Here is a 143,473-nt window from a genome sequence, read left to right on the forward strand (position 1 = left end):
GGTGGTTAGCCTTGTTGTTGCCTCACAGCAAGAAGGTCCTGAGTTCAGTTCCACCATCAGGGGTCTTTCTATGTGGACTTTGCATGTTCTCCCCCGTGTTTGTGTGGGTTCTCCCATAGTCCAAAGACCTGCAGTTAGTGGGGATAGGTTAATTGGAAACTCTAAATTGTCCATAGGTGTGAATGTGAGTGCGAATGGTTGTCTGTGTCCCTGCGACAGACTAGCGACCTGGCTAAGGTGTACCCTGCCTTTTGCCCTAAGACAGCTGGGATAGTGTGACCCTGAAAAAGGATAAGTGGAAGTGAACAGATGGATATAATTCTTTTCTGTCTCTCTTTTTTTGTCATATCTTTCAAGGAACCTATTTTTGACAACAGCATAATAAAAATGAAAATTCTGTTTTTGGTGTGCCACTCCAATGTTTTTAGTGTCCCCTATATGGCCACCATGAAGCCAGTGTGAATGTGCATTAAACCTACATTCTTTTTAACAGCCAAAATGGAACAATAAGTTGCAAAAATACTAATAAGCCTATAGAAGTCTACAGAAAACGACCCTTGCTTTTTACCTCATTAAAAATTTTCTCAATAAAGATTATGGTCTCAGTCACTAATTTTGGGTAAGAAGTCTGTTTTATGAATTGTATTCAGTCTAAGTTACAGAAAGGAGGGTTTGAGGCATAGATTATACAATAAAGTCATAGATCATATCACTAATAAAGGTGTCTGTGAAGGTATTCTCAAGGGTTGGATAACTGTCAAAAACAAGAGGCTCCTGGTGATTTTTTTAAAAATTAGTTTGGGTTCAGTTTAAGATTTGGTAAAACCAACAAATCAGAAAGGAAGGAAATCAATGAGGAAAATATGTTTTGGTAGCAGACTGACTAGGGATGACAGTTTTCAATTAAAATCATGTGTAACATTTTACAAGACTGAAGTCGCATGTCGTTTAAATGTCTGTTCTTTTCTAACAATAACCTGTTATAGCTTGGCTGTATTTGGAGCTGAGAGTGTGCCGCAGTGACATGCCTTTATAAAAACTGCCACAGCAATATTTCTTTGTGTTGCAACTGTAATGTTCATAATTGCATTTTGATAATTTAATCTATCCTCCCGTCCAGGTGAAATCGCGTTTAAAATATAGAAAGCTAAAAAGTATTTCATAATATCAGTGTGCAGTGTCTAAAACCAATGGCTGACACCACTGTGTCCATCTACTTGCTCTCTGACCATCACAACCAGCTTTTTTACATAGTTTCTGTTGTAATTTAACTATTCTTCTAATAACGTTTTAATATTAAAAACTTCACCACACACACACACACACACACACACACACACACACACACACACACACACACACACACACACACACACACACACACACACACACACACACACACACACACACCAAAACTATGTCTGAGCCAAGTTATGAGAACTACTGCTCCAAGCGACTTCATCCCCTCGATGCTAGAATTTCTTTTGCATCCGTAAAACACCCACCAAGTGTGAAGCAGCTTAGTCTACTATTATCTGATTCCTGCACGATTTGAGTTGGCAAAGATACAGACACTCTTTTTTAAGTAGAAGTACAGATACATAATTAAAAAATGCTCTGGTAAGAGCTCAAATACTGATTCAACTTCTTACTCAAGTAAAACTGAAAAAGTACAGGCTCTGAAATCTCAAAATAATACATTAAAAGTAGCTCTTTGTTGGGCATTTCCATCTGTGCAAAGGACTTCATGCTATTCAATATAACACAATATTAGAATTGTATTAGAACTCTAGTTCAATTGAATTTCTAATTCTAATGCATTAAACCACCTTGAACACAAACAAAGAAAACTAAAAACTAAAAAAACCCCTCTATTTTATGCTGCCTAAATTGTAGAGGGTGACTTTGCCTCCGCACCTAAACAGAAAAGTGAGTATAGTCAGGGGTTAAAGTGGGATGCGGCAGATGGGGGTTTTAGTGACTATGCGTGGGGAAAAGAATCACAACTCGCAATAATTTCCATGAACTCTAGTAGATTTGCAGAGCTGAATTCAACAACATATTGCCAGTTTCCATGCCCTTTCATCTTTAAACCAGAAAAAAACCCATAACTTCACATCATATACAGATACATATACAGCAATAGAAAGTAGAGATATTTGTGTAAAAATGTAGGGAGTAAAAGTGAAAAGTTTTCAGAATAAATAATAATACTATTAATACTCAGAAATATTAACTAATAAATACTCTAGTAAAGCAAAGGTACTTGAAAATTCTCCCAAAGTATAGTAATGATGTGTTTTTCCTTTAATAATTCCCACGTCTGTTATTTGGTGAGTGACAGATTGCGAGATCTCTGGCTCAGACTTTCAAGCTGCCTGTGGAACTGAAGGTTGAGGTGCCTGAGCTGAAAAAGTGACTGAGAGTCGGTGAATGAGTGAGTGAAGGAGAAACCCAGACAGATGATAGTGGTCAACGCTAGATGAGAAGAACCATGACCAACATTTTTTTATTTAGCTCTGTTAACATTCAATGCAACTCACCAAACATGCATCATATGAATTCTTGTTCAAGAATCTAAAACGATTAACAGGCATTTTGAATATGTTTTCTTCCTCAAAAATGGCACGAAAGCGATATGAAAGGCATCATTTATATGAAACGCCCATCTTCAGACTTTCAGAACACCATAAAAAAATGAATCACTTCAATACTGCACTAAAAACTGGACACCGTATTGTTGGGTCATCTTTCTTGTGCACTACATATTCACATGCCTCTGGGTCAAACACTGACACACAGTCATCAGGGAACCATTGTGGGGTGGCACACCTGTGATAATGCAAAAGACACACAGTTAACAGTGCATCATGTAAAGTCAAATATAACTGATTTTTCCATCTATTTAAATATCAGTAATTTAATGTAAACACTAATGCACGGCAACATCTGGTGCAAGTACAGTCCCAACAATTAGCTCTCCATCGAGATCCCACTGCATGCCAATTGTTATTGTCATCCTTACGATGGGTTGATAGATAGATAGATATTATTCTGGCACAGTTCCTATTGAACTAAAAAATGTGAGTGTATGTTTATCTCTGTGTGTTATTTCAGTTTTTTTCTTACCAGGTTATAATTTTTTGTTGATGCACTCACTATTTGTCAGTGACAGCAGAGTGCACAGCAGCAGAGCCAGAGCCAAGTATTTCTTCAGAGGAAAACAAACATTGCAGTTTGATTAGGCACCATCTAAGTAATTACTTCTGTACATTTAATTACCAGTAAACATTAAGTCTTATAAAATTGCTGCTTATTTCCATAATTTATATCATTTTAGCCTGTCAGAAATGTACAAAACAACTGTTTTGTACATTTCTGACAATATTCAGATCTTCTTTATTTCTTTTAAATCGGAGAAATAACTTGATATGCCAAGTTTAAACAAACACAGTTTGCATGCAAGCTTACTGGAATTTACAGGCAGTAGGATAGACCACCCCTCCCTTCTGTTTAATTTCAAAGGTCAGGCAGCATTTTTTGGAAAATGATTTAGTTCTTGCTTCAAGGTAAATAGATATTCAGTTCCGATATCACATGATGAGTTGTCACTGCTTTACTATTACAGGTATGTTTTGTTTCCAATGAGGGACTATCAAAATAAGACAGGAAGTAATTAAAACATGAAAACACTGAACACTTAGACAGAGAGCTTAATATGTGTGTGACTAAACTAACTGGGACTGAAGATAAACACTGAAAACAAATAAATCAGAGCTTCATGAGACATCTCAAAGCTGAAGGGATGGTGTGTTTGGTGACAGAGTGAGAGATCTCTGTCTTGGACTTTTGAGCTGGGAGTGGAAGTGGAAGTTGGGATGGCTGAGTCAAAAAAAGTGTCAGAGAGTTGTTGAAGAAGTGGGTATAAGAGAAACTCAGACAGGCGATAGCAGTCATGACTAAATAAAAAGAATCACCACCAACATTTTTCTTTTAATTAATTTATTTAGTTGTTTTTGCATTCAGTGGTACTCACCAAAGACATATTTATGGATTTTTATTTAAGAGTCTAAATATTGATTGAATCACTTTCCCACTGCAGCAAAAATTGGGCACAGTTCTGTTGGGTCATCTCTCTTGTGCACTATATATTCACATCTCTTTGAGTCAAACACTGACACACAGTCGTCGGGGAACTGTCGTGGGGTGGTATACCTGTGACAATAAAGTTAACACAGTTAACAGTGTATTATGTAACGTCGAGGTAACTAATTTTTTCCTCTAATTAAATAACAGTAATAAATGTACTCACCCAGCACAGCAACTTCTGCAAGTACAGTCCCAGCATTTACTGTTTCTCCATGTAGATCCCACTGCATGCCATGTCCCATCCACATCATCCTTACAATGGGTCATGCCTGTGAGTGAAAAAAAGATCATGAGCATTTTTCAACATTTATGTGTGTGCACAAAGAATGTACTTTATGTCTTTCAGTATGTATTATTCCTTTTTTCTCACCAGGTGTCTGAGGCTTAACAAAGCACTGACTATTTGTCAGTGACAGTAGAGCACACAGCAGCAGAGCCAGAGCCAAGTATTTCTTTGGGGGAAAAATAAATTGCAGTTTGATTAGGCACCATCAAAGTACTTACTTATGTATATTTATTTACCAGTAAACATCACATTTTATAATAATGTTGTCATTACTTTAGCCTGTCAAAATCAGCCATTAACTGAATTTCTTCTGAATTTGCAAAAATAAAACTCACCATTGTGGAAGTCAGATTTTTTAGACCTGAAGAGTTTTGAAGAGTGAATATTGTGTTTCTAATGCAGGGCGCTTTCCTTTTAAAAACTGCATGTACAATGACCTTTGGAAGTAAACAGCTGGTGGTTTTGCCATATAAATGTGATGTAATGACAGCCTCAACTCAAATGTCAATATTCTCTAATGATAAGTGGCTGTAAGCTGGTTGTATTTAGAGATAAAAGGAAGTCATATCTGTTGCAGTGGAATAACGAGATGCCACAGCAGCCTGCGACTGAATGTGGTAGTATAGCAAAATACAACGCAAAGAAAACAATTGAGATTCAGGGGGGAAAAGTGTAATTCATGTTCTGTGCAGCAAAGGTTTTTATCTAGGCTACAATGGATATAGTTTGTCAATATTTCTAATCAAATGAAAAAAAATGTTAAATGAGCTGAAATACACCAAATCATTATCCTGAAAGCCAAAGTGCAGAACTGTTGAAAGCTGAAATCCCAGAAGAAGAAGTTTTAAAGTTGGAAATAGCTGAATAATTTTTAATCCTACAACTGTTTATAACTTGCATAGTTCACATTTCTGTATAACTGTATATCTCATATTTCTGTATAGTTTTTTTTATTTCATATTCTGTATTGTTTTTTTCATATTTATATCCTGTTCATAGCCTGTACATAGCTTGTACTCACTACAGCCTGTACATACTTATAGTTATAGCATATTCATAACATACTTCATACCGTGTACATTATAACATACCCATTTCTGTAATATACTTACATATCTATATTATTGCTAATATATATTGTAATATATCTATATCATGGCTAAAGCACTTCTGGATGGATGCAAACTGCATTTCGTTGCCCTGTACCTGTGACATGTGCAATGACAATAAAGTTGAATTCTATTCTATTCTAACATCTTTAAATGTACATAAGAAAAAGCTGATTAATGACACTTGAAGAGTGGAATTATGGATTTCAAATGTCTAAACTCAAGAATCTCAAGTGAAGTTAAAGCTAACTGTTACCATCAATGTTGGTCCTTTGGTGCATTTTTAATGGCTTGCAATGTGACACAGGCATCCAAAAAGTTGTGATTCAGTTGGGGGTAAGTAAAATTTAGTAGTGTAGGTAACATCTGTGCATCTGAGCCCACAAGGGGTCAGCATTCAGCAACAAGGATAACAGTCTTCATGTCTTCATGCATAAGCCATTAGGAACATCTAATCTACTGTCACGGTAACTATCTCTTCAAGTTTGATGAATGAACTTTGTTTATGGAAATTAGAAATTGGTCTAGATGGTCTTCACAGTTATGCAGATGTCACCTAAATGTGTTGCTAGTTTTACTTCTTCTCCTTTCTTTCTTGTTGTTCACATAGCATGATCACATGTGACTGTAACTTTCTCTTTGCATCATGAAACCAAGATAAATTCTTTGCATGTGTCTTCAGCATTATTGGGTTTCTGCAGCTCCTGGTTTTCGTGTGTAATACGTTCCAGCACACAAGGAATTACACACTAGGAATTGATTCCACAATATTTGTGGTCCCTTTATAGAGGGTGAATTATATAAAGGCAGTCACTGATCACCACTAGATGGTGTGATAGGGCAGCAGACTCCAGTATTTGCTCTGTATTGTGTTCTTCACATCATATTCTGGAAAGGAAGAGAGAGGGAGAGAGAGAGAGAGAGAGAGAGAGAGAGAGAGATGAAAAGAGTTAGACTTCTAGGGTTTGTGGATCTTTCTGCTGGATGGCCTTGCCCTTTACAAAAACAGCAAATATCAGTGGGAGGGTGCATGGGGCTCTTCTCATCTCTACATAATACTGTGTTGAAACCACTGATGAGAGGGTCCCAACAACAGTGAGCTCCACAGCACTCGTGCTTTGTCTCTCTCCTCCTCTTCACCCTCTGAGTTAAGCTCGTTGCTCTCCATTGGATCATTGCTTTTTATGCTTCAAGGATCTGTGCAGGACCGAAAGAAGTTTCTGCAGGGAGGATTAAAACTTTGAAAACAACTGATGCTGGTTTCCTTCATCATCTGATCTTTATGAGACTTTTGTTTTTGTTTTTTTCTGGAATAATGCCTTTGTGCTGGAAGAGAAGCTCCTGGTTGCCAGTGGTGTTTGGGACTGCGCTGGTCGTTCTTACTGCTGGTAATGCTGGACCGAATCAGGACAGGAGGCAGCCTCAGTCATCCTCGTGCTTTGGAGGCTTTGATCTCTACTTTGTTTTGGATAAGTGAGTGAACTGACTTACAATACCTGATTTTCTATTGATAACTGAAAGCAGTTCATGATTTAAAAAAAAAATCGAGGAAGAAGCTTTTGTTGTCGAAACAATTTGGTGTCTGGCTTTGTTTCTACCTCCAGTAAGGATTCTTTCCATCCTGAAAACTTGAGAAAGTTCTCTAGCTAAACATTTTATGCATTGTTATGAAATCATACTTATGCACAAAGTTTAAAATGCACATTTACTTTATGCATAAAAGAATTGTGGTTTTTGTGCCCCCTATAGCAATAAAATCATGGTTTTGCCAAGTGTTTTTATGATGTCATCACCTCATTTGGTATCATTATGAGTCTGGTGTCATGCAATGCAGGAAAATGGGTTAGTGATGCAATGTTTTCATTACATCTTAATCTACACTTCAGTGTGGCTGCATGTCTACGGAGGGTAAAGATTATTGGTGTGATTATTGCTCCATTTAACTGTCAGCTGCAGTTACAGTGCTGTGTTTGGTGTACATGCATACCTCACTAGCAAGTGAAAAGCTTTTCTGGATAATTAAGTTTCTTCATATTCTCAGATTTTCAAATTCTGTGTATCTTAGGGAGTCATAATGAGAAGTGATTTGGACACAAGTCATGATTTAGAAACCATTTCCCTGTTTATCTAAGTTCAGTTTGAGTTATCTTTGTTTTTCATTCAGCAGTGCAGCAAAGACAGCTGTACAACTCTGCAAAGTGGCACAAACCTCCCACAATAATCTATCACAATTACATTTGACAGTTTTTTGGAGGGGGCATGACGTGGACTCTTTTCATTTTGCAGGTTTCTGCAGGCAGCACATGATGCATTGATAAGTTAAACCTGAACTTTGATGCTCTGCAAATTTAGAATTTTCCCAACTAATCCTTTTAGGGTAAATAACTAATAACATTTAAGGTAAATCAGCTCATAGCCTCTCTGGAACGGATGCTTAAATTGCTCGGGGAGTTGCCTTTGGACTTTAGCAGAGTACTTACCTTCTGACATTTGTGTTTTTAAATCCTGGTTTCAAACGACTTGTTTTTATTATAATATCACATGCCAAACTCCTTGGCCAACTAGGCCAAGAAAAAAAAGATCCAACTCATTAAACCAATCTTTTTTTATTTGGAGGTTTTAATTGGTGGATTTTTCTTTAGCTCCATTGTTTAGAGAGTCTCTACATCCAGAGGCAGAGAGAGATTTTCCAGTTGTCCTACAGTACTTCTCAGAGCCAAGTCCAGGCACACGCTGCTATTTCTTAGAGGAAAAATCTGGCACTTATGCAGGAGTGAGCAACTGTTTGCATTAGCCATGTTTCAAAGACACAGGTTTACAGGTGCGCCCTGGCAGCATTTGTTGTCGGGCATTAGCTGTTCCTTTAATTTTCTGTCTCCTCTCCAGGTGGGACTTCACTTTGCCTCTTAGCTGCGATGTCCTCCACCTGCCCTCACTGTCTTCTCACAGTATCTGCCTGATCTCTCTTCTCCTCTTCTCTCTTTTCCCCATGTCTGCACTGCCTTTCTCCACTTGGTCCAGATGTTCCAGTGTTTCAGCCTGTTGGCTCAGATGTTTGTGCTGGGACTTGTGTCATGGTAACAATGGAAAAATACGTGTGTTATGAAAACACAATTTCATTGAAAGCCGTGATAAAAATCAGCAGTGACACATTCAAAAGACATCTAGGCTCACAAAATGTCGGCGTTATCAGCCAAAAAAACTGTAGCTGTGTACTGATATTGATACAGATAATTGAATACTGAGATAACTATACTGAACAGCTTCTCTGCTAAATCCTTTAATCCCTCCTCGATCTCCTGATTTTTATTTCCTGACAAAAAACAGAGTGGGATTTGGCTAACTTTGCTGTGGCATTTGCTATGCAATCAAGAAAAACATTAAGTAAAAAAATGTGACAGTAAAGAGAGAAGAAACTTCAAGATGATTAACAGAAACACTGATCGGCTGTTATTACGCAGCAGGGTTAACGAAGCCTTATCGTGAGTGTATTTTGATGACTGTAAGACTAAAGTAATTACAGGTGCACAAAGAGGAGTTTAGAAATTCAAAGATCATTACTACTTCATAGAGTAAATTCACCATGCTCTCCAAAGCATTTATTCTGCAGGCTCTTTCAAGTCAGCTGTTTTCTTTGTAAGCACTCCTTCCCCCCTGGGCACAGACACAAGGCCCCCCAATGTCAGGGGCGGTGGCTACAGAAAGAGACACAACTACAAACAGATGCACAGCTTCAAAAACATGACCACAGCTACCCGAAAGAGACACAAACAACAGAAGAGAAACCACGAACCGTATTTCACAGTGACATACAAAGATTAAAACAGACATAAAGTTCATTTTTTATGGAGACAAAACAACATACAAAAGACCAAAAAGACATGGTGGTATAATTTCAGGTGCTTTGGGGTCTTTTTCAGGCACCTGTCTGAAAGTGCTAGGGTTTTTTTTTTAAATTAATGCCTTGGGCTACTGCCAGAGGAGAGGTCATGTAGTTTAGATGCACAGCTGTGGTTTTAAATAACACATCATTGTATTAATTTGATCTTTTTCTTCTCAGATCTGGGAGCGTGCAGCATCACTGGACTGAAATCTATCACTTTGTTGAAAATTTAGCTCAGAAGTTCATAAGGTAAAGAAATAAAAGTGTTGTAATAAGAGTCTGTGGGAAGGTTTGTAACAAGAAATGATGACAGATGAATGTTTTCTCCTGTCTTTTCTCCAGCCCACAGTTGCGGATGTCCTTCATTGTGTTCTCCACTGAGGGACGGATCTTAATGAGGCTCACAGAGGACAGGTGGGTGCAACCCCTCCTCCACAAAAACAAAAAACAAAACCTGGTCCCAATCCTTTAATTTTCTGCCATCCAGCTGAAAGGAATGAGCATAATACCAGATCTGGACTGAGGTCACATACAGTTATGCGCTTATGATTTTTATGACCAAGAAGAGATACTTTCCTTTGCTCTGCAGAGTGTCGCCAATCTGCACAAACACTTAATCATGTGGTGTTTGACACGATGTGGACAGTTTATGTATCCAATCTTTTAATGTTTCAGTGCTTCCTGTAGATCTTACTCTACAAAAGGCTCATTTCCTGTCTGTCTGTGCAAAAGTGTCTCAGGCCAACACACACCAATAGCGTTTCAGTTTATTCATCTGTTACACATTGCTTGCATTTTCTCAAAATGCTGCCCTTATGGAAGCTATTATCCTGTCGCCACGCCTTAAAGTATCTGGTTTTTATGCAAAACCATGTTCAGAAATGAATCTGACAAAATAAATATTTCAGTTAGATTAGATATTCCCTTGTCTTCTGCATGTCTGCTCAGGGAACGCATTCGCAAAGGACTGGACGAGCTTGAGTTGGTCCGACCAGGAGGAGACACTTTCATGCATCTGGGCATCATGAGGGTGAGTGGACCTTCAAGCTGGCACCTCCTGCTTCAGCTGCAGCACAGTCACCGCGTAGTTCAGAGCCCTAGATGACTGAAATGTTAGAGACGCAAGGAGTTCCTTCATTCCTTGCATGCTACTGGGCTTATGCATGTTTAATTGATCTTTTCTTTTATTGTTCGCAGGCCAGTGAGCAGATATACCACGGAAACATAGAAGGTGTGTTTTACTCCTCCTTATAGTGCGCTGCAGATTTTTCAAGTGTAATTTTTACCAAAACCTGAGAATGTATGAAAGTTTTGCCTGTTTCTGTGCTTTACTGAACTCAAATGGGTGTTACTGACTTTAGGGACAGGAGGTCAAAGGGGTCACAAGATAATTAGAGTCTGAGCAAAAAAACACTGTTACGTAATGCTCCTGCATGAAATTGCCTTTTTTGTCCTTGTGTGTGTGTGTGTGTGTGTGTGTGTGTGTGTGTGTGTGTGTGTGTGTGTGTGTGTGTGTGTGTTTTAATGATGCTGTTACTGGTCCAGGCCTATAGACTAGTCACAATAAACAACTTGACAAAGAAGAACACAATTATTGCTAAGAGCTCAGGGGAAGAGGTAACCTTCAGTGTAAGCCTTTGAAATTTATGCACACGTCAGAAAGAGCCAAATGTCGTGGCTTTAGTTATGGTTTACATTTGCTTGTTGACTTGAGGTCATCTTTTGGAGGCCTTTAGATGCATGTGATTTGATTTAGACTGAATAAGATATGCAATTACAGGTTTACAATTAAGGTTTAGATCATGTAACTACAAATAGTGTTCTGTTAGCTCGGTCAAGGTGGGCTATGTTTTGGTAGCGCGTGCGTGCGTTTGTGTCATTCTGCCTGCAAATACAATAGCTTGGAAATTTTAGCATGAATTCTGATCAAACTTTGTGGGGATGTAGAGTAGGGCCATGTTAATGATACAACATACAGGCATATAGGGAATTATATATGGAGGATGCCAAATATCATGTTACTTTGGATATCTGAAGTATTTAGCTAGAGTATTTCATCTGCTAGGCCAGTAAAACTGCAGCAGGGGTGACTGTATTCTTTTTGCTCACAGGTTATCGCACCGCCAGTGTTATCATAGCTCTGACGGACGGAGAGTTACACGAAGATCTTTTCTTCTATGCCGAGAGGGAGGTGAGAGGAAAAAAATAGGTCACACGTGTTTCAAAACTAGGTGAAATACGTAAACGATTAAACATATGTGGGGCCAGATCAAACACTGCCATACTGTACATCATCACTTTGAGCCTCATCTTTTAGTCAGACAGTGGGGTTAGAGCCTTCCCCGGATTCATACATCAGAGCTCAGTCATTCTCTTCGCATCTGCTCTGGCCTCTAATAATTCAGCTGCTCCTCTGATCATTCAGACTTTGCAGGTGAAGGCGTGTGAAAGCCACAGGCTTTAATCAGTTGCTTCAGACACATGTTGACATTGGGGATGAAGTGGGGATGGTGTTCCTGGAAATGTTCCTGCTGGAAGCTGTGGGAGGTCTTAGGTTGTTTCTCGGTGTCAACACCAAAAACACATTAACCATTAACTGGAAATTTGACTTATGTGTTCTGTCTGTTTTTTTGGCATCTGGGGGACGTTTCGAATGTTACATCATGTGTGATTAATACTATTAAGTGGAACTATGGTGGTGCCTGGTTTCTTTTAAAGACTTTTTCCAAGGCTAGATAAAAACAAGCCTTTTTTGGGTTTGTTGTGGATGGTGTTGTGAAATGCAGAGGTGTAATTGAAGCCAGGTCTTCCTGTTTTTGCTGTAAATCTGTGTGTGTACTTGACAGGCCAACCGCTCCCGAAGTCTGGGTGCCACGGTTTACTGCGTGGGGGTGAAGGACTTCAATGAGACACAGGTGTGTGTATGCTTTTAAGTTTCAGTCTGAACCTTACTGGCTTATGGCACCTGAACTTGAGAGAGAAACGGATAGCACTGCTGTAAAAATTTAAGCTCTGGAAATCCAAACCTTATTTTGAAAATCCTGAAACTAGTGTTTTTAAAGAGTTAAGTGCTTGACATTACATAAAGTCATAACTGGACGTAATTTAAACCCTGTGTCTCTGTCTCTGTTCGTGGACAGCTGAAGCAAATATATTCAAGTGAGTTAAGTACTCCAGCAAAGACATGAAATATGTTTTAACTTATGCAGCTTTATCCAAAGGCTTGGTTTCCTAACCACTGCAACATGCCAAGTGAAGAGAACTCCCCCCCCCCCCGCCTCCTTTGTTTGTTGTTCAAGCTGTTTTATTTTGAGCTCTAAAGAAAGGAAGTTGTGTAATTTTGTTATGCCACTGGACAATGTCTGAATAGAAATCTTGGATGAACAAGTGTGCCACTTGTCTTTTTTGATCACAGTAATTTGTTTTCTCTCTAGCTGGCAAAGATTGCTGACAGTAAAGACCACGTCTTCCCTGTAAATGATGGATTTGAGGCTCTGCAAGGAGTCATCGATTCAGTAAGCATTTCAGTTCTACATGTTAACATCAGACAGACGCTCGGCATCCGTGTGACGTGTTATGATCAGGACTTTCAGACACAGGAAAAGACAACTGAGATCTTATTGCTTTAATAGGCTTTATATAATCTCTCCCTTGACCTCCCCTTTAATCCATAAACATGTTGATCAAATATCAGGAAACTAGTCCTCCTGGACAGAGACAGAATTCCAGGAAAACCTGCTGTGACTTTCCTTCTTTTGATCAGTGTGACTGATAAACACAAAGTATGTTCTGTATCTCTTAAGATTGACCTCACTGTTTTCCACTTGAATGCTAGGATGAAAAATTTGAATCAGTTTGCTGTGAATGTGCTGTCGTCACTGGGATATGGGATTTGTTGAGCAGAGATAAGGGCCAGACAGCTGAATGACATCTGGAGCAGATTAATGGCAAGTTGAAAGCGGCTGCTTCTCACTCATGTGAAAGGGGCAGTTGGTCATGAATCGTCCTCTTGATCTTAAGGGTTACAGAGGGTATGTTCCTGGAGAGCAACAAATATACAATACTGTACATCTGCAGGATGTAAATGGGAGCAAACGTTTATTTAAGAAGGACTTAATGGTGGACTTGGCTCAAACTGGCCATTCAAAGTGGAAAGAAATAGATGACCACGAGAGAAAGATGGACAACAGGAAAACCACAGTGCTTATCTCGATGTGTCCCTCAGATCCTGAAGAAGTCCTGCATCGAGATCCTGGCAGCAGAACCATCCAGTATCTGTGCAGGAGGTAAAACTTTACTCTAGTTCACCTTCCTCAGGTCACTCATTATAATATTAGGATTTTTCGATGGTGAATGAATTTGAGTATGCTGACAAGTCTTTTCCTAGAGTTCATTTACTTGCCAGGATGGTATATTTGTATCAGAAGCTTTCAAATAGTCATCATGGGCATGAATATCATGAATCGAAATCAATCAGTTGAGAGCTTTTAATGAAGTCTTCTTTTTCCAGAGTGTAATAATTGTACAGCATACATCTTTAATGAATTAAAAAAAACCAAAAACCAAAACAAGAATTGGGTGTTTGATTTTTTTCAGGGTCACAAATATCCATAAACGCTCATTTACATACGCCAACACTAATATTTGATTAAATGTCCCAAACTGTATCCGGCAAGACACTTTTGGTAGCCATCAATGAGTTTCTGGAATAATTCTGGCTGGATATTTTACTACTCTTCTTGGCAGACTTGGTAGATTTCATTTAAATCTGTTGGTTTCCTGGCACAGACCTGGTTCATAAATTTTCAATCGGGTTGACGTCAGAACTTGGGGAAGGACATTCAAGAAGCTTCATGTTAGGGATATTTGTTTGGGATCATTGTCCTATTGGAAAAAAAATGTGTCAAAGAATTTTGGAGGTAGTCCTCCTTCATTTTACCATCTATTTTGTTCATCAATACCACTGGCAGCAAACAGCCCCAGAGCGTGATGCTACCACTGCCATGCTTGACAGCTGTTTTAGTTGTCTTGAAAGTCTCACGTTTACAACTCCAAACATTCCAAAAAGCTCAATCTTTGTCTCATCTGACAATAAAATGTTTCTCCTGTAGTCATTTGGCTTTTGAGCAACTGCAAATATCTTGAATGTGTTCATTTTGGAGCAGGGGCTCCTTTCTTGGTCAGCACCCTCTCAATCTATTGGCGATGTGAAACTCACTTTACTGGGATAGTGAAGAAGGTTTTTGTCGTGTAGTTTCCAGTTCATGGAACTCTTGGATCTTCCTGAACACCATTTTCCTCTCATCTGAGGGGAATCCACACTTGACCCTGTGTGGATTACTGAAAATCCAACTTGCACACCCAGTTCTTGTTTTAAACTAATTTCCCACTGGAAAAAGAACTGCTGAAAGAAATTTCCACGACATTCATGCTCAACATGAGTAAACTGCTGCTTGGGATTACTTTGGACCAAAGAAGAGGAAATAACTTCATTTATTTTCAATAATATTTTATAGATGAGGTGACATAATGTGTTTCTCTTCGCCTTGTCAGAATCCTTCCAAGTGGTGGTGAGAGGAAGTGGATTCCTTCACGCCCGAAATGTTGACAAAGTGCTGTGCAGCTTTCGAATCAACGACACCCTAACTAAGAGTAAGTGAAGCATTGCTTATCATCCTTAAAGGGTGTTACCCCTTATTCACTGCATGAGCTATTTTATTGCCATATAACATCATATCTTATCATGTTGTTAAATTATGACAAAGACCGCTGGAAAACACAGATGAGTGTGTGAGACGTTGTGAAATTCACCTAAATTACACCGGCCTGATTTTCCCAAAAGACAAACACTATGTGAGCCACACAGCTGGAGTCCTCTGTGATCAAACGAGCAGCCAGGTTTTATTTATGCATTTTTTTAAACACATGGTGTAATTTTACAGTCTGGAAAAAAAGGTAAAAATTAAAACAGGAGATTAAGGAATCCCGGTACCACACACAAAGGAAAGGGGGTTAAATATCTTTAAAGTGGCTTACAGTAAGGCTTCCTACTTCACATGCCACTGCAGTTGCATGAGGTGACAGTCTAATTACAAAGCAGGACATTAACCAGCATTTACATAGAACTGAAATGTGTGCTCCGCGGAAGCAAGACCACCATGACCGTTATTTCGTTGTTTTTACTGTATAAATCTACAAATTCACTGAGATGATTTTCTGCTGCTTGGATTTGAATCCTAGTTGTTTTTGCCATGATATTATCCAACGTCCTGTAATTTGAGCAAAATTATCTCCTCGTGTAAATCCCATTATACGTGGAGCCTCCTCCACATTCATTCACTCCTCTAGAACCTTTGCACACAGACTTCTGGACTTTGTTTACTTTACATCAGCAGTAAGCTTTAAATGAAAAATAATATTGTCACAGTTAGCTTTCAGAGAGACACATGTATCATTGCCTGTAAAGAAAACTGTTTCTTGAAAAATAAGTGCTGCCGCTGATTCCTGCTCTCAGCCCTCTGCTTACTTTGCAAGTATGGAAAAGTGTATAAAAGGAAAGCAACAACATGCAACTACATGTGTTAAGCAGATGAATCCATGTTTGGGTTTTTATCCCCAGGAAAAAGTAGCAGCAAGTATAGCCAGGCGTGCAGGGATTTGGCAGCTCCTGTCCTGAGCTATTCATTGCTTTTGTGACAGATGTTGTACTGGACAATTGTGGGAAGGGTGAAAGAAGAGACTAGAAGAAATTAACACGGTTAGATGAAACGATCCACACAAGTCCCGTGTCTGTTTGATAAACATGAAGCTGCGGCTAACCTGGCCCTGTCGACATGTGACCAAATTCACTTAACAGCACTTTTAAAGATGATAGTTTGAGCCATACAAATAGTATGACACTGAATAAATGTGGTTTATGTCACACCGTTGATATAATATAAGACATTAAGGTTCAAGGTTACTTTATTTATACCCGTAGGTAATTCTGCTGTACAGAAAAAATTATTGCATTTGGCATCCCCTCACAAAACACACAGACACATTAAACCCGACAAACACATATTTGATAATTAGACAAGTGATAAAAAACCCCATTATAAATAAGATTAGGATGAATCAAATAAAACAGTTCTTATTGAGTTCAGTGCCGGCAGCAGGGACAAAGCTGTTTTTATAACTCTTTGACCTAAACTTTGGGACTAGAAACCTCCATCCAGAGGAAAGAAGCTGAAATTCACCCCATAAATGATGGGAGCCATTATTAAGGATTTATAAAGCCATTCCTCTGTAGCTGTTTAGAGTACAGGGAAGCTAGACAGGGCCATGACTCACCTATTAGATGACTGGACTGTCTCACTATCTGATTCAGTGAGCTTTTCTCTGTGACAGAGGTCTAACCGAACCATGCCACCAAACAAAAAGATACAACAGACTCAATAAAAGAATGATAAAACAAAGTGAAAATTGTTCGGTCAATGTGGAAATGAGCAAGTTTCCTAAGGCACTAAAGGCGCTGGTGACCCTTTAATTAAAGTGACTCCATGCCCATTTTGTTGTTTCCTAAAATCAAGAACCATATCTTCTGTTTTAGATATGTTCAGTTGGAGTCAAGACTCCTCACACTTCTGAACAAAGTCATCAATAACTGGACTGTGAGTAGTTTCACCCTCTTTAAGTAAGGTGACAATAACAGAGTCATCTGTGTATTTAATGATGGCCCTGTTTTCATATCTGCTCTGACACGTTTGTACAGAGATTGAATAATAAGGGCGATAACACACGCTCTTGGGGAGAACCTGTAGAGGAGAACAGTGGGTCAGACAGAACCCCATTTATTCTCACTCTTTGTGACCTGTCAGTTAAAAAGTCTAAAATTTAATCCACCAGGTTTTTCCCGAATCCAAACTGTTCTTAAAGTCTTTAGATTGAAATATGTGGCTGTATTTTATTAAAAGCAGAGGAGAAATCGGTAAACAGAAGTCTTAGAAAAGTCCCTTTACTCTCTACATGTTTAGAAATTAGATTAAGTAGAGTCATGGTGCATTCTCAGTCCTCTATATGCAAACTTGATTAGGTCCAGCTCATGTCCAGTCTCTTTTATAATCATATTCCTGATAAGTTTTTTAAAGACGTTCATCACGACTGAGGTGAGGGCAACAGGCCTGAAGTCAGTCAGAACTTTTAGGCGACTAGATTTAAGGACAGGAACAACGACAGCTTCTTTACAAAGAGAGGGCACATGTTGCGTTTGCAAGGATTTATTAAAAATAACCTGAAATATAAGACTGAGTTCTCTAGCACAAGATTTAAATAGGCGGCCACTAATATTATCAGGACCGTGGCTTTTGTTAATAAGAGGTCAGAAGATTTTTGTTACCTGTGAGCAGTGTCAGTTTACTTGTTTCCTCTGGTTTGCCATCTTTAAGCTAAGCCAATCTAGCCACCTCCTGGTTTAGAAGTATAAGCATCTTATTCCTGGCAAGAAGAGGATTTTTCCCCAAGCTGAACAGAACCCTGTGACGTATGATCTTCATCTACGGTCACAATCACAGACACAGGCAATCTGACTAAGCCAATTAGACACAAATGGTTGTGCTTTACACAATGCTTTCCTAAGAACTCTCACAGTGCAGGCTGGGAAAAAAGCATAAGTAAGCATCTGTACTTTTTTGCTTTTGCAACTGTAAGATTCTTCAGAACTCAGCTGTATTTAACCAGTGTCACCGAGTTTATAGTATGGTACAGAGAATGACTAACCTCTCAAAAATCAGCCATAATCTTAAGCAATAACTCCAAATAATTAAGTGGTTGAAGATGAACTTCAGTCATCTGTCTTCACCTCCCAGTTAAACACGACCTCTCTCTGAGCTTGGGGAGTAAACAGTCTTATAAACCATCATGACACCGACCTCGAATGCCTGCCAGAATCTTTTTATCCACCACGGATTTAAATTGTGGAAATCTGTAACTGCAGCAAATCGTGTTTCATCAGCTCTGAGCTGGACAAAGTTTGCAATTTGCTTTCACGCTGTAAGGCCACTCTGAGTGCAAGGTGGGTGCAGAGTTGAACTCTGACATCTGTCCCAGTTTGTGGCGGCGTGGAGCTGTTTTGGCCTTGCTGCCTCCCTCTCTCCCCTCTCTTCCTCCCCCGCCTCCATTGTGTTTTTTTTAGAGAAGAGCAGCCGCTTGTGTTGATTTCCTCAGTTCTGGGGTATGCGCTCGCCTTGCCAGGATAAGCAGACAGGCTTGCGCGATGATGCTTGTTGGAGCCGCTTTTCTGGACAGCCAGCTGGATGAGGAGAAGACCTACATTTTGCCAGAAAAACAAAAAGTGTGGTGAAATTGTTTGTATTGGCATTCCTGAGCGGGGTCCAGATGCCTTCAGATGGGAAAACAACAAAGTGCTTGTTTTGCAGATGCAGTCCTCTCTGATTGTTTGTCAATCGAGTTACAGTGAAAGATGTGACATCATTCGACTTCTGTTAACAAATGCATGGTTTCCGCTCTTGTTGTCAAATATTTGTTGAATTAAATTGAAGTCATGTCTAATCAGTAAATAAACTGATTTTCATGCAATCTGGCAAAATGATGTCATAATAAATGGTGATTTGAAGGTGAAAACCTGTTTCAGGACCTGTATGTGTCCTTGAACACAGCTCACAATTCCAGTCAGGAAGGTTTGGCTCATGCTTTTGCTGTTTTTCATGACCCTTTCCCCCTCTGCTTCTCTAGTGGTGAAGCCATTGGTTGTGGAAGATACATATCTTCTCTGCCCTGCCCCGGTGCTTGAAGAGGAGGGGATGTAAGTCGTATAATTTACTTAAATAAATGTGAGGTTTCAAATGAAACCCTCTGCTCTGCTTTTCAAGGTTAAAACGGGGCTGAGATATTTTTCTTTTTCTTTGCCAGGGCAGCAAATCTTTATGTCAGCATGAACGAGGGTCTCAGTTTCATCTCTAGCTCGGTCACAATTACCACCGTGAGCTGTGTGAGTACAATAAGATATAGGGGCTTTTGGTCTTTAGCAGGGGCTTGGAGCAGCACAGAGTGTGGAGGTAGAGACCAGTTTACAAAAGCTGTTCACATCCAGCGCTCTTCGTGTTCAGACAGCCTATGCTGACGTGTCTGTCTCTTTTACAGTCTGATGGGACCATCCTGGCCGTAGCTCTGCTCATCCTGATGCTGCTCCTGGTCTTGGCTCTCCTCTGGTGGTTCTGGCCTCTGTGCTGCACTGTGGTCAGTTCTCTGAAGCAAAAAACGCAACAAAAACATGCACTCGTGCTGCTTTACAGATTGCTCTCAGTCTGCTCCTTCTTACATTTTACATGGCTACAAAGAGTATGGGGGCTGTAGCTGAGCCATTTATGTCCTAATTGATACCACAGACAATATAGTGAAGCCTGGAGTCTGTGTGTCAGTATTCCTAAGATGGACGTAGCAAATGTGATACAAATGAAAACTAATATTTGCAGATTCATTTATTTTTAATTAATTCAAAGGTTCAAAAAGCACTCAATTTTCCTTACTTTTACTGGACTTTATAAAACACTCTGTTCCTGAGAGATCTTTGTTGCTGAAGTTAGTCCACAACCAGTAAACAGTCAAGGCCATCAGGTGAACATGCGTTTAAGCAATTATGCCGCTCCTAAAATTGTTTGTGTTTCCAGAGGTTACTGCAGGTGACCTCCAAGTCAGTATATTCACTTAAAGAGATGTAACTTGTAACAGATTTTTCCACCATCAATGGCTTTACTTGATTTGCTGCCAGTGGTGTGGAAACAAAAGCCTCTATAGCCTGAATGTTTTGGTTGATATCTTTGTCACTATGAAGTTTTTAAGTAGAGGGATAACTGATTCCAAGTAAAAAAAAAGTATTTCTGTGAAAGCCATCTGCTCAGGACTCAGTGAAATGAGGAAATGCTTTCCAAAAAACATGTTTGTGGGATTATTTAGCATCACGGTATTTCAGCAAACTCACTTGCTACCACATGCCCTCTGTACAAATCCGTACGTCTCCTTTCAAATCGTCAAGTGCATGGTGTCTCTTCAAAATGCACTGCAGTGTTTCCATTGGAGCTGGAAACAGGAAAGCTGAGCCCTGCCAGAGAGACATGTCAGCTTTTACAACACAGCTTTCTCTCCCTTCACTCTTTTTCTGTCCATGTCAATTCGCTTGCAAGTTGAACTTCGTGCAGCAAGTGTGTTTGGGAAAAAAACGACACTAGGTTACCAAGGGGAGTCTTTTTTTTCTTCTTTTTGTTCCAGGATTTGGAAAAGGGTGCAGGAAAAAATCACAAATAAGAATCAGAGTGACTTAATTTGCCAAATGCATTTAGTGGAGATGAATCTGTCTTTATTACACCTGTGAAAAAATCCTGACGGCTCATGCAGTGAGGAAAAGGTTTACATGGGGATACCAGCGGTGTACATTGTTGTGCATTCATCCAAGTTTTGAGTTGCATAACATCGAAGTAGATGGATAAATTGTTTTTCTTTCCCTATTTATGTGATACTAACTAATGTATAAATACTATAAAAGTTATCCATAAAAGTAAAAGGCATAATGTGGCATTTATGAGCTTGTTACTCTTCTCTTGCTTTAACCAGCAACCTCAAGGCAAAAAATCTGGATAGCAGATTTCTAGGTCAGCGTTTTGCTCTTGTAAGTTGTAGAGACTAAGAGGGAAAACATTTCTCAGTCATTCTTTTTTGTGTAGCCACGTCACTATGCATAAAGCGCGCATTGTTCTGACATGCAAAGAGCATTTTCAGACATGTCTCTGTGACTTCCGTCATCTCCTGATGTTTAACAATGCTCTCCATCTTTTTTCTCTCATTCAGTCTGCTTTTTCTTCCCCTCTTCCCCTCAGATCATCCACGAACCACCACCGCCAGCTGTGGAGGATAGTTCGGTAGGAGCTTCACAATCTCCGCCTCCTATCTGCTTTGTGAAGACTGAAAAAAAGTGCTTGTGATTTAAGACTTCAACAGCTGCCAGTGTTTAGCTTATGTAATTGTTAGAGTGACAGTTTAAACCTCAATGACCACACGGCGTCACTGACTTTCCAGCTTTAGACTTTCATCACTTGTTTTCTGATTCATTTGACGAGAGTTAACGCCCTCTCAGAACAACGAAATCCTGACTTTTACAGTACCCCACCACACACACACGCACACACACCATTTCTGCTGTTTGTAAGAGCACTGCTTTTGTGTCCAAGACTTTAATTTATGCCTTTAAAATTATAACCATTTGGACCAGCAGTAAGAAGTTTAAAAACTCAATAATAACATAATTTCAATTTAGTTTTAAGATCAAACCGCAAGTCCAAATGACTCGATTCAATACAGTTTAACAGTCCTCAAACATGCTGCTGCAGCTGTGGGACATATCGGGCTGCATCTGTTTGCACAAAATTAAACAGAAAATTAGGTTTAACTGCTGAATTTAAATGCCAGTGACATCCACGGCCTCAAAGAATGCTTTTATTACGGTCTGCTCTGTGCGACATCCTGGTAGGATACGAGACAGACAGGGTGTATTAAAGAGCTGAAACATCACAAGTTTGGCTAGTGGGCTTTTTCATTTCCTTTGATCAGACAAACTAGAGCAATGGGGACATAATGACAGCTCAGGGATAGGACGGACAGAGAGAGAGGGGTATTCATTCCAGTTTGCCTGGTAACAAATAAGAGAGCAGTTCTGTGCAAAAGTCTTGTGCTACTCCTCTTTCTTTATATTTTGCTTCCAAGAGGGGATATTTTGTCATAATTTTGAAAAGTTTTCCTGAGCAATAGTTCTCCAGGGTTTCTTTGGAAATGGGCAGAGAACCATTTTTTAAACTGTATCTTTCGGCACTTTGTTACAACAGCCTGTGGCAAACACACAGAAATATTCCTGTTTCATTAGCTGAATCTATAAAACATGCCAAAGATAATACAGTGTTACAGGCATGAAATTGTATTTTTCATGAACAAGATGATTCAGAAAGAGTTACACTTGGTATATCTCTGCATGTTGTGCAGTGTGTCCTTAAAAAATTTGAGGAAACTGGACAAGGAGGGGACATCTGCAGCAGATGGGCAGTAACTGGAAATGTCCTCAAGAAATAGGGAAAAAAAACAGCAAAGACCTGACACAGGATCCGAGAGATGCATCTGGCCCTTCAGTCGATCCATCTACTGTTCAATGGTTTGGTGATGCATTTCAGCCAGTGGTGCTGGGCATCTTGTCAAAATTGATGGAAATACGAACACACAAAACAACCATCAGATTTTGATCCACTGTGCCATATCATCTGGAAAGCATCAAATTGGCAGCAGATTCATTTTTCATCATGACAATGATCCCAAACACAGTGCCAATGCAGTAAAAGCGTACCTGGATAGAAAAACACACAATGGAACAATATCATACCAAATATTGTCTTTTAAGCTTGTTAGAACTATCAAAAGTCTTTTTTTGCCTTATATACTGGATCTCCATGCATGTGAGTTTGCAGATGTTTAAATAAATTGCTGCTCCTACTTTGCCTTTTCCTAGAAATGTATAAAGAAATGAGGGGTAGGCCAGGACTTTTTGCACAGTACTGAATGTTTACTGCCTCTTAGTTCAAGCTAAGGGGTGATAAACATTGGCAAAATGGTTAAACAACAAATACATTTAAAAAACATTTGCTGTTGCTCCCCCGCAGGATGATGAGGACTTTGAAGCCCCCAAGAAGAAATGGCCGACTGTCGATGCCTCCTACTATGGAGGAAGAGGCGTAGGGGGGATCAAAAGGATGGAGGTTCGCTGGGGTGAGAAGGGCTCCACTGAAGAAGGAGCAAAGCTGGAGAAGGCCAAAAATGCCAAAGTGAAGATGCCTGAGCAGGAGTATGTGCCGCCACCCCCTCGGGTTCTTAACAATGGCATGCAGAAACCGCTGGCGCCACGCAACTGGTACTCACCCATTAAGGTATGGGGGGGGGACGCAGGAAAATGCATGGGAGATGTTTGACTTTCAGCTGCTTCAGAATAAAGAGAGCGCTTGCTTAGTCACTAATGAGTGAGTAAGAAATCAATCAGGACTGACCTGATATTTAATGATTACTTATTAGGAACTACTGAGAAACTCTGTATGATGCTTCACTAAGGGAACACAAACAGTAGGCAATGGTGAAGTAATACTGTAATGGGGAACCACTCAGCCTGATGTAATCTTTCTTGAGGCAACACAAAAACAGTAATGAAGGACTAATCAGTAATAAATATGTAGTTACTGCTTAGTGCTGTCACTTTCGAATTTTTTTTTTAAATAAATGGTTTGCTATCTTGCTTTGGAGATAATTAATGGACTAATTATTAACCAATGAGTCATTAATATGGTATCTTCCAGATGGTTTTCAGTAATCAATATCTAAGACTACATTTCTAAATTAAAGCTTTGATGCTGTGTAAAATGTAAATATGAAACAAAATCTCATCTAACAGTATTTTATTCACGACAGAACATGGAAAACGTGGAATATTTAAACTGAGAAAAAATGTCTTGGATAAGTTGGGACAGCGCCATGTTTACCGCTGTGTAGCATCCCCTCTTCTTTTAACAGCAGTCTGTGAACATGTGGTCCAGTTTCTGGACGTTTGGGAAATGATATAGGATTTCCCATATATCTGATATAGGATTCGAGCTGCTCAACACTCCTCGGTCTTCTTTGTTGAATTTTTCGTTTCATGGTGCTCCAAATGTTTTCAATTGGTGGAAAGATCTGGTCTGCAGGCAGACTAATTCTGAACCCAGACTCTTCATCTATGAAGCCATGCTTTTGTAATAGATGTATGCAGTTTGGCATTATAGTGATATATGGAAGATCTTCTCTGAAAAGCACTTAATCTGGATGGGAGTGTATGTAAAACCTGTATACGCCTTTCTGCATTGTTGGTGCCTTTCCAAATGTATGTTTCTAATACCATAGGCACCAGTGCAACTCTATATCATCAGAGACGCAGGCTTTTGAACTCGACGCTGATAACAAACTGGATGCCCCTCTCCTCTTTAGTTCGAAGGACACGGAGTGCATGTTTTCCAAAAAGAGTTTGACCACAGAACAGTTTTCCACTTTCACGTTTTTCTTCTTTTATAGATGTGTTTCTGCTATCAAATTCAAAACGAGCTAATATAAAAAAAAAAAATAGTAAAATGCTTCACTTTAAACATCTAATATGTTTTTTCTGTGTTGTACTGTGAATAAGATAGGAGATCATGAGATTGGCAAATCATTGAATTGAATTGAATTCTGCTTTTGTTTACATTTTAAACAGCACCTGAACTTTTTTGGAACTGAATTTTACTATAATGTCCTGAGTCAGACGTGATCATGGAAGTACTGAGGAACAGCTTATCACTGTTGTTCTAAATCATTCCTCACAAGTGTTACCTAAACAACTTAAAGCAAACAGGATACGAGTTTTAACTGAGCCACATAAAAACAAGTAAATACTGGAGAATTTGAGAGTTATTAGTTTAAAAGGTATTTGAAGTGTGGGAATCATGGTTTTTAACAGCTCTGCTGAGGCGCATACTACATATAACACAGCATCTGCCACAGATTACGCCATGCTAATCTGGCTGAGGATATGTTGGTATGAGTATGATGTTTTAGTGAAAATAGCCCGAGATGTGTTAGGGTATTAAAGCTTAGGTGACAATTGGCACACGGCCCCATTCCTCCAGGACCAGCGTGGGGTTAAAGGAGTCATTCTGAAGTCTTCCCAGTCAGCAGGGGATTGCTAATAGAAACCAGACTTCTGTTGGATTGACCTCCAGGGAGAAAGGCTGCACAGCCAGGAGTTTTTGTGAGGAAAAACAGCTGCATTTTTTTCTGCTCTTATCCTCAAAGTATTTGCTGCGTCTGAAAAGTTTGAAGAGCCAACTTACAGTGGACTGAAACCATTTCACTGTGTCACTTTGAGATAAATGGATGAATTAAACAATACATTAAATTGCAGCTGAAGTCACTTGTGTGAAAAAGAAGACAAAAAAAAGAAAACAAGGGTTGGTAGCAGAATTGTTTTGTAGGATTTTACATTCTCTTAAACATTTTGGTCGCTTCTCTATTTCCACAGAGCAAACTGGATGCATTGTGGGTGCTTTTAAGAAAAGGCTACGACCGTGTGTCTGTAATGAGACCTCATCCAGGTGACAAGGTAAGAGCAACACCAACCCTGCACTGGCATGCACTGAGCGCGCATCGTAAATCGTTCTGCATTTCACAGACTGACGTCAGGCTTGGCTGTGCATTAGCTTTTGGCAAATGAAAATTAGCAATTGGAACGATTCTCCTGTATGTGAAAATGTTGAGAAAATCGACCAGCTGTTAGCAATGAAGTGTGCACAGCGAGACTCATGGGAAAAGTTGCGGTGGGATTGGATTTAGACTGGCTACAGTACGCAGCAATGTAAAGGCGTCTGGTGAAGTCATTATGAAAAAACAAAATGAAATTCCTCAAAGACCAGCTGCAGTGGGGGTGACAGTGCAATGACCGCTGCAGTTGGAAGCTAACATGAAGTCAGAGACTGTAGAGTCTGTATGTGGTGAAAAAAGGGAATTATGTGTCTAAAAATCGCACCGCAAGCGTTTATGTAATGATTCACATTTCTCTGGGTCAGAGTGTTGATCTAAAACCATTACCCTCACAGTGTGAAAAGACATTTCTGGCACCTTTAACCCTTAAGAGCCCAGACCCATTTTTTACCGTCATAAAAACTATGGGAGAGTCAATTCTGAAACATTAACAGAAAGTGTCCTCAATGTGTAAAGGGGCGATGACACCTGTGTCACTGTGGGTGCTTAAGAATCATTTTGACATTTTCTAGAATTTTCTCTGTAACTCAGTGTACTCTAAAGTACACTGCGCTAGTTTCAGATTTGACTCTATGAACAACCCAGACAGGATTTGCTGCTAGAAGATAGGCTTTTAAATGCCATTCCAGGGAGGAGCTGCTCCTATTGTTTGCACAGAGCTGTATAAGGTGACACACAGCTGTGTTGAAACATAAAGGAGAATTTTGAAGATGAGAGTAGGAAGAAATATTAGTAGCCCACCTTTCTTTTATTTTAAACTTCTAGTGAGAATACCAGTTACTCCCAGTTACTATAGTTAACACCAGTTATGCATGCTTTTAAACCTATGTTTTTGTAATGTTATGCATATGCATATTATAAACTCAACAGCCATTTTGTACAACTGTTCAGCTGTTTATTAATCCACATATCTAATCAGTCAGTCAGCAACTGATTTAGGCATGCAGACATGGTGATCTACTCAAAACCATCAGAATTGCCTGAAAAAGAATAAAATACCCAGTGAGCAGCAGTTGAAAATGCCTTGTTGATGTCAGAGGAGAACTCCCAGACTGATAGGAAGGCAACAATAACTCAGCTAACCACTCGTTATAACAAAGGTATGCAGAAGAGCATCTCTGGAAGCACAGCACACATATCTTAAAACAGATTTAGTTTATAGCAGCTGAAGACCACAGCAGCAGCAGGTGCCATCCCTGTAAGCTGAGAATAAGAATCTAAGGCCACAATTCACACGTCGTCTCAGTTTTTGCAGGGACATTTAAATTGCATGTACTGAATTCTGCATAAACATCATGAAAGCCTCAATCCACCCCGTCTTGTATGAATGATTCAGGCTCTGGTGGTGTAATAGTGCCGGGGATATTTTCTTGGAGCATTTTGGGCCTTTCAGTAGACCAGAGTGTACCCATCATCTGACAGCAGGAAAACGCGACACATCACAAACCTCAAATAATGTGAAAATGACTTCTTAAACATCATAATGAGTTCATTAAACTCCGTGGCCTTTACAATTAGCAGATCCCAATCTAATAGAGCATCTTTGGGATGTAGTGAACCAGGAGATTCACATTAATCTGCAGCAACTGTGTGATGTTGTCATGGCAATATGGACCAAAATCTCTAAAGAGTGCTTCCAGCACCTTGCTGAATCTATGCCATGTAGAATTAAAGCAGTTCTAAAGGCAAACAGCAGACCAACCAGTTACTAGTAAGTTGCACCCAGCGAAGCTCACCAGTATAGTCCATAGTTCATGTTTTGGCAGCTGTAATGTCATTTTTTACTGAATTTGATACAAAAATCCTAATGTTGATACTTTATGCAGTTACAATAGAAATATAATTGTTTGGCATGAATAAGCCTCTGGCATTTTCAGACTGATGTGTTATTATACGGTCAGGTTTCTTCATCGGTGCAGTTATGCAGCATTTCCTTAAAGAGATACACTGACAGTCCAGCAAGACCCTCAGGTCATGCTGAGGAGGATGGGAAGTTACATCTCAAGGCAAACTTATCAGGATTCATACTTTAAACTATTTCTTAGCCTCCTTTGCTGTATTTTTTGTCTTGAAGCAAGCCACATGCTTTTAGTGGGTAAAAGGTCTGATACGTAGGTGAGCCAGTTTAGCAATCAGGCTTGTTTTCTACAGTCATGGTGTTGTAATACATGCAAAATGCGGTTTGGCACTGTTCTGCTAAAATAATCAAGGCGTTTCCTGATTTTAAAAAAACAAACAAGAAATAATTGTTCTTTTTTTCTTTCTTGTAATTGTGGATGCAACGAGCCTGAGCAGCCGATTTCACCCTGTTTTACTTCAGCCTCAGCCTCTCTGCGATGCTCTTTTGTGCCAGAGAGGCATTTTATAATAAGCTTTCAAGCTTATTATAAAATATTATACAGGATATTTAGATCTAACTAGGCAGCTCATTCTCTTGACAGTACTTTTTGCATTATGCAGTTTATGGACGTTTTAACCAGCACCCCAGCTCACTGAGAAACAAAGTGTCGAAGTGTGTCTTCCTCACTATAAAAGCTTTTCATTAGCTTACTGGAAAAGAAAAATACTTGTTTGTACTTTCTGAGCAGTAAACACTTTCTGAGCAGAAAGCTTGTTCTGATTGCAATTAGGACTCTATTTTAAAAGCCTTTTTATAACTCACCCTAAACGAGTGCAGCAGCGGGGAGGAGGAAGCCAGCCGATCCAGTGGCTGCTGGAGAAAAACCCTGTTACGTGTCGCTTTTGTGAGCCTTAAAGGCTGGGGTCTTTTCCGTAATCAAAAATAAAAATCAGAGGACATAAAACAGCAGGTTACTGGGCTACTGAACCATCACATATTTCAGTAGTGACTGACTGTGAATTTAGGTACAGTATGATACAGTCCAGGAACCCAAGAGACATTAGGATCTATGATATTCAGTATAAGATGAACTGTACAGCATGCAGCATTTGGCCTATTTCTTTTCCCCCAACAGTCATTTCTCCTCAGTGTTAAATAAGAGACACATTCCTTATCAGCCTATTGCAACTCCTGGTTCGACTGAGTGCAGCTGCTCCAGGGGTGTAACTTGTTTCTGGAATATAATGATGATGATGATGATGTATATCTCCCTTGAATGACCTCACTTCATTCTGAATGGGCGTAAATGATGGCAGGTCAAGTTGTCCAATGAAATCGCTGCATAGTTTCTCAAAATTTAAGCTGGGTCTGAGAATTACAGCACATTTTTTTAAGGTCTGCTGACATTAAAAGACACATTATGTAGCTGTGTACGGACAACAGGAAAAGGCTTTTGTGAATGTGAGTTCATTCAGCTGTGTTTGGTCAAAGAAAGTCCAGAAAAGTGGAGACATTGGTTCTTCACCCTTCAAATTCTGAAGTTATTGTTTGATCAAACAAAAAAAAGAGCAGCAGATAAATTAAAAAAAAAATGTATAATGGATCTTGTGTTTTTAGTTAGTACTAATGTTCTCCTAAACTTAGAATTAATTAATTAAAAATATAGGAGCTGGGGCCACTTTGTGGATGCTACCGTGTTGCCCCACTTTCTTGAATACAATGGCTGAGATGGTAATGGGACTACTTTGCCTAAATATATTGCACCTACCCAAATCAATGAATTAAAGTCAAGCACCTAGGCATGCAGACTGCTTCTACAAACATTTGTGAAAGAATAGGTCACTCTTAGGAGCTCACTGAATTCCAGTCTGGTACTGTGATAGGATATATTTTATATATAGTGTACGCAGTATGCCAAAGATGAAGGAAAAGAGAACTCATAACAGTGTGTTGGAGGAAAATGTGAATTCTTACCTATGTTTTATCATCTGAGAAGGGGTACTCCTCAACAAACAAGCAAAAATGCAAAAGAAAAGAGACAACTCTTCCTCCTCACCCCGAGGCTAATCTCCTGAACACATAAAAATGTGCATAAACATGCTTATTTATTCCAGATATTGTAACAATTACTTATTTTCAGCAGATTTGAAATGTGACCCTCCTGTCTCCAGATACTGAGCTAGCTAAACAAAAACAGCAGCTGATTATAAGCGTGTGGTTACCGCCAACAAGCCTACGAGTGTCCTTGAAGCAAACATGAATCTTACTTTCTCTCTGATAAACAGTTTGATTCTCACATCATATGAGAGTTTATTTGTTAAGTGCCAGAGTCACACAATGTTAGATCTACTTCAAAGATAGCCTCTGTTAGCTGGCATTAGTGACTAACAGCAGCTAACAGAGGCTAACAGTAGCATTTACCAACAGACAAGGTCAGGATATCCTCAACAACTCCGTGTCAGTGTCACTGGTCAAAAGTGAGCTTCAACAACAGACCAACTCATATCTGACTACTTTGAGAAAGTTTTACAGCCTCATCCAGAGTAAATAGATGTAGATGTTTTTCACTCTGCATATTGAAAGCTGAGGTAAACAGTAGACTGACAGATTGCAAAAAGATGTTCAGATCTGGTCTGCTTTTTAGCCCTGATTTATTGCAAAAAGTTGATATTATTCAAATAGTATGTTAAAATATAGTACTTGTACTTTATGGCAGTAGTTAGTAGTGAATGTATGAAATTTTGCTTTGGCTCTTAAAAAATGCAAATGTCATCTTATTGTTCTGAAATGTCGTATTAGACTTCAAGCTAGTTGCTGAGACAATAAACTCATTAATAAAGTTTTTATAGTGAATATACACAGAGTAAGCAGTAGGGTCACCACAATGAGATTTTTTTTTTTTTTTTTGCAACCTTAGAGGTCACACCTTGTTGGATCATCAAAAGAAAGCAGGTTTAGGCGAATGTTTTATGAGCCTCACTTTTCAAACTCATAGGCTAAATCCATCTTCTATATACAGGCTATGATGTGAACCAGATTTTTTCCTTTCTGTCATTTACACTCAATATCTGAATTTTCATTGTGAATTTTTGCCTCCGATTAAACAATTAATGGAAAAAAATTTAACGTTTGCCACTTTCTGCTAACAAAATCTTAACTCTGTTTATTTTATAGGGCAGATGCATGAACTTCACCCGTGTAAAATCCCCCCCTAGCTACCCACACTTCAACAATCACCCATCTCCCATCTACAACCCCGCTGGCAGGAATCCACCTCCACCGCAGGGCACCCTACCACCGACTCCCAGCGCGCCGCCCTTCTCTTCTCTGCCTCCAACACCTCCACCCATTTCCACCCCTCCCCCTTACACACCACCTCCCAACCGGGCTCTTCCTCCAACCACCTTGCACATACCCGCCCCACCAGCGCTCCCACCCACGCCTCCCCCCTGCGCAATCCCAACCGGCTCACTGCCACCTCCTCCTCAGGGACCCCCTCCTGGACGAGCCCCTCCGCCTGCCCGCCCTCCGCCTCGCCCTGGCCTGTAGAAGTCTGGTGGGAGACAGGAGGTGGTCACACAAGACTGAAAAACATAATCCAGAGTTCCACCAGCACATAGCCATCTTTGATTGTAACTACAAGTGAGGTGCAACAAGGTGCCAACCTCAGCAGGCTGTAGCCTTTCAGACTTGTGACGAGGAGGAACGAGGACTTGTTTTCAGCTATTTGTCTACTTTTGTACACATCTAGCCCAACAGTGCAATTGCTTGGATGCTTGAATTACATAGACATTCCCTATAAATGAGATCACGCGGGCCGGCTCAAAAACAATTGACTGAAAACTGTATGAATTCTGACCGAGCAGAGGATCAACAACTTGTACTAACAGCTCTACAGTTGTCTTCTGAATGGCCATGTCACTAAAAAAAAAATGCCAGTGTAAAGTTCCTGTTTTATATAAGAGAAAAGAAAAAGACTCATCCTGCAAATGTTCCACATACAGCAGATTAAGGATGATGCAGAGGCATCTGAAAACAATCCTTTTTTTAAATTCTTGAATGTTTGCATGCAAAAGTGCTCGAGTCATCGTTTGTTCTTTTTTAACATTTGTACTTGTTTTTATACATTTGTAAATGCTTTCATTTTTTACTTTGTACTTGTGTAGACCACACTCTTTTCATTTTGGGGAAAGAAAGACAATCATCGGTGATGACGGCATGGACAGTAAGTGTACTGAAACAGCAATGCAATGTATCTGAACTTCCATTGTTCAACTCCTGACTCGCAAACCTAATGTGAGCCATATCTGGCCCGTTTTCCGTGCTCATTGGTGTAAACAGTAAATTTGGCTTCACCAGACTTATGGCTGGAACTGACCTGACCAAGATGACTGTAATTACAGCTGTAGGTAACTCTGGGAATCAGGGAAAAGCTTTGCACATCGTCTTACTCGTCCACCTACGGCTTCAAAAAAAAGTTGTACATTATTAATGCAAATATGCGTGTTCAGTTATATGTGTGCCTGTGTGTGCTGTACATTGATGAGTCAGTAAACAATCTTGTTTTACTTTTTTTGCAGAAAGTGTTTAATTCCTCTGAGAATAAAATACGATGAAAGCCATTTTGTGGATGCTGATATGAAGCTTTTGCTCTCATCACGTCGTGGTTAGCAAGCCCATCAGTACTGTACAGTAAACACAGACTGGTGTGCGATTCCTTTAAAAAGCAAGGAAGCAGTTTAGCTATATAAAATCTGACTCCGTGTTCTTATACGTTTCTTCAGATGCTAATTTGAAAAACATTCTGTTTTACTTCCAGGCAGCAAAAGCAGCCACTGATCCACATGTTTACTGTGTATGCTTTCATCAAGAGTCTGTAAAGCCTTTAATGCGTTTAGCTGGATATTCCCTCAGGTCACTTTTTATCCACAGGGCTCCTTTAAACAATATTCTGTACCTCCCAAACTAAATGTACAGCTGTTCTGTTCTCATTTACCTACTGACATTACCACTGCGTGAACGTCTGCAAGGAGGCCCTCACTCATTCCTTGTGACAGAAAAACAGAGAAGAGAATACTTCATGTGCAGCAAACTCATTCAAGATGTTAATATATTGCATTATGTTACAACACGAATAGGAGAACCATCTTGGAAAATATTTGAAACAATCTAATCCTCAGGAAACATGCATGGGCTGCAGAAATGAAAAGGCCTGCAGAGGATGATGACATCATAATGATCTGGGAATAACAAAGAGGACAGAATCAAATCAAATGGCAGATTTCAAAGTAGAATTTCGGGCAAATTTTAAACTTTGTTGCTGTTGCTGACCTCTGTTTCTACAGTAAATCACATAAACTTATTGGCCACTTTTTTTTAGGTACACCTGTTCAACTGCTCATTAACACAAACATCTAATCAGGCATTCACATAGCAGCAACTCTGTGCATTTAGGCATTTAGACATGGTTAAGATGACCTGGTGTTGCTCAAACAGAGCATCAGAATGAAGATGGGAGGTGGTTTCAGTGATTTTGAATGTGGAATGGTTGTTGGTGTCAGATGGGCTTGACTGAGTAACTCAGAAACAATTGATCTACTGCGACCTTTCTGCACAGCCACCTCTAAAGTTTACAAGGACTACGATTTGAAAAAAAGAAAAATAGCCAGTTAGCGCCAGGTTTCTGGGTGAAAATGCTTTGCTGATGTCAGAGAACTGTCAGACTGGTTTGAGCTGACAGGAAGACAACAGTAACTAAAATAACCACTCATTACACCCAGGGGTGCAGAAGAGAATCTCTGAATTTGCAACAGAAGGTTATAGCAGCAGAGGACTATAGCAGGTGCCCCTCCTGTCAGCCAAAACAGGAAACTAGGGGCTACAATTCACACCTATTCACCGAAATTGGATAACAGAAAACTGGAATAATCTGATCTTGAGTTGCTTCTGGATGATAGGGTCAGAATTTAGCGTACAGTATGAAAGCAGGGCCCATCCTGAGTGTTTTTGCTGAACATGTCCATCCCTTTATGACCACAGTGCAATGGGGATAACCCACCATGCCCCAAAACTCAAATCATCTCAAACTGGGTTGTTGTCAATTGGTAGAAAATATTTGATGGTTATCATAAGCAGCCATGAATTGCCAGACAGTAAATATGTAAATGTAATTGAATGTTCACTAGATTTTCAAAATAAATTACCAGCATTTTAACTGAAGCTTCAGCTTTATGCTTTAATCTTCACTGCTGCTGGCCCAACCTGACTAACCCTCAAGAAGCAGATTTGAACAATTACATCATTAGGTTTGTTCATTTGGTGATCAAACATAATGATGTTTCTGGTAGTCCACGGTAGTTGGATCATTTTAAGCAGCAACTTAAAAAGATCCAACTGCTGATAACCAGCGAGACCTAACCTAAAAGAAGATAAGGAGGACACAGCTGTTTATTGCACTTTGACTTGGCGCCGTCAGGAACCATCTAATAGATACCGGGTGAGCCTGCTGATTGCTCCCCTGCCCTAATTATGCAGAAGATGCTAAACTTTTAAGAAAAGATAAACACAATATCAAGTCTTGACAAGATCGTATAGTTACAGAAAGTCAGGTTTCTGCTTTTGGTTTTCAGGACGTTTAGACATAGAAGAATCATGGTTAATGTTCATGGTTAGAGATGTGCGTTTCCGGTGATAACACCTAATTCCTGCCCCTCTAACAAGAGGCCTGCAGCAGAGAAAATCCATTCTCCTTACGACACCAAGCTGTTTGCAATTAAAGTCACAACAGCTGCTAACACTTATTCAGCCCCACTGATAAAAGCTGCAGTGACTCTTTGATTTATAACAACTGGCAAAGTCTGGCTTCTACACAGAGGATGTTACCTGCTTCACATGATGCTCTTTATAGATGAGAAACTACCCAGGACGCTCCCCATGCTCGGACAATGGAGGCTGTTACTGTTGAAAGCCGTGGTTGCTTTCCATAATTACTCCACAGCTGCGTGTGAGGCCGCCGTTGTGGTTAGTTTCTGCAATGAAATCCTTCTGAAAGCTGCACTTGCTTTCACCAGGAACTTGACTCTTTACCTCTCAGTCTTGCTGAAACTGAACACGTTCATCAGGCAGAAGCTGGCAGGTGTGCTCCTGGCACGTGAAGACTTGGACAAACATGCATGCTCAAGCTGCTGCTCCACCTGGCCTCCATCGCACGCCTTCAGAAATTACAGCTGCCCTCCGAGTGGCTGTGGAGGAAGGAGATCTGCAGTGCCCTTAAAGCCAATCAAGGCAGTGCTGCTTATGCTGCCCGCGCTCTGCCGCCTCTCACTGTCTGTGTGTTTGATGTCCTTTGCTCTCATTCAAGTGGCAGTATCACTCCTGCCGTGTCTGTGGAGCAGCCTCAGACACTGCGTCTCCACTGTTACAGCTCTACGTGGGAGCATCAGACCGATAGTGTCAGTCTTCCTGGAATTTGGCACCAGCGGTGGTGTATCATTACTTTGAGCTACCCCTAAATACCTCCAGTACCTCAACTCTTTGTGTAATCTATCACCTGAAAAACTAAATACAAGTTATTTTAATGACAAGTCGAAATGTGACTGAATTTCTACAGCGTATTTATTGGAATAAAAATCGTAAAGAAACCTTTTGTTATCACTGTCAGTATTTCAGGTCATGTAAATCCACAAGCGCACACATACTTAATCCAATAACTCCCAGACACTTTTAAAAGATACGTACATGACACTTTATTGCATCAGTTCCACTAATAAATAGTACTCCCACTCCCTCAGTAACCCAACAGATGGTGCTAGGATCCAGTGCAGCATCCTTGATCAATACATCTAGTCAGTAAATCAAAAAGTATTTTGAGTGTGGGTTACAAAAGTACCTGTAACAACATTTCACTGGCTCAGAAAAGGCTCAAGGGGGGAAAAATGAAGTCCAAGTTAAGGCTTGACTGTAAATGCAAGATAAATATCTTTAAACTTAAAGAATGCGGGCTTAAAAAAGAGCTAATCCTATTCCTTCTCTACTGCATAACTGTGTGTGTGTGTGTGTGTGCACAATGTCACTTTTTTTTCTTGGCTTCTGAATTTAAAAGACACCTGGGATCACAGACACACAGCTTGGCATTTGGCTTCTGACCAAAGTCAACGTCTACAGTAGGACATGCTGCCAAGCGACTGTGTGTATACGTCCCCTTAGGGCCTCGGAATAACTTCATAGCATACAATCTACAAAATCAGTTCATGTTTGGCTACAAAAGCAACAGTGAAACAGAAAAAAAGAGATTTGGTTTATGATTGCCAAAGTCACCAGAGAGAGATTTTTGGTTTGATGTTTCAGATGACAGTAACATTAACATTTTAAATGAAAGAGTAACTTCAATAATATAAAATTCCTTCCAAAAAAACACAAGTAACAAACAAATGTAACAAAAGGAGGGGAAAAAAAAAGAAAAGAAGAAAAGCTACAAATGGTCCCAAAATTGCAAAATGACGGTGGCAAGGTGTGGGCTGGCGACCGCCTCTACTTCAGGTTTGCAACTTTATCTCAGTTTATTGATTAAAAGAAACCTTTATGCGAAAAGTCCCACATGAGAATGAAACACTAAACTGCACCCAGAGAGCGTTTACAGTAACAGGATCATGTCGAGAAAAATAGGAAAGAGTGAACGAGCGACGTGTAGGTGGTTCCTCTCATTAACTGAGTGGACCAAAACCAGGGTTTAAAAAACCGAATTCCTGGGCTTACACACAGCAACATTAGAAGATTTATCACAGTATTCACAAACTTTTTCTGATCGGACATTTGATGCTGCTCTTTGCTGCGTGTCCTCAGAAGAAAATCCAAGAGGGGAAAGTGTATCAAAACCACACTGCAATTATGAAGAAGCGATGACCTGTGGCTTGGAATGATTCAAGACTGTGGTTTACTTCAACTGTGGAGTAAAGACACTTCGAATGATTAGCTGCCAAGAAAAAAAAAATCTCCCAACTAAACTACAAATCATTGCACTAAAAGAGAAAATGAGCCAGTGAGGTCTTTAAAGCATAAACTACTGACAGCTTTAACATCAACTCCCAGAGAGCCCAATCAGCAACAGATAAACATGGAGGGCATGCCCATAAATGGCCAGCGATGGTTGATACAGGTTCACCCCCACGCCCCCCAAAAAAGTGATATGCACGTTATATGTCATTGCGAACCCATTCCTTGCCACCGGCAACAACAAAGAAAAAAACAAATGTTGCCAAAGCTTTCTGATAAAAGAAACAATGCAACACTGTGATAATACACAACAGTGAGATACAAGAGCGATTACTGAAAGACTGCATTAAAAAAAAAGAAGGAAAAAAAAAGAGCCACAACACACATGACACAGGACAGGATGTCATCTTCTGGTGGTTTACTTCACACAGACGCTCCCTTTGGGGTCTGTGCTTGAATGTGTGTCTATGCCAAGCTTTTGTTGTTAGTGATGAATGGCGCGGCTCACTCTACTGTCACGGACTTGGCCAGGTTTCTTGGACAGTCCACCTGCGTTTAAACAGAGGAGCAGACAATCAATAGCCTTGCAGATGAAAAGGAGACTGTTGCTGCTGTTGACTAAATGCTGCTGTCAAAACACCCGAGTATGATTTATACAAATCTTAACAAAAACATACTTTAATCTGCGAGCCAGAGATATGGCAGCTTGGCAGGACTGCTCTTGTAATTATCACACACGTCCTGTCCAGAGCGCTTCTCCTCCCCTCGGACAAAATTACATAAAACACAGGGCATGCGTGTGGTGGGGCTATTTGTTCTACAGAGCTGCACGGCCAGGACGTTTCTCTGAAATGCTTTGAAAAACTCACTTAGATGCTGACATTGAGCTAAGCTGCTCACTTTGACCTTTAAAATTCCTCAAAAACAGGAAATCAAGGGAACAACACATCTAAGTCAGTTCTGCAGCACCAGCACAAACATCAGTAACAGCTTGTGGGCTTTGCCAATAAATGAACCAATTGCAGGTCGGAATTTGTGCACAGATGGAGGTTATTTACATTTCACTATAATTCTTTCAGTGTGGCAGCTAACCACATCGTCATCACCTTCACCACCAAGTTTGGCAGTTTACATCGTTCACAAAGTAGGTTACATTTTCAAGTGAGTTGGGGACATGCTGATTTACAGCTATAAACACTGCACGTTTATTCTGGCAGTGTTTCTGCTTACAAAGCAGTCCTGAGCGACAGCGCTAGATGATCAGTGACAGGCTAATAATAACAAAACATCTCATTTATATCGTGCTGCAGAATCTTTTGCACAACTGTCCTCTTTTATGTCCTGAAACGAATCATCGACGTATTTTACACAATCATACTCTTACTACACCTGTATTTTCAGCAGAAAATGTAAACACAGGTATACTGATGATGACTGCAAGAGTGGAAATGACTTGGGAAAATGATATCTCCAAGAAATGTTTGAATTAAGAAGCATGCTGGATTGAGATTTGTTGCTGATCCTAAAGGGAAAGCACTTACATCGTAGCCTCTGAGGACAGCCAGGTGGAAGGACAGCAGCTGCAGAGGGATGACGCTCAGGATGCCCTGCAGGCAGTCCACACAGTGAGGCACTTTGATGGTGCGGCTGGAGGTTTTGATGGTCTCGTGATCTTCTTTGTCGCAGATCACAATAGGACGACCCTGTAAATAAAACAAAGAGATGAATATAGTGTGAGTTTTCACACCTCTAAACCAACATCTGCTGCAGATTGTTGACTGCACAATGACGGAGATGCGCTGAATCAACCTCTCCCCTTTCACCGACTGAGTTGAAGGGCCAGAGGTGACGCAGTGGTCAACATATTTTCAGGGTTGGAACTTAATGAGTTATGATGCAAACAGTTTTCAGAAAGGAAAAAACTTAAATGGATTCAAATAAACTCACTTAGTCAATTTCCACCATATAATAAACACTGTAAAGCATCACATTTAGTTTTTATTTGTCAGTTTGTTTGAGCATATTCAGGCAACTAAACAATCTGGGCTGATCACTTGTGACTGGATTGTAAAATAAACCAACACACCAACATTACAATAAGGCTGATCACACAACATGCGCCATGTGCGATTCTTACCTGGCGAGCAACAACTTGCTGCAGGGCATTCTGACACTTGACGTAAGTGTGGTCTCTCATGATGATCATGATCACCGGCATGAGTTTATCCACCAGGGCCAGCGGGCCGTGCTTCAGCTCTCCTGCCAGGATACCCTCCGAATGCATGTACGTGATTTCCTTGATTTTCTGCAGGGGAATAAAAAAAACGTCCACACTTTAGATAAATGCAAGCCTACGCTGTAATTAACAATCAAGCTGTCAGACGATAAACTCGCATGTGCTCACCAGTGCTCCTTCCAAGCAGGTAGCGTAATGGTAGCCTCTGCCCATGATGAGCACACTCTTCTGCTGGTACAGCTCTGTTGCCAGCTTCTGGATTTCATCATCCAAACTGAGGACCTCCTTAATCAAATCTACACACACACACATGTTTTTTTTCTTGTTTAAAGAGGCTGACTGGCAGCGATAAAATATGAAAAAAATATTGCAGCAACATGAACCTAGACTCAGCTTCTAATGTTGGGCAGGGAGTGGCAGACGAGCCAGACATTCCTTATTAGGTTACTCTTGGGGACATGCCATCATGTGCTTTAGATTCAGAGAGTCATGCAAGAGCCCAACGCCAAAATCTAAAGCTATTCATCCGTCTGCCCCCCTCCCCGCTCTCTCTCGTCTTCTGATCCTTTTGTTGCCGTTTAAGTTTGTCCTCTAAGAGGATTTAGAAAAAAAAATATAAAAAACCAACAAAAACAAAACTAAAAACAGGCTGTGGATGTGCTTGATCTTAGGTCTGAGCGCTAGTTTTTCCAATCTTTTTGTGTTTAAACTTCACATATGATCAGGACTTCTCTGGCTGAATTACAACACATGGCGTGACTTACCTGGAAGCACTCTTAGGCCCTGGATTATCTCACGGCGCCTGGGCTGCACTGAAATCCTGTCATCGCACATCAGGAGGGCAAACATGATCAAGGCCACAAACTGACTGGTGTAGGCCTAAAGACAAAAAACACAACAGAGAAAGCAGAATATTTATTAACTGTAACACAATTGCTAAGATGCGGTTTCTTTGTCTGCTTCTACTCTGACTAATAAAGAAAACAACTGCTCCCTAACTATTTGCATGAAGGTCACAAAGTGGACCACCACTGCACAGTGAAATATTGTTTGCTTGTGACCTCATTTCTAGAGGGAATGGTAGATTTCCTGTTTTGCAGCTCAATATCGAACCAACGAAGCAGTGACCAGATCACGACTTGAGCCTTTCGGTACAGATTATGAAGCCATGTGCTTCTTCTTCGCTTTGTTTTGATTGCAAATTTGGTCTCCAGTTTATAGCCTGCACCAGATGAAATAAGGAGAGGTGGGTTTTAATACACGTCAAGCAGCATTATAAAAAAACGCACCCAGTTAAGTTAGTGCTGCTCATCCTAAAAACCTTTGTAGCCACATATACCACAGATGATCTCTGATCCTTCTGGAAATGTCGCTTCTTATAACCTCAACACATCTGAGACTCCGTGCCTGCCGTCATCGCCGCCCACACTCTCTCCTTCCTTCATCTCCGAGCACGTTTGGAGGCCTTCCATGCCCATTTAGGAGATTCAATCAGGGTTTAAGAGAAGCCAAGTCAATTCACAAGACTCTCTGGACTCAGAAATGCCAATGTGCAGGGCCAAGAAAATAGCTGTAAAACTTTTACACACTGTTTCTTTTTTCTTCACAACAACACACAAATCGTAGTCCTTCAGAGCTCCAACAGACCTCGCTGTCGGCTCAGATGTGGCAACACATTTAACCCACATAGTAAACCGCTGATCTCTTCCATGTTCATACTTTCAAACTTGTCAGTGCTTTCCTGATGCACAATGTGCCAACTTTGATCCTGCAAATGTGAGCATGCATGCATACAGCTCATACAGCTGAAACATAAAGAAAATACAACAGCTGTGATCTAGAAAACAAACTTTGTAATCCTGTCAATTCCCAGTGGAAAGAGTTATGTAATTCAAAAGCAGTCTTCTCTCATTTACTGTCGGCTGACCTGCCAGAAGGATCTGCCTCATGATAGCATCAAAGTATTTTATCTTTAAGTGCTAATTAATACCATGAATCTTGAATATGACCACAGGAATTGGAAATTCCCTCGTTTAAAGTTTTTAAAAAATCCAACGAGGATGAAAAAGAAGAAAATTGAGACCAAATATATGAATTTGGGATGATTCAGCATGTTAGTTGCAAACCAAGTCAGTGTTTTGATGAGCTTAGTTGTTAACGTGCAGCATTCGGTTGAGGTGGGTGTGGGTGTGTGGCCCTGCCAGTCGAGCAGTAAATGATGGCGTCTCTGAGGCGTGCTCTGGGACTTTGGAGCAACACAAGAGTCACTGAGCCAAGAGCTGGGGCAGGGAAGGACCTGCTCCACTCTTCCTCCCTCTCTCTCTATGCTCCCTAGAAAGAGCAGGGGCTTCAACTCCTCTGCTCGAATCCCAGCTGGCAAATGCTTTCGGTGAGGGGGTGGGAGAGGCATGAAACCAAGTGTCCAAGGTTTACATGAGCTGAGATGAGAAAATCAGGCTTCTTTAACTCCCTCTGGGATAACAGTGGAGGACCACGTCAGCTTCCAAAAGGCGGGACCTGAATTGCAATGGAGTTTTCATCTGGGTTTCATTCAGAGTCAGCGGGCGTCGAGTTCATTTAGGAGATGATGCAATTAACTGGTGTACAGTACTTTAGCTAAGTATCAAAGGCTCAGTTACAACAAATCCAAGAAATCATGCGCTATTTTTCTAACTTGAATGTAGCAAATTCATTTGGTGTGTTGCCTCTGAAAATATTCTCATAGAAAAAAAGCAGAAAAATGAGTAGATTGCTTTTTTAAATGGGGCAATAAGCATTCACTTCAACTCCAAGGAAATGTGCTGTTTTTAATCATCCACATCCAAGCCTGCCACAACAAGGTGAAAACACACCCAGCAGTACATTCATCTTCATCACTAATGACTCAGTCTCACTGGATTTTAAATCTCTAAAACTCTTAAAACTCTATGGCTGGAAACTTGGTTGTTGTCCAGTGAACTGATTTAAAAACATTTTTTTGGAGCCTGCAACTGGTTGCAAGTAGTTTGGCAACCTGTCTCCAGCTGCAACTGACTGCAATCACCGTCAGACACATTGGTGAACATTTGAAAGGCGGAGTCCACACAACTGGTTGTATTCTGGCTATATTCCTATATAAGATTGCCGAGCTCCTGTCTCATTATGCAGAGAAATCGTCGTCCAACAGCAACTATGCCGATATTTGTGGAGCAACTTCTGACTTTCTCTTCAAAATCTATGAGGTTCTGGCTGAATGTAAGCAGTTAATGTGAATTTATTTGTATGTAAAAGGCAACAGATTTGCTATTTTTGTTGATTTATCACAGTTAATTGCCATATTATCACACACAGATTGAATGTAATTGGCAACTTGGCCCCATTCACCCCTCAAAATGATTACAGGCTGACTCTGTCTTATCACCGTTTTATCGCTCTTTATATAAGTTGCTTTGAAGGAGGCAACTGACAGTGGGTAGTCACAGACCTGTGTTTAAAGTAGCCATTTCAAAGATAGCAAGATAATAATAACAGTAATTTTGGTAATGCTGTGTAGCATAATATAACCTAACCTCAAGAGGTTAATGTGAGAAGTATCCTTTCAATCTCCAGTGACACAATAAAGGCATGTTTTGGTTTTCCACTTCCACGGGGCATAAAAGCTGCACTCATAAGAACCGCAGAGTTAATCAGAGCCACGGTTGCCATGGTATACCTTGGTGCTCGCTACTCCGATCTCTGGCCCGGCGTTGATGTGGACTCCACAGTCAGTCTCCCTCGAGATGGAGCTGCCCACTGTGTTAGTGATCCCCACAGTCAGAGCCCCCCTCTCCTTACAGTAGTGCAGGGCCATGAGGCTGTCAGCGGTCTCCCCTGCAGGGTCAGCAGAAATGGAAGACATAACCCGTTTATGGAACGTAACAATTCACACAATAAAACTGATTTACTGACTTTTGCACCATAAACTAGTCTGATTTAAGACAGCTTTACAGAAAAAAATAATCCACAGGTCTCAAAAACTCTGACTCAGCATTTTGAAAAAAATCGAGCAAATAGAAAGATAAATCAAGAAGAGCCCCCAGATAAAAAGTGGAATACAAATGGGGAATGTGCCACAGATCAAGTCCAGATGGCACTGGTCTCCACACCTGACTGGCTGATAAAGAAGCAGACATCGTCTCGGAAAACAGGCGTGTTCCTGTCCAGGAAGTCGCTGGCCAGCTCCACCATGACAGGCAGCTCGGTCAGCTCCTCCAGCACCTGGCGGGTCTGGGGAAAAAAACGCAACAGCATCATTTTGTGAAAACGTGCCAGCTGTGCACAGAGCATAGAGTGTGGCAGGACACGAAGCTCATACCACAACACAGATGTCATATTTCCTCTTGGATTCAAAATGACTATTTTTATGATGGGACTTTGCACCAATGAACAAAAGGTGGTTAAATAAAAGACTACTCACTGCTACTCCTGCATGATAGCTGGTGCCACAAGCAATGAGGATAAGTCGGCGACACCTCTGAATCTCTTTGATGTGGTCCTTAAGTCCACCCAGTGTCACTGAAAAGCATAACAAACTGCTCAAAGACCACAAACACCCCAGAGGAGAGATGGGACATTTTACACTTAAAAAATGTACTTATAGCTGTAAAACTTTTATAGGGCGTCCTTGATCCTTATTATAATGTCAGTCAGGTAGTTGCACATGCAAAACTAAATTAGTTGACGCTAAAGACAACAGTGAAAGCCAAAGATTTACATTTTTGAGGAATTGTCATTTCTTGTCTTGGTAAATATAATAATAAGGCAGTGCTCCAACCTGTGTTGTTGTCAAAGTTGACTCTGCCTCTCATGGTGTTAACAACAGACTCGGGCTGCTCAAAGATCTCCTTCTGCATGAAGGAGCTGTAGTTGCCTGTAAAATGAGGATCAGATATCAGGGGAACATTTCCAGAATTAGTAAAAAAAAAAAAAAGGTAAATACCAGTTAAGCACTCAGTGATCGACTTTTTATAAGCCCCATAAAACCCACATGAACTCAACCGACTGAGAGAGGTTTTGTTTACATGTATTAAGCTTCCGAGAATGCAAACCACAGCCTTCTGAATGAGCAAAAACAAAAGTCTTCACTGTGTTTTATTGACGATCAGGCCTTCCTGGAAACGCGAGGACTTATTGGGTAAACTTTCTTTCTCTATTAAGATATTTGGAGCCATAGCATGAGTCATGCCTCAAATGAAATAAAACAAACACAAAACATCAGGGAGATAATGTTTTCCTGTCAATTAAAAACCGTGAAGGTAAAGAAAATATATATGTATATATGCAAGTGCTTTTCAGCCTGCCTTTGAGAGCAATTTGGGTCATGCGATTTAGGTTATTCAGCAGAAAAAAAACTAGGAAATGAGAGGAGAGAGGCTGAGTAATGACAGGACCACAAAGGAATGTCGAGTGCAGCCAACATCGGCTCACCTCTGCCCTCTGCTGGACTGCTGAGGAAAAGTCAGTGAAAATGAAGAAAAAAGAAAATATAGACAGTAACCATGAGATTAGCTGTGTTCATACTGAGCAAACTTAGACTCATTTTCCTCATTTGAGGACACAGCAGCAGGATAGATGAAATACTTCAATTCCAAAAAACATATCTGCAGGTGGTCCGATAACTGATTAAGTGCATGTAACAAGTTTATTCTTGGCGCAATTTTGCATGCAAAACAGACCTTATGCACATCGACTCCAAGTCTTCATCAGGGTCTGACAAACATAAAGTCAGTCAGGATTACCTAACAGCCCTGGGAAGCAATTTAATCCTGACTGATTATATATTTGTCAGATCCTGACAGACCTGGAGTCGATGTGCGTAAGGTCTGTTTTGCATGCAAAACTCTCCCAAGAATAAACTTACATGTGGGGGTTTTATTATGATTTATACATGAAAAAAGGAAAGTAATGCAATAATAAAAATGTGTCCTAATTTCCATAAGTGAACGGTTTAACTTTGGTGACTTGGGAAAATATTTTTTTAACAACAATTAAACACTGAGAAATGCCTTTTATCTTTCTTGAACAGAAAACAATTGAGTGCATTTGTCTAAGCATTAGTAAGGGGAACACAAAGGCACAAACTGCACACTGTCCTATAGAGTGGATATTAACAGCCTCACATTAAAGCTAAAATTTAAATGTTTTTCCCCTTTGTTTGAGTTCAAATCCTGGGGCTGGAGTAAAAAGTTGAAAAAGAAGGAAACAGCTGTCCTACTAGCACAATATTTCAACTCGGGTCAAGAAGGGAAGATGGGAGTGATAACATCTTAAAGCAAAGTGATTCGTTTTACCAAGAGTGGTTTTTTTGGTGGGCCTGCTAATCTAGCAAGAGTGTAACGACTTGGATGATAACAAGAACGACCTCAGGGCCAACTGTTAAAAGCAAGCCAAACTATGTAAGCAGCTGGTCACCGATTATGACTTGCATGATAATAACAGGCTTTGAGACTAAATTAATGGCACAGTATAAACGATTTATTGACCATTAGTGTGGGAAAGGAATGCATGGTGTGAAGAGAATTGGTCCCTCCACTCACCCATCATGATCTGCTGTAGTTCCATCTGCAGGGTCTGGATGGCGCGGGCTGGGTAGTCTCCAGCTGTGCGCTTTATCCTGTGAATCGACAGCCGGCCATCCATCACGGCGGCTACGTCATCGTCCTCGAGGAAGATCACCCGGTTTGTGTGCTCGATCACTGCGCTGTCGTGGCAGATCAGAAACCACATCAAACGTTTGATTTTTGATACACGGATAAAGCAGGCATATAAAGAACTGGAAAGTCTCACTGAGCATATTTGTGTACTCTAACAGTATCTGCTTACCTCGCATCAGAGGCAAAGTAGTACTCCACCGCTTTTTCATCTACTGGAAACAGGCAGGTGTCCTGGTCTGTCCTGGGTAGGGTGCTGCAGCTCTTCTTGTCTTTAGTAGCTGGGATGTAAAAGAAAACAGGCCTCAGTCAATTTCATCCAGCCACATGTGGATACATTTGACTAGAAAGAGAAACTGTAACTACATGAGCGGTAGAGCACAGGAATATGATCGCTGGACAGCTTGTGATCACTGCGCACTCCAATCAGCAGAGGACCTCCCCTCCTGTATAAACCACAAGAAAATATTCATGTTAAACCACATCCTGATATTTTACCAGCATATGGTCTAAATGCATTGCAGAAAGGTTTCTTATACTGTCAGACTTCAAAATGTATTGTATACATTTTGACCCATCTTAGACGTCACTTTAGGAGATTTAAGATCAGCCATCAGTCTGTGAGTTTACCTTGTACCAACCACCTCGCCGGGATAGTGGACACTCTTGAAGACCAGTGCAAAAGCTCCTTCCTGCAAGGCAGCAGGTCAAACAGGAAGTCAGGTCTTTTCCTTGTCTGATTGCTTTTGCATCTTTGGTGTACATTAGCAAGTCCTTACCAGCTGCTGAGTCACACGTTCAACCAGCGTGGCGAAACTGATGTCGTCGCTCTCCCGGTTGTCATACATGTACTTCACCAACTTGGCAATGCTCTCTGTGTCAGTCTCTGACTCAAACTCATAGCCTTTGCTCTCCTACAGAAACGAGAAAATGATTTCGCTTTATAAATCGGAACAATCAAAATACATTAATAAATATTAATGAAAAACTTCTGCTCACCAGGAATTTCTTCAGGTCTTTGTAATTGGTGATGATGCCATTGTGAATGACTATGAATTCTGCAAACCAAAGAGGACTGTCAGAAACTTATAATATATCTTCAAACAGGTTACAAAAACAAAACAGGCTGGCTGTTGTGAAATACAGAATCAAACATTTAGCTGTTTCTGTACCAACTTCAAACATCACTCACCATTGTTTTTGTCAGATCTCTGTGGATGACTGTTGACTGGGCTGGGCTCACCGTGAGTGGCCCAGCGAGTGTGAGCAATGCCACTGTGGACATCAAACTCCACATCCAGGTCAATATCCTGCTGTTCTATAAATCAAACAAACACACCCCCAAGACAGGCGATATTTAGTATGCGAATTACACCACAGCGTGCAGGAAGGCAAAACGAGGATTCGGTCAATTATTAATTCTCTCTAAACGAGCAACAATCTCAGCTTACTGTGGATCTCCTCATCCAGGGCCTTCACTTTTCCACGCTGCTTGATCAGCTGGATAGATCTGGCGTTTGACTCCCAATCTTTGCTGTTGCCCCCGTCAATTCCAACACCTAATGAAATTTTTTTAAAAATAGCACGAGAATCATAAAGATGGCAAGGCTGTAGGTATGAAGTATAACGGTGGTATTACTATTATATAAGTAAAGTCTCCTTTTTGGTCCAAACAAAGCAGAGCAGAACTGTAGGAAAGCTCCATTAGTGGTGTGTCAAAGTTCAAGTAAGTAAAACAACTAACTATGGCCTGAATTATGCTTCAGGTGGAAATCTGGAAACCCCTTTTAGCCCAGCGGCATAACCTTCTACGTAACCTGACGTGCACCTCCCGAGAAATGTAACTACACATCAGGTCGAGGCAACCCACAGCTACTGCGATTTGCCTGTTCAATACCCCTGATGCATTTCAAGCTACTTCTTTGCTGAGGTTTTTGAATGCATCAGTGAGAGAAAAGCAATCATTCCCTCAGTATAAGGAGTAAATACAAGGTCTCACAAATGTCAGCAGATTCCTGGAAGTAGATTGCTGAAACTACCAAAATGGATGTGAGGGAAAGTACAAAGAAGTGGAAAAACCGGAGGTATAACTGCCTCCAGAGAAAACAAACAAACAAAACAAAACAAAAAATAATAATGTAACAAAAACCTGAGCAGAACAAAGAGAGAAGAAAAAAAAATCCCAGCATCTGTTGGCACCGTATATAAAACACCGGGACACAACCACATGTTAATCAACACGTAACCACACACAAGCATAAATCAGGTACAGTCATTAGTGTTGGCATGTACTGCTGAAAAAGAAAACATCAAGTGTGACTTTCAGGATAGTTGCTGCATTAATGTTACATTGGAGACCAACAAACTATTACAACATTTTGGCATTTCTTGAGTAACCTCTGAGGAGGTCTGAACACAAGAAAAACAAAACAAAACACAATTTTAAGAAAAGGCAGAACTTGTTGGTGATGAGTTTCTCTTTTCCTTACCAGCTGAATCATAGCCTCTGTACTCCAGACGACGTAGACCTTTAAGAAGGATCTCAAGGATTTCACGGCGAGTCCTTGGCACGTGGTAGTTGAGATAGGCAAAGATTCCTTGGGGAAGGAGGGAATAATGTTTCAGAAAGCTTTTCTTTATAAAGAATTTGTGCTTCCAAAAGGAGATTTTTATTTATTTATTTGCAGTTGGAAGGGCAGATCACTTGAAATGCCTGTCAGACTGATACCCCTGTAGCATTTGGGAGTGATGTTTAATTCATGTGGGTTTGAGAAACAACTGAACTACAGCTGGTGAAGGTTGGCTGAAGTCACCATTACAGTATTTAGAAGGTTTTTTCAGATGCAAAGGACATCTGACATTCTGTATGCTGCACTTATTTATCCAATCAGCTGGTTTTTATTTTAAACCAGCTTTGGATTCATTTTGAGTCAGAAATAGTTTTTAAAACAATTTTAAATCTTCAAACGAAACTATTTATGATGACAATGATTACGCAAAGGTGGCTGGTGAAACCACAGCGAACGTAATTCGACTCCTTCCTGGTGTAGCAGGCCAAGAATTACTGGGAGTTGTCGATCTGCTGCTATTCACATTTCAGTGACAGACAAACTGATGTAACACATGAGAAACAAGTCATACGGGCACTGGAAAACCTGATAAGGTTATCTCTTGGCAGATAGACCTGTTTAAAGACTATTAAGTATATATATAGAGACCTGCCGTTTCCCTTAGATATAATCTCTTGCCTGCGTAAAGCAGAGGTAGGGGAATTGTCAAAGGAATGACAAAAATCAGACGCAAGATGTTTCCCTTTCACATCTGTAAATCATTTTAAGATATTTACCTTGTCACTAAGACTTGAGATTTATTTGTGTGTGATTACTAACCCAAGTGAGAGACCATTACGATACAGAAACAGGCCAGTGTAAATCAAGACTTCAGCATTTTATTGGCAACCTCCATACATAATGAGAATTTCCTCCCTAAAACATCTGTCGTCCAGTCTAATAACAAACACACACAGAAAGAAGTGACACCATGAATGGCAAAAGGAGTGGGCATAAAGTGCAGCCCTGTCACAGGGCTAAACACTAACCAGTGGATATCCTGGCTCAACAGAGCATTCATTCAGAAAAGCAAGTGATGGAGGTGGACACTGAGGGGCAAAGCGAGACAAAAGGGACCTTTCTGCAAATAATCAGTGCTTAATGGTTAACCTAAGCAAAGTGGCACCTTACTGTGACAAGAGATATTGATAGCAAGGTGGTTTGGTTTTGGAAGTGCTCTGATTGTGATAACAGTGAGAGAAAACAGATGTCAGGTATCAATCACAGGACTGAGATAGATGGAGACAGCGGAGATAGGACAGGATTAGAAAGCATCAAACTGATTATGACCACTGGCGTCATGTAGACAGTGAAAGACTGACGTTAATTCACAGCGATACACCAACATTATATAGTACAGTATTCACTAAAGCCTTTGGCACTCTTTTAAAGGGTTGACTCAATTTGACTATTTTTTTTAAAAACATATTTGATTTTATGTTTTGTTTATGCTATTTGTATATGTACAGCATTTTGTGAACCCTGGTTTATATGTTAAAGTGCTTTATAAATAAAGATGGTATGGTATTATCCCAAAGAACACAGTTCATCTAGTTACACTTTCGTTTTTTTTCATAATAACAACGAGTGTAACTCGTTTTCAAACGTCTCTGTCACAGTCATCTAGATCCACAGACCACAGTAACAGACAGAGATTTAGCTACTGGAAACTTACTCGATGGGTAATAACGTCGTAAAGCAGGTTACCATTTTAATGTCGCACTCAAATATCGACCCCGCTGCTTGATCGTGTTATCCCAGATCAAGCAGCTTTCAGAGTAAAACGAAAAAACACAGACCGGTTTATATTTAGCTGGCTAGCAACATCATGTTGGCCATACAATACTCACTTTAGCCTCCCCTAGCTCATTTCCAGCATTTATCCTCAAACTAACAAGGCAATAACTGAATAACTATTCAGCTAGCTATTCTGGTGAAACCTGAACCACATACATTCAGCGCCGATTAATATAAGTATAGAATAAATGCAATACTCACCACACATGGCTACAGTTCTGCTGCCAGTTACAGCTACTCTGAAGTCGGTAGCTGGGAACGCCTGTCAATAAGCTCCGCCCCCGATGGTTCCTATGAATCATAGCCAACCGCGTTCTTCCATGGCGTCTTCTGATTGGTCAGGAGGTCTGTCGATTCCGGTTGCGCCTACAGACGTACGCACTTCTGACGTGGCATAAGGATGCGATTCGCAGCCGGAACATCCTGCAGATCCTGCTGCTGCAAGAGTCAACATCGGCCCACAATGGAAGGCCTGTGCTTTCTACTGGCCGTGGAAGGAAAATATTGCTAAAAATGCTCAAAAGACAGGAGCCTGTGTATGCTCTGGCAATTTTAGAATTACTGAGGTACAACGTCCCTCAGAAATCCACCAATTCTTTTGAAAATGTTTATATGCAAAATTGCCTTTTATAGTTTTTGGCCTTACATAGTTTAAATGGTCCATATAATTTTAGTGGAAAATACCCACTTTCTATTTTTCCTTCTTCTTTTGGTCGCTCTGCTCATGAGTCACCACCCTGGATTTTCTGCCTTCATCTCACCTTATTGGTACCCTCCTCTTATGCCGCACCAACCCTCTGCATGTCCTCTGAAGTCCTCTTTTCCTCTTGCCTGGGAGCTACATCTTCAACAACCTTTGTTCAATATATACACAATCAGTCCTCTCGTGTTTCAACTGCTCAACTCAAGGTGTCCCCCTGACGTACTCATTTCTAGTCCTGGCCATATTGGTCATTCTCAATGGAAATCTGAGCATCTTCAACTAGGCCACTAGTTGGAACACTTATGTACACAAAGGAGACAAATGGTCACAAAATATTATAACAAACTTTATTTATACACATACAGTATACTGATTTTAAACCTAAAAGGCTGCTTTGCTTGCTTGACAGATGTGGAGTAATAAATAAATTATTTCAGTCAGCTGTTCCTGTGACTGGGCTATTCTTGTTAAATACTGTCACTGTACAGAAAACATCTGGGAAACAACACATATGAGATTACATCTGAATGGATAATGGTGATTGTTTCTTTCACACAGCTGTGCTATCAAACACATTATTTTATTGCAACTATTGCTTGCATTAAAGTCGGCAGCTGGTAGAGACAGGAATGTGTACATATGATTTCAGTGGTTCAGACTTGAGCAGCCTCCTCCTCCTCATCCTTCACCTGGAAGACATACATAAAAGCTCTTTACAGCTCAAGTGCTGAACATGAAATATAAATCAAGATGTCAGGATTAACATCTTAAAAATTAACAGTGTTCTAAAATCAAATGAGAGAAAGACAACAAACCTGTTCCACTGATTCAACCTCAGGTACATAAAATTGTAGCATGTTTTGGATGCCACTCTTCAAAGTCACAATTGAACTGGGGCAACTGGTGCAAGAGCCCTGCAGCTTGAGTTTAACAACGCCATCTTCAAATCCGCGGTATAGAACATCTCCCCCGTCCTCTTGCACAGTTGGCCTGACCGAGTGAGAACATTGACTGGTATTAGGCAAAAAAACAAAAAAAACAAAAAAAAACAAAGCACAGGAAGCAACAGGCCCTGAGATCATACTGCATCTTCATGAGTAGTTACCTTATTCGAGTATCTAGTAGTTCTTTAATCATAGCAACTACCTCGTCGTCATCATCTGATGGTGCTGAAAGGAGAAGCAGAGATTGTTGTTCCTCAGCATTCAAAGCAGCTTGTTATTTCTGTCCAAGTCGATGTTTTGATAATGGACAGGCCACAGCTGTTTGAAAACCATACCTGTATCTGGGCTTGGCTGGCTGTCCTCGTTTACAACAGGAAGCCCGGAGGTAAAAAAGTCCATAATGGTAGCAAACACATCAGGCTTAATTACCTTCCATTCCAAATTTGGGTCGGCCTAAATGAAGAAGGACGAGAAACCAAGCTATTCTTAGTTGTGGTATGCCAAGCTGTGCCAGTACCAATTCTTACAAACTGGACATGGCTTTACCTTCGTTATGGTAATAAAGTCAGGGCCCAGGAACACACTCTTCACTCCATCGATCCTAAACAGCTGCCTGAAGACAATCACTGAGGTTTTATTATGCCACACTTAAAGATAAATTTTACACTTAATACAGGAGGTCGTGCAATGTTTGTAACAAATAAATACACACATATAGACATGCAAATTGTGTTCAGGTACCAGTCACATTTATTAACATAATATTTTAATGGGAATAGAATTAGAAAATAATATTTCTGTTCAAAATTGCTAGGTAGAGGTAAAAGCGTTACACTGAGGATCCGAATCAGCAGCGTGCTGGGCTGTGAGAAGAGAGGTCTACTGTTTCTGTGCATAACAGAGGTTACACCTTTTTTTTATATTTGGTAAGAGTAAATGCTGCCTTGGTTACTGCCCTACCAACAAGGCATGTACCGGTAAATCAATCTTGTCATGTGACTAGCAGAAGTCAAACTATTAATCCATTCTTCTTCTGGCTGCTCCTTTTAGTTTTTGCCACAGTGGATCATCTGCCTCCATTTCACTCCATCGTTCTCCACTGTCACACTAATGTCCTCCTACATGACATCTACCAACCTTCTCTGGAGGTCCACCTATTTTCCTCCTGCCTGGAAGCTGTATATTCAAAACCCATTGTCCAGCATATCCACCATCACTTCTCTGCACATGTCCAGACCATCTCAGCCTTGCCTGGCTCTCCAACTTTGTGTTTAAACTGCTCAACCTAAGCTGTCCCTCTGACATGCTCATTCTGATCCTGTCCATCCTGATCACTCTAAATAAAAATCTTAGCATCTTCAACTCTGTCATCTCTGGGTTTTTTTGTTTGTTTTTTTTTGTCAGGGTCACTGTCTCCAAATCATACATCATAGCAGGTCTCACTACTATCTTGTAAAATGTCTCCTTCACTCTTGCTGCTTTTCTTCTGTCACAAATCACCCACTCATCTCCATCCACTCCACCCAGTCAGTTATTCACCTGTCTTGTGCACTGTCCAGCGCACTGACTGCATGTATTTAAACTCATTTACCTACATCTGCTATGCTAAGATGACTGTTTCACATCAGGCATTTCTCTCAGACCAGTAATCTCACATACCTGGCTAGAGGTGAGCAGTGTGCCTCACGAGGGCCGGCAAAATTCATAGTTCCTGTTTCAAGAACTGTCCGGCCAGGCAGGAACTTCATGCTGTTTGGATTTGGTGTATCCTGGGTCTGCACAAACATGGTTCTTCCTGGGCAGAGAAAAAACAAAGAAGAAGAATGCAACATAAATCACCTGTTTTCATTACACGGTGTCCTTATTTTGTGCAGCAACTCTTTACTTTATTGAACTGCAAGGCTAATGTCACATGTCCTACAGGCACCTGCTCAAACAACAGCTGCATCTATTGGGTTCAAGACAATCACTCCAGTATAAACACATTCAATGTTACACATGTGATTATTATGGGAAGCAACAGGAATACAAACCAGGAACAATCCAGATGGGGTTTGAGGGCCATCTGTTCGAAACTCCTGTGGTATGTGAAGGCAAGTGTAATCCAGTGCTCTGAAACCCACTGACAGCAAGACTGAAAAATGCAGCAGATTAAGACATTTAATACAACGCAACTCACACTGATAAATGAATGGTGTTAGAAATCCAAATGTCAAGCACCCGTGTCAGCCCACTTCATCTAATGCCTTCCTCTCTGGAGTGGTAAAGTACTGACTTCAAAACATGAAGGTGTGGTGAGACTAATCCACTAAAATGATTTGGTGCACAGTGTTTGTACAACTAATAATTTGTAGCCGAGGTATTACAAACTGTTGCATAAGGCAACATGTAAAACAAACCAAAGGGGTCATGCAGAGCTTAAAGCGTTACACTGTGCAGTCAGTATTTGTCTTACTTTAGCCAAGAAGAAATCATTTCACTGACAACTAAACATGTTTTTTTTCTTTATAAGACATTTGATTTACAAAATAGAAAACACAGACAAACATAGTACAATTACAGGGAAAAATGGCACAGTATATGATATGCAAGGAAAGTGGACAATAGCAGAAATCTGCCCGTTACTTTTATTTGGTGTTTGATGTTCCAGAACCTGCTGTTCTGCTGGGATTTTCCTAAACAACCATATTTAATGTTTAAAGAGAATTGTCAGAAAGAGAGAAAATATCTGGTGAACAATGGTTCTCTGGGGTAAAGCACACTGTTAAGGTCAGAGGTCAAATGAGAATGAACCTGAGCTGATACAAAGTCAAACGCAAATAACAACTTATTACAACAGAAGAGCTTATCCAAATGCAAGACACATTGAAGCTTGAAACAGATGGGCTACAGCAGCAGAAGACCACACTGGGTGGCACTCCTGTCTGCTAAGAACAGGAAACAAGATACTATTTACACTACCTGGTCTCATGAATTTCAATTTCTTTTTTTAAACAATGTCTTTTTATTAAGAGTTTTTCTTTGTACATATAAACAAAAAGAAAAGGATTACAGTTGATCTGTACATTCGGGATGAATTTCAATTTCTGCTGCGATATTTGGATAGTACGGTCGGATTTGTCATGGCTCCATCCTGCCTTGTATCAATGGTTTAGCCTTCAGGTAGTGTAGCAATCGTGCAAATTTTTTTCTTAGTATACTTTGAGCCCCTTATTTCCATCTGAGGATAAATTGGGAATAAGTGGAATGACATGCTGCTGACCATGTCCATCCCTTTGTGACCACAGTTAGCCTGTTATAAAGGCTTGCTTCTTTAACCCTTTATTTACAAGTGCTCTTTAAATGACAGTAACTATTTCCATTTTTGCTAAAGACATAATTCAAATGGTTCCAGAAGAAAGAGAAAACGGGCTTAATGGGATACTTAATTTATCATGGTAGGACAGGAAATTCACAAGGTAAAAAACAAACAAACAAACAAACAAACAAACAAACAAACAAACAAACAAACGGCCTAAATTTTACCATGTGAACTTCACATTGCCTTAACTCCTCAACCATTTTGGTCATGTCATGAAGAATTGAGGCAGTTCTTAAGGCAAAGGGGGTCAAACCCAGTACTAGAAAGACGTATGTAATGACATGTCTGAGTGTATAAGACCGTAGAAACACCAGCAGAAACAGAGTAATTGTGAGACATTGTCTCTTATGGACAGTTATTTTAGTTTTGCCTTTTGTAATTAATTGTTATTTATATTTCATTTTGATGTTTTAATTCAGTTTAGTTTGAGTTAGTTTACAAAGTGAGTTTCCTCGTTTCACTTCTTTTTTGAAAATGTTTAGTTTTAGTTTAACTTGTGTCTTAGTTTTAGATTGTTTTTTTTTAATCACTTATTGAATTAAGGGCATGTGTTGGAGGCAAGATTTAGTAAAACCAGCACAGTTATAAACTTCCTAGGTCTAAATAAATATATCTATCAAAACCTGATAAGGCAGCATTAACAATTAAAAACAAAACAAACAAAAAAAACAACAACAAAAAAAACAAAACAAGCTAAGCGATACTAAAACATGTAATACTTTTGTTTAACTATAATAACTTATGGATATGAACTGTCGACAGTAACGGTGTCGCTGTGTACACCTCAGGATAATTCAGAAAAAGCAGATTAGAATCGGGCTAAAGTTTTAGCACTTATGCAACAAAAACAAAAACATTTTTTAAAGTTTGAAAAGGTTTGTCGTGGTTGATACTGACCACTTTAAAGTGTTAATAAGCGGCTGGTGGAGACGCTTAACGCAGTAAAACATCCCCACACCTCCCTGCTCTGTAGCTGACTGTCTGCGTCACTCCGCCGTTTAGCCAGCGTGCTACCATTAGCCTGACCCTGATGCTTAACATGCTGACGCATTCATGCACACATGATATAAAGCAAAAACAGAAAACAATGCAGATAAAGATAAATACAAAACCACTTACGGACGAGAAAGTCTTCCTGAAATACCCAACAATCTGCCGACCTGCCTGTAAGTCGCCATGTTTGTTATGGTTATCTAAACAGGACGGAAGTGGCGCGGTAAATAAGGGGACGTGACGCACTATTATTGTACATTTGTTAAATCGTCCCCCCTCTTATCCCAGCAGTAGCTACACTCAAGTGCAGCTTCTAGAAAAGTCTGAAATAATTTTGTGTAGTATCTGAAAAAAAATGCCGTGTGGCAAAAATTTTAGAAGGAGAAAGGACTCGTCCGATGTGGAGGAGGATGAGACCACCGAAGAAGTCAGGTAGAGCCGTCTGTTTAACCACAGGAATAAAAAAAAAGCCGTTTAGAGTAATGCTATGCATGCTAATGCTAATCGCTAAACGCAGATAGTTTGTTGTCGCATTTTATATAAGCTGCCCAGGTAATGTGTTTGCAATCGTTTGTGTTTCATGGATGTTTAGGCATAAGTTAGAAGAGGCTAAAGAGCTACAAAGTCTGCGCAAACGACAGAGCGGAATCAGGTAACGTAAATAAATCAAACTACGAACACGTTTCATCCTGTTACTTTACATGAAGTTTTACACAGTCAGATACCGAATCACAGTTTTTTATATTTCTTTTATTTAGTGTGACCGCCTTGTTGGTTGGAGAAAAACTTCCACCAGAGGCTGAAATTGAGGTAGGTAGTCAGTTTTGTAAAATTTATATTTTTTTAAAATTGTAATATAGCTTCATTAACCAAGGTGTTTTGGTTTTTGAACTTACGTTTATTAAAATTATTTTGATTATTCCTCACAGAATGACCCATTTAAACTGAAGACTGGGGGAATTGTTGACATGAAGAAAGTGAAAGACAGGAATAGAGACATGTAAGTGAGTTTTTAACTATTTTTAGCATAATTGCTCTACGCTGTGCATTGATATGTCATCATTTCATGTTATGTATTCAGGACAGAAGATGAGACAGACCTCAACCTGGGGACGTCTTTTTCAGCCGAGACAAACAGAAGAGACGAGGATGCGGATATGTATGTGTGCTTTTTTTCTTTTTTGTTGTCCCATCCCCTTACTCATATTATGTATAAAGACACGCTTTCACCCTCTTCCACTTTGGTAACAAGAATGTAATGACTTAAGTAAAAGAAATGGGTTCAACCCAACATGTAAGTCTATCATAAAAGCAGACTTTTTTTTCCTGACACTGACATGTAAAAATCTAATGTAGCTGAAATTATTTTATTTTATTTTTTTTAAATTGACAGCATTTTGTGTTGGTCAAATAGTTCCAGTTATAAGGGGGATTTGATTCTGATTCTTTTCCCTCCACTTTAGTTAGATATAGCACAGATTACATAGAAGAGACATTTCAAATCCCCAGCATTTAGGACAGAATTCGAGATACCCTCACACTTGTTTACAACATGGTTTTATCATAAATTTATCCTCACAGGATGAAATATATTGAGACGGAACTAAAAAAGAAGAAGGGCCTGGTGGAGGCTGAGGAGCAGAAAGTTAAGGTGAAGAATCCAGAGGACCACCTGTACGAGCTGCCCGAGAACATCCGAGTCAATTCCGCCAAGAAGACAGAGGAGATGTTGTCTAATCAGATGCTGAGTGGCATCCCTGAAGTTGATCTTGGCATTGAGTATGTACTGAGAATATTCTAGTAATCATCTACACTTATTTTAGAATCAGCAAGAGGAGTCTTTTGACTAAAACTGCATTTTTGCATGAGATATGGCATGAACGAATACTGCTTTTTATTAATAGCTTTACTAATAAAACTTGTGTATGTAATTTCTTTTCTAGTGCAAAGATAAAGAACATCATCCAGACAGAGGATGCAAAAGCAAAACTTTTGGCAGAACAAAGAAACAAGAAAAAAGACCACGGCACATCATTTGTACCCACGAATATCGCTGTTAACTACGTCCAACACAATCGATGTAAGTAATCTGAAGAGAGCGAGATATTCCACACCTAAATTAAAGCAGATAATACTAAACAAACTGACTTTTTCTTTCAGTCTATCATGAGGATGCAAATGCACCGCAGAGACACCATAGACACAAAGAAGAACCCAAAGCAAGACCGCTGCGTGTGGGCGACACAGAGAAACCAGGTCCAGAGGGTAAGAGACTCTACAGATACGCTCACTGCTCAGTACATAGTAATAGTTTACAGCTGGATAAACAAAAGAAAATGGGTGGGTGGAATTACCTCGGCGAGCGGGCAGTATGGACACTCGGCTTTGTGAACATGATAACTTGAGAATGAAGCAATGTTGGATTTTCAAATTGATACCATAGGTGCATCTACTATAACTCTTGGATGAGTTCAAATATTGGTGACCCTGACTTTGAGATCAAGGTCAGAGGTCAAGTTTTCTGAAAATTATCTTAGGAATTTGGAGATTTTATCATCTCCAGTACATAATGACAATAATTTCACAGAATCAAGAGAAATCTCTGCACACGAAGGGAGAAGGCTGTGACCTTCAGACCCTCATGACGCAATAAATTAAAAACAGGCATGAATCTGTAGTGGAAATGACTGCATGGACTAAAACACTTCAAAAACATTGCCAACTCAAAATTTAATAAAGTCTAAGTTGAAGTGGAAAACTGTCCTGTGGGCCAGACCTGTCAGAATGTGAAACTGTTGTTTTAAGTCACTGACACTTGTGCATTTCCAAAAATAATATTTCTCAGTTTCAGGATTTTCTTCTTTTTATCCAAGCTAGATAGAAACTGTATTGCAGTCATTGCAGTTAATTTACTTTCAATGGCTTCCCCATTTACTTGTGTCTGCGTGGGGATTTATTCAAAATCTTTTGAAACCTTTAATCTGATTTCGAACTTATTTGTTCATCCACAGCTCCGTCACCACCAAACTACCGAAAACGTCCAAACAATGAGAAGGCTACAGATGACTACCACTATGAGAAGTTCAAGAAGATGAATCGGCGATATTGATGAGATGGATATATATAAAAACATTTTAAACTCAAGATTCATTTGAGGACCCCAAACGGCTTTTAATGGCATAGCTCTAACATCAGGGCAACACTGTGTAATTATTGTATATAGCTCCTGCTGTTTGTCTGTATACAATACAGTTGTTAATGTCTCAGATGATTTCTTTTGCTCAAGATTGTCTTAAGTTTAGACAGGAATACGCTAAGGATGCAGGTTCTGGTCTTAAACTGGTCAGGATTTTTTTTAAGTGTCCACTGTTAAATGTTTAGCTGTAGGTTTGTGTTTAAAGATTTCAGAAAAAAAAATAAAAAAAGAACCAAAAACATTGTAATATTTGATTTAATCTGATGTGCAGTTAAATTAAACAGACAAAAGTAAACCAATGCCATTCTTAAAAAAAGAAATACATTTAATGCAAAGTCTAACACGGGAATATAAAAAAGTACTTGAGTTTCAAAGGTGAGTTTAGAGTTGTCTGCATTTTCTTTTAGTTTTACTGAACATGATTCAAGTCTAGACTTTTTACAGTGGAGTTCTTTATCAAGTATATCTTCTAGTTTGTAACTAGGCTTGATGCAGATCTTGGAAAGCAGCAGTTGCACTTAAGAGGCTACCACTCAACACAAGCATTTTAAGTGGTTTAATACAACAGTCTCTTATTTTTGTGATGTGTTAATCCAAAAGAAACCATTCATTGCAAAGTTTAAGTCCAGTTTTAAAGTTTATGATACAAAAAGGTAGCAACTCAAACAATGGCTCACAAGCTATAACTGAAACAAACTGATACAAACTGGGCAAAAGCAAACCAAGAGGTGTCCCCCTTTCCTCCTCACGGTTTCTCTACGGAGGCGGTCCCATGTCCGTTAAGGTGGTGCTGGGGGTTCGTCTCCTGCGATGGAGGCCCGTCCACGTCCTCGCGTTCCCCGTGTGTAGAACTGTTGCTGCTGTTCGCGGAGGCCCAGCTGTCTCGACGCCGGTAGGCCTCGCACAGAGGCAGGTCAGTGCTGTCCCACTGACTGTAGCTTTGCAGAGCAGAAACCAGTAGGAGGCAAAGAATCAGTGCAGCACAGAAAGAGAGGAGCAGACGAGAGCAGCAGGTCAGAAACAAGCACAACCAACTCGTAGAGGAGCACGTGAAAGCACATTTGATAGAAGCACAGAGGTTATGCAGAAGCAACTGACACATAAAACAGCAATTTATTCATGTGTTACTATTTAGAGGGATGACTGTTGATTTTAAGCTCAGCAGAAGGGTGAGAACAAGTGCTGATGGATCAGAAAAGCAGAGCAAGTGCAGCGAGCATGGCAGACCCCAACTCGGCATGATGCAAACAGAGCTCAGAGACGCCTCTTAACACTTTATCACAGAAAACAAGACAAACTACTTCAACATTTTGTCTCTACTTTATTTCTTAATCATCCTGGGTCTCTTGGAACAGCGGGCAAAAACTGGTAAACATGTACAACTGCACCGTGTGACTGGCTGACACTGATGTTAAGGTTACACCTTTTAGATTTAAGGGACGGAATGAAAAACATCTATTGTGGAAACTCTTAATAAATAACAGCAAACGCGTGTGTTTAACTGCACAGTCCATCCTTAAAATGTAACACAAAAGGTCATCACAACTTTATTTGACTTAAATACTACATATAAATAATCTTAAATTGATTAAAATGATACTTTTACACACAGAAAAAAAAAAAAATCTATAAATCCATATAGCTTTAGGACATTAGATGTATATGCGTGTTCTTTGAAGTACCCAGCAAATTTCAACAATTCATCCATGGATACAACAGCAAATCAAGTGCTTTAAATGATAGATTTTTAATAAACTCTGTTCATTCTTTCCATTTTTTCTATTACTATAAATGAACAAGGACTTCTCAATACTAACATTTATAAATGCTGAATCTCTCCCGTGTACCAGATAATGTTGGGTAAACATCTCTCTAGGCCAGGGGAGGGGAACTCCAGGCCTCAATGGTCCGTGTCCTGCAGATTTTAGATATCATCCTGGGTCAACACACCCGAATCAAATGATCAGTTCATTACCAGGCCTCTGGAGAACTTCCAAGACATTTTGAGGAGGTAATTTAGCCAATTATATCAACTGTGTTTGGATCAAGGGCACATCTAAAACCTGCAGGACACCAGCGCTTGAGGTGTGGAGTCCCGCCACTCCTGCTCTAGGCCATCAGACGCTTCAGACTAGTTCCTAGGCAGTGACTAGTAGCTCTGCTGTGATTGGGTAGTTTTTAAATCAGACAGGTGATAACCAATCGCCTGCTACTCACAAGGGACAATGAAAATATGAACAAGATCTTTTCCTAGATCTTCATCAGTCACCTATCCATGAAACAACCAATCACAGCAGAATATAGTGTCTCTTCTAGTTGATTTGATCTAGCACCAACCATTAGAAGTAACCCTGCAGTAAATCTACTGTTTTTGGTTCCAAAAAGTGCTGATATTTAATGGCATGCCACTTTAAGACTGAAGACCTCCCTCTAATCATCTCTGATTTCTTTTAAAAAGGTCAAGGCACGCACTAAATAGTAACAATGTAAAGGCGCTTGTGGTGAGATGAGGTTCATTACAAAGACCTATAACAATTTTGATGAAAAGCTCAGTTTAGACACCGACACAAGCCCTTCCCAGGGCTCAGTGTAAATGGTGAAATGTGAAACAGCGGTGCTGGGAATGGGACGACAGAGGCGCAATGGGATGGGGGATGGGGGCAAGTATGAGCCTACTTATACCTGGAGGAGTAATATTCTTCCTCTAGCTCATACAGGTCGATGGCGATCTCGTCACGGAGTGACATGAGCTTCTTGTCGCACTCTTCCTGTAGCGAGCGGAGCTGCTGGTTCTGCAGGCTGATGGCGTCGTTCACGGAGGGAAAGTCGTTCAGAATTAGGAACTGCTTCAGGTCGGAGACCAGCTTCATGAGGGACTCGCCGGCACGTACCTGGCACAGAAACATAGAAGAGGGGAAGCAGGTTTGAAAATGGCTAGCGATGACTTGTTAAAATTTCAATTTCTGCACAAAAAAGATTTTTCTCTAAGCGTGGAAACCAATTCATTCACAGGGCTGTAATGCGTTTGTCAGTTACATACAAACTACAACATTTAAATACAAAGGATACTGCAACAGTAAAAGTGCAGCCCCAGATCTGACTCTGCGACAGAAAATTAAAGGAACAGAACTAGTGCACACATCAACATGTTTAAAGTAATATGATAAATTACATGGATAATATGTTAACCTTTCATTCAAAGCAGTCTTTCTTGGAAACAGATGTAACCAGCTTTGGCACTTTTTTCTTCCCCACAGATAACAGAACTAAATAACAATAAAGCCCTGAGCATGTTGTACGTATGTGTGTTGTCAGGCGTTTTCTGCAGTACTTACAATGTTGGCTGCTCTGACATGCATCTCATAATGGTCCTGCTCTGCCTGAGTAGGTCGGGATACCTGTGTCTCATCCTCAATCTGGACAAAGAGATAAGTCGTAGAATATTATACTCATCATAATGACGTATTGTATTTGGTCCACTTAATCAATATAAACCAATGTGTGATATTTAAACAACACTAAGCTGGTACTAAGGGACATAAAGTGTGGAAAGAAAAAATATTCTCCACAACATTACACCACCAGCACCAGGATGGATCCATGCTTTCATGTTGTTTACACCAAATTCTGACCCTACCATCCAAATGTCATGGCAGAAATCGACCAGGCAATGTTTGTACCATCTTCTGTTGTCCAGTTTTGGTGAATATGTACAAACTGTAGCCTCCTGCTCTTAGCTGACAGCAGTTCCGACCAGTGCGATTTTCTGCTGCTGTAGCTGTAGCTCTTTTGCATACCTTGACTGTAGGGACTGGTTATTTTAATTACCAGTGCCTTCTTATTAGCCTGAAATATTCTGGCCATTCTTTTATGACTTCAGGCATTAACGCTGCACTTTCACCCAGAGAACTGGCGCTCGTTGGTGCTCGCTTTGAACTTCAGCAGGTCGTCTTTGCCACATCTTGATGTTCAAATCCCAGTTACAATGCACGAAATGAGTTGTGAGCAGCTCTGACTGTAGTAAAAACACGGAAATACACAAAGAGTGAGGTGACAGTATGTCTGTTACCTTCGCTGTCTTGATTATTTCTGTGAAGTTGTCCATGATGGAGCGGATGTCATCTTTGAGCCTCTTGTTGTAGTTTTGCAGTAGAGTCTCTTTGCTCTGAGGAAGCACTCTCTGAGTAGTCATCGTGCCCGGGTAAACACACACCTCACGTCACCTGTGTACACCGAAATAACACACGCGAGCGCCTTTATGCGATGAAGTTTACAATAAAACAAAAAAGGCTAAACACAACATCCACGAGCACGCAACTAGCTAGCACCAAAAGGCGCGTGCTTTCAAAACAAAAGCGAAGTCTCGCTCTTAAACAGTTTTCACATCTGTACCTGTATACAAATACACTTTAGTACGGATTATTTAATTACTGTTACATACCGCTTCTTACCACATATTCTACAATCACTTTTGTTTTCATATAAAACAAACTCCCACGTTAGCGCCTCCTCCTTCTCTTGAACTTTGTGTGCTCACATCCGGTATCTCCCTGTAACACCGCCCTCTACCGGTGCCTCCGTCAATTGCCCTCATGAATATATTTTTTTTTACAGATTTACAGTTTAAAATTCCCAATGAAATAAGGTAACAGCAATGTATTTAAGTAAAATATATAATATATATATATAATATATAAATAACCAAAACAAATAATATTTTCTTAAAAATTCATTTTTTCTTAAAAAATTCATTTAAGATGCCATTTTTGTGAATGAATAAAGTCAACACGTTGTGTAAGAATGTGATCGGAGTTTAAATAGAAATGAAATCAAATTTAAGACAGCATGCAATCCCCAAATTGGACATCTCTGTAGATGACCCAGGTATGTCTTAGATACAATAACGTATTTATTTCTTTTACCAACGATCAGTCCACTAACCACTGAAAATAAATCTACTTTGCACACTAAGCATTGGAGGACCTACATTTAAGAAGAATGTGCTTCAACCATAGTCTAACCATATGACCTCAACTAGTTCATTTGGTAAAATAAATAAACCAATAGTATAAATATAAATATAAATAAACAAACAGTTCTCCCTTCTTATGAACCACATCCAGAAGAGCAAAAATTGTAGGCAAATATGAGAACACCCAGGGTACCATTGTTAAAGACAGCATAATTAATTTAATAGATAAAAAAAAACAAAAACAAAAAAAAAAAAGTTGATCTTTATGAGGCGAGATGTGATCATTATTATTTATGTAGGATTTGCTTGATTTTTTTGTATGGAATGAGTCATCTTTGTAAAGCCCTCATTGTATAACAAAACCCATTAGCCTTCCTTATTGTGTTGGTCAGTGTAATGTTTCATTATACCTGAGGTATATTATTAATAACCTAGCATTAGATATATTAAATGTAAGAGGTATAAAAGATAACACTTAACATGTGGTGAATCAACTTGATAAAGAACTGAATGTTTTGACGATCATTTAAAAAACAAAAACACATGCACACAATTTTGATTTACATTCATTTAATAGTTACTCATGACAGTTTCCAAAGGTAGGCTGTGCAGCATAAGAAGTATTTTGAGTGCTTTCCTGTCCAACAGTGTTATCAACTGTTACTCCAAATGTTTCTTACACAACAGCGGTCAACCCCCCCCCCCCCCAAACAAACAAAATAAACAAAAACAAACTTACAGCTGTGTTACAAACAAAACACATTCTTCAAGAACCCTGACTCTCTGTCAGTGATTATGTGCAATCGTCTTGTTTACAACTGGGGTGAGAAAAGTGAACATTTATATCAAAAAACCGAACACTTTGAAATAAAAGATTTTACATTGCAAAAGAGAAAAACATAATTTAAGCTTTGGGTTGAGAAAGGCTGGATCCCTTTTGGGAACCAAATAGGTCTTCCATGATTTTATAAAGAACAAAGACAATTAAATACGTCTGAATGGCAACGGAAACAAATCCAACATGAATGTCATCAATCAGACACCATATAAGACTTCACTTGGACAACACTACATTTACCCTGACTTGAACTGCGAAGCATAAGTGCTGTAGATAGTTGTGATTTTTTTTCTTTATTTTTTGTTGAAGTTGCAGTCAAAAGTTTTCACTTCAGTTGTTCATAAATGTGTCACAGTTAGGATACAGAAGTCAACAACAAAGATGCATTCCTGTGCTCGATGACAATCTTGTGCGTGCGTGTACAGCAGACAGCAAGAGGAAGTTGTACATGATTGTACACAGGTATTTGGTGCTGAACACGAGTACAGTAAGATTATGTGAATGCAGCAGTGTCTTTATTTTCATTTAAGGAGGGCACAAAGGCAAACGTGATGAATGCTGCTGATGTTCTGATGTGGTTCTGAGGTGCAGCAAGGGTGTTAAGGCTTTGGAGATGTCATATTGTACAGTAAGGACAAACAAACGGGAATCGTCTTCATTTATACAACATAAGAATTGCCATAATAAATGTTATATGACTAACATTTACTTAAAGTTCGTACATGATGTGGAATAAACTGTTTTTGTATGACATGATTGTGACCGCAAACGTAACGCACACGTTAAATTTACACTTTGCATCAGCATCCAGCATCTCCTTTATGAACTTCCAAGCATAAAAGACAAAAATTAACTGTAAATGTTTAACTGTAAGGCATTTGCACATTTCTAGTTTAATGAAATATTCCTAGGCTGTGTCGTCCCGTCTTTCAAGCTTCTATGAAGTTACGGTCATGTCATTCAAGCTGACTACTAAAATAAAGGAATGAGGCATTTTCAGATCATAGTTTCGCAATTAAGCTCAAACTGTCCAGGAAATTTAACCGCAACGGCTGCAGACAGTCTATGACCTCCCTCACTGTGTGTGATAGTTCAGCGCTGACACACACAGACGCACACTGAAAAAAAAACTGAGGTAGGCGAGAAAACAATCAAATGCTTGACCATAATGTAGTCATTGTGTAAATGTGAACAAGAGGGAAAACGTGAAAGGCAGAGGAAAAAAAAAAAAATCAGTGTGAATGTGGGACTGATGTCAGTTTACTCAGAGTAAAGATGACCTTGCGCTATTTGAGTTGGTTAAGAATGATCCATGCAGGCCTGCAGTCCCGCTGCAGCGCTGGTGACAGCATGCAGTACGCCTTTTACACTTTGCATATTTTGGTGGGCGCCGATTCCCCCTGCCCTGACCTGTGAGTGTGCGTTCAGGGCTTTTCTTGTGGTGCCTTGAGGTGAAAGGGTGCAGAGACAAATGGGTCTACGGCGCTCACGTCTGAGGTCCACGAGTGCAGAGGTTCAGCGGGGACAGATGCTACAGCAGCCTGCTTGCTCGCGTTAGACACCGCTTTGTGAGCTTCTGCCGGCTGCTGGGGCACAGGTCCTTCAAAGTGTCGGGAATATTTGGCCAGAGCTTGAGGACGGAAAGGTTGCTGGGCAACCTGTCCTAAGACTCCTTGATCAGAGGTTACAGCGTGAGCTCCAGCTGCGTGGGGGTACGAGGTCTTCGGCTGTGCTCCTTTGGGCTGATTTCTTTTTCCGAAGGGAGCCTGTGAGAAAACGTCGAGCTGCTGCTGCTGCTGAGCCGCGAGGGGACCGCGTGGAAATGGAGCGTTGGCGAATACGTCACTTGTGTCTTCTTGCGCAATCCGAAAGGGGGCTTTGGAGAAGATATCTGCAGTGCCCTCCGTCTCCTTTGCTGCCTCCTGTACATGCTGGAAGTGATTCTGGGCAAAGGTATTTGGAGCAGGTTGATCGAAGGTTGCAGCTGGTTGTGCTGCTGCTGCTGTGCCGGAGTGCAGAGATGGATGGAGAGCTAACTGAGGCCCTTGGTCTTCTTCATCCTCAGAGTCCTGCAGCAGAGGTCTAGAACCGCTGCAGTCATGGGGGGCTATGTGACTCTCAATGCCTTCACCGTCCTCTTGCTCGTCCTTGTGTGCTTCTTTTTCTTCGTCTTCATCGCTGGAGTGCACACAGCCCTCATTCTGTGGAGAATCTGCTCCTACAGCTTCAGTCTCTTGTCCCTCCTCAAGCACAGAGTAGCCATTACTCTCCCCTTGGAGATCTGTTCAAGCAAGCAAAGATAGAGGGGGAAAACAAATTGGAGGTAAACAAAAATGTTAGAATACAAATGAGAAGAAACTTTGCCATCTGTGGTTCAGCTGTCCATTTATCTACCAGATCGGTCTCGTCACATATACTGCATAACCAATGGACTCTAAAATCTAAGTCACTGATTTTCGAGGATGACTAAACAATGAGGAACCATTATAACACTACAACAATTCTACTCTGACCAAGTCACAGTCACATCACTACCAGTTTTACGTCACCACATTAACCTTGTTTCCACAAATGAGCAGGAGTACAGCTGCAGTATTCTCAACTCAACCTAGCAACACCTAGTGTTACAGGAAAACAGCAGCAGCAGTTTTGCTTTAGGTTAAAACTGAGTGAGTTGAGGAGGAGGGAGCATGAGAGAGATCTGTGGAAACAAGGGGAGAGAGCCTTCACAGCAAAAGTGAAAAATAGTTAGGGACAGACAGATTGCACAGAAGACAGATCAGTCTTACCTCAGCGGTGTTGACAGCAGCTGTTAACTTGCAGCTCAGGGGGAAAGGTTAGTTGAAGCAATTAAAGGAAAAGACCAGCTTTTTTTGGCTCTTGTTGTTTTGTTTTACTTCTAGGGCGAGGTTTGCCTCCTCACTTGTCTGTTTTAAACCGTCCACGCCCTTTCTGTATGACTTAAGTGTGAATATGACACAGTTTGGAGCTGACAAAAATATCACACAGTGTGACGGCTCATTTAAGTGTGTAGAATAACAGCTTCTCATCTCTCACAATACAGCTCATAGTCTGTAAAGTCAACTTGAGATATTACCTCATGAACAGACACACAATTTAGGAAGGCAAATTCGAAAAAGTGTGAGGAGGAATCAAGTTTTTAGGTTTCTGAAAACTGGTCTGATCACAACAACCACTCTATTTATGAACATTACACTGGGTGATATGAACGGGATTCATGACAACAATACCCCATTAGCCTTTTATGGCTAAGGGAACGCCGAGTCTGATGATCTCCATCAGTGATACTTCATTAACACTGTTTGCATTTCAACCCAAAGAGCAAAGCAACACACGTAAAAGTCTGCAACCAGTGGCAGAGTGCTGCAGGATGCAGCATTATAGCGGATTGCAAAAATATGAGCAGCATTATTAAATGGAAAGAAAATGGGATGTAGACATTTAAAGTGGTTGGGATCGAATGTAATACAACTCACACAGCTGACACACAAGCCTTTCTTATGATTATTTAATGAACTACAGGAGACAGAGGTGAAAGGTATCCCAGTGTTATCAGGAAGTCAGTTCCATCATTAGCTCTGTTAAATAAAATCTATTCAGGCATATACAGTAACTTACATGTACCAGTACTAATGTATAACCTAACAACTGCAATGGAGAGCAACACATACTATCCAGTCAAGCGATTCAAAAGCACTTAGTTTCATGTATGTTTGGTGACTAAACCGTGAGCACTAGATAAATGTTTGACAAGAACTGAGAGAAGACAGAAGGACAGAGTTGACAGTTTTGCACTCTTCAATAAAGCCTCATACACAAATATGTTTTATCTATACATCCTTATACAATTTTTACATATTTTATAATGGTCCTCAATTCATACATTCTTTCTAAAGCACTATCAATAATAGTCACTTTTAATCATAACATGATAAAATGTTACACACTAAAATCTACCTTTACCAATGCTGACAAGTGCAAAAAAAAAGTGTTACTTTATGTACATTTACATTTCTCTTTCATCTGGAAAGACTGTAACAACTGACTTTATGGTATATGGTAACAAAGGATTGGCCAGAGAAGATTGAGAGGATGTCAGTGGGAAAGGAAGGAAGAGTATTTTCATGTAAAGTTCCTTCATTAACATAATACCTACACAAAACAACAATGACATTTACGTTGCACTTCCCTCTCTGTGACGGTGGTATTCTGCTAAAAATCTGCTCATTTATACTGACCCTGAGAGCGGACCAACACAGAGGAAAAACAGCATGATTATAGAGTCTTGTTCAGCTTTGGCATCGGAACAGGTCAAATACCTTCATTCCCTTTTACTTCTCCTGTGCTTACCTCAACGATGGGTCACAGGTATGAGGGTGAGCTGACATTAGTGGTGTTGTAGATAATGCTGACAATGGTGGGAAGCTGTGCTGTGGCAATGGAGCCGAACTCACCAGTCGTATTAACACTGACCTCACCAGTTTCAGGAAACGATTACAACTGACAGATTCACAGGTGTAGCATTAGAATATAAGACACGCTGCTTAACATCCAGAAAGAGGGGACAGTATACAGGTATGCTCAAGCCTGTGAAGCCACTCAGTCCGTTTACACCAGTGATTCCCAAACTGTGGGCCACAATGGCACTACAGGTGCCTGCAGTAATAACAGAAATTCAGTTTGAAATTATGCACAAGTATGTACATATTTAAATGTATTTATTTATATAAAAGTGAATTAACACTGGTGATTAGAGGTGGTGAGTTTGTGAAGTTTTTCATCACTCTGATCTAAATTTACCGCTCTTGTTTTGAAGTGTGAGTCCCGGTGGCAGGTGGGACACATACAAAGTGGCCATGACACTTTGCATATGACTGGGCAGCATTAGCAATTTATAGCAAACAGCCTGTGGTGTTTATGCTTTTTTTAAATAGAAATGTCAAGGAAACACACCACCCTCTCTTGTGTTTTGATTAGAGTGAAGATTTAAGACTGGGTGGGCCCCATGGGATTTTCTGGTTTTTAAGTGGGCCGCAGTACTCTTGACTTTGGGAATAGCTGGTTTAGACAAATTGATCTATAAAGGAATCATGGCACATAATTGCTTGAACAGATTTGACTTTCCATGACTATGGGCATGCCAACAGTGTGAGAAATCTTTAAAACCTATCCAAAACTGACACTTCTTCTTTTATAAGTAAACTGGTTCAATCAGCACAGAAGCACAGCTCCAGGTCGCATCTTTGTTTGGTCAGTAGTTCAAAGCTCTCATAGGAAAGTGCATCAAATTATCTACAGCATTTTACAGTCCTCAGTCTTTAGTCAGACCCCTGACACATATAACCATGCTTAACATGTGCATTCAATGATGGTCGACCATGGGCGTGCACTCTGAAGGATGTTAATGCGAGTAAGAGGAAAGCATGAGGAAGACCATGGTGTAGCCAAGACAGAAGCGGACGATATGCTCAGGCATTAATGAAAAGATTTTTACCAGTGTGGGAATGTCAGCGGCTAGCAGAGACATATGAAACCAGCTATCAGGCAACTAGAGATGGAGTTGAGGCCAAGGAGGCACATAAAGAGAATACTGGCTCCTCTCGGTTCATAAGGTGCTACATTAAGTGTCTCTGCGTGCCCATCTCTACCCCCCCAACCCTCCCCGTATCCCTTTGTTAGGATTGCACACTGCCCCTTCGACCTCTCCCACCCCCTCTAGAGGTCGATGAGCTGATCCACCAGCAGAAGGGAACGAGCCAAGTTGGGGATGCTGGACTCTGAACTGCCACTGTTGCTGCGCGAGTGACCACCTGGAACGTGCCAGAAAGAAAGAGAGATAGAGACAAGGATGGGCATGGAGGAGCCGAGGGAGAGTGTGAAAGACAAGCAAAAGAATAAGTCATTTTAACAGGGATTGCATGGAGAAATTAAAAAGTGGGGAGATGACCAGGATGAGGGGATGGCAGAGCAGAGAGATGCATGAATAGGGGGGTAGAAAGAGAAACAAGCAGAGAGTGAGCTGAGATAACTTTCATATAGCTGCATCATTACAGGGGGAGGGGGGGATTTAGGGAAAGCCATACTAACATAGGGAGACTTTCAAGATAAACTAAAAAGAGCCAAAACACCTGCAAGATGGCGAAGCACTGGGAGTTAAAAGATGACTGATGTAAGAGTTTGATGAGATAAGAAAAAAAGCCACCCATACAAGACTTCTCACATCAGAAATCCCAGGAACAAGCTAACGGTAACTAAACTGGGAGGGAGGGGCAGGGGCTAGCTCATTCATCTTTGTGGCTCACAGTCTGGGTTTCAGCAGGTGTGAGTGCTCATCTCAGAATTAGGTTAGCCTTACCTTGATTTGAGTTTTTGGAGATGAGCACTGGAATAGGATCAAACTCGTCGTCATTGCCCTTCTCCCCACACGACATGAGGAAAGCAGAGTCTGTGGTGAAGGAAGAGGAAGTGAAGTAACGATGGAAGCGGGAAGAGGTTAACTCGGCCAACGAAAAGAGCACGAAATTAAAAAAGGAGGAGAAGGGAAAAAAAGGAGGATGCGAGTAGATTATAAACGGAAGCAGCCAGGGCAGTCAAAGTGTTTAAAAGCCATTCAATTTTACATGGCTTTTAGCATCTTCTACAAATGAGTCAAGGGTCTGGCGAGGCTGTCATTTAGTGTCCAATTCAATTTCCACTTTTGCTTTTTACTGTTTGAACAGGCCTTTCTATTGTGTGGTTGATCAGGGGTCTGCAATTGTGTCCCCACAAACACTGAAACCCCGAAACCCTGCCCCCCCAACACACACACGTACACGGAAAGTAAAAGGTCTTACCAGAAGCAGTCTGACCAGCTGGCAGCTCCTCCAGGCAGGATCCAGCGCCAGGAGGAGCAGAGGAGCAAGAAGAAGGGAGAACAGAAACAGATGGGTTTCCATGACAGGTATGAGATAACAGATCACAACCCAGCAGAGAATCCTCCCCAGTGAGAGAATCTGAGACAGCGGCCAAAGAAAGAAAGGGTATGAGAAAGTAAGACTGTTAGTGCAAGGAGCAGAATAAGATGCATTGTATTAGTATAATAGCTTATATGTGCAAGCATAAAGAGTCCAAAAGGTATGTTAGCTTCATTTAATAACAAACAATAAAAAAAGTGGCTCTTTTTCAACGATTGAGCACAGTTTTTATTTCTATAGCAATTTTCAAGATAAACATGGCAAACTGGGTCACAGAAAAATGCAAGCAGATCTCAGTGAATACACCACTTAAAATGGTCCATATAACTGAACTATCCTAAAGCAACTGTTCTAGTTACAGCCCAAAATGATTGTGATCTGGGACGCCAGCAAATGTTTGTGTTGATAAAATAAATAAAAACAGCTTAAGATTCTCACCGAACCTGGACTTAGTTAACCTTGGGTAAAAAAGTGATCGGAAATAGTGCTATTCTGAGGTCCAGGATGCTAACCTGGCACACTGGCAGGAATGAGCTCTGGTTGGCCCAAATGTCTCTGGGGCTGGGGAGCCTCCAAACCAGGAATCAGTGAGTCCACACACACCTCTGCCATTGCTACATAAACACAATATAAAACAGTAATACAGAGTTATTAGTAGTTATTAGCTATTAGTAGTGTACAGAGAAAGAAAAAAAATTGATGAACATCGTCTTTGCTCCTTTCCCAGATGATATGCCTGACTTCCTAAGGATGTGAGAGAAAAGCAGGAGGAAGGAAGACACATGCAGAACAAAAGAGGAATTTTGGGGGGCAAAGCATGGGACAAAAACATAGCTGGTACCATTTGTGGTGCTCTCTGCAGCAGTATTGAAGGAGTCAGTCAGGGTTAAGAGGTCAGGGAGCAGAAGAGAAGTATCAGGGGACTTCTGTCCCTCAATCAGCTTCTCTGTGAGTGAGCCAGAGAAAGAAGAGGGAGAGGAGAAAGGGACAGATGGCAACAGAGAAAAGGGCAATGAGAGAGGATTTTCCATAGAAAGGATAGAGAAGCAGAGAAACTACACTTTTGTGATGGTGCATGATGGCAAAAATCAACATGGACAAATGCATCTATCTGCCCTCATGTTCAGCATTTTTAGAAACAAAATACATCCAGCAGACAGTAATAAAAAAAGTAAAAAGAATCAAGGATATCATGTAAATTTTGAGGTACTTTCACATCAATATAGTAAAAATACATTTGTTAGTTTATATCAGGGTTGTCAAACATAAGGCCCTGGGGCCAGAAAAGGCCAAGCAAAGACTCCGATCAACTGTATGCCTCTGGAAGATATGAAGGACAGCATAAATGTGAGCTGTATGTGGCACACAATGTAAAATGAGTTTGACATCACTGGGTTATAGTTCCTTCCTCAATAGCATTCAGTTGCCAAAAAAAGTTAAATTATGGCAGCAGATTTTTAATGCAGAAAACATTTCTCATGCTCTTTCACACCTTCAAAAACACCTTCCTTTTTATTTTCCACAACATTTTCAGCTCATTTTTGGAGCAGTGCATGCAAAACAAAACCCACAGTTGATGTTGTTATGCTGTTGTTACCAAAACTCACAAATAAGATCTGATTTTATTAAGTAGTAAGTGTGCTGCATGCATGAAGTGTATTTCTATTATAGGATAAGTGTATTTCATGCAGTAACTAATTTTTCACTGCAGCTTTATACTCACAGGGAACTGCTATGGGGCAAAGAAAGGGTTGGGGGGGCCATCTAAGACAAGGAATGTGTTGGCTCAGAAAATGGCACAGCAGATGTGACCTTCTGACCCCTTCGCTATAGGAAAGACGCCAACGCTGATGAAAAGCTTTTCACAAATCCTAAATGTCAAACATTTGATTTTTCACAGGGAACAGTGAAAATATGTCGTTTTAAAATGCTACATACAGTCTATTTTACACGCTGTTGCACTCTCGCCACAAGGCTGTTTTTACGTTATCTCAGATGGAACGTTGCGCTTGTTTAGCAGAAGTCAGAGTGTGTTTGCTTGTGTGCATTCTATCTCAGTAAGGGATCCAAAGAGTCAAAGAGATAGCTTAGGCTGGGCAGAGAAGATTACCCACACCCTTATTATGTAACGTTTTTATCCTCTCAGTTCAGGCCTTAAACAGTATGTAAACAACAACAACAAAAAAAAGGGTAAAGAGGCATGAAGCATACACTTCCAGAAGCACTCAAGGCTAAACAGAGAAGAAGATAAAAAGCTGGACCGTCATTTCAACAGGAGAGTGCGCTTTCTCCTGTTCTTAGCAGCACTGGTAAGCAGGCTCCACCAGTAGTAAAGCAATCCAATTAACAAAGGAGAATTTGTCCTTCGCGTTACCAGGCAACAGAGAAGGAGAAAGCACAGACCTGCAAATGAGATGCGATCTAGCTGTAGCAACACTGTCTATTCATGAAGGCTGACAAGAAGCCACTGTGAGGCTGCTCGCTAAGTCAACAAGATAGAACTGTGTACTAATCCAAACCACAAAAACTGGCACTTGGAAGCTAACCTGTGGATGGTGTGAGAGCCAAGAAACTACCTGAGCAAATACAAAGTCACTCATGAGGTATATTTGCTAAGAGTCCAGGAGAATCAAAGGGATGCCTCGTTGTGCGTCCTGGTGTGACCACAATATTACAGAGTGAGAGGCAGTTAAAAGGGTCTGAGAGACAACAGTGCTGACGCTACACTTGTGAGGTGATGGCTATAGATCAATACTGCACAGTGGACTGATGATGGCTCTAAAAATTCAGACAGCAACATCTAGGGCAGCTATAACCTACACAACTTCAACATAATGATTCCAGTTTCTCTAATAATATGCAAGAAAGGCATACTGAGAAAAGCTAAACAAAGCCTTACCTGGAAAGGCATTGAGGCTGGGAATGAGATTTTCATTGGATCCTGCGGCTTTCTCTCCAGCTGCAGCAGCTGTGCACAAGCCAAAGGAGGAGAAAAAACAAACAGATTTTAGATCATGGAATGATTCACTAATACTGTGCATGAACAAACTGAACTTACTCTCAGCTAGCTTTGCAAAGTCTTTGTTAAGCAGCTCCTCTGCTGTTAGCTTAGAGAAGTTATCGTCACCAAAAGGATTCCAGGCGGGCTGAGTGTTGGGGACGGTAAGTGCTGAGGAGGCGTCCACTTCACCTGGATGGTATACACTCTGTTGGGACGAGCAGGGGGACCCAGAAGGAGTAGTGCTTGCTGATCTGCAGTACAAAGATAAATATAAAAGACAGTAGGAGCACACAGTGAAACTACACAAAGGGTGTCAATGCACACTGGCCTCCTGATGTATGCGGTAGTAAGGAGAATGAATGAACGGTTATTTAAAGACTGAAGTGAGAGATTCTCGGGGATCTAAAAGAGTTAATTGTCCTCTTTCTGGGTGCTGTCATATGAATGGGCTGTCTATTACACGTCCAGCTTCACTCAATGTCATGAAAGAACAGTTCATCCTCAGATCGCTGAGGGGAGTTCATTTTGCTCACTTGGACTTGTTGAGGCTGGCTTCAGCTGCGGCTGCCTGAAGTAGCTGGGTCGACTTGCTAACGGGGACCCCAAACACGGCACTGTGGGTGACATCGCTAAGGATACGTCTGTGGCCACTCTTGGTGGCCGTCTTTGGCGAGGAGGGTGGTGTCAGGGAGCCAACTTTGTGGATCCCTCTGCCAGTTGTCTGCAATGAGAAAAAAAATCATGCAGAGGGGTGAAAATGTGTTAGTCACTAAAACCTTTTCTCTATTGTACTGTGCAAAAGTCTGGAGTCTTTTCTTTATATTTTTCTAGAAAAATAGTAAAAGTTCCTGTGGTCTATTGAAACACATGCAAACATACATGGAAAAAATTATATAGAAGCACAAACAGAGTTTGTACAATTCTAAACAGCTTGAAAGTCAATATTTGGTTTGACCACCTTTATTCTTCAACACAGCCTGAACTTTGCTAGGCAAGCTTTCTTGTAATTTCTGGTCTTCAGAAATATTTCTCCAATTTCTTGAAGGACAATCAAAGCTCTTCATTTTTTAGAGACTCAGCTCAAAAACAAATGGTATGTTTTTGCAACAGGCTGTTGTAACAAAGTGCATAAAGATACAATTTAAAATTGGTTCTGTTCATAAAAGCCAAGTTGTCTGTTAAGTGTAGACACAACACTGGTTCATCCCTTGAGTTAGCTGCCTTTTCTATGTTTGAACTATTCAAAGGTCAGTATTCCTCTGAAATAGTCAGATACAAGTACTGGTCTAAAAATTAGTGAAAAAGGCCAAAGTCCAAAGAAAAACTTTAAAAGACCGTCACAAAGCCTGGAGAACTATTGCTCAGGACCACTTAAAAATTACACGAAAGTCTGGCTGGTTGGAAGCAAAACATAAAGAAAAAACTGTCTGAAGACTTTTGCACAGTTGAGTATAACAAAGAAATAAACGAATCAGATACAAACATTAGAACAAGTAAGAGCAACTGGAAAAGAAAATTGATTCAAAGAGATTAAAGATTGCTCCAAACTACAACTCTATGACAACAGGAAACATTTACAGGAGAGGAAAACATGAAACAGTCTGACAGAAACTGGTGAAAATCCTATACATTATACATTCAATAAAAATGGAATGAGACTTTTCAAATATTTTGCCACCGAGAAGAGGAAAAAGTGAGCAAAAGTCTGGATGTGATTCGTTAGAGACGAGCCAATAATCAGCCCCGACCCAAAGAGTAGCAGACAGCAGCAGGAGTAGGACGTTACCACAAACTCTGGACCACGAGCTGCAGGACCAACAATTTCGGACTCGGGGATGGGTGTGAGATGGGCAGCTGCAGTTTCAAGGACTAAATGCTGCTGCTGTTGGTGTTGATGCTGCAGGGTAGCAACTTGAGGAACAGGTTTAGGTTTATACTGCAGCAAACTGGATGCTTGTGATGATGTTTGTTGTTGCTGAAGTTGGTGGTGGTAGAGGTTCTGTACCAGGTGATGCTACACAGGAACACCACACAGCTGACCGTGAGCAAGGTTTAGTAATAAACTGTGGCCCAACTGAAATTGTTTTTGTTATTTATTGCAAAACTAAACCAGATTAATTTTTTCTGCTCTGCTTCACCAGCAAACAACATGAATGTACAGAAGATTTGGGACAGAGAGAGAGGAAAAAGAAATCAATGTAAAAACCTACAACAAACCTATAAAAATATGGAAATATTCGTTGCAGCTAATGTTAAAGTGGGAATCTCAAAGGGTTTGTTTGAACAAATGTCTGTTGAATTGACATTTATTTATAAATGAGGTAACAGAACCGAAATTTAACAGTTTTCTGAGGAAAGATTCCTAATAAGTAAATAATTAATTTTGCACTATAAAATCAACAAGTTTTTCTGTGAGCTTAGCAGTTCACACCATCATTCCTCAAGAATGTGTCAACGAAACACGTCAACAGGCGTGTACTAAGAAAAAAAGTTCAGCATAGCCAAGATTTTTTTTTTTCTGTTAGCTGGCTTGATGAAACCTAACAATCCAGTCTGAGACAACAGGCATGATGATGGTGGTGGTTATTAACTTTCTTTGTTAACCTAGGCTTGCTTCAGGTGCCAAGAGGGCAGCTGACATGTCATTTGATACTTCCTCCACACAAAACTGATTTAGCTCCACCTACTCTGATCAGAAACATTATCAGAGGAACAGGTAGCAGAGATCTAGAAAAATAATTTTAAAAATGTAACAATAAAATACACCTCCTATTGCTGCAAATAAGACAAGCGAGCAGTGATGGCAGAAAATCATCAGTCTTGCAAATTCAAGCTAGTTGCAAGCTCTCCAAGCACTAAAATAAAGTGAGGTGCGTCAAAAAGAATCATCTGAATTCAAAAAGCCATGATTTTAAAGTGATAGTAATAGAAATAATGGACATAGAAGTTTGTGGTAAATTTAAAAAGTACATGGGTGAATATAAAGTTTTACAAACAAGACAATGTTAATAAGTTCTCAATGTGTCCCCCTCCGGACACACAGCATGTCTCCACAATACTCAAACTCGCCGCTGCTGTTATGCTAATGACCAGCAACCATGTGACACGAATCTCCTATTTCTAATAATACGTATTTCCACTATTACCGGAGAATGTTTGGGGAATTAAACCACTTTAAAATCGGACAATTCTTTTCAATACACCCTGTATAAATGCTGTTTATTTCCAACTGCACGCTAGGGTTTTGAAACTTGAAGTTTGACCAAAATTCAGACCAAAATGAAACCAAAACTCTGCAGATAATCTGGGCAGGAATAGGTTGTGTGTTCAGGATCAGTTACTATGGTGATCTAGTCAGGCAAAAGTAGAGACACCGTCATAACACTGAAAATGTGTTGACAGCAGATCTAGTTAAAAGTCTTACAAGAACGAATTGAAAAGGAAGCTACAGTGAGCTGGTTAAATGGAGAGCTGCAAACAGCACATTTCCTGCCTCTCAGCCAGGTAACTTCCTCCAACCCTTTCACTGGGGTGCGGTGCTGAGTATCAAATCACAGAGTGAATGAAAATTACATGTACTGCCTGTCATCCGATTTAAATCGACATCAGTTTATTCAGCTGCATCCAGATGTCTCTGATCTGCAGTATTAAACTGCACTTGCTCATACCACCACTAAATAAAAGTCAGTGTTTCCCCCCACACAAATCATATTTAATAAGGTCTTTTTTCAATTTTATTTCTTTATTCATCTAAGGAAAAGATGGCATCCATAAGTGTTTTATTTGGCAAGTTCAATTGCTGCTGGCCCTGGTTCTTCCAGTCTGTAACATAAGACACACTACTGCAGGATTCCTTAATATCACTCAGCTACTTTTCAAGATAGGATCTTGACTGATGCCAGCTTGTACATATTGGACTACAGATTGTGACAACAGTCCTCCTCCAGCTCTGGAGATCCATTGCAACATGTAAAGGCTGCTTAACCAGAATGTGCAGCAGGTGGAGAAGTGTTTCATGTTGCACTACGCCAAGCTCACAAATCCTACAGAGCAGAACAAGAACCACCATTGCCAGTTGCAGTGTAAGAAACTAGAAGTGGAGTTCATCTACAGGATGAGGCATTAGATTATATTTCTGCTTTTTATAAGTTACAAAATATACAGCAAATAAAGCATTTGTATAGGACAAACCTATAAATGATATTTAATAATATCAAGGCTCACAAAATTTCAAAATCTCTGGTAGCCCTTCGGGCAGGCACTCTTCAGTTTTTGGTAGCCCAAAATAAATTTAAGTAGCCCGAATAAAAAAGAGAGCAATTTTTTAATGTTTTGTTTCCGTTACAACATTATACATTAAAGTATAATATTGTAACGGAAACAAAAATTAATCAGAAAGTTGTTAAAATACAAATCACAACAACTGTATAAAAATCACAGTCATCAACTCAAATACTTGTTTCTAATTAAACAGAAATTTCTATGAACTTGTAAGAACTGTGTAGAACATGAATCAGTCTGTGTCAGATCCTGAATCTGAAATTTCCACTGAAGTCAAGGGTAAGGGGTGAGTGGAACCAAGATCGAGGCCATTTGCTTTTTGAAGTTTGCAAAGACTGCTAAATTTTGACAATGGTAGTTCACTCTTTGCAACATAGTACGCTTTTTAAAGATTTTTCAGGACTTCTGCTTGTGCTTGGTTTATTTTTAGTATGTTTTTTGCAATTGCTGTTTGTTCTGGGAAAGATATTGCAGACTGAGCAATAATGCATTTCTTGCATTTCTCATGGGTTCTGATGGGGTCTTTCTTAAAATTACTGGTCCTAGTTACAAAGGCGCTTGTCGACTCAAATGAAATGAAACTCACAACACACCTGGCAGAACATCATGTTATTTAGCTCCTCATATTCCAGCCACAGAAATTCTTTTGTCCATGAAACCAAAAAAAGGTGAGCTTTCTTTTTGCCTCATAGTCTGATTTGTCATAACTTTTCCGTTTTGTGGTAGGCTTTTATTTGGCTGCCCCTTCTTCACCCTGACCTGTCTTATTTGGCTCAGCAGAACTAAAATACCGGCGTAAATCCTGCTGCTTTTACACACTTACTTACATAACGGTCAGCGATTCTCTGCACAATCGACCTCTCACATGTTTAAGCTTGCTGTGGGAGATTTCACTTGTCACGTTTGAATAGTACCTAAGCTAATGAGTGACAAGACGATGTCAGAGGAATTGGTGCGCAATTAATCGTCACTCACCAATCAGTGCTGCCGCTCTCTACACACCGTTCGCGCGATCGCAAAGTGAAAGTGAAAGCAAAAAACAAGCACAAATTCAAACGCGATTTCAATATGTCACATATTGGCAGTGGCTCATCGATGCCAATGACATAATTACTCAGCTACATTTTCGAAAGAATGCAAAAGCATTGACATATATTTTCCATTCCTATGATAGCCCGACGGGCAGGGCTGAGGTAGATTTTGGTAGCCCGACTGGAAAAATCGCTAGCGTCGGGACGTCGGGCTAGCGATTTTGCGAGCCCTGTAATAATAATTAATTTAGGAAGTATGTGAGGCTCCTATTAACTATATGGATAAACACCACTCTCGCACACTGAACACAGTCTAATTGCTAAGAAACCAAATCAAACCAGGCCTGAAACCTTTGAGATTACCACTTTAAGACTGGGAGCAGCGTAAATGTGTAGCTTCGGCTTGAAACACACACCAGTGATGAACATAATCATGTTGAATTGTAGCTTCACTGAAACTAAACATAGCTCCTAAAATTATTTTTTAACAACAAACAGGGCAGCTCAGCTAAAAAACAATATACCTAACATCTACAGAAATCAAAATAGTTCATCAATAAAAACACAGACAGCCCACACATGAAGTTTGTATTTTTAAGTCTGTCTCATCATCAGCCCCAAACCCTTTGTGTGGTATCACACTCTTCTTCTTATTGCTTGCACAGTGAATATGCATTTAATGAAAACCCCCTGATGCTGTAAATTCTTTGAAAACAAAGGCAATAAAATGTCTCACCACGCGTGCACAGCATTATTTAATGCCATCCATGAAACAGCACACAGTGCAGCTAATCACCATTTCCAGTCTTGCTCTAACAGTCTTCCTACCTGCTGAGTGCTCTGTGGACTTAAGAAGGCAGAGGCTTGCTGCTGCTGCTGCTGCTTCATAAGCAGCTGCTGATGCTGAGATGTAGCCTGCGGCTGCATGTTAGCAGACGGAGCCTGTTGAGCAGGTTGGACAGCAGCTGCAGCTGGAGGAGGAACGCCGATACCGACACCTGAAAGGGAAGTGAATAAGATATATGAGAAGATTATAAAAGTCTTCTTGATCATCAAATATGACACAGATTATTTTTGTGCAGATTCTTACATGAACCAGCTGTCATGCTTACAAACCTTGTTGTGCAAGTGAGTGAGAAAATCTTAAATCACCTCGTTCTCAAGTTATTCACAAACTTCGGTATATATGCCACCCAGCCTCACAGTGGGGTGATGACAACACCCCATCATCCTTTTATGGCTAAGGTGCAAAAACTAATTGGACCAATACCAATCAAAAGATTGAATTCAAACAACACATAAATAAATGTGAGGGTGAATCATGCCACCATCTATTCTGTCTCTGCAAGTGGACCAGAAGGGAGTTCAAATAAAAACTAAAAGCCTTTAAAGAGCAGACTAAACCAATAGGAACACAGCATCTAAACAGATTTTATGGTAAAATTCTTGAGGGATTCATGAACCAAAAGTAATTCAACATAAATAGTGTCATTAGCAGGGTAACAGTCATCATAAATCCAAGCTTTGATCGCAACGGTTTTAACCCTGACATATAGAGAGAATCATCATTTAAACAGCTCCTTGTACCTATAGCCTGGGGTGCCCCAGTAGCCACACCAGGCCTCTTGCGTGGGGTGAGTGCTGGCTGGATGGGAAGAATGCCTGATATGGGCTGGGGCTGAGCCTGTCCAGCTTTGGGCCGCTGTCGAGGTGCAATTGAGGTTTCCGTGGTAGGAACTGGGTCTGTGAGCCTGATGGAAGAAGAACAAAACTCTGAAGAGTAAAGCAAAGTTTCTTATGACAATAATATTAATAAAAATAACACACACGCTTTGCTTGTCACTCACCTGGCTTTGTTTTGACTCTTTTTGGCCACTGCTTCACTCGCTTTGATAGGCTCAGGAAGTTTTGCAGGAATAGGTGAATTCTGCAGCAGAGAAAAGATTTATAAAAAATGATCAAATCTTTTCAAATTTTTGATTAGTATTTTCCATAAATGTGGCATTGTTTTGTGCTTTGTTATTACTAAGAGCCAAGTGACAAAATCTATACTAATATCACTGTGTCCTAGATTGCTATTTCTCTGGAAAGCCAAGCGGAAATTCAAACCCCAGCACACGAGATGTAAAATCAAAGATTTGTAGTAACATAAAGAAAATCTACGTGATGACCTGGTAACTGCTGAGCACACAGATATTTTCATCTACTACTCCCACTATTGCTCTCGCCATGATGACTCACATGTAGATTTGGGACGGGACACTCTCGTCGAGCCAGTTTAAAGGCAAAGTAGGATACTTGGTAAATGTCTGGCCTCTTTTCAGGATCAGGTTCCAGCATGTATCCTGAGACACAAAAATTTTTCTGAGTTAATTTCCATTTAAATGTAACTGCACCTACAGACTACACGCATTCAGAAAGCAGAACGGACGCATGATCTAAGCAAAGAGAGTACTTACTAATAAGACAGTGCATTTCATGTGAGTAGCGGGAGTTGTCTGGGATGGTGAAACTGCCATCACAGATAGCCACTTGGCTCTCGCCGAATGGAAGGGTGAAGTAGCACAGCTTATAGAGAAGACAACCCAAGGCCTGTGCAGACAAGGAAATTAACATGTATAAAAACATATACTCTGTATGACGTCATGGTAGGTAGATAATAATTCTAAATGTTAAAGTGAAACAAAAAGTTAGCCTCACCCAAATGTCTGCTTTTGTTGTGATGACATTTCCCCCATAGAGGTTGACCATCTCTGGAGCACGGTATGACAGCGTAGTGTACCTGCAGTAGCAGTAATGTATGAGAAAAGACCCATGAGCTTCTGAAATATAGGGAGAAAAAAGGGTAGATGGTATATCAAGAGGAAAAAAACCTCCAACACTAACTTTTTGATTTCATCCTCCAAAACTGCCACCCCTTCTGTCTGAGGATTTTGGAAGCGGTTGGTGGCACTTCCAAAGTCACAGAGCACATAGTGTCCACGGTCGTGAAGAAGAATATTTTCCACCTATGTGTGGAAGACAAGATGAGACTTGTGAGATGCGATGTACAGTGAAACAAACGCAAAAAACAAACAAACAAACAAACAAACAAACAAACAAACAAACTTCCAAATTACTAGTGTGACCATTCATTAGCTAGATCTGTGCTGTTAGTAGTATTCACATACAGAAAATGTATTAGGCTTGCCTTGAGATCTCGATGGATGATTGGAGTCTTGCACTGATGTAGACGAGCGACTGCCTCGCACGTGTCACAAAAGATCTGTAACACCTCAGCTTCAGTGAAGCCCGTCTGTAGCCGCTGGTTCATCAGGTTCACCACCTGGCCACCTACATGAAAAAAATTTAGTCAATAAAAATACATAAATTCCTATTTTTTATGTTATTATTTAAAATTTCTAGGTAATATTTAAGGCTCGAATGTAAGTTTACTCTGATACCAACACATCTAAAATAAATGATAAAAAAAATACATTAATCTTTATCATTCACATGACACTTCAAAGCGGTCAGCTTTTACATAAAAGAAAAAAAGTAAAGCGGGCATCATGAATGTACTGCTTTAAAACATATTAACATTGTTGTTTATAGCATAACAAAATGAATACATTTTCTACACTAAACAATTTAAAAACCCTAACGATGCTCACAACTTCACAGGCATGTTAACATTTTATCTTTCTACAAATGACACAGCTAAGTTGAGCACCGAGTAAAACACAAGTTCTATTGACCACGACAGCTATCAGCTGAACATTTGCCTTTGGAAAAAAAAGAAAGAAAGGATGCTGTAAGAGCCGAGGGTAATGGAGCTTTGAATTCAGAGATAGAAAGGCATGGGGAGGGGGTTGGGCGATTTACCTCGACAGAAGTCCATTAAGATCAGGACTTCCCACACATCACCAGCTCCGACTGCAGCTATGCTGGAGTCCAGGAAGCCGACTATGTTTTTGTTACCCACCAGGTCCCGCTGTGTAAACAAACAGAGAGAGAAACAGGAATGATGAACAACAAGAGATGCAATTTTCAAATATCATGCAGTCCTAAGAAATTTTATTTGGTAGATCAAAAAATACATAAATGTTTGTAAATTCTCAGTTTAATTTTAACTGCCAAAGGACTTGAAGCAATGATGATAAAATCATCTGATAGGCATGTCACCAGGGAGTGGCTACAGGAACTGGTTTGTTTCACTTACAGAAACGGACATGCAACTGAGCTTACAAGGCAACATTTTAAACAGAACTTCATGTTCTAAAATGGAACTAATTACAATCCTGAGTGCTGCTTTGTTATCACCACTTGACACAGGTCAAATAGTGTTTTTGAATAACTTTTTTTTAAAATTTCGGGCATTCGGGGTTGATCATATTTGCATTTTCTGTATCAAATTACATAACACTAGATAGATTTTTTTTTGTTGCTGAGCAGATTAACAGTAATGCAAATTACTGAATTTGCTCCAGTCAGCTTTGGGGCAATCACACTCACCATAATTTGTATTTCAAGTTTGCAGATCTTCAAATCGTGTTCGTTGTTGACATACATTCTTTTTAGTGCACATCGTGCACCTTGATGAGTCCTCACCAAAAAGACTATGGCAAAACCTCCTGCAAAGAGAAGAACAGGGAGAATGGACAAATTGAAATGCAGAAGTAGAAAAACCACCAAAGTTATGTCTCTTCCATTTTTTGCCACCATATACAGTGCAATTATAAGTGGCACTGCATTGGTGCTCAAACCCAGGGCGTTCTTTCTATGAGGCAATAGTGCTAAGCATACTGCCCTGTTCAGTCTGGTTCGAGTTTATTTCTCAGGACAGTGACCATCTGTTGACAGTGACTTGATTTTTACTGAGGAAAAAAGATCAAATAATCATAACCTAAACTACAAGGAGTCTGATAAAGTCACAATAAAAATGAAATCTATCAAACATGTGCAACGAATTGTTTTATCCAGTTTAAAGCACTGGTGTCAAACAGCCCTGCAGCAGGGTATAATTCAACCCTATTTCATGGCCCGGGTTTAGCATAAACACTGTGGGGTGAGTTAGCTGGCTGGCACAATGGTCACAAGACCTTGAAACAAAACTGTGTGAGTAAGCAGTTGTGCCAAAAAGATGCAAGAAGACAAAACTGACACGACATAGGAAGTGAGAGAATATATCATCCCACGTTTAGTCACACTGATGACAGTGACAGCCATAGCAACTAAAACCACCAGGAATCATACTGCACTAATAAATAAAGCACAAACTGAGTATCTGTTAGCAGATATCTAGATATTTTAGATTCAAATATCTTCTTCTTATCATTATTATTATTATTATTTTTCACACTTTTTGATGCCATACACCAAGCTGACTCTTCCTTCTGGAATCACTAAGCTAGAGACAATTTTACATCTACTATCAGCATTACTCACTACAAGCTGCATTGTTAAAGACATTCATAAAGTACAGCACAATTTTTTAACAGGAAACCACACTAAATATGAAATCATGTGGGCTCCATCCTCCATCCTGTGTGGGTTAGCATGGATGATAACACTTAGTAATTTTACTGTTGTCAACATAAATTAAATGACTTGAAGTTTCACAATGAAGTGCTAAATTCTCCAGTGGCTGCATCTAAGAAAAAGGAGCTGGCAGAACACTTTGCTCAGTAATTAGTGTTATGACATGAGAAGCAATTTCTTGGATGAGATATGAAGTTTAATTAAGAGCTGAGGCCTGTATTGAATCAGAATAAAGAGCAGAGGCTAGGCAGGCACGTGTGTGTATAGCCCAGCATAGCAGAGGCATCTGATCCACTGCTGTCTTGCACAGTCTAATCTGAGAGGCCTGTTAGAAATTAGAAGGATTAGCAGCCGTCTTAAGCAACATTTAGCAGTGGTCTACTGTCTCAGGAGACGGGGTTACTAAACAAGTACAGCTACAAATAGCCACTGCTTCTTGACGTAAAATGATTATAACACAGTAGTAAACACACACAAAAATAAACCTTTGGGCTCTGCAATGAAAAGTGTCACCAATGCTTGTAGTGCTCAGTTACAATCTGTCAGTGTAATGGAACTTGCATAATAAGCATCTAGGCTTTGGACTAGGACAGAGCACATGCCCTCACAACTACGATGCTGTTTACAAACATATACACGACACTCCAGTGACAGGGAGAAAAACCAGAGATCGTCTCAAGAGAAGGTGGCATAAACTATCTAATCTGACTTACAAAAGTTTTTTCCCCTCTTTTAGAAAATAATAATAATAATTATGGTATAATTATATAGTATAATTATGGACTAGAAAAAGGGAATGACTCGCACATTAATGACAGCAGGATCTGGGAGCACTAATGTTACCAGCAGTAACTCTATACATCGATACAAAACAACACTTCCTGCTGACAGTAAAGGGAGAGAACTGTGTGTCAGGAAATCCAGAGATAAGTCAGTAATAAATGCCCAAGACCCACAGCTAAAAAATAAATAAATAAATAACTAACACTGTTCAAAGCATCCACCTCCAAACCTTAAGCTACAAAAGCAGCACAGTGCGCCGCCCTCACTGCTTTAGTCAGGACAGGGTAAAGTGTGTTGCCACAAAGTTCAAGAGTGACAAAGGGAGTTGGAGTAAGAGGAGGAAAAAATAATTAACTACATGACGCAGCCAGATAACAGTGACTGCAAGCCCAGACTTCAATGAAAAGCATCTGAATAAACAGGTGTATTGCCAGTAGCTGTACTCAAATTACATAGAGCAGCTCTACTACCAGATCAAAATGTAGTGAAAAAAAATAAAAAACATCAAACCTTGCATCTTGAGGAAGCTGTACATATAATTATGATGATGCCATTTAGTAGGCCTAAGAGTAACACGTCTGAATTGTGCTTTTCTAAAGTCACTATCTGCAGCAAGGCCAAAGTGTTTCCAGAACTGAACTGAGCCCACAGAAACAAAGAAATTCCCTAACATCTCAGTACAGGGCGGGTCTGAAGTTTGCTGTGGAACTCATTCATAAAGCCAGTGTGTGGCCAAACACATGGTTCCCATCTATAGTACTGATAAATTAATCAGACTTTTTTCATCTATTATTTAGTAACAGGCCCTCTTAGCTAACAGAGCACGTCAGACTCTCATTGCAAAGACAAATGACCACAGGAAAACGGTTTACCTCTTTCACAATGTCCATTTAACCTGTTCTGGTAGAAATGACCTTAAAAAGGTGCAATCAGTCCTCACCACTAAGTTAAAGATTTGGATTAACAAATGAACACGCGAGAATATTTTCACTTGGAAAAGTTGGTGTGAAGTTATGTCTGAGTTTCAGCTTGCTGTAAGGTCGCATGCTATGTGCCAACACATCCTAACCAACAACTTCCAGTTAATTTTAACTTGTGCAGTCGACATCTGCCAGTCCCTCTGTAAATATCAATACAGGTGACTCAGCATGGCGTTGGCCCCTTACAGCACAGCAGGAAATCCAGTTTTGCCATGTTCCTCCCAGCCTTCGGGTAAAGAGTGTAGTAATGCAAGGAGAATACACACTGACAGATGTATAGCCATCCTCTTTACATCCTCTATCTTAAAACTTCAGCCCAGTCTGTCTTCCTCCTAATCTGCCTGTTAATATTATTATTGTTATTATTAATAATAAACAGAAAAGCCAGGTTTGGGCAACCTGGCAGCAAACAGGCATGAAGAGGACTGCCTCAATGTGTAACCTCTAAACCCTTACCAGTAAATACTCAGTAACCAATGCCATTTCCACTCAGTAATGTATAGCAAACATGATAGCTGATCATTGTGTTAGTAACATTACTCTGGCTGGGCCAAAAACAAAACAAAAACAGGCCCAATCGTTTAGGTGAAGCCGTCCAAATCACAATTAAAGTGGTTGTAGTAATCCACATTAGGGAACGCCACGTAGTTCACCTTCAGCGATTGTTTCCTCCACGGTTACTTGATATCGTCCGATGCTGAAGACTCGTCCGATGAAGCTGCCACCGCCGCCGGAACCAGCGCCTCCTCCACCGGCTCCAGGACCAGGCCCGGAGCCCCCAAACTCCCGACGGGAATCAAAAAATTTCTTCATTTTCCCTTGACACTGCCCAAAGCAGGACCGGGTCCAAAAATGTATTAATGTCGCGACAACGACAGTAGTTGGATAGAGTCAGTCCCTGCTACTCGCTGAGGTGCTGGCGTTAACGCTTCAGCAGCTGAATGAATGCTGCTAGCTGGCTTCAAGCTAAAAGCTAGAGAAACTAGCTGGACCTTAAAATATCCCGAACACTGCTGCCTGATGCTGTTCAGCTAACTCATGGTTTGAACAGCAGGCGGAGTCAAATAATGCAGAGAAGCCGCTTTCCACTCTATACCAAAATCAGTACTAGCTAGACTATGAGCTGGACTATGAGCCCGAAAACCCCCGTCAGCTCACCTAGCTAGCTAGTCAGCTAGCTAAGCAGCCAGGTGCCAGCTGTCAGTCAACAGACTAGCAGCCAGGTAGATTCCTGATATCAAGTCCAGGTCGTTACACATCTCGGTCGATATTCTCCCGAGCGAAATGTTAGTCCACTTGCTGCCTTATACCTCTGTATCGGTGAGAAAATGTCAGCTCTTTACTGTTTGTGTTCGTGCTGCAGGTTAGAATAAGCCTAGTCAACTAGGTTAACTTAATGACAGAGCTAACACAGCTACTAGTACACGCTAATGGCAGAAGTCCTACCCATCTCCCCTGAATCCTGCTGGACTGCTCCTCATGTGATTGGTCAAATCAACAGCGACTTCCTGTTAGTCCACCCTGCTTGTCCCTGAGCTGTGGATTGTCAACATAAGTAAAGTGTGTTTTGTGTTTTGTTTTATTTTTCATCAGTCTAATTTACTAATAACAGTAAAATAAAAGGAAACCATTTTAATCTTTAATCTCAAATTTGCGAACAAAGACGAGGAAATATCTACAGAAGGGGATCTCCACAGGATTCATTTGCTATGTGATTTCTGTTCCAAACTTCTTAACATATCAGATATAAAAGTGAAAGATATGGAGCTATAACAATAATATTAATGATAATAATAAAATGTATTATACATATCCTCCTGAGAACCGAGGAAAAAATAATCTTTCCATTGAACTTTTTTGTGTGATTTTCTTGCTATTTGGAGCTAAAAGAGGCCACCACGAGATATCAATGGAAAGCCCATGAGGCACCGTATTTAGTACCACAGTAAGGTAGCTCAAATAAGTAAAAAGATATAGACCACAAGCAAATGGCCATTGCAACATAAATGAATAGGCTAGTTCTCAATATTTAAATACAAAAACCAAAGTGAAACAAGCAAACCCGCAGTAACTAATCTAAAATAAACTGAGAACAAAAAATAAAATCAGTAAAACAAACAATAAAGTTGGCCAGTTCAAACATCCATGATAATCTTACATTTTTAAACACAGATATTATGTTAGAGTTTTATAATAAAGATTCATAATTACAAACACATAAAGTCACTTAAATTCAATTCACTTTGCTTTTATTTGTTATATAGCACCAAATCACAACATCAGTTGCCTCAACCTTACATTCCTTATAATGTAAGGAAAATAACAGTAATATAGAGAAACACCCAATAATCAGATGACCCCTGTGAATAAGCACTTGGCGACAGTGGGAAGGAAACTCTTAACAGGAAGAAACCTTCAGGAAAACCAGGCTAAACAGCAACTGGTTGGGATGAGGGGAGGGAGAGAGGACAAAAGACACACTAAAGAGAGCCAGATATTAATAAGAATTTAATTAATGATCAAATGTAGAGAGGTGTGTAAACGCATAGAGAATGAAGAAAAAAGTCCCACGACATGGTAAGGAAAGGATAAAACACACCAACTGTGCCGAAAACTATAATGGTTATGTATCTGTTTAAATGCTGCTGTGACTTGCCATATTTACCATCCATTTGTTACCACAGCACCAGACGTAATTATAACAAAGAGTTGATGCCAGTCCACGTCAGCACTTCTCCACGAGTGAATTGTCTTTACTGATATTTGTTGACATTTTAAGTTATGGCCAACTATTCTAAACTTTGCGTTTTTAATCTATGTGTTTTTCACTGCCATAAGAAATTGTTAAATAAATCCTATTCTTGCTGGCTGGAAGTTAAACACATTCATATTCTTATTTGCGTTCTTGCTTCAGGCCAAAGCAATATAGAGATGACCAGTTTTAATAATGACATCTGAAATTCAAAAGGTGCGATTAAATTTTATTTATAGCTCAAGTTTCGAAGACTGATCTGAGGTCTTGGCTGCTCGTGTGAGTGAAATACTTTTTCCTGCAGGGGGCGCTGTTTCATCACAAAATAAATATGGAATTGCAGACTTCTTCCACCTATCTCAAGGACCATATTAAGTTTTTCCCTTACCTTGATGGAAGGTTTGTTTGTGTGTGTGTGTGTGTGTGTGTGTGTGTGTGTGTGTGTGTGTGTGTGTGTGTGTGTGTGTGTATAAACTTTCATAAGTAAGTGAAATTTGGCTGTGAAAAAAATTGGAGCCAGACTTTTAAACAAGAGCCACTTTTCTTATTTATACCCAAATTCCTGAAAGCCAGTCAAACTCAAAGTGTTTGCAGCATAGATCCAAAATCCAGCCTTGTGTTTGTCATTCACACTGTAAATAATTTAAAAATATAATGCATTATGGAAAAGTTCAACATATATTTCCATTCATATCATTTTCTCACAGCTCCCTACGTATGTACTGTTAGGACGTGCATGATAACTTGTTTACAGAATATAGGGCATTCATTTGAGTGCAGCTATTACCTTGGAATAAATGTAGCTACACATTTAAACATGTGGTGACCATTTTGCTAAAATAATTGAGCCATTAAGCTATTTCAGCTGCAGAGTTGTTAGTGCTCCAGTGATAAATGACAAAGCTCTGATGCATTCTTTCCTCTGTGATCATCTACAATATGTTGGATCTCAGCTGACCGAATAGCTAAAGGTAAACAGACTTTGTTCTCATTTTGTGTGGTCCCCTGAGAACCAAAACATCCTTACAATTTGGCGTCTGGACTCAGATAATGTGAAAAGGCGAGGTCAGAAAAGCAAACATAATGTATGTGTACCAACAAGTATTAGAAGAGAGCTGAATGGTGCCTGTGACCGGAGCAGAGCTGCAGTTACATCATTAGAGGAGCTGTATCTGCCACGTTGAGAGAAAAAAAGAAAAAAGCTGAGCTCTCATAGGCTAGAAAACGTGCCAACCGTAGATTTTTCTTCTCCATGTGTGAAATTGCCAAAACAAAATACCAGGTTTGAATTCTTGGAGATCAAAGGGATATGAACCTCTTATTAATATTTTGACTTCCCGTGGATCACCTTTTTCTAGAGCAGTTTTAAAATAAGCAGAATGGAGGCAAAGATTAATTTTACGCTTTTACCTCCGCCTTATCTCACTGCCTTCCCCAATCCTCTCAGATGAAATTTATTAAAAGATCAATCCCAGCATATTACTTTTTTTTTTTGCTTGAAAGTACCTCCTACACACACACACACACACACACACACACACACACACACACACACACACACACACACACACACACACACACACACACACACACACACACACACACACACACGTGTCGTGTACAAATTGCTATACTAATGACATGGTCTGACCTTTATCTTTCCTTGACTCCAGATGGCTGCTCTCAACAAGATGGCCTTTTTCAGTTCCAAATGACCTTTCAGTATCTTTGCATCGTTGTTATAGTATTATCATGAAAGCATATAGTTCACTGTCGATTGTCTAACCATAACAACTACACACCACAGCTAACTGTTTAGTCTGTCAGTCAGTCTGAATCTTGAATGGTAACTTTAGTAGACACAAGCAACTAAGGAAATACATGAAAAAAGAATTTCTGAACTAATCCTTTATAAATGAACTATGACATGTTCATACTTACAGCCGACAATCAAAGACACTCCAAACAGCATCCAAGTTTTGATTAGATATTTCTTGTACAACAGTCATGTACAAGTCCCTGTGTACATTCAGTCCCAATCAAAACAGCTGGATCCCACTTGCTGATACGATATGATAATTTATTTCTGAAAAACAAATCTCGCACGACTGCTAGGTGAGGTGCTGTCAGATTCCTTCCTATCTGCCGGCTTGTTTTGGCAATCAAGCCTGTTTTAAAAGTAGCTGATTATTAGACTTTTTGGAGCGAGTGAGTCGTACCCACATGCGAGAGGGAGCTGGAGTGCCCTCTTTCACTCAAGCAGCAGACACAATGAACATCTGGATCTCATCCCCCTGTAAGGGAAAGCTAATCATCAAATACCTGAGCAATCACTCTTGACTCTTTTTTGGGTTCAGCAATGGCGAGCTCGGAGCTTTAATTATTGCCTCCATTTGTCAGCAGCGTAAAGCTTTCCATAGGTACGGTCCAAACTCTGACATTATATAATATATGATATCCTGGACTCTGGAAGCCAAGCAGGTACATTTCTGAAAGAAATCTGGCTCTCTTTAAAAATTCTGACACTGTGCAGTTGAGTATCAAATGGAAATTTTTTAGGGGAACATGTTGATCACTTCCTTTCTACTGTAGCTTGGTCCAGGTCATGGTTAATATCATAGCCCATTGCTTTTAAAAAAGCAAAACAAAAAACCCCACAGTCCCCACACTCTCTGCATTGCCCTCTAATCTTCACCAGAGCTGCACATTCGCTTTAAATCCTCGCTGGTAGTGTAGGCACAGGAAGGAGAACTCTGTTTCCCTTTAAAATATTCCAGCCTCATGATTCATGGCTCAGGCCTGTGTGCTTTTTTTCCCCCAACAGAATATTCACAGCTTCTCCTTCACTTGATTTGCCACCCATTTTCACCTGTACTGCACTGAATTCGTTTAAGGAAAGGGAAACACACACAGTAAGTAACAGTGCAGAAAATTGAGGACAGACTTCCTTTTTGGATTTTAAGTTTGGCTGCTATGTGTAACGCCTCATCGCCAGCCAAAACAAGCTAATTTCATTTTCATTCCCCTTGAAGTGCTAATTCAATAGAAAGCATATTTTAAAGCCTCAAAGGATAGAGACATCTTTTCAGCTGTCAGTACCAACATTTACAAAGTGCATGATCATAAAAAAAGGACCACTACATTGGCTGTATTCAGAGTCTGAATGAATCCTGCAGCTGAATCTTTGCATTACAGATATAATAGCCTCCTCGCCCCAGTATAAGTTGCCATAATGGTCTGATAAATTCACAATATTCACAGGCAAGTCTGCAGTAGCGACTTTAGTATTTTTAAAATCCTGGCTACAGCCCTGCTTGACCCACAGCAGTCAACAGGCAGAAAAACAGTATGTTAACACCAACACAGACAGATAATCACCACTTGTTTAGCATCCACAACGACACGCGTGGATTTAGATTCAGAGGGCCAGGCGATGCAAACACCCTTAGCACTTACCCCTGAGCCACTGTGATGATGGCCGTGTTCTCCTGAATTACGGCATGTTTGTGTATCACCTGCTCTATCGCAAACCGCTGAATGCACGTTTAATGTCTGTGGCACCGGGACGTGCGTCTCCTGACTGGACACGATGACAGACAGGTAATCTGTCATGCTCACACCATGCAGCAGCAGCGGCTTTTGGATTAGTCTTCCGTTTGCAAAGGCGGCAGGTGCGCCGACGGAGAGTGGATGGTGCTGACGGCCGTGGTGACAAACAGCCAGTCTACCTGGAACAGCCGCGCTATCTGATGGAACTCGTGGCAGCTGCTGCAACAGCGCGAGGAAAAGAGAGGGGGAAAAAATCAAATCACATGTCTGACCCTTGGATGGAGTTTGGATGTGTATTATGTGAGTGTGTGTTAGGCCTGGTGACTTATTGTTCTGTTCTCAGTATAGTTACGTTGATAATGCGCAGTGTTTTGAGTGATTATCTTGCAAGTTATGTGTGTGTGAAAAAAGTCTTGCACCATTAAATGGCTCAGGGACTCCTCTCCTCATTAGCATCTCTTATCAGCCCACCCAGCCAACAGCAATCAGTACAGATCAGTTGAGGCAGGAAGAGTCAGGGATGAAAGGAAGAGGCCACGGGTAAACTTCCTGTGGAATGCGGTCTTTTCTATAGCGAAGGGTGGAGTGCTTCTTACAGACAGGAGAGGGGAGCATTAACCCTTTTATTTAAAAAAAAAATCATTTGTGGTCACAGAACACTAAGCAAGAATACTTCCCTGTGTTAGTAAACAGAGACAGTCGTTTCAAAAGATAAGGCTTTTTTTTCAGGGCTGAGGAAATGATCGTGGTATGTCAAAGCCCTGAGTGAATCAGATAGCATTTAACTCATTTGTAGCAGTCACGAGTTGGCTGTCAGGCCAGGTGATGTGTTTCAAATGACGTATTTCATCAAGTATTTAAAATAGTCTTCAGTCAGAGTGGGCTGAAGCAGCAGATCTGGGCATAAGCATAGCATATATAGCATAAGCTAAGCTTTAAATCCCAATTCTTCCACAACTGCCCACAATAAGATCCAAGGCACTATACGTAGGAGTGCGCAATTAATTTTGCGATACTTATAGAAGTTTCAGGGAGGGCTTCTTGTTTTCTTACTTCCTCTTCAAGATTTCCTGCTTTTTTTATGTGTGTGTGTGTGTGTTTAGTTTTTTTGTGTTTAGTTTATCCAGTTATTACTGATACGTGACATGACCAGAGGCAGAAACACCCAAAAATCTATAAACTTAATATTATTGATTTAAGCAGAAAAAAAGACTGTGCATGTTTATTGTATGTCTTTAGCTTTTTCTCTGCTCAAAATACAATCAGGGACATTCTCTAGTCTTATATCATTTTGATATAATTGTTGTTTTTTAAAAAAAATTATTTTCGTCTTTATTGTCTTATCATTGGGGATTACTCAAAACAGATACTCAAAACAGATTTAGAAGCTGCTAACCATCTCAGTGATAACAGATTCAGAGTATATGGAGATGACCCTGAGATCAGCGTCCCTGTGGGGAAACTGTCAAAACAAAGTCTCTTCAATCTTATCTGAGGCAACTTTCTCATATATTAATGTGTGCGTCTGTGTGTTTGTTAATGTTCATCCCAGAAGAATTCGCCTTTAAAAAAAGAAAAAGTCAAAAACTCATCACTGCTTAAAATCCAACAGCAGTCTTCTTTTTCTTTTTATTGTTATAATGATTATTTAAGAATATATTTTCAGATCTAATATTATATATTTATTGGTTTGAGGAAGTGGGTTTTTTTAAACCCTTGTTACTCTTTCTCTTCATCAGTCTATCCTTTATGTTGACTTTAGCCCAGTCCCTGTTTTATGCACAGCACTGTAGTAGCATGGTCTGTATGTGATGTCATACAGCATCTTTCAGTGTTTTCTCACTCGCCTTTATTGATATTATCATTGTTATTATTATAAGCTCAGCAACATTGCGTCATCAGTGGCTTTGGAAACAAAATTAGCATTTTTATTACCACTTTATCAATATTTGAAATGCTCCTGATTGAATTTCTTTGGCTTTGTCATCAAAATATGCGCGCTATCAGCTTAAGTGAATTCCAGTCGCTGTTTAAATGCAAGTGTTGCTATTATTTTTTATTTGATGACCAAAAAAGGGGGGGGAAAAGCACCAAAACAAACCTTTAACGTCAGCAGTGCTGCTTATAACTGAAACCTTTGGCAGTGTGGAGCTCCGATGTAGTTATTTGTTGTGTGGAAAGTTCACACTGGATTTAGACTCCACTTTCTGTAGTAGAAAATAAAGCTGCTCATTCCCTAGAGGGAATGAATCCGATATCCTCCCCACTTTTAAACTAACTCTGGCACAGCGGGCTGCATTCGTCAGATGTACTACAAACCTCTGGTGGTTTGTAGTTTCACACTAATGAGGAGGTCAGCAGAGTCCTTGTGCCTGACCTCGGAGCCCCTTGGGAGACACCGAGCGGGACTAACAACAGCGAAATGGATATGAAAGCACTGATACGTGTGACAGCGGGGGTTGGTTTGTGTCATTTTAAGCAGTGCATAAAAATACTGCTACATTTCTAAGTGCTGTTTAAATTTTAGATGTGTTTTATTTTATTGTTGCCTTACAACTGTACGCAATGCTTTGATGGTCCGATTTATCAACTGACAAAAAAAGCTACTTTAAAGTAGAGATTGTCAAGGCAATCAAAAAAAGAATTCTATTGAAAAAAGTACATAATTTCCGCCTCTTTAGCTCTAATTTAATGTCCTATCTCGCCCTGTTTCCATACATGTACACACTTGCACAAACTTGCTCATTTACTGAATCCCGCGGTAGGATTCAGCACAAGATCGTCTGATAAGCTAAATGGAAAAGTGTCCTAAAACAGCTCATGAGAACACGAGAGCCGCCTAAGTGGACTTCTAGTTGGGCTATGATGGCACTCTGCTATTAAAGTAATCATAACACCAATCAGTCAGGTTATAACTGCGAGTTTCTAATACATGAAATTCATGACAGTAAAGAGTTTGCTCTTCACTGTAGGAGGCAGGTTAGGGGAGACCGGGGATAGTTGTAACGTGGGTCAGTTGTAGCACTTCCAATTTCTCCAATCAGGGCTAAGTTTCAAATGATGTGATTCATCCTGTGCATGCCCAATTCAGTTCTGCTATCACATGTGAAAAATCAGCACATCTTGTCAAACACAGACAATTTAACACGAAAAAAAGTAATTTGTATGCCAAAAAGTAAGTTTTTCTACTTTATTTCAATTTCTAATAGCATTATCTGCTTTGCAGTTAAATTCATCAAACTTAAATTATGTTATTTGTATGTCTATGGGGACATATTCTGTGTAGGTCTCCTGTGCTAATGTTTTAGCCGTTGGCTGTAATGTTAGCTAGTTCATGGCTATATGAGTCTGGGTTAGTTGTAACAGCAACAGTCTGGGTTAGTTGTAACAGCAACAGTCTGGGTTAGTTGTAACAATAATGCAGATGTTACACTTACCACACTATTACTTTAACTTATATTAAACAAGTTGGGGCAACGACATCAGCAGAGAGAGGTTCACTGGTCGCTTTTGTATATGCGGTTAATGCCATTGGCAACACAATTCCTCCACTGTTTGTGTTCCCACACATACATTATGCAGACCACTGTGTCAGAGATGGGCCAGTAGGAAGTATTGGTAGTGGAAATAAATCAGGATGGGTGCAAGAAACAGATTTCCTCATCTTTCTGAAGCACTTTGCAAACCACACCAAGGTAAGCCATGATAAAAAAGTAATGGAATTGCGATGCTGGTGCACAACTACATTTTTTCAGCTTCATTGTTATGTTCAAAAGTTGGTGCAAGAGTTGTAGGTTATAATGCCCACTGAGCCAATGAGGCCAAACTCAAGGAAGACCAACCAAAATTAATGAAATATTCAGTTGCAGAAAATTCCATAATTTGTCTTTTTTGGGGGGCTGGAATATGTTCAAAAGCTAGATTACTGCATTCTGTCACACACACACACAGTTACATAAATGGCTCTAAGTGCATTCATGTGTTGAATAAAAAGATTACATGTTAACATTTTGTCAGTACCCTTATTTCATTGTGTTACATTTCACCCCAGGATATGTTACAACTAACCCAGACTATGGGGTTAATTGTAACATTTCACTCTTTGTGTTTGAGACCATACCATGCAATGGGTAATTGTGCTGCAGAGAAAATAGCTGCACTATTTAATAGCCGAGACATGTAAATACTTTGCATTACATTTTGAATCCACTACCTTAAAAGAGCTCCAATTTACAGACAGAAATGTCAAAAAATGTTACAACTATCCCTGGTCTCCCCTACATGTTTTTTGGTTTTTAGTGATTTTTTTTCTGTAGTTTCAAATGTCCTTTTGTGTAAACTTTCTTGCTTCTTGTAAAGAGTGGACACAACCATTTGCAAAAGTAATGAAAAAACAATCAAATGGAAATGAATAACCCACAGGAGCAAGACTAGCATAAAAACAAAATGCGTCATCTCCAGGACTGAAACTGCTGTGAGGTCAGGAGGAACTGGCAAGTCTGTTGTTGTTTGTTGGTTTTGAGCTAAGAGGCAGAAATAGCCCGCTTTCTTCTGACCAACTGACATGGACTTGCTATAATTACTTTGTATTAATATTTATATGCATCAATTATAACTAATGTGTACTACTCTATAAGCAATTATCACACTTCATTGCAAAACAAATAAATGTCTGATGGTGCCTATTTTTAATTTTTCCTTTAACATTTGTTCATAAACCACCCGCACTAATGCAAAGCAATAATTATACCATCCAATTAGCAACCCGCTGCAATATCAGAGGAGTTTATCATTCAATTAAGTAAAGCACTGAAACCCATCAGAGAGCAGTATTTAACTGAATTGAGTTTTATTCAGAGAAAATGTAAATCACTTCTACATAACATTAAAGTTTCTCAAGCTGCCTGCTGATTTATTCACTAACCATCATTAGAGAGATAAACGCTATCATGAGGTAATCCAGGAGTTCACGCAGTAAATCTTTAAACAGCAAAGCCACAAGAACACAATGTACAGATATGCTCATTTTACTTTGAGTCAGATTTCTTGTCTTCTGTTAAATGCTAGTAACTTCTCCAAAATCAAGTCATTTATTTGTGCTGACTTGTACCTTCAGTCACAAGACCAACAAAATCCTGGTAAGACAGCACACAGACTACTGTAACCTCAAACTAATGACATAATAAATAAACAAATAAAGCATGATTGGGATTAATAAGTGCTTGCATAGCTTGTTAATGTTAAAAACTATATTAATGAAAGCCATCTGGTCCAACCATTCAATCCCATTAGTTGCAAAGACATTTTCCCCATTCAGTCTGTATTTGTTTAAGTGATCAAAATACACATGTGAAAGTTTCTCATCTTTGACAGAGCGCTAAGAGTCATGAACCGGGTTCAAGTCATCTCTCCCACCGGACACTCTTAGCGTATGTGCAGATCATAGTTCTCTCAAAAGGAGGCTCAGTCAAAGCCCACTTCATGCCTGGATGAAGGAAAAGGTTGACAAACATAAGACAAATGACCAGTCACTGTAAAATGAGATGGATGGTGTGAAATGAAGCAGGTATTGAGCGGGTTGTCATACGCATCAGCAATGTTTCCCGAGCCTGCCATCTCATCTCTGGCCTCCAAAATAACACACAGCTTTCTGGCAGGCGAAGCCCTCCAGACTGAAATAACAACTGAGAGTGAGTAGGAGGATAATGCTTTCTCCTGCTTAAAGTCTAGTTTGTTTTATCTGCGCTCCTGCACATTTTTCAAGGGAACCCAGAAGTTGTAGATTAAAAAAAAAAGAAAAGATATATGATATATTTTTAGATTTTCCAAATTCAATAAAACTATACCACTACCACCATTAAGGTGAATACATTTATAATCAGACTTTTACTCACCGATGTCTTTGTGGCAGGTTTAGAAATGCTCCTGTTGCTTACCCAGCTGGACTCCGTTCTACCTCTGCAATTCCAGACATCAAAAAATTAGTCAAAGTTGGAAGGTAAAGTATTTTCATAACCAACACGAGTGTTGGGCTTTAACTATTAAAACAGAACCAAGAGTTCTGCTGAATAAATTAATTATTACAGCTGTTACTTTGGGAAAACTGACAAAATAATATGAAAAAAACTGCTGCAATGATATATTACCTCATATGCCAATGAGATGATGATGATGTATAATGTTATTCAACACTGGCACTGTCAGTGCTGTTTAGATTACAGCATTAAGTCCTGAGTTTAGCCTGACGTTTCAGAGTTGCCTTGTTTTCTTATATTGTAGAAAGAAAATGAGAGCAGGAGAGCAATGCAAGGTTTCCTTTTGATTAGCCACTTCAGTAGTTCTGGGTCTTTAGAATTCACAGCAAAAGTTTTGAACCACTTCTTGTTTCTTTATATTTTGTTAGGAAAATGATAGTAGGTGTGCAAATATATACAAACTTACATTCAAATGCAGTATATAAGGCAAAAATGAGCTTAACAATCAGTATTTTGTATGGCCACCTTTCCATTTCAGCACAGCCTGCACTCTCATAGACAGCAGTAGTCTTCAGGAACAGTTCTCCAGGCTTCTTAAGGACATTTAAAGCTCTTCTTCTATGGATGTTGGCTGCCTTTTGTTTCGTTCTCTATAAAGTTGATCTTGCACTGCTTCAGTAATGTTGAGGTCTGGGGAGGTCAGTTCATGACTGATAGTTCATTGTGTGTTTTTCTCTTTCTATTGTATATTTTTACTGTACTTTCAGTGTGTCTTAGATAAATGAGATGCTTTCCATATGGTATGTAGGGTGGATTAAAATCGTTCAGTACTTTGCTGTATTCGTTAAATTAATTCATTTTGACAAGATCTCCAAAACAACTGAATGAGTAGCAGCTTCAGATAGCTGCTGAAGCTTGCTGTTGTACCTCTCTCTTGACCTCCTCTGTACAAACTGATGCCAATGTGAACCAAAAATTTAAAATTCGTCACCCCATAAAACCTAATTAAACTGATTTTCAGTTCAGTTCGGTAATTTGGAGTACTTTAATCCACCATCCAATCTCTGTTTAAGTCCTTTAGCCCTGCAAACATACACTTAGGACTTTGAAAGGATCGATGCACACATAGCACGAGCACTCTTCAAAAGGAGATGACCTTAATGTGGAGATCTGTTAAATTTAAATAAGGCAGGTATTCACTTTTTGTGGGTGGAATCAAGCAACTTTCTTACTGCACCTCATAGATTTTATTTGGACATCTTTTAGTAAGATTGGTGACATTACTCTTAAACTGAACACATTAATAAAAAGAGGTCAGACAGAGCAGTCATAGGGTCACAGTAATACCATAAAACAACTTTAAGTGCGTGTCTACTGTCACTGGCATGGTAGTGCCAGCAAATGGTGGAAGTCCTAGGCAAGGAAGGATTATTTATAAACAATTTTTCCCCCCGAATTGGTGACATTATGAGATCACTGAGGAGTACGATCATATCTGTCAGGTCACAAATCAAGCATATGTGCCTATAATACCGTCTGAACTATAATATCGTTATATGACATCATATTTTTGCCAAGCAATAGGGATGATGAGTGAGCAGGGAGTAAGGCCCCCAAAAGGGACCAACTCTCATCCAAAGAACCTTAAACTCAGTACTGCACTCAGTTTCCCATGAGTACAAGTGCCAAGTTTGACGTGAACAAGATTAACAGTTCCCAAGATAAGGGCGGAGGACAGACAGACAGAAAGACAGACAGAGATTCCCTGATTCAATAGTGAAATAAACATCCATCCAGCTTGGACCTTCATTACTCAGCATAGCGATTGCAGCAATTTTAGAGTCATTTTTGTGCCTTTAGACTAAGTGGTTTAGATTATCTACCGAAGCTGTCTAACAAACTGACAATGTTTTTTTCTCCAATTAAACCCCATTCTCAGATCTCCACAACTGCTTTGCTGACACGACCGATAGAAATGTTGGCCAACACAACCAAACGGGGCTAAAGTTTTAATAAACTGCTATTATACTTTGAGTCTCATCCACCAGGAACAAGTGCCCATTAGTAAAGTTGTCATAATGTCTTGCAAGTGTCAAAGTTGATTAAATGCTGCCTTGTTCACTAAAGGCAGCACAGGGAGGTGGTGACCTGTGGTATTTACTGAAGTTGCATATCCAGTATAATCGCTTACTAAACAGAGGTAATTGACTGTGTTCAAATAACAATAACTTGGCGTATGTTATTGTGGGTATTGTGGGAACCCGATTACCTCAACCCTTGGCACTGCTGTGTGAACCTGAGTCTCTGGAAGCCAGTGTTTGTCTCCATGTTTTAAAACCATTTTCATCAAGAGGACAGATAAGATTGATCCAGAGGAAATATGGAGGAATACTCTCTGGCTTTAAATAAAAGGATTCTGGAAACTTAAAGGATTTTGTTTCTCTCAGCTGACCCAGTTCAATAAATCATTGACTCCAGCTATTAACTACTGTATGAAAGAGGGATGTGTTTGTCTCCTTTAGAAGTCAACAGACGTTGTCAAAGTAAACCACATAGAAGCAATTTTCTCCTGTTTTTCCTGGGCTGTGGTGGATTATAAATCATGGTGCCAGAAGGCCGGGTAAAGTGGTGACAATTTGAAATAACCTCTGTTCCAATAGATCGCTGGTAGTAGCCAGCATCGGGCTGGGAAAGGATTAATGAAGTATGAGATTGGGCTCAGTGCCCTGCACGAAGTAGAGTCACCGCAAAAGTGGAAGCAAAAGAAAGTTCACTTCACCTCAAAGACATAATTTAGCCCACTGTATGTGCTGGCCTCTGACCTGAGGGAGAAAAGAACACCATCACATCATTAATGTTATTTGCCAGCATAAAACCAAAAATGGTCAGCCTTCGGTTGCTGACAGCATTAAGTACACAGTCAGCATTACTTCTTCCAAAGCTTCTCTGCTCTGACAATAGCTCCTATAAAGGTCAATTAAATATTCTCAAAACACCATTTACAAATCTAATCAGGAACATCTAATGTGTCCTGTAATCATTCCAATTATCATGACGGAGGAGACTCGGAGTGAGCTGCACTGTGGCTGTGTGCCACTATGTCACTGTCAATGTCATCACAGCCATTAGCGTGATGTAATCCCGAGGAGCTATCAGCTTCTCTCCAGAGATGTGATCATACTTAAATAACTAACCATAACAGACCCAAAGGTGCAAGGCAACACTGTCTAAGGTATAATTTATTACTTTCGCACGTTATACACACCTAGATAGACAGATAGATAGACAGATAGACAGATAGATAGATAGATAGATAGATAGATAGATAGATAGATAGATAGATAGATAGATAGATAGATAGATAGATAGATAGATAGATAGATGAGACCCAGTAAACTGTCAGATGGAAGCATCTGACTTAGCTGTAGTTTTAATCGCAAACACAGCAGTGTTCAAATGTGTGTTATGGTTTGAGAGTCATAACCGATCCCGGGAAAGTGAAACGCTGATTATCTGTGACAACACAGCTGCTTTCAGAGCTACACTTGTGCAAGAATGTCATTAGTTCTCATAATATGACTCAGGCTGAAAGTACTTTTTTTAATGTTTGCTTTTCTTGAGCAAATTCTTTCAAATTAGGTAAGGGTATCATGATGTAAATGCATTCCTACTAGGAATAGTAATATTTCTACATATTTACAAAACAAAATATGAGTATATACATTTGTTTTCAGTTGCAGTTTAAACATGCAGAAACCATACTACAATTACAGTCAGCTGAATGCATCAACTGACTGTAAAAGGTGAAACTGGCAGAATAATTCCCTTATTTAAAAAAGTTGTCTGTTCAGTTCTTTGAAAGTTTGAGCTAAAATGTCAGCTGCAGATGGATCATTTGGCTTAAAGTCACTTCTGCTCAGTGCTGTCGTCCAATTCGTTTTGTGTGTAGACTCCTCTTTTGGGAGTCTACACACAAAACGTGCATCTGATTAACTGTAATATTCTTTTTGCCTCATATGCAATTCAGGCAAGGTCACTGTCAGAGGTGGCAAAAGTTCAGACATTCTGTAATTAAGTAGAGGTAAAGATACTAGTGTTAAAAAATACTCCAGTCAAAGCTTAAGTACTGATTAAACTTCTTTACTCAAGTAAAAGTGAAAAAGTACAGGCTCTGAAATGTACTCAAAGTAAGAAAGTCGCTCTTTGGAGGTATACGAAGCTTGGGAAGAAAAGCGCCTGGACTTCTTTAAGTTCCTCTTTGGATGTCGTTTCTACCAGCTGTTTTTATGCAAAGCTAACTGAACCTTGCTATGTAATGTAATCATAAAATAATATTAGTTGATGGAAATAAAAACTTTATTTAACTCTAACTTTTAATTCTATTTTTTTTCCTTTTTCCCGACTATCCTGTCCGGCAGTGTAGCAATCAAATTGTTGTCTGAAGGCCAAAAAACGCTAAACAAAATTGCTTTCAAAAGTGCAGCATTAGGATTTTTTTAAATTTTGAGAATCACAACAGACAAGACCGGGGAACGGAAAAGAAAGTGAAGAAAGTGAAGCTGGGGAGAAAGTTAACAGAAGGAGAGAAAAATAGAAGAAAAGAAGAGAGAGAGAGAGAGAGAGAGCGAGAGAGAGAAAGGGAGAGAGAGTAAAAATACTGTGAATCTGCTTCAACACCTGCTGAGAGGAAAAACAGCAGCAGAGACACCACAGCAATAACTATCATATACATAAATAACAATGACAATATTACTGAACAGTGCACAGCACTAATACAAGATATTTTTAGAGGCAGCAGCTGCCCAAGATAGTGTGTGTCTGTGAGTACCTGTGTGCACACCTGTGTGTGCGTGAGCACGCTTGTGTAGGTTTCTCCATGCAAGCGTCTAATAGTGGGTGTGGGGGGCTACAGCCCCACAGGACCTGAAGCAGGCATGGAGGAGACCCGGGCCCCAGATATCCGTAGGCCCCCAGAGCATGAGAGCCCCAGGATTATCACTACAGGGACAACTGCGGCCTCCACCTAGAGAGGGGCCCGACAGAGGGTGGGGCATCAGTCCCTGGCAGGGAGTGTGGCAGGGGAAAATAAGCCCCCACACCTGGGGGAGCCTGAGATGTTCTAAGAGAGAGGTGGAGTCTAAGACCTGACCTAACACACTTACACATACAAACACTCACACACATACCCAAAAAGGAGACACACAGAAATGAATGTCGTCTAATAAATATTCTCAGCTTGAATCAGATAACAGAACATGAGCAGAGAAAAAGAAGGAGAGTAAACAAAAAAGAGCTTTGTTTCCAGTTGCCTGGAATAGGTTAAAGTGGGATTCAGCATGTGGGGGATGCCTAAATGAAACGGCTCAGCATGGGAATCATAATGCACAATAATTTCTATAGAGAGCTTCAGTAGATCTTCTTAATGTAGAGGCTGTGATCAACTGATGTAAATCCATCATGGTACAGCATACTAACCCATTTATTCTGCACTAACCTGTGGAGTATTTCCATGCAACCATGTTTTGCAGCAGGTTTTACAATATGAAAAAAACATCTTGTTGGTCTGGTGAACAACTTGTAACCTGACTCAACCAGGCTGTCTTCCACACTGTTCTTATTTAGTGCTTTACAAACCTGAACATTACGACTAACTGGTGATTTTCCCGTTTGAGTGCAACTAGTGAAACAGTGAACAGCCAATTACTGCTAAAGAGACAGAGAAAGTGGACAATATATCTTTGGTTTCTTAACATCAAACCCATTGTTGCAGCCGGGGACAGCCAAAAGTGATCCCCTTAAACGTATTTTTTGTTTTAGTGTCCTTATTTTCCTTTGAGTTCTCAATTCTGTCGCTAGTTAGCTAACATCAACTAATGTAAGTCCATTAGCCGCAACTCACCAATCAAGCAAATGATGTCATGTTCTGTATTGACAGAAGATGGCTCTTAACATGTGTTTAAAACTTTAAGTATTTCTCAAATCCACCTTCACAGACAGAGTTACATCTATGTCAGTTTTTGAAAGCAGGGCTTCATGATTTAAATTAGCCTTTATATATGTAGCGTTTCATGTTCCCTTTAAAGGCTCGCAGTGATGTGAAATAATACCTCCCCTCAAAACCGTTAAGCCTAAAGTAGCGAGCCTGTTTTGAAAATGTAAGGAGTAGAAGGTATAGATATTTGTTTAAAAATCTAAAGAGTAAAATTAAAAAGTTGTCAGAAAAAAAAACTACTCAAGTAAATTACAGATACCTAAAAATTCTACTTAAGTACAGTAACAAAGGATTTGTACTTTATTACTTCCCAGCTCTGGTCATTGTTCACTTCTCACGTGTACACTAGTTTGCATTGGTCTTTCACGTGGAATTCCAATAAAATTGATTCATGTTTGTGTCTGTAATGTGACAAAATGTGGAAAACTTCAAGAGGGACGAATACTTTTGCAAGCCACTGTATATGAATATCATATTAGTGTCATTATTAAACTCACACAGATAATTTATACTTCTGTGTTAAATCTAAACCACAGTAGGGTACATCATAACTACAAACCCCTCTGAAACCCTATGAAATAACCTGCTCTGTAACCTGCCATGGACCTCCCTGGAAATGTAACTGAATTTGGATGTAGCCCACAGCTATTGTGATTAGCGTTTTCAGTGCCAGTTTCAGTAGCATTTCTGGCTACATTTCACAGTGGTTTTGTAAGTTTATAAGTGTGAGAGTAATAATAGTAACCTCAATATAAGGAATAACAATCACAGTAAGGAGTCATCTATGTCAGCAAATTTCTGGTGGGAGATGGCTGAAACTACTGGAATGGATGTATGAATGAATGTGCAAAGAATTGGAAAAGTTAAAAAATATGCTTGCCTCAACAAAACCAGGGAGTAATATTTTGCATCAACTGTTTTAGAATTGCTAATCCTTGCACTGAAAACTGCAGTATGTACACCCTTTTCCATTTTTTCTTGGCTAAAGTTGAATGCGAACTGTCTTTTAGCATTGCTAACATAGCAGCTAGCTTACTAAATACTCTGCTGTGTCTTTGTGTGAAAAACAAACACATGCAGCCAGCTTTTGTCATGCTATTTGCCAAAAAATGTGCACTCAGCCAAAAAATGTGGACTAACACGGTCAGGCCAAAGATAAAAGAACCTAATGACAGTCTGGCCAATAAACAAACCTCGAGTGGATACCAAGCAGTTGCCAGACTTACTGGCAACTTTGGTAGATTCCACATTTATGCATGCTATTGCTTACAATAAGAATGTAGGACAATGTTGAAATAAGACCACTCCAGCTGGTGACCACTGCCCCTCCCCGAGTCTGCTTCTTCTTTCCTCTTAGAAGGGAGTTTTTCCTTCCCACTGACCCCAAGTGCTTTCTCACAGAGGGGTTCTCTGTATTATTGTAGGGTCTTTACCTTACAGTTTAAAGTGCCTTGAAGTGCCTTATGTTGGCGCTATATAAATCAATTTTTAATTGAATTTAATGACTTGGTCCCCAACAGCTAATTAGCTATAATGCTTTCTTCCATGAAGGCCTATTTCCATTGTTATTTAAGGATATATTTCCACCGCAGATGTTTTGACCGAGATGAAAATCTGTTGGTGTTATTATAGTTTTCCTCAACTGCTTTGTCACACATCTCATAATATTTTCAAAGGTTCTCAACTTTAATTCATTTGTCAAAATTAATTACATTTTTAAATAAATCATTGACACCAAAAGTACAAAGTCTCTTGGGATTGTGTAAATGCAGCTGTTCAAAATGTTTATCTATTTAGTCAGTATGACAGTGAAAATTATTATTAAATCATTTTCCAATCACCTAAAAGTCTTGCTACACTTTTTTTTTCACAGACACTAAATGTCTACTTTAATAGCATTTTACTTTTGTGAGCAGAACCGATGGTCATTGTGTGTCAGAGTAAAAATTCTTCATATGATATGATTTTAAGAGCACGAGGTTTTCGATTCTAATTTGTCCTCTGGTAAAGACAATACAGCAAACTACAGTAGCAGCAACAGAAAAACAGCCTTAAATTTCACATCAGTACACCACGGAACAAAGAATGCATGCACAATATATTGTGTGCATCAATGCTGGAAATCAGTGGACAACCTGTTGCTCCTGTCCCTGTGACCATATATTCTCATCGATCTGAGCCTAATGCCTTCCCTTGCCTGTAATAGGAATAAACCGTTGCTACACTGCATCCATCCTCTGCACTATCTTCTGTTGTCTTGCTGCACTGCCATGCATCCTTCTTTTCCTCCTCTTCCATTGGTGGCAGTAAAATGTTTATATCAGCAGGCTTGTCTGCATTCACAGACTACTGTAATTCTTTGGCTCTCGAGCTCTAAAATATCTTTTTTAATACTCACACTCATGATTTACATCTACGGGCTCCTGAGATTTTGATAATTAGATAGGCAGTTCTATCATATTTTGGACAGTAAAACAATTCAGCTTGTACAGACATAATCTATTTTGATCACAAAGACATTGTTGTTCAACTGCAGATGGCTGTTCTGAGTCATTTGCCCTAATGTCCTAAAACAGTTGCAAATGATAAGAAAGAATGAGAGACGTTCTGTCTGATATACAAAGTGAAACAAAAGATTTATATGTTAAACGTTCTTCTGAAAACTTTGACAGACCATTCAAGAAATAAACAAAAGCAGCTGAGAAAAATGATAAAATCTCTTCTGTTTTTGTTGTTTTACTTTATTTATTGTTACCCACTGCTGAAAATTCTTACTCCACTGCTTACTACTCATAGGAAAATACTCAGGCCAAAGTAGAAGGAATAAATGAGACATTGCAGATTAACAAGCAGCCAGTCTGCATTTTTGTAGGTATTTACACATCATTGACAGCAAGCGCAGGGTTAGCCCCAGTGAATGCAGCATTCCTCAAAGTAAACCCCCCCCGTATCACCCCTCAGCCGATACCACTGATAACATAAGCCAAACAGCTAAACAATAAGCTAATATGTCCCAGCCTGGTCTGTTCACTACACACAAAAAAACCAAACAAATATTATTTATAAATGTAATTTAGTGCAAAACAAAAAAATAAGCCAATGACTCTCTCTGTTTTAGTAGCTGCATTGTAATAATTTAACTTAAATCAGTGAAAGTGAACACCCCCCCCACCCCACCCCAAACCATTCTCACCAGATTTTGAACTCAGTGAAACCTAAAGTAATGTTTTGTGATTTTATGTATAGATCTCCTCAGTTCCAAATAAGATTACGCGTTTAGGACGTTTCAGTCCACTCTCAGCCCTCGAGTAAAAAAACTTGAACTGGATTCAATTATGGCTGTACTGTGGCAGGGGGCTGACCCAGGGGATGGCCATGTGGAGACCAGCGTGAGGGCCTGAGAACAAGAACTGGAATGTCAATGTACCAATTCACAAGCGACTGTAAACTGCATGACTGGGTCTGGAACAAACCCCGGGGGTATTTTAAATAAATATATAGGTTTGTGCAGCTATCTCTTGTTTTGCTATTTAGAACATATACCTTGTGTCTCAAGGGAACAAGCCTTTGAAGAATGTAATTGAACTGAAGGTTCCTATTGGTCTCAGAAATGTTCCCACACACTCCCATTGGCCATGTCTTATTCTTTGTGTGTGTGTCAGTGTGTGTGCATGCGCGTGTGCGAGACTAATCATGCTGGTGTAAAGAAACCCAGACATTTCCAAGTTCAAAATGGTCTCATATAGGCACACCCTGCAGTCCTCGGTTCCCAATCCGAGCCCTCCTTTCCCATTGTCTCCTCCAGTAAAAACACCCCGCGTTATCTCCTGGATAGCTGATAATGCTAGTCTTGTAAATGCAACACTGTTTGTTCAGCCATTATGGACTAAATGCACTAGAAAAAAAAGTGTCTGTACTTTGCAGCCACAATCGGAGTTAAACTTATTACACAAGTCTAAAAACAGACCTGTTCTCCAAGACATCCATCTGGGCCAGTTAGGGTGAGGCTGCTCCTTGCGTGCGCAAACTAGACCTTCTTAATCATTAACATCAAAGTTTCATCATGTATTCCGTGTTGCATAATTTATGTACTGATAAGCAGTCAACGTGGGATGCCGTGATGTCTAAATGAGTTCACAGCATCACTAGTTCTAAGTTTTTTTTCCCTCTTTCAAACAAACACATTGCAGACGGATGTCAGGTTCAGGGCACCAGGTAAAAGGTGAAATGCAGGTTTATCTGATCTGGAGTGGAAACTACAAGAGATCTGATCATCTGATGTAATATGTCTGGACTTACAAGTGGCGCCTATCTGAAGTGACATGCCATTCTGTGGGCCTAGGTCCCTCCCAGAATCCAGGGAGATGACACAGCAAGAACATGCATAATACAATGACTGGTGGGAGAGGGTGGTGTACAGACCATATACTTAAACTTACAGCTGTTGTTTGTGTGTTGCCTGATCAAAGACACGCTATTACAGGTCATTCAGATCTGAAGTTAAACTTAACATTAATATCCTATCAGTGAGGCTGTCACCATCTAAGAAGCATAATCTAATCAGCTAATCTAAAATGGATGTAAGGCTTTGAGTCACTCTTGTAAAAGCAATCCTCGTATAATGATGTACTGTTAGATTTGATAGTTGGAGGGCAGCTGCTGAACAGCTTGCCAACCTAATCACTCATCTGCCTCCTTATCTGCATGGCCAAGAAAAGCACAACACAAAACAAATCAATCTCTGCCCATTAATTTGGCTTTCATGGACAATGAAATGCTTTCTTATTTCCTGGAGTTACGATACTATGTGTGTGTGTGTTTTTGTTTTGTGTTTTTAATCTTCAGGGTCAAAACATGGTCAGATGCAACACTGCCATCTGCGCTCTACCTGTTTTAGGAACCACAGATGGAGGTCGAGTTTACACAGCACACACAGCAAAGCCATTCATTCAACACACCGACATGCAGCACTGGAAATTTCCTTTGTACTGTGATCACATCAAGTGTTAAAAAAAGCTCAGTGAGGAAACTTGATTCACCGTGGTTATGGAAATTGTCAGTGACATGCCAAAGAGTATACACCTGTTGTGAATTAACACATAGGTTTTACCCACTGTGTTTTCATGTATTAGTGTTACATTCATGTACTATATTTACAATTTTGAAACTAGTTAATGGTGGTCAGACGTTTACAATCATTCCAGTGCAGTTTACCAGTTTACGATCATTTTTTGATTCCACATACGATCACCACAATATACACACAGGCTCAGATACATACAAACACTCACTTAAACTTGGTAACAAGTGGTGCTGAAGGTTCTACAACGTCATTTAACTTGACAAGACCAAGGCCAATTAACTTCTTGTTAGTGATCATAACTGACTACAACTGTTTGTCTTTGCCAGCATAAAAAAAGATTTGTTTGGCAGCACTCATTGTATTGACCAATACTCAAAACAATGGGAAATCTCTAGGAACACAGTTAAGGTCTAAGAAGGAGAATTTACACAAGTTGGAACGGTTGCTTGGAACCATTTCTAAATAACAGTATGTACAGTTCTTTGAACTAAATGTACATATTCAGGTGCATAGTCAGTTCAAATAACTGTACGTAAATACAAGTTATTCAGATCTATCACCACTTTGCTGAGGTCTGGAAGAAGAACCAAATTGTCACCCTCAGATGAGAGGAAATTCTTTAGGATGTTCAGGAACAAACCAGGAACCCCCAAGGCTCAAGTCTACCATGAAGTGGAAACTGCTGGAACACAGTGTCACTGTCCAGTGAAAGGACTGAAAGGGTCCGACCAAGTCAGCTCAACTGAAATTTGCTGCTGCTCACACGGACAAGCTAAGTTTTATGATTAAATGAGACAAAGACTGAGTTATTTAGCCACAATAACAGGAAGTATTTGGAGGAGTAAGGGTGAGGCTTTCAAGCCTAAGAACACTATACCAAGTGTGAAGCATGGTGATGGTGGTAGCATTGTGCTCTGCTTTGCTGCCAGTGGTACCAGTACATTTGACAAAGTGGATGGAATAATGATGAAGGAGGACTATGTGAGTTTTCAACCTCACCTCAAATCAACAGCTAGGCGGTTGAAACTCTGAAAACAACTGGGTGTTCCAGCAGAACAATGATGGTTTTGAAATGGATAAAACAGACTAAAAAGTTAAAAAGCTCAGTCCAGGAGCTGCCATAAAATCATCAAATTTAAATGAACTCTACTAACTGTGTTGAGAAAATCCCATCATAAATGTGCCAGAAGCTTGTTGATGGCTACCAAAAGTGTCTGGTCAAGGTGCTACTTGAGTGTCTGGTTAAGGTTAAATGACCAGACACTCAAGGTACATGTAAATGTACTTAAGGTACATTTAACCAAATATTAGTGGGGATGTATGAATATGTTTGAGCCTGTATACTTTTTACCCTGTGTGGATTAAAGAAAATCATTAAATAAATGTGAACTTTTTTTTTCCTATTTCTTGTCTTTAAAGTCACAGTTTGAAGACATCATTAAAAGCCCCAAAATGACCATGACATTTGTGCCAGTGATGAGTGGATGCAAAGTTCTGACCACAACTCTAATGTCATCTGACTCCCTTACAGGCGACATTTAGGAGAGTTCATTGACTCGTTTTTTGCGCATTACGATATGTGATAAAAGGTCGAGGGAGTGAGTCATTGATAGAGGGATAAAATTTGTCCCAAACTTGTTGAAGAATGTGAAAAATGTAGGTGTCATTAAGCAGTGAACTCCCCCATCATCGTGATCAGCTTAGGAAAGTATGAGGCCACCTGATTCCTGACACTCACTAAATATAAGAGCTCAGCCTCAACCTGCACGACAGATAGACATCATATTGTTGCACAACTGATACACAAGTAGTCAAAAGTATTAATTTTTACCAGTGATATTAAGAAAACTGGAACCTGCTGGCATTGTTGTACAAGGTGACAGTCAGCCTACCTCTCAAGGAGCAAATAGTCTTTGGGTTAAGCTTGGTCCTGTCCTCCTGGCATCAGGGATCCATCACAGTGGAGGAGGACAGGGGAATGTTGGAGTCAACCAACCAGGCAGCAACCCAGGAAACTCTAACTCAAGAAGGAAGCATGATTTTACTGTCAGATAAATGAGGAATTCAATTAGAAGACATCTGTGAGGCATCAGAAAATAGTAAGGAAGAAAAAAAAACAGTAGAGAGAGACAGATGAAGAAAGACATGAAATACTGGACATTTGCTATGTCAACTCTACCTTCATATACAGTATAAAACTGTCAACACACACCAGCTACTCTGACTATAATATGGCTATAAACTCACAGTTAAACTGCTGATTCAACATTGTGACAGTCCAAAATAGACCAACACTAATCCAATCAAATCCAATCCAGACACTGTGCTGCATCAAAGACCAACTGTCTTGGTTTCCCATGGCTCGCTGTAGGTAACAGCATTAACTCTTTCCATGCTACAGGAAAAGTGGGCGTTCGAAAAAGCGCATGAGAAATCACTGAAGCATATTTAATTGACTTTTTATTTGTGGCGTTAACTCCAACTGAACTCATCTTTTCCAGTGCAGTCCTATGAAAACATTAGTGCGCACAGACTTCATCATTCCTTCTATTAAGGCTAAGTGGGTCATGACAATAGACAGGATAATCAGATCACTTTATTTGATTTTAACCACTACATACTCTTGGCAGTATAGCACATCTCTCTCTTGGTGGGAAGGGCCTCTGTTTAAAATCACACACAATCTCAAGATTAGTCAGTGAGCTTAACCTCCTGTGTGTCCACGTTTCTGGTTCCTCACTTGGAAAACTGGCCATCATTTCAACATAGCATGGAAAAATAGTCTATGAACAAATATTTGTTTTCACTTTAGCGGCTTGCATCCTTCATTTTGCTGCCCCCGCAGACATGTCTCACTTGGCACACTGTTGGGGTGGTGGTGGTGCGTGTGCGTTGGGATGTGGGGGGAGGCCAATCATTACAAAATGGTTTATGCAGTTGGCTTTTTGAACATTAGACACGTACACACAGTTAGAGTTTGACGCACAAACACAGAGCGCATGAAGTAATGGACAAAACTTCTGTGCATGGATGCGGATGGAATCATGGTCCGTTGTTCAGCTTAATATTTGACCAGAGTGCCTGCTCAAGACTTAGAGTCCGGAAAAAAAAGAGCAAGAACAACAGTAAAACTGCCGATGTTAATTCGTTATTATCACACCGAGTGTAACATGTTACTGTAATCACATTACATAAAGCAATAATGTATTGCATTAATGTACTAAATTCAGTAACACAATTACAGTTACAATTTTGTCATTACTTGTAAGGTTTAGTTATTTGCACAATGGGCGGATAGAGAAGAGTTTTTGACGCGCAGAGATTTTCTGCGCACTTGAGCAACAATCAGCTGATTTCAGTTTATGTGCAAAGAGGAGGAAAATGATGGAGCAGTCTACAGCTTGTGAGGACTGGATATACAGACATTATTTTTATCACACAAAAGAACAACAGTGCAATGGTAAAGCACCAACACATAAACACGGGTTCTGTTAAGGTATTGGATCTGATCTTTGAAAGATTCTTCAGAGATGATTCAAATATGATACCACTAATAGACACCATACTGGCTGTAGCTTATGTGCTGGGTCACCTACTCACCAGAAGTTGGTGGTTCGATCCTTGTCTGCTTCAGGCTACATGCCAAATATCCTTGAGCAAGACACTAACCCCATGTTGCTTTCTTGTGATTCTCGGGAATCACAAGAAAGCAATTGTAGATTTGTCTCTCTCAGCAAGCACCAATTAAAGAACTCTCCCCATGAAATCAAGTGAATGTCCCTTTGTGACAGTGAAGCGCACACAGGTCAAGCAGAGAAGAAGAGAGACATGTATTTAAGGTAATTAAACTAACATTCCTCTAGTCGAGAACAACACCTGTTCATCCACATAAATATGTGTGATGAGACTTGTGTTTAGTTTGGTTTAGCTTTAAAAGCTAGCAATTAGCCACTGTCCAATGTGTGCCTATCACTGACTTTTTTCCCCTCTACCCTAACCCCATCTGTCTTCTGTGACATCTTCATTTACAAAACTGGCACTCGGTTTTCCTCTCTTGCTTAAGAAAGTGCTTCAGCAGTGTGGACCAGTGCTGCATCTCCTCCCAGCTTACAACAGTAGAGCATGGCCGGGCCACAGAAGGGGGAGTAATTGCATTCATAACACATTTATAGATCTGTGCATACTAACAAAGGAAAAGACGTAACTAAAATGTATGTCATGAAAGCAAACTTAAAAAATGTGATTCTGCTAAACAGAGATTAATTTTCAAGTTGAAGTAAAGTTTATAAGAACACAGTTCTTCTAGAAAGTCACGCTTTAATCTACCAGCCTGTTTTAGAAAGCAGAGTTACAGGCACAGAAACACAACCACGAAGCCACTGAAGGCTGTATTCTCTATCACAACACAAACCTGAAAATTCAAATTTCAACATCACTGTTTCAACATCTAACTGGAATATCAGATTTTGGCAACCTCGCACACTCATTGCTTCTAAGTCAACTGGAAAAAATAATAAAACAGCCATAAGTTATAAGTCATCGTATCTTTAAAATGAATATATTTACCATATAAATGAAATGACTATGTGTGTATGTAAACCAACATAAACTGACTTGGTTCTATGTTTCTGTCTATCTGCTAATTTTATCTTTTAATTTTATCATGAGCACAGCTCATGAGACGAGAAAGGGACATTTTGTAGTGGTATTTATTTTTATTTAAAGTGACTGTAGGATAAGTTATTTACCTCAGGGGTTGGTGCCAACTGAATCAGGGATGCAATGAAGAGTGAATCTGTGATTTAAATCCATTAGGCAGAAAGAAAATATACTCCAGTGAAAGCTAATGTTGATATCAGACAATTCTGAGGGATCATATTTCTCTCTCTGGCCCGCCCAGTCTCATCAATTAATATCTGATCTGTTCCTAATGAGCTACATAGAAACACTGTGGGAAGAGCGGTAGTCCTGCCCACCTGATCGCATTCTCATTAGTCTGTGGCTGACAAGCTGTAATTATAGGAGCAATAAAAGTCTCAGTAACATGTAATTCCATTAGAAATCTGTCTTGCTGCCGTAAACTGTTATCAGCACCGTGTAATTTTGGTTTTCTTTCCCACTTCTCTACCCTTTGGCTGACCTCGCCGACACTGCTTGAAACCCATCTTGACAAACTGGAAATAAGATAAGACAATGAGCTGCACAAAATCTTTGCAAGAGATTTATAAGAGAAGGTGGACGACAATATAGCCTGCCTGACATTCAATTCATGGTTTTATTGTGGTGTCTAATGCATCGTCTGCTGGGCCGTGTAGTTTAGAAAGCAAAGATTGAGCATTTTATGCCTGTTTGTCTGTAAAAGGCAGCATTTGCTGTCTATTATTCTGGTTCGGCATAAGGCAGTACCTCTAATGACTTCGGGATAACAAGGAATGTTTCTCAAACTATGTTGTGTTTTTTTTCCCCACATAATGAGGATTAGTTTCCCCTGAGCAATGAGATGTCCTGTTTGCATTTTTGGGCTGGTACTAAGCTGCCCTCGCCGCAAAGGAAGAACCAAACACAGGGGCTGGCTGTTCTATTTAAAAGTCAGAGGAACAGGTTTAAGCTTGTCGGGTGCCTACATATACCATTAGCTATGTGAGTAATGTTCCAAAGCAAAAGGAAGCTGGCTGAAGAGATGCTATCGCTGGGCACACAGTCATGTTTTCATGCCATTCATGTCCCTCAGCTGTCTCAATCTGAAGCCTTAAACCTCTCCTACCTATCTTCTACTTCATGCTTATCCCTCCTCCACCCACACATTCTGACATTCACATCTATCATTTCGCTCGCTCTCTGTCGCTCTGTCTCCCCAGTACAATTCAAGCGTAAACTGGCTGGTCGAGATTCTTGCAAATATATGGGTAAACTGGCACTGTTGTTGCATTAGAAAGCAATGTTGAGGTGTGCCTTTCAAAATCTTAATCTAACTGGCAGTGAGGAGGTGAGCATGTCAAGGGATTTGCGTGCAGCACAGGAATTTCAGAACAAAGGAAGGCAGATGCCGCCTTCCCCTGCTGCTTGCTTGTCAGTTCATCTCTAAAGTCCCTTGGGATCACCAGCAGAGCAATCGGAGAATGAAGCTTGGGTAATATCACAGTCTAAGACTTTATTTCGTGAAGCATAATTCAAAAAAATAGACTTATAATGCTCTAGCACGTTGTACTTCTCAATGAGGGATCACTCAGTAGTAGTTACACAACCCAGTTCCCCTTCCTCTACATTTCCTTTTCTCAGCTTTATCTTCAATCAGCACGTTAAGGCTTATTACAATATGCTTTACATGGCGCCAGGGGCTGAGCCCTCTGACAAAGTCTCAAAGGTGCACTTATCCTGGGAACCAATGAATATTCACTTCACTTCTCATTACCTTAACATTTAAATGAAATATGGTGCAAAACATGCAAAATATTTTTGTTCCACTCTGTTCTGGCAGAGTTCATGTGAGTACCTTTAAATTAACAAAGCCAGTCATTGACGACGGTGACACAACGATACAACAGCCTCCTAACAAAAAATAAAGCAGTGAAATGCCATAAGCATGATTGTTTTGCTCGTACTTTGAGACTCTGTGCACCAGATAGATACACAGAAATGGCTGTTACGCATTATTTAACGTCTTTTGGCCTCTTGTTGGAAGCTGAGACGTTCTGTAAACACAACAGTGACAAATAATCGGCTTAATGGAGAAATATCCCGTATTTATCATACAAGAACATTATTAAGTGAGCTTATGGTGATTACAGCATTCATTTTTTCAACTTGTTAGAATATGATTCAGCAGCATCTACTGTGCTCGTCAGATATGAGCTGAACTGCTGAGTGCAGAAGCACTAATGATGCAAGCTAGAAAAAACAAATAATGAACTAAAAGACATTTCTCTGTTCTCTCTGGGTACATTACTACAAGTTGTCCCGTTCCCTGCCTTGTACAAAATGGGTTTGTTGTTTTCAGTGATATTTAAAAATAGCAAAGTGGACATGAACTGCTGTGGCCACCCTTTGAGTTACACCATTAAAGCAGAAACAAGGGACCCTAATGCAAAGGGCAAGTCTCATCTAGGGCTTTTAAAACAAGTAAATCATTAATTATGGTTTTTTTTTTCTTTTTTATGTGTTATGGAAGAACTGTGTGGGGGGTAAAGGCATTAAAGGCACTTAAAAAATCTTTAAAAAAGAAATGAAGAATTTTACAATAAACAGGAAAGCGCAACATTCCCACTTTCAGCTTCCTCTGTCTCCCGCACAAAATACTCTTGGACCTGATTGTGCAAACATGCCAGTGGGTTCTCAGCGTTGCTGATAGATATCACGCTTTCGCAGTATTCTTGTGTTGTTCGATGGGGTGATGATAGGCATAGGGTAAGAGAGGTTAGGATTTCCGTTAAGAGTTAAAAAGAAAAAAATGCCTTAGAAGGAAATGTAGTTCTTTGTAATTATATTAAAAAAAGTGAGGAAATAAACAAAACTGGCTCCAGGTGAAAAGCTAAACAAAATTATCGTATTGATTCATTTCTGTGAGAATACCTCAAGAAAAAAATAGAAAAGAAAAACAAATCCTGAATCTACATGTGATTACACTCTCCGTTTGCCACGAGTCAAATGACTGCAACTACTCTGTTGTCTGTGTATAATGTATAACTACTGTTTGCAAGGCCATCCACAGTTTAGGTGGCACTGTATCGTGACCAGAACAGAAATTTTCAATGCTGATAAAATTGGAGTCCAGCAGTCCTGAAAAATTAGCCGTTACAAGACATGAGATAAGAGCCCTGAGAGCCACAGTCATTCCTGAAGGGACTTAGAGTCTCACACAAAAATATGCTCACCAGCTTGGGCACAGTCGCACTCTGGGGCATTTGGAGAGCTCGTACTTCATCACATCCAGTTCGCTATGTCGAGTGATACAGGACCAAAATGTAAGAGGTTCTTCCTTTGCCAATGTTTCACCACTCCAGGAAGTTTCATGAAATTTGACATTTTTTGCTCTATAATCCTGCTTACAAAATCTAATCCTCAAATTACAGTCTAAATAATAATGACAAATAAAGCAAAGGAGCAGGTCACTTACAGTATCTTCACCTCAGCTCTTGCTGTGGTGTTGGAGTACAAGTAAAACAGAAGCTGAGAGAAAAGTGTTCAAAGGTACAATGGAAATATGAGATTTACACTCTTAAAGTATCATCATACAGTGTAGTAATACACATGTGTGACATTTCTATTCAAACATATATATAACTACTGAGAACTATGTAATGAGATGCTGTTTAAGTGATGCTGTACATGAAACCACTGCCTGAATAATAATTAAAACAAAACAATGTTAAACTTGTAGGATTAAAAAAAAAAGAAAAAAAAGTCACATGTGAAAAACTCTGTGCATGAAAAATTGCAGGAATGTCAGCTTTGGTTTTATCCATGCTGTTGATGTGTGAACACAGAGTAACACACTCCCATCTCCACGCTGAGTGGTGGTGACTGCCTGATGAATGCACCGAATATGCCTTCACATCAGTGAGGATGTTGGCAGAAAAAGAAAAGTTTGTCAAAAGAGGGTTCTATTATTCTAGAGAGGCAACAGCGAAATAAAAATGATTAAATGATGTCCCAAAATATCCAGTTTTTGTACTTTTAATAGTTAATGTCCCCTACAAACGTGACAAAATGTCATTTAGCTACAAAAACGTGAACCATGTGAATTACCAAAGTCCTACTGCAAACTGTAGTTAAAGTACTCCCAAACAGCTCCCAAGCAAATTCTTTATATCTTCACACGTTTCATTTTGGAGAAGAATAAAAAACATTTTATTAAAAAACAAACAGGGATTTGCTGTTTGAATCATGTTTTCATGTGCTGGATTACATGAAGGACACTCAGCTGTCTTGTGCAGAAACAGGAGAACAGAGAGCAGCAGCAGTACAGGTTAACACCTAAATCCTACATCCACTCTGATAATTCCTCCCCATACGTCACTCACTGCGAACAAGACATTACGTATGCAGCAGGCCTTAAAAGAGGAAAAGGCAAGTTAACTATGCAAGGTCTTTCTCTTGAAGGAGCAAAAAGGGACTCTGTAGGTCCTTCATGCGTCTCAGAAAGACGCTGAGTCTTTACCTTCTTAAACGATGCTACGATACGAAGCTAACAGTGAGCAGCTCTGGTAAGTGACCTCTAAGTGACCACACCTAAGGAAACACTTCACTGCATTGGACATTTATACCAGGCATTGGGATTACTGAATATTTTTCAGTATGCAAACACTTTTACTTTGATTTCTTTGCAGGTATATGTTACCTAGCTATCAAAATGGTGACAACAATGTCTGACACTGGTGTTTTGTAGGACCCATCAAGCAATTGCAGTGTGAACTGAAGCCCAAAACAGAGACTGGACTGTTTTCTATCACAAAAAAAACATATTTGTTTATTCTTTTCTTACATTCATTCATACGCTAATTCATCGTGCAACAGAAGGTGGAAAAACAAATCCAAAAGTGAGAAGAAAATGATAAAAGCTCAAAAGTCTCTCCTTTTAACCAAAAGAAAAAGCATGAAGTGTTCCCCCAAAACTCCCATAATCATTTTCTCACAGCCCCTTACAAAACACAAATGAGCCATTCATCTACTATTCAATATTTTTTTACTACTTTCCAGCTTTTGTTCTGCATGAAAGCTCAGTTGGATCTATATAAGCAACACAATGTACCGAACATTACAAAATGTTTTACAGAGACAGAGCAGGAGTGGAGAACATCTGTGTGCAGCAATGGAGCTGAAGTTAACCTCACCCTGTTTGGACTGGACTCCAGCCTACTTATTCCCAAAGATCAAAGAGTTCTTTGGGGTTTATATTCTTTAAAGAGATTACATATATGTTTTGGGCAGGAATTGTTAAGCCGTAATTCGAAATTGATTCTGTACCAAGGAGCCAGTGAAGATGCTGGAAGACAGAACTAATGGAGTGTTCAGAAATAAAACACTGTTTTAAATTGTTTAAACAGACAAGAAGCATCATCTTACAGGAACATTTTATTATTATGTTAATCATAACCAGGAGATAGGTTGCAATTTAGTTTTTCCAGTAGTCAATGTGAAAGTGATTCAAACCAGACTGACTGCAGAAACTCTCCCTGGCAAAATGTAATAACAATAAACACAAACAACACAAAAACATTTCCTAACAGTACGCACATTCACAGTTTTAAAGTTAGAAAAAACGCTTAAATTATAAATTCCTTCTGTCAAACAAAATGCCTGGTTGATTTTTTTCTCTGAACAAAATCTGTACTGTTTGAAAATTACTCTAGATCTGAAATTGCAATATTTCAAGCTATAAAAAGAACAATTAATTTTTATGATCCTTCTACTACCTGCACTGTGAATGATGCAATTAAAATTGACTGTAATGTGTTTTTATAGTTATTGCCTCAGACCTCTGCATATAAACTTAAGGTAATAAGGCAAATAAATAAGGTAAAAGTAGAGAATGATTAAAGTAAATTAGTTCTTTGGTAATCTTATTTCACATGTGATGACAGCCTACAGTGAGAATGTTTGGGGCAGCAGACCCTGTTTAGCCCACCCTACAGTAATCCTTGCCTTGGTTTCTAATTCATAAAAAAAATCATATATGATAATAATTTCACAACAGAGGCTACATTTACCAATAAAACCTTGTGCTAAGAGCAATTAGTTTGAATTTTAATTGATTAACATGTCTTGCATATCTACAATATTGGAGACACAGCCGGCAGAAAAGGTTTGTCAATGTTTGTCGTGTTCTTCTTAGTTTTTCCACTTGGGTTAAAAAAAGCCTTTGGCACAACTCTTATGACTTTATCAGTCTAGTAGCTATATTTGCAAAACAATCAGCATGGCACAGTGTCGCATGACTGCCAAAAGCACTTCTGTTGGCTTGTTTTCTCAATCGCTATCTTGATTTTTTAATATATATATATATATATATATATATATATATATATATATATATATATATATATATATATATATATATATATATATATATATGTATATTTGCTTATGTCAACATAACTGATCACATTGTTGCTGTGTATAAAGACAAGGCTGGTAGTGTAGTTAAAACTGAACTTGGCACATTTACACTGGCATCAAGGCGAGTTGGCAGCAGCGTGCATACACTGCTCAGCTGAACCTGTCAAAATCTTTGCACAGCGTTGTTTGTTATACCCCAGTACGCTGTCACCTGTAAGCTGTTAAAAATGTGATGTGACGGCTTGCAGACTTCATATTATTGGTTTACTCAGTTTTAATTATCCATTCAATGAGCACATCTAGGACTCTATTTACAAAACACCCTTTGACTGGAAGGAATATGATTTGCTTGAGCTTAGTGTTTTGGTCCTGAAAATGAAAGGACACTTTCTAAAATAGAGTCTCGATAAACCTTCAGGAACTGGAGCTGAATGAGCTCTCCTTTACTTGGACACTTTGCATTGTGAAATATCATTTCACCTCTGCTCCCTTATCGCTGCTATTTGACTTTAGATTTATTGTTTCTATAGGTATAATGGAGTTAGATAAGACGTGAAGTTTCTCATTTGAACATTAGGAAGCTTGTCTGTAAAACACTTGGCTTATAGCAATGTTAGTATTCATAATTATCAAAAAAATGACAACATGATCATTTTTCATTATGAAGTTATGTGTAAGGTGTGGTGGCCATTTATGTATGTCTCTAAAAACCTTGTTTCTGAGTGTTTAAGTGCTATTTTCATTCATTTGTTTAAACAGGAAAACGCACTTAGGACAAACTGTACTCACAATGACATGTAGACTGTATGTTAAAAAAAACAAAAATCTGATTGCTGAGATTTGAAACAGTAAATGGACTTCACCCTTACTACAAGCCTCCACACAAGTGCTTTGTTCTGTGCCTGGACACTTTGCCTAACATTGAATGCATCAAGAGCAACTGGAGGTTCAGTATTTCACCCAAGGATGCTTTAGTAAGAAGTACTGGATGGTTAATTTGTAATTATAGCAAGGTAATTATGATAAAAGACATTTTCAAATGTGGCCTTATAAAATAAAGTATTCATTAAAAGCATCACATATCTTCTGTTCAGTGGCAGTAAAACCGTAATTTAGTGACAGTATGTGATAATAATTTAGCTGTTTTCTACAGTCTTGCTGCCATTTACACCCAGATAAACAGAGACACAGAAAGACAGCAAATAATATGAAGACGAGCAATTTTCTGGACGTATTTAAAAATAAATAAACAAGTAACTGCGATCAATATATAAATGCCGACTGAGTGCACAAAGTAGACTATTACTAATTTTCCTTGGGTAAGTTCAAAAGTAAAAGCTGGATTGTTTCTTCCTCCAGTGGTAGAAATTCATTCAGGTAGAAAAATGCTAAAAAAAAAAGAAGCACCATTTTATTGAATTAAATCTGGAAAAGTCTCTCATTATGTCAGACTTGTTCTTGTTCTGCATAATTTACATCCAAATGAATACATTTGTATTGCTGCACAGTGCATGACCTACATGTTTGCTGTAATCATGCGTCGGCTAGTGTCCACCTTTGAACCAAGCCTTTGTTTTGATGTCAAATACACACACGGACAGTTTTCTGACTGCATCCTCCATGGCTGTGATGCTATCACGCTGACAAGTTCTGCAGGCAGGCAGAAAGACACCTATCAGCTGCCTCTGAACTGACCCTTTGTTGTGGAGTAGGTGTCTACAGGTTTGAGTCACACAATGACAGCAAATACCTGGCAGTGATGACTTTATGTTTTATTTCTATGCAAACTGTAGCTTGTTTCAGTCAGACATGTTTCACAGTATGATGAGTTATCACAGTAAAACACTGGATACATTTAAAGACCAAAATATTTGTGCAGGGTTGTCCTTAGTACCCGCTGTCTGCCCACACGCCTGACATTATCTTCTGCCATCTTTGTGTCGAGGTTTCTAAGATTCTCAGTCGCCCAACACGCATGCTGGGAGTAATGTTTACATAGTGGATACATATAGCTTTTGTGTGGATGTACTAAAGTGCATGTTTGTGGGATCAAAAAAATGGAGGAATGCAGCACATAGGGGTTTGTTCTGGAGCAAGTATTAAGGTTAAGTGCAGTCGGTTCATACTAAGGTTACACAGACCGAGATTATAGGATGAATAGGAGTCAGTGTAATGTCCCCACAATTTTACCAGAACAAGGAAGTATGTGTAATATGGCAGCATGGGTGTGTTTGTTTCATCTGTTTTATCAGGTGACTCTCTATGTACAAACTGTAAAAGAGAATGATCTGATTACAGCGCAAATGATTTGCGGTCTCACCAAATGCACCACGGCAAGACTGCAAACACCAGAAGAAGTGATGAGGGAGCTTTTTTTTTACTCTCACAGTACAATAAACGACTTGGTCTGTATTAAGAACATTGCATGTGGGCGGTGTAGTGCAATTCAGCATACAATGACTCGCCTTGATCTGCTGCGGCTAGAGCACTTTTCTCGCATGTGTACATGACAAGTTGGTGGAAACATTTACTTAATTTGTATTTATGTACTGAAGTACCACTCCAGAGGATGCAGGCTGGTGAAAAGGGGTTCTGTGGGCCCAAATAAGGACTTTTTATTTCTCTATTACCCCCCCCAAAAAGGCTGATTGACGGGATACTCACATCTTAAGCATTACACACTGGGCTTCATGCAGCCACAGAAAATGGGTGGTGCACCTTGTTTATAAGTAAGGCCCAAAGTGCTCACTCAGACTGGGCAGGGCTTTGACATTAGCTTGGGAAATGAGGGTATATATCTTTCTCTTTCACTGTGGCTGTACACACTGAAGCAGGTCAAAACATCAGTGGAGTTGACATCTGCGATGTCTAATTTTTCATTAACGTTTAGAGAACTGGAGCCAGACAGGGAGACACAAAAGCTTCGGCTTGTAACTAAACACTAGATATGAATGTGCCATAAATAGAAGAAATGCAACTGGGCAAATCTAGGTTCATGAGGGGTGCAGCAACATGAAATCTCTCGTCTCTGAAGATGGAGCGATGATTTGGTGGATAAGGACGACTGACTGACAAGTCGATTCCAAGAACCACTCGTATCTTACAATCTTGAACACATTCATAAACTGCAATCTGTTGAAACCTGTCTCATTTTTGTTGTTGTTGTTTTTTGCAAACACGTCCCAAGTGATAAATTACAAAAAGAAGAGTTCTGTCCTCAAATCTCAAAGGTCACACACACACTGTGATTGTGCCAATGTAGCACTTAAGTGAAGAAAATGAAGGCTCAATTCTATGTCTATTTTCTCATCTTAATATCTGTGCAAAAAAATAACTGTGGAGAGTTTTCCAAGGTGATTGGAAAGCTTGCTCAGTTTACCTTGAATAAAGGTTTTGCTTAAATCTTCAAATCATCTTAGTTAAATGAAAGCATATTAAATTAAAAAAAAAATTGTTACACAATTACATGTAAGTCACATAATGCAGGCTGACATAATGCACTTTGTGTGTCCTCTTTATTCCTCATGTATGCTCCCACATATATCTGCACTTCTATTCTTGTGCCCCTATTTTACTTTTTTATGCTCAATTACCTGTCTGTTGTTTTGGCTCACTTTCTTCAAGACTGTCATCACACCAGACATCAAATTTCCAAAGTGGATAATTTGCATCTGACATATTTACCTAAAAGATTTCACCCAGCGGAGGATCTCACCTGGACCTCCATCACTAATCCAGTGAGATCACAAGCATGAATGGGATTTTATGGTGATTAATGTCAACTAAACTGAAGCTCGGTGCACGGGGTTAACATGCTGCTGACACCGGCTGCAGTTGCTGATCCCCACAGGCCCAGATGATAGCTGAAACACAGCTCTTCCCTTTCTGTGTCTGCGTGTCTTTATCTGTGGCGCCAGCACCCTGCACTCCTGCCTTCCCCACTCTGACACTGATTCAGATGATGATCAGAAGCAAACCACTCCTTTTATTAAGATGCAGAGCCGCTGTCAACCTTGGCCTCTAATTTATTGTTTGCCTTTCAGCAGTAATGGCAGACCTTGCAGCTGTATTTTTTTACAGCATGTTGTAATGGCCATCGCCAACAGTCTTTGCAGATTTACAACCTCGTATTGACCCGCTCCTGCTGACAAAGGTTTTGGCGGTTTGATCACAAGCAGCAGAACAAAGGAGGTCACATTTATTTTTGTTTCAGTGTTTACTAAATGGAAACACCGGCATGGTTTTTACTCATAATGTGTCGTGACAGTGCCTTGCTTTCAAAACTAGCCAAACAAGACACTCAATTAAGCCCGTTGTCTGCAGCTTGTATCCTGTTTTGTACTTCGAAGCGGTGTCCTGTATGGGTACTCTCAAAGAAAACAAGCAAAGCTTCCTCCATGTTGACGAACGAATGATAAAGTAGTGACAGGCTGCTTACAGGAGAAACACTATGGAGGAGGATTTCTGTTGGTGGACTATAGAGCGAGCGACAGCGAGTAATTAATCTCCTCCGCATATTGTACACACACATCTAAGACAAAACCTGTAAAGCACAACAGAAAAGGGTAAATTAACTAAGCAACCGCTGTGGCCAAGTAAAGTAAATAAACCACACATCAGCAAGATCACTTCTCTGGGATCCCCTACAACCCTCAGCAGGAAGAGTGGTTTAAAAAACAAACAGATGGACATGCTTCATGGAGCCTGGATTGTGCCACTGGAAAAAAAAAACACTCCACTTAAAAATAATTCCGGATTACAAACGCTTATGTGGGTTATATTTCTTCTCACATTTCATGCTTGGAAGGCATTAACAATTGCAATCTAGATTTTGTGGTGTCTTTAAAATAAACAAGGAGATTTCTTTTATTATGTTAATATATGTAAGCAGTGAGTCATAGCCAATCAGGGCTTTTAATTAAACACAGGAAGCATTTAGAGTTAACCCAGTCGCACACGGTGGGGCTATGCAGGTTTGTAGTGCAGGATCTAAAGAGTGAAAGAAACTGATAGGGCAAAGGTACAAGCCTAAGACAGATACTGGGATCATGCAATCATGTAATTTTTTTTTTGTTGTAAGAACGTAAGCTTGAGATTGAAAGCATCTGTCTGCATTCGGGGGGGGGGGGGGGTGACCAGGACAAAAAAAACTGCACACTCAGAAAATAGCCTGACATTGTTCTTGGACGTCCCAGTGCTTAGTATGAGAGGACAGAGGTCTCAAGCTCTCAGTATTCCCTGTATGCATCCCCCAGAAAACCTCAGCATGTGGTTCCGCTCAGCATTTAATGAGCGTGATTTAAACATACCATGATAGTTACGGAAGGCTGTACAATGCGGTTTCTAAACCGCTCTCCCTTCACCTCAACACATGGTTTCACACTATATATCTGCTGGCAGAGGAACTGCTCTGGGGCTTTGTACCCCACAGGATGCAAACACAAGGAACAAATGTTCCTGGTTACATATCTGTCATTCACTTTCCTCTAATTCCTGGTGCGTGATATGTTTTATGGACATTAATATAGACTACACCGCATCAGGTTCTTTTTTTCTTTTTTTAAAATCAAGATACAGCCGACCCATCATTAGTTCCCTGAGATGTGTTTTGCTCTCGGAGCCACTCCTTCTAGCCTTGATTAGCTTCTCAAGCTAATGGAGAGTTTCCTGTGCTTCCACACACACATGTATGGACGCACACACACAGACACAAACCAAACAAACTCACAGGAAGTGTTCAGCAATCTAAATATCTGATGTAAAGAAAAGTCACAACAATCCAAAGCACTGTGGAGCTGTGGTGTGAAAATAAAAAACTGAAACCATTACCCGATATAAAAGTCCCCACCGCAGTCCATGAATATGTAGGATGACAAATGTGACAGGGATTAATAATCGAATGAAAAGTGGAGGTAAATGTACCCTTTTGTGAACTCCCTTGTACTGCTGGCTCCTCTTCCCCTTTTGTTTGACAAGGTGTAGCCATTACACTTCTCTCTTGTCTACTTACGGAAAAGCAATGGGCGACACTTCCAGCACATCCAAACAACTTGAAGAGTCACATCTCGTATTGAGCAAATGATCAACAAATGAGCCCTACTGAACGCGAGCGAGCTCTGACGTCGATAACTTTACATTTCCTGGGGATTGTGCTATTAAAAATGAACAGGAGAGCGACTGCACGGATGTTTCCAAGAATGGCAGCGTTGGCAAAGAGAAGATGGATGGTACCATGGATTGAAATGTGAGTTTGTAAAGTCCAGGCGGCTGCCATAGATCAGGCCTGCTATGCTACATGCTGCAAGCTTTAACAAAGCAGTGTTTTGAATGTAAGAGGACTGAAGCATATCGCTTTTGAGGTTTCCATGGTGAGGAGAGAAACATTCCCAGGATATAGTATATATGGGGTGTGAGTGTGTTATAAACAGGCTTCCTAAAGCTTTATGAGAGTTCTGATGATTTATACACTGCTGCTGTGATCTGAGCAAATCCTGGACTGCTACACTCACTGTAAATTATTTTCTCTCTAGGAAGTGTGTTAGATTTAGCTCCAGAGCAGACAACAAGTGAAAGTGTTTCATTTCAGTGGCATACTTTTCTCCTTAAGTGTTCCATGCTGTACCATGTCAAACCACTGCATGCATGTCAGTGTACAGGGTGGGCCATTTATATGGATACACCGTAATAAAATGGGAATGGTTGGTGATATTAAAGTCCTGTTTGTGGCACATTAGTATATGTGAGGGGGCAAACTCTCAAGATGGGTGGTGACCATGGTGGCCATTTAGAAGTCGGCCATCTTGGATACAACTTTTGTTTTTTCAATAGGAAGAGGGCCATGTGACACATCAAACTTATTGGTAATGTCACAAGAAAAACAATGGTGTGCTTGGTTTCAACATAACTTTATTCTGTCATGAGTTATTTACAAGTTTCTGACCACTTATAAAATGTGTTCAGTGTGCTGCCCATTGTGTTGGATTGTCAATGCAACCCTCTTCTCCCACTCTTCACACACTGATAGCAACACCGCAGGAGAAATGCCAGCACAGGCATCCAGTATCCGTAGTTTCAGGTGCTGCACATCTCGTATCTTCACACCATAGACAATTGCCTTCAGATGACCCCAAAGATAAAAGTCTAAGGGGTCAGATCGGGAGACCTTGGGGCCATTCAACTGGCCCACGACGACCAATCCTTTCCAGGAAACTGTTCATCTAGGAATGCTCGGACCTGGCAGCCATAATGTGGTGGTGCACCATCTTGCTGGAAAAACTCAGGGAACGTGCCAGCTTCAGTGCATAAAGAGGGAAACACATCATCATGTAGCAATTTCAAATATCCAGTGGCCTTGAGGTTTCCATTGATGAAGAATGGACCCACTATCATTGTACCCCACATACCACACCAAACCATCACTTTTGTTGTTCCAACAGTCTTGGAGGGATCCATCCAATGTGGGTTAGTGTCAGACCAATAGCGGTGGTTTTGTTTGTTAACTTCACCATTCACATAAAAGTTTGCCTCATCACTGAACAAAATCTTCTGCGTGAACTGAGGGTCCTGTTCCAATTTTGTTTTGCCCATTCTGCAAATTCTGTGCGCCGATCTGGGTCATCCTCGTTGAGATGCTGCAGTAGCTGGAGTTTGTAAGGGTGCCATTTGTGAGTAGCTAATATCCGCCGAAGGGATGTTCGACTAATGCCACTCTCCAGTGACATGCGGCGAGTGCTACGCTGTGGGCTCTTGCTGAATGAAGCTAGGACAGCCACTGATGTTTCTTGCGTCCACATTTTGGCAAATCCAACACTGAACCAGTTTCACGAAACTTAGCAAGCAGTTTGCTAACTGTAGCAGTTACGTTGAAACCAAGCACACCATTGTTTTTCTTGTGACATTACCAATAAGTTTGATGTGTCACATGGCCCTCTTCCTATTGAAAAAACAAAAGTTGTATCCAAGATGGCCGACTTCTAAATGGCCACCATGGTCACCACCCATCTTGAGGAGTTTGCCCCCTCACATATACTAATGTGCCACAAACAGGACTTTAATATCACCAACCATTCCCATTTTATTACGGTGTATCCATATAAATGGCCCACCCTGTACATCTCAGAATCCTCAACAAACCATATTAACCTTGTCAGTTGTGTGAAGTGAATGAAAATGCGATTTTTTTTGTTTGCAAGTGATTAATTATGCAGTTTAAGTGACTGTGTGCACAGCACCCTATTGCTACAATTATAGGCCTGTCTGTATAAATGGTGAGAAAGCTGTCACGGCTGAATCCACTATCAACAACTGAGCTCGTGCCAGCCGCTGTGCTTGACTACACTAGGACCAGGTCCAGATCCACCAATGGCATCTTCTCACGCAAAGACAAATGAGCAGCTGTCAAGCTGTCAGCTCCACAGTGGTGACTTTCATCTGCAGAAATGCTGTCACATGGGGTCTCTTGGTCATCAAGTTTAGAAAGGCACCAGTGTGTTTCCTTTTGTGAATGCACTTGCAACTCCTTAGCTTCCTGTCAGATGAGTGACAAAGTGACCCAGCCTATCTAAACCTAAATTGGGCAGCAAAGCAGACATGTATATGACCGAAAAACAAAGCATGCCCCAGTACTGCACCACTTGAATATCCCTCTTATAACGACTTGTTTTAAATGAGACTGCTATATTTAAAATAAGCCCTTAAAGGAACAGTCTGACAATTTGGAAAATGTGCTTTTTTCTTTGTTTGCATTTTGCCAAAAGTGCTGCTGCAGAGACTTTATAATCACTGGCCATTTCATTAGGTACACTTGTATTACTGCTTATTTAATACAATGGCACTAATCCAGTGCATTTAGGCATGTAGAAAAGGTCAAGATGACCTGCTGAAGTTCAAATCGAGCATCAAATTGGGGAAAAAAGGTGATTTAATTGAATTTGAAAGAGGCATGGTTGTTGGTGCCAGACAGGCTGGTCTGAGTACTACAGAAACTGCTGATCTACTGGGACTTTCCCACACAACCATCTCTAGAGTCTACAGAGAACAGCCCAAAAAAAGAGAAAATATCCAGGGAGTGGCAGTCTTCTGTGAGAAAATGCATCGGAGGAGATTGGCCAGACTGCTTTGAACTAACATGAAGGCAACAGTAACTCAAATAACCACTTGTTACAATTAAGGTATGCAGAAGAGCATCTCTGAGCGCGTTAAAGCTTGAAGGATGGGGTACAGCAGCAGAAGACCACATTGGATACAATTTCCTTTATTCTATTTATTTATTTAAACTTTTTCTAAGCAGAAAGTCTCTTGATATCTGTTTTTAAGATGCCCAAGAAGGTACAACAATACAGTGTTATGAGTTAAAAATTAATATAACATCAAAACACATGAAACAAAATAAAAAAGTCACAGTCAAAATAATACAAATACAAGGTCCATCTCATGAATAGCAGTTACATTCTTCAGTTGCGTAAGTCTCCATGTGAGCGCTGAACTCTCCCAGAAGCGTTTAACTTTGCTCTGAAGAGTAGCCCATGACCAAGTTGCAAAATAAGAAAAAATCCTGAGGTCGCCAATCATAGTAACTGTTTGCAGGTATTAAGAGTTTACGCAGCCAAGATGGCTTTACACATAAAAATATATCCGTGCGGTTGTCACCTTAAACTTAATGAAGGCCAAGAAATCACATTATGAAGTACACTCGGATGTGTACTGGACAACAGATTTGATATGAAATGTAATGAGCTGCAATACACAGATTCTACACAACAAAGTACACAGGACTCACCATATATAAAAATAATGTTCTTGTCATGCCTTGGACTCCTTATTAGCAAATGAGCATTGTTTGAATGCCACACCCTAGCTGAGTACTGTTGCTGACTATTTCAAGTGTCTGAGGAATGTTTCCAGCACCTCACTGAATCTATGCCACAAAAAATGTAAGTAGTTCAACTAGTAAACAGTACCTAATAATGGATAAAAAGTGTATGATGGTAAGAAAAAAGGTAGCAAGGTGAGTTCATCTGGCAAGCTCAAGATAGTATGAAGACTGGAAAGATGAGAACCAGCTAGCTTGGCTCTGTCATTAAGAAATAACATTCAATTTTAATATTATGCTCCATTTCTTTAATGTGCACAAAAATACAAAAACAAACAAGCTTATAGCAATGAGAATAAACTAAAACAGTGAACTGTTGTGAGCTAGTTAAAAAATGAGCATGTTCTGTGGAGCCTCGCTGAGCTTTTCAGCATGCATTCAGTTTAACACAGCTGTTATTAGAAAAATAATACTTCTAGCAGCTTTGGAGAAGAAACTGTAAAATATGAATGAATCAAAACTCTCTGGAATTACCAAAGTGCTAAAAAGTGTCAGTTTGCATGTGAGTACGTTCCTGTTTATCCTCATTAAGCAGAAGTAAAACACAAGGCGAGAAGAATCAGAGAAGAATCACAGCTGCAGCCGAAGCGTCGATCAGACCAAAGAAGGAGCTGCTCGGCGACAAGACACTGCAGCAGAGCGCTGGATATCTGAAGTGAATCGCATGAAAGGCATTTGCCTGATTGTTCTTCTTCAGTGCACCGGCTTGAGCAACAGCGAGATAGCGATCTATTATTTTCTTTACTGCTCCGAGTCAAAGAGAGGGCACTTGTTTCCTGTTCTCTGCAGCTGGTAATGTCTCGTGCCTTGTGGTCTGAGAAGCTGACCACAAACTGCATTACAAATAAATCTTTGGAGCCCATTAGAGCCGTACTGTTAAAACTGAGATAACGAGGGGACGATCGCAATTAGAAAGCGGCTAAACTTGTGAGCTGCATATTTTTGATGTTTAGTGCAAAGTTGGTGTTCGACTGCCCGGAGGTGTGTGTTTGACATAACCCAGCATGTGACAATCAGAACAGGAGCCAGCGGCAGCTGTTACATTGTTGACACGGTCAGGTGACAGATATGGTTAATGTGTTAACAAGCTTAGCATAGCTGTTACATTCAACACAACAAAAGTGGCATTAAAGAGCCATTCGTCATCGTTTACCTTTAACCCTACAATTTTGTAGCATTAACCTGATGTGTTGTTGCATATTTTATCTGCTGTCACACAGGAGTACTTCGTTGCTCCTGCTTATACAGATGGATGACACATAAAAGGAAAACCTGAACCTTTGACCGCCTAAGTGAGAGGATCTGGTGGCTCTCTGAGTAGTTTGGTCCTACTCTCGTCTAGGTTACATTGACAAACCAAAAAAGTTGTTCCGAGTTGTTCTTTGTGCTGTGATGAAACACTTCTATCCTCAAGTTAGTTATGTCATCTCTTTTAGTATGACGATCCCTCAATTCACAGGGCACCAAGGCTCACTGAGTAGCACAATCTAAAACTTGACAAGTTAGAAAGCGCTTTCCAAAACCTACCATCAAAATACCAAATGAGGGGAAATATCTTTATGTGAATGGAGTGCATCTCTCCAGCAGAGCTTCAGATATTTGGAGAATCAGTTCCAAGAAGCATTTAAGCTGCATGAGGTCAGCCTCAACACCTTAAGATGCTCTGTGCTGGTTTTTCCTTTAATTTGTCACTCCTGTTTTTATGTCTGCGTGTGTGATTGTTCACATGTGTGTGGTTCTATCAGGGTACAGATCCCTGTATGGCTTTGACACACAGGCACACTTTTTAACTCCTCCCCTCTGCCTTCAGCCAGGGTGTGATTACAGCCAATACAATCTTGGGCAACCTGCACTGCAAGAGAGAGAGAGAGTGAGAGAGGGAGAGAGAGAGACCAAAAGAAAGATCGGCCAGCCGCTCTGGTGCACTCTGGTGGTTCTTGTAACAGCGTCACTGTTTGCTTGATCTCCAAACAGTCCAAGTGTGGCACTGAGGCATGATCCTGCGACAAAACTAATTCCAGTGGACGTATTTAAATGGAAAAGGCTGGCTTTTCTTCTCCCAAACTTTTTATTTTTTTACTTGATATTTTGACATTTTCCTTGGATTCATGAAAGGGCTGAAACTGCGTGAACCAGTATCGTGTTGGCTTTGCGGACAGTTTGGATTCATCTTTTCTCTGGAGAACGTGTTTTTGTTGCCTGCACAAACTTCCAGAAACAACATCTTCGGAGGTGATGACGAGCCACTGCTACTCCCTTCTGAGCACTGCCAAACAAGACTCGCAAGGTGTGAAATGTGATCACTAACTGCACAGAAAAGACACTGTTCAGTGAGACAAACTACCTCAGACTTTTGTAAAATCGTATGTATGATGCTTGCAAGAGGCTCCTGCAGTCCCTCAGTTGTGCTGACTTTGATGTGAAAATCTAACACTTTCCACCTCTTGTGACTAAGTTCCCTGACTAAGCAAAGATGAACATTTCTAACACATCATCCTCACTGAACACGACAGGCGAATATGCACCCATGGGAAAAGAGATCATCGTTATTCTGGTCTTCATCATACTCATCATAGTGGTGGGAAACCTGCTGGTCATCATTGCAATAGCACGAACTCCACAGCTTCAAACAACGACAAACATCTTCATTATGTCCCTAGCATGTGCGGACCTCATCATGGGGGTCCTCGTCGTGCCTCCTGGGGCCACTGTTGTGGTGACAGATAAGTGGCAACTTACTGAATCATTATGTGACCTTTGGACTTCTATTGATGTCCTCTGTGTGACGGCGAGCTGTGAGACACTTTGTGTCATAGCAGTGGATCGGTATATAGCCATTACCAGACCGCTACGACACAAAGTTCTGCTCAGTAAGTGGCGTGCCAGAATAATAGTTTGTATAGTGTGGGTTGTGTCAGCACTGATTTCCTTTATACCAATAATGACTCCGTTATGGAGAGACGAAAGTGATGATTTGGCGAGGGAGTGCTATAAAGATCCCGAATGCTGTGACTTTGTGACCAACAAGACCTATGCTATAATATCCTCTATAATCTCTTTTTACATTCCACTGCTCATAATGATATTTGTTTACGCAAAAGTCTATTTAATAGCATCCCGGCAGGTCAAGCAAATAGATAAGAGTCGGATGCGCTTCCAAAATGAATATCCAACACCACAGGCACAAGTTGGCCCCCAGGTCAACAATACGCCGTCATCGTCCAGCAACTACAACAGTGCAGCGAGGAGCAAGAGTACCAAACGCAGGCCGTCACGGCTAATACTTGTCAAAGAGCACAAGGCCCTGAAGACTTTGGGCATCATCATGGGGGTCTTCACTGTTTGCTGGCTGCCTTTCTTTGTCGCCAATATCATTAATTCTTTTAACAAATTAGTTCCTGATAAAAAACTCTTTCGACTGTTAAACTGGCTTGGTTATATCAACTCTGGCCTCAATCCCATCATCTACTGCAGGACTCCAGAGTTTCGCACTGCGTTCAAGAACCTGATGGGCTGCCCATGGATGTCCACTCTGTGGATCAATTCTTTTTATAAAGAACTGCGGACTCGCTGCCCCTGCTTTCTATGGGAAGCTGAGTCAGACACAGCTAGCTCTTTTCAGAAGACTTCAACCAGTAGGACTGAGGGCAGTGACAGCCTGGCCAGTACACAGGGAAGCAGCAGAAGTGAAGAGACTTCCCCCGGTCCTCCACAGTCCAACGGCTGCACACAGTACAGTGACTTTTCGGAGCCAGAAACCACGTTGTGAGTTCATTTATCTCTTTATTATTTCACTAAGCAGTCATTGCTTAAAACAATGGTGAAAGTTCACACACATATATATATATATATATATATATATATATATATATATATATATATATATATATATATATATATATATATATATATATATATATATATATATATATATACACACACTACATAATACTAAGTAATAAGTATGTACAGTATGTACTAATACTTATATATGATATAAAATTCTACCTCCCCAAGTCTGAGATGCACAGTCAGAGTTTAAGAACAATAACAACTAGCAATATTTAATGCTGTCATGTACAGGGGCAATCATCTCAATATAGAATTAGGTTCTCTTATTTATAAAACTCCAGTTTAGTTTGTGTGAGGACACTTGTGGTACTCTGTTGCATTTAAAGGACAGTGAGGTAAATCAGAGATTCAATTAATATATATTTGAAGGTCAAAATCATCCTATTTTTAATGAAAAGGCTAAATTTATCTCTATCAATTGAGAATTGTGACAGTTGCATACAGTAAAAACAGTATTATAATTAATGAAATATCACATTTAAAAAATATACTTTAATGTTTGAAACATTCATCACTTGCTACTAAAATCCTCTTTAGGCTGTGTTTCATCACATGTTACAATATTACAATTAAAAATCATTTTTCTTGTTTTTTTCTTTTTGTATTATGGTTGATATGCCCAGTTTTAAGTTGTCATAAACATGTTTAAAGCCATTTAAAAAAAATCCCAGGACCACAAATAAAATGTGTTTGATTTTTTTTCTTTGCAGTTTGACAATAAAAGAAACGTAATAAAAGCAGAAATCCATATTTAGACATGTTCTACTACACCGTTGTGCTATAGTCCAGAAGTAAAACATATTGAGAATAACAGTGCAGAATAATAAATAATTTCAGAAGTATTGGCAGCTGTTAGGCTCTTAAAGTGTTACTGTAAAAGTTCAAACATACAAGCGAAACTTTACATTTGTTTTTCATGCATGATTAAATAACCCTTTGAGGACTGTACCTGTATTGCTTATTGCGCCACGCTACCTATAATCAATCTTTCAACTCAGCTGATGTCAGGGTGGTAAAAATAACTAACAGATGTGCACAGCACAGTTCCTGGTAGTATGCGCGTGTGGCTACTAGGTTTGTAGGTCATAGAGATTAAAAAACAATGCAATTATTGAATTAATTAAAATAGTATTTTCTAGAAAGTGTCATAATTGTAAATTTTTATTTTTAAAAAATGTCATCTAAAAATACTTTGGTAAGGCCAAAAATGTGTGTAAAGAGGCTTTGGAAACCCAGTGGGCGTTGCGCAAAAGTCTGATTCGGAGAACTGCATGGTACATTTGAGAACATTTCCACATATTAGTGTGTGTGCCTGTCAGTGGGCCTCAGTGTGCCCAGCCCAACAACCCCTGCAGCAGATAAATCTTTATCACTTATGCACAAGACTTCCCTCAAAACTCGAGAGACTGTTTACAAGAGTGACAGCCAATGAGAACGCTCTCCTTAACACGCTCTAAGTGTAGGTGGGCAGCCCAATATTCAATTCATTACTACCCTAATGCACAACCCCGAGTTGAAACCAGGTCTTTCACAGATAAAAATAGTAGGCGAAATTATAAGTTATGGCATCATCTATGTAGTGTTTATGCAAGAATTATACCTCTCACATAATTTAATTACATTTTTTAATCAATTTGAATTATGAACTAACTGATCAATTATCATTTTAACAAAAGAACTTAAAAAAAACTTGAATATTCAGAAGATTTCTTAGTGAAGTTATTTTGAGTGTCGTACTGTCTTAAAGGAAGACAAGACAAAGGCCCTAACTCACTTACAACACCTGCACTGCAAGGATCGTAAAATATCTCATCACTGTGTTTAGTTGCTGTCGCCAATATTTATGATTACTAAATTTTATTGCAAGCTCTTGCATTAACTTTTGCATGTAGATTTAGTTTTACAAATGCAGTGTTTCAGGTTACAGTGCATTTTTTGACTTCAAATTTAAACTCGCGCACGTACAAATGTGGGGGGAAAAAAATTACTTTATGTTGGTAAATTTGATTTAGTAAGTTGCACAACTCTGTGCCACATATGAATTCCCATGACTGATCCACTTTTATGGAAGGGCCGTGCTTCTGATTTTAAATATTTACCCTGAACACTATAAATTATTTTTCTCTTCCCCTTTAATGACATCCCCTCAGTGGAATTTTACAGACATAATCAATGGGGCTACAAAACAGGAGACATTTAGCAGCATATAAAAGCCATCCATAAAAGGAGCCTGGTGTGTTCAGTAGTAAATCACCCCAAGGGGAAGGCTCAGCAGACTCACCGCACGCTTTCAGCAGGATTACAAATGTAAGTGAGACCAGCCGTTCGAGAATGACTTTGACAGCTCCAACGCTCAAAGACCGCTTTAATGAAGGAATATGACAAACTGTTCCAGATACAGCCTGTTCACTGACAAATTTGTTGCTTCAGTCGCCATCATAAGCGACTGTGGACCTCCGCACAGTAATCCCTGTCAGTTTCCCCATCTATTTCAAAGGATACAAAAGAGCAGTAGAGCAGCATGTTTCCTTTTCACCCTGGGACAACAAGGTTAGTTAAGTCAGGAGCTGATGTAACCCAGAGCAGACAAAAAGCAAAGCCCAACCACTGACATGAATGGTTACTAGGCTGTACTTCACAGAACAGAGATTATCAATAGTTACTTTGTTTTCATAGAAATACATGCTGGCATATCAGCGATGCCCTCATCAACATCCAGACCAACCATCAGCTTCTGTCACGTAACGCTGTGGCGTATGACAAGACCACTTTTGCAAGGATTCTCTTCAAAACATCTCTCTGTAATGTCAGAGAAGCGCTTTCTCACCCTTCCTTTTGCTTCATGACTAAGGGTTAAAGGCTTACCTTTTCTGTGTCTCCTTTTGTTTTTATCTGCCTTGTTTCTCTTAACATTAGCCCTAATATGCGTACGAGAGGTAAGTCTTCGTGTATCTGAAAGGCAGTGATGCGTATTACAAGCAGAGCAAGTTTGTTAGCACAGTTTATCCATCACTGAGAACATTAAAATTAAGTTAACAGAGAGTGGAACATTTGATTTCAAAGAGCAGCAGCCAACTAGGTTGTGGACTAAAGTACTTTGCGTATGTGGAGCAGAAATTATGGCGTCTGTTAGATGTCTGATAGACTGATTCAGAAACATAGAGCTCTCCTGTGCAGGTCTAATATACCTGCAGGTTTACAAAAGCCACACAAGTATGTGCTGCCATCTTAAAAAAAGTCCACACTGCTCGGGCAACACAGATGAATTTTCAAGAGACGTACTAAAGCAGGGATGTGGAACTCATTTTACACTGTGGGCCACATGCAGCCCACTTTGACCTTAACTGGGCAGAACGAGTAAAAAAGTTTCAGTATTTAAACAGCATGTTTCACTTTTTCCTGCATGATAAAGAAATACTGTCGTCATCAATAGAAATAATCGGTCAGCATGACTCTTTGGGTTTAAGGTGTAAAAAATAAATGTGCAAAATTACAAAAAAAGATTCTGGGGGCTCACTCCCCCAGAATCTCTAGACTGTTCTGTAATAAGAAAACAAATATTTTCCCCATTTTTAAAAAATCTTATTTATTTAGTTTTTTACTGTTTACCCACCATAACACAAATAGTCATTTCTATTGTAGATGGTGAAAAAACTGAAATTTTCTGTTATTTAAATGTTTAGCAACATTTAAATAACACACCATTTACTTTTTTGTAGTATGAATGACAATGTCAGGAGCAAAAACTTAGTCATAGTCAGACATAGTCAAAAATCTATGTCTTCCTTCACATTTTTAAAAAATGTGTCCCGTGGGCTAGATTGGAGCATTTGGTGGGCCAATTCTGGCCCCCAGGCCACATATTTGACACCACTGTATTAAAGACTCAAAGGCATTGGATTTAATAAAACTGTATCAGGTTAAATATGAAATAAAGTGATGCAAGAAAAGTCAAATAAATACGGTACACTTACAATGTAGGAAACTCAAAAAGTGTTCAAACTCATTTCTGTAGGAATAAGTAAAGTTAAATCACAAGTTAGGATAATATTACAAGTGTAAAACACTTCAATCAAGCAGTACCACTTTTTAGTAACACCTGATCTTATGTAAACAGATATGCCACAGCGAGTGAGCTGTGGAAAGCTTAGGAAAATACATTTGTGAAAGACCGAATATTACCTTTTTAGTATAGCTGAGCAAGCTGACTGTATATAATTTCATTTTTTGTCACATTTCAAAATCCATATTCTCCGCAGAGGTACAGGAGTGCTGCTTTGATAGTAACCGACCCTCAACGTGAACGCTGAGTGGAAGTCATTAATCAGTAAGAGTCTAGGTCACGACGGCCTGTCTCCAAGCTAAACCTTAACAATGTTCTGTGTGGGTATGCAAACATCAGAAACCACATCAAACATACACAGCAATCAAAGTCCTAACAGTCATAACACTGCTGAGTGATTGGAAATGAAAGATTAACAGTCCCACAAGCCTTTGCGCTAAGCCGAGAGGAACTATCCGCAATCAGCAAACTCAAGTGCATATTATTAAACGAAACAAGCATGCAGGCAACATGGGGAGTAGAGCAAGTCAACTAAAAAGATGACTGTACTGAGTTTAATCGCAGTATTTAATTTAAGTACCGGCAGTGTTTACACTTATGCTGTGCATATTTGAATATATGTTCATATTTTTAACTTGTGAACAGCAAAGTACTCCACAGAACATATGACGAATGCCATTTCCAGTACTAATGCCGACTTACTGAAGTCCATACAAGAGGCTCCACAGGATCTTGTAAATATCTCTGACATATATAAGTTAACAACTTAGAGTTTAGCAAATGTAAAAAGACATTTTGTTTATACGTCTGACATTTCAGGTTCCTACTATAAGTGACTAAGTGTGTCTTACTAGAACAAACTGTATCGTTATGCCAGCTAAAAATGTACATATAATTACCCACACATGTATGCCGTATTCTCCAAGAGCGCCTGACTTTTATTAATGGACATGTTGTTAGTGTAAAATATAGTAGGCAGTAATTGTAGACAATTTTAAAACTGTGTAAACACATATTTCGGCTGTGTTGTGTTAAGTAGTTAAGTGTGTCGATCCAGAAGTTCAATGCAACATACTCTGCAGCCTGTTAGAAACAAGCTAAAAATGGTGTTGCACATTAACAGACTGCAGTGAAACGCGTTGAATCCACTTAGGGTTTTGAAGTTGCTTCGGGAGCAACATGCACAAATGCTTGTTTTCTTTTCTGTGCTGTGAACCCTGTAATGCAAAGCCCTCCCTGCGCTATGCTAATTGGGTCTGTTCCATAATATGCACTTAGATAGCTTAGAGCAAGCTGAGGCCTAAGAGAGCATAAAACATGGAGCAGGGAAACACAAAACATGGTGGTATTGACCTGTGGGAAACCTCCAATACTCCCTTTTAACCCTGGCTGATATCACAAACAATAACACTGCAACATCTTTAAATGGAGGCATCTGGGACACTTGACAACAGTGCAACTCTAAATTCTTAAGGTTTTAACAGATTTTTAAAAAAAGCAATAATCTTTAAATATCCCCACAACATAGCTAAAACAAATGCCCCATAATAAAGACTTTCAATAGGTTCAGTAGCAGGGCCTTTGAGATATATATGTGTGTGTGTGTGTGTGTGTGTGTGTGTGTGTGTGTGTGTGTGTGTGTGTGTGTGTGTGTGTGTGTGTGTATATCCACTATATATGTATTTCTACTTATTGTGCCCAAGGTTAGTGTAGCTGCTTGGCTGACATGTACTCTAATGGCTGCACAGATAGATCTATATATTAAATACATCATTGCGTTTTTAATGCGTGCTTGTGTATCTCTGTCAGAATGAATCCCCGTGTGACCAGTTGAAACTTGTGTTAGTTGTATTTAATTTTACTACATGATTCAGACTTTGTATTTATCTATTTAAAACAAACAAAAAAAAAAAAAACAGGGCAGCTAAATATAAGGTTTTTTAAAAAAGACAGTTACTGTAAATGTGATTTCTTGTAGGCAGCATGGTGGTGCACTGTTAAAGTCCTGGGTTTGAATCCACCATCTGGCTGGGGCCTTTCTGTGTGGAGTTTGCATGTTCTCCCTGTGTTTGCATGCCTCTCTCCGAGTACTCTGGTTTCCCCACACAGTCCGATGATGTGGAATTAGTGAGGTTAACTGGTGATTGCAAATCGCCCATAGATGTGAATAGTTATCCGTCTCTGTGTGTTAGACCTGTGAAAGGCTGGCGACCTGTCCAGGCTGTACCCCACCTCTTTCCCTGTGGTAGCTGGGATAGGCTCCGGTCCCTTGCGACCCTAAAGTGGATAAGCAGAAGAGAATGGATGGAGGGATTTGCTTTGCTTTGGCTGCTTTGAAAAATATTTTAACAAGAAAAAATAGTCTGTAACAAAACTGTCATTGTTGCATTTAGTAGAAACTGAAAGTCATAAACTGCACAACTATTATTGTCTAAAAAGAAACTAACTAAGGACTTTCTATTTGCATTTAACAGTGAATCGTATCCTGCTATATAAAGGCAGTTTCAGATTCAGCAAACACACATGTCAGATATGATGAATGGATTTTCCCTAACTTAAGATGAGCTGAGCTACTTTAGCTTTAATGGAGGCTACAGAATATCTGCACACATATCTGTGGTTTTGTAATTCAAAATAACTGACTTAAGTATAGCTCTTTGGCTCTACTATTCTTGGAGTTTTTCCCCATTAACTCCTTTTGACCCCAGAGTCCCCTGTACCAGGTTCCAGGTGGAAAGACGCATAAAGACTAAAAAAAAAAGGCTTGAAAAACATGACGGTTTCTCGAATTCACTCTGGACTGGTGATAAGGAAAAAGGAGACCTATTGCATTCAAAATTCTACTAAGCGTCTCTTATCCATAAAGCGCAAGGCTGCTTATCTTGGCTTTAGAGTTTTGCAGCTGTTGCCGACTACAGTGCAGATGTTTTTTAAATGTAGATCATCTGAGGCTCAGGGGGTTAAACCACCCAAATACCACACACTGAAGCCACAAGACACAAAGTAGACAACAGTGATTTCACTTTCCAGCAGTACATAAAGTAAGAAAGGAGTTCTGATGAAACCACACTGTAAACTGTATGCTAGCTGTTTTCTTCCCTATAAGCATTCGCATTTCTGTGCAGCTTCCAGTGGAAGGTAGATTATGTCTTCCTGTGGAGACATGTACAGCAGAAGTGATAGCATCAGAATTCCTGTCTTGTTTAAGGGAAAAGAAGTTTCACAAAGGACAGAATGATGAGGGCAACTATGCAGTAACTTTCTGTAATTAGGAAGAAAAAATAAATAAAAGGGAAGAGGTGCAGCGATGATATCAATGAACACGAAAACACCGAGATACTTACAAATAACCTGTAAGACAACAAACAGCGGCTGCTGTCTCGGAGTCCTTCTTTATCTGATCAAAACTAAAATGGTGTGCAGGGCGTGACCGACACAAACCAACAAGTCATACAGAAACACAGAAAAGCTCAGTTTGTACGGTCACATAACACATGGCTGCACACCAAGTCAAAAATATGAGGCGATTCACGACACGATAGTAATCTGGTCTCGAATATCAGGTACTTTTCAATACAGATAAGGCTTCTATTTAAAGCAGACAAAATGAAAATGGAAAATATGCAAGTGACATAATCCCAGGTGTGGTATATTTAGACATTTTATACTCATTACTAAGAGACAACCTAAAACAACACAATGCCATGTGATGCTATCTTACCAATAGGTACGGATTTTGTCACGGAAACGCTGGATGCTAATATATCCATCTGTTTTCAGATTCACATT

General features: G+C 39.9%; 8 protein-coding genes and 2 long non-coding RNA genes across 21 annotated transcripts in view; 3 read left to right on the plus strand and 7 right to left on the minus strand.

Annotated features, from left to right (window-relative positions):
* Positions 1–3,985: 3,985 nt before the first annotated feature.
* LOC116310243 (beta-microseminoprotein) lies at positions 3,986–4,926 on the minus strand. Its single transcript, XM_031726993.2, has 4 exons — positions 4,771–4,926; positions 4,520–4,601; positions 4,313–4,418; positions 3,986–4,215 (listed from the first exon to the last, which is right to left on the minus strand). The coding sequence occupies exons 1-4, from the start codon at positions 4,771–4,773 to the stop codon at positions 4,086–4,088; spliced, it is 321 nt and encodes a 106-aa protein (XP_031582853.1). The 5' UTR covers positions 4,774–4,926; the 3' UTR covers positions 3,986–4,085.
* Positions 4,927–6,492: 1,566 nt separating this feature from the next.
* LOC116310255 (anthrax toxin receptor 1-like) lies at positions 6,493–32,236 on the plus strand. 2 transcript variants are annotated; one of them, XM_031727015.2, is made up of 17 exons: positions 6,493–7,017; positions 9,605–9,676; positions 9,770–9,841; positions 10,376–10,457; positions 10,625–10,658; positions 11,539–11,618; positions 12,274–12,342; positions 12,862–12,942; positions 13,653–13,713; positions 14,981–15,079; positions 19,160–19,229; positions 19,337–19,415; positions 19,568–19,663; positions 21,298–21,339; positions 23,122–23,385; positions 25,536–25,616; positions 30,789–32,236. In XM_031727015.2, the coding sequence occupies exons 1-17, from the start codon at positions 6,827–6,829 to the stop codon at positions 31,161–31,163; spliced, it is 1,848 nt and encodes a 615-aa protein (XP_031582875.2). In that variant the 5' UTR covers positions 6,493–6,826; the 3' UTR covers positions 31,164–32,236. The 2 variants fall into 2 exon arrangements, with proteins under 2 accessions (XP_031582875.2, XP_039477000.1); XM_039621066.1 differs by having other exon boundaries at positions 6,494–8,621.
* Positions 32,237–35,210: 2,974 nt separating this feature from the next.
* gfpt1 (glutamine--fructose-6-phosphate transaminase 1) lies at positions 35,211–50,190 on the minus strand. The gene is made up of 19 exons (XM_031726958.2): positions 50,117–50,190; positions 47,999–48,106; positions 46,961–47,068; positions 46,702–46,827; positions 46,509–46,567; positions 46,289–46,423; positions 46,140–46,201; positions 45,876–45,955; positions 45,682–45,790; positions 45,396–45,559; positions 43,634–43,729; positions 43,277–43,374; positions 42,966–43,086; positions 42,533–42,690; positions 39,606–39,720; positions 39,010–39,137; positions 38,743–38,910; positions 38,147–38,308; positions 35,211–37,154 (listed from the first exon to the last, which is right to left on the minus strand). Exons 1-19 carry the CDS (start codon positions 50,121–50,123, stop codon positions 37,110–37,112), a joined length of 2,049 nt encoding a protein of 682 aa, XP_031582818.1. The 5' UTR covers positions 50,124–50,190; the 3' UTR covers positions 35,211–37,109.
* A 753-nt stretch (positions 50,191–50,943) lies between these two features.
* nfu1 (NFU1 iron-sulfur cluster scaffold homolog (S. cerevisiae)) lies at positions 50,944–56,190 on the minus strand. Its single transcript, XM_031726979.2, has 8 exons — positions 56,043–56,190; positions 53,596–53,696; positions 53,222–53,357; positions 52,109–52,175; positions 51,898–52,015; positions 51,724–51,787; positions 51,434–51,608; positions 50,944–51,307 (listed from the first exon to the last, which is right to left on the minus strand). Exons 1-8 carry the CDS (start codon positions 56,099–56,101, stop codon positions 51,272–51,274), a joined length of 756 nt encoding a protein of 251 aa, XP_031582839.1. The 5' UTR covers positions 56,102–56,190; the 3' UTR covers positions 50,944–51,271.
* c12h9orf78 (chromosome 12 C9orf78 homolog) lies at positions 56,181–59,359 on the plus strand. Its single transcript, XM_031726968.2, has 9 exons — positions 56,181–56,348; positions 56,509–56,568; positions 56,675–56,726; positions 56,846–56,916; positions 56,998–57,075; positions 57,498–57,695; positions 57,860–57,996; positions 58,077–58,181; positions 58,928–59,359. Exons 1-9 carry the CDS (start codon positions 56,272–56,274, stop codon positions 59,023–59,025), a joined length of 876 nt encoding a protein of 291 aa, XP_031582828.1. The 5' UTR covers positions 56,181–56,271; the 3' UTR covers positions 59,026–59,359.
* On the minus strand, positions 59,266–63,679 carry med22 (mediator complex subunit 22). 4 transcript variants are annotated; one of them, XM_039620665.1, is made up of 5 exons: positions 63,564–63,679; positions 63,182–63,335; positions 62,448–62,528; positions 61,795–62,003; positions 59,266–60,067 (listed from the first exon to the last, which is right to left on the minus strand). In XM_039620665.1, the coding sequence occupies exons 2-5, from the start codon at positions 63,302–63,304 to the stop codon at positions 59,869–59,871; spliced, it is 612 nt and encodes a 203-aa protein (XP_039476599.1). In that variant the 5' UTR covers positions 63,305–63,335; positions 63,564–63,679; the 3' UTR covers positions 59,266–59,868. The 4 variants fall into 4 exon arrangements, with proteins under 4 accessions (XP_039476599.1, XP_031582830.1, XP_039476598.1 ...); XM_031726970.2 differs by having other exon boundaries at positions 59,266–60,050; positions 63,554–63,679; XM_039620664.1 differs by having other exon boundaries at positions 63,554–63,679.
* A 958-nt stretch (positions 63,680–64,637) lies between these two features.
* Positions 64,638–88,970, minus strand: LOC116310250 (AP2-associated protein kinase 1-like). 8 transcript variants are annotated; one of them, XM_039620352.1, is made up of 20 exons: positions 88,146–88,965; positions 84,704–84,822; positions 84,074–84,182; positions 83,400–83,542; positions 83,096–83,217; positions 82,910–82,991; positions 82,669–82,801; positions 82,451–82,554; positions 82,057–82,136; positions 81,797–81,960; positions 81,038–81,207; positions 76,684–76,911; positions 75,431–75,618; positions 74,955–75,148; positions 74,796–74,864; positions 72,738–72,842; positions 72,409–72,510; positions 71,777–71,935; positions 71,299–71,388; positions 64,638–67,203 (listed from the first exon to the last, which is right to left on the minus strand). In XM_039620352.1, exons 1-20 carry the CDS (start codon positions 88,303–88,305, stop codon positions 66,347–66,349), a joined length of 3,378 nt encoding a protein of 1,125 aa, XP_039476286.1. In that variant the 5' UTR covers positions 88,306–88,965; the 3' UTR covers positions 64,638–66,346. The 8 variants fall into 8 exon arrangements, with proteins under 8 accessions (XP_039476286.1, XP_039476288.1, XP_039476287.1 ...); XM_031727005.2 differs by having other exon boundaries at positions 67,061–70,753; positions 88,146–88,970; XM_039620354.1 differs by lacking the exon at positions 72,738–72,842.
* A 9,721-nt stretch (positions 88,971–98,691) lies between these two features.
* LOC120442955 lies at positions 98,692–99,754 on the minus strand. Its single transcript, XR_005615006.1, has 3 exons — positions 99,688–99,754; positions 99,381–99,465; positions 98,692–99,278 (listed from the first exon to the last, which is right to left on the minus strand). It is a non-coding gene; the product is annotated as an uncharacterized LOC120442955 (long non-coding RNA).
* A 34,295-nt stretch (positions 99,755–134,049) lies between these two features.
* The window catches only part of adrb3a (adrenoceptor beta 3a), a 10,465-nt gene continuing 1,041 nt past the window's right edge, over positions 134,050–143,473 (plus strand). Inside the window, exons 1-2 of the mRNA XM_031726974.2 lie at positions 134,050–135,534; positions 143,465–143,473. The exon at positions 143,465–143,473 is cut by the window's right edge and continues 1,041 nt beyond it. Of these exons, the coding sequence (XP_031582834.1) occupies positions 134,243–135,534; positions 143,465–143,473 (1,301 nt within the window). The 5' untranslated portion in view covers positions 134,050–134,242. The remainder of the gene's footprint in view (positions 135,535–143,464) is intronic.
* The window catches only part of LOC120443031, a 5,935-nt gene continuing 3,767 nt past the window's right edge, over positions 141,306–143,473 (minus strand). The window contains exon 2 of the long non-coding RNA XR_005615080.1: positions 141,306–141,961. This is a non-coding gene — a long non-coding RNA (uncharacterized LOC120443031). The remainder of the gene's footprint in view (positions 141,962–143,473) is intronic.

Source organism: Oreochromis aureus, linkage group 12 (genome assembly GCF_013358895.1).
Source record: "Oreochromis aureus strain Israel breed Guangdong linkage group 12, ZZ_aureus, whole genome shotgun sequence".
Taxonomy (NCBI): domain Eukaryota; kingdom Metazoa; phylum Chordata; class Actinopteri; order Cichliformes; family Cichlidae; genus Oreochromis; species Oreochromis aureus.

Bases quoted from the DNA above. Each gene is read 5' to 3' on its own strand.
- c12h9orf78 (XM_031726968.2), top strand. From the start codon at position 56,272: ATGCCGTGTGGCAAAAATTTTAGAAGGAGAAAGGACTCGTCCGATGTG. The intron at 56,569-56,674 runs GTAACGTAAATA...TCTTTTATTTAG, and splicing joins AAACGACAGAGCGGAATCAG to TGTGACCGCCTTGTTGGTTG. The intron at 56,727-56,845 runs GTAGGTAGTCAG...TATTCCTCACAG, and splicing joins CACCAGAGGCTGAAATTGAG to AATGACCCATTTAAACTGAA.
- gfpt1 (XM_031726958.2), bottom strand. The intron at 46,424-46,508 runs GTGAGCAGAAGT...TCGTTTCTGTAG, and splicing joins AAGACCTGAAGAAATTCCTG to GAGAGCAAAGGCTATGAGTT. The intron at 45,560-45,681 runs GTAAGCAGATAC...CTGCCACGACAG, and splicing joins TACTTTGCCTCTGATGCGAG to CGCAGTGATCGAGCACACAA.
- med22 (XM_039620665.1), bottom strand. From the start codon at position 63,304: ATGACTACTCAGAGAGTGCTTCCTCAGAGCAAAGAGACTCTACTGCAA. The intron at 62,529-63,181 runs GTAACAGACATA...CTCTTTGTCCAG, and splicing joins AAATAATCAAGACAGCGAAG to ATTGAGGATGAGACACAGGT. The intron at 60,068-61,794 runs GTATAAGTAGGC...TGCCTCCTACTG, and splicing joins GAAGAATATTACTCCTCCAG to GTTTCTGCTCTGCAAAGCTA.
- LOC116310243 (XM_031726993.2), bottom strand. The intron at 4,419-4,519 runs GTGAGAAAAAAG...TTTCACTCACAG, and splicing joins TGTTAAGCCTCAGACACCTG to GCATGACCCATTGTAAGGAT. The intron at 4,216-4,312 runs GTGAGTACATTT...TTATTGTCACAG, and splicing joins TGCAGAAGTTGCTGTGCTGG to GTATACCACCCCACGACAGT.
- nfu1 (XM_031726979.2), bottom strand. From the start codon at position 56,101: ATGGCGACTTACAGGCAGGTCGGCAGATTGTTGGGTATTTCAGGAAGA. The intron at 52,016-52,108 runs GTAAAGCCATGT...TTCTTCATTTAG, and splicing joins ACTTTATTACCATAACGAAG to GCCGACCCAAATTTGGAATG. The intron at 51,609-51,723 runs GTAACTACTCAT...TCACTCGGTCAG, and splicing joins CTACTAGATACTCGAATAAG to GCCAACTGTGCAAGAGGACG.
- LOC116310255 (XM_031727015.2), top strand. From the start codon at position 6,827: ATGAGACTTTTGTTTTTGTTTTTTTCTGGAATAATGCCTTTGTGCTGG. The intron at 13,714-14,980 runs GTAAAACTTTAC...TCGCCTTGTCAG, and splicing joins ATCCAGTATCTGTGCAGGAG to AATCCTTCCAAGTGGTGGTG. The intron at 23,386-25,535 runs GTATGGGGGGGG...CTATTTCCACAG, and splicing joins ACTGGTACTCACCCATTAAG to AGCAAACTGGATGCATTGTG.
- LOC116310250 (XM_039620352.1), bottom strand. From the start codon at position 88,305: ATGAAGAAATTTTTTGATTCCCGTCGGGAGTTTGGGGGCTCCGGGCCT. The intron at 83,543-84,073 runs GTAAATCGCCCA...TTTTTCATGTAG, and splicing joins CTTAATGGACTTCTGTCGAG to GTGGCCAGGTGGTGAACCTG. The intron at 82,555-82,668 runs GTAAGTACTCTC...TTTGTGTCTCAG, and splicing joins TGAAATGCACTGTCTTATTA to GATACATGCTGGAACCTGAT.